Here is a 144,179-nt window from a genome sequence, read left to right as displayed (position 1 = left end):
CTGTTTCTACAAACACTCCTGGTGCTGTTTCTATACAAACACTCCTGTTGCTGTTTCTATACAAACACTCCTGTTGCTGTTTCTATACAAACACTCCTGTTGCTGTTTCTATACAAACACTCCTGTTGCTGTTTCTATACAAACACTCCTGTTGCTGTTTCTACAAACACTCCTGTTGCTGTTTCTATACAAACACTCCTGTTGCTGTTTCTATACAAACACTCCTGTTGCTCTTTCTATACAAACACTCCTGTTGCTGTTTCTACAAACACTCCTGTTGCTGTTTCTATACAAACACCCCTGTTGCTGTTTCTACAAACACCCCTGTTGCTGTTTCTATACAAACACTCCTGTTGCTGTTTCTATACAAACACTCCTGTTGCTGTTTCTATACAAACACTCCTGTTGCTGTTTCTATACAAATACTCATGTCGCTGTTTCTATACAAACACTCCTGTTGCTGTTTCTACAAACACTCCTGTTGCTGTTTCTACAAACACTCATGTTGCTGTTTCTATACAAACATCCCTGTTGCTGTTTCTATACAAACACCCCTGTTGCTGTTTCTATACAAACACCCCTGTTGCTGTTTCTACAAACACCCCTGTTGCTGTTTCTATACAAACACTCCTGTTGCTGTTTCTATACAAACACTCCTGGTGCTGTTTCTATACAAACACTCCTGTTGCTGTTTCTATACAAACACTCCTCTTGCTGTTTCTATACAAACACTCCTGTTGCTGTTTCTATACAAACACTCATGTTGCTGTTTCTACACAAACGCTCCTGTTGCTGTTTCTACACAAACACTCCTGGTGCTGTTTCTATACAAACACCCATGTTGCTGTTTCTATACAAACACTCCTGTTGCTGTTTCTATACAAACACTCATGTTGCTGTTTCTACACAAACACTCCTGTTGCTGTTTCTATACAAACACTTCCCATGGATAACTGATAATGCCCCTTTATTCCTATTCAGATATAAGTGAAGTGAAGTGGAGTGGAGCTTAACGTCGCGTCCAAGATGTTATTGCACTTATATAGCGACGTGCATGCACGTGTGTGTGTTAGGCTGTTTGTACTAGTCCGGACTGATGCCGATTTATAGTGCTAGCCCACTGAGATACCATGCCGCAATTTACCATGAATACCCCACTAAGACATATTATACTGACTCCGAGCCGGCCAGTCCTTGTTTTAGCCCCTCATGCCGAGCGCCAGACAGGGTAACAACAAGTAACGTCTTTTAGTTTGACGCGGCCGGGGATCGAACCCACGACTCTCCGCTCTCTCGGCGTGCGCTCAACCATTAGACCACGGAGGCGGTACACATATATGTGTAACAGTGTTGTTTGTAGGCATGGTGTCCGGCGTTTCACAGTAGATAAGCACGATAGTCACCTATTTAGAGATTCACCCATCCCCCGTATTCTGGCCCAGTCCCCAGTTCCACACGGCCATCTTAGCGCTGAGACGATCCTAACTCTAACACATAAATCCACGTACGACACTCGAAGTACTAATACGGCTTTGTCGAACGGGCTCTGGTTTCTTTTCAAGGTCAACTGGAAACTGACGATATTCACAGTTACTGAATGTATATTTTGCAACACAAGTTGAATGCAGACTCCATCACTCAGTAAACAGACTTAAGAGCGAACCCGTGAATATCCGGGTTAGAATATGTCTTCAGCAGCATGCTTGCCATAAAATCCGACTATGCTTGTCGTAAGAGGCGACTAACGGGATCGGGTAGTCAGGCTTGTTGACTTGGTTGATGCATGTCATCATACCCCAATAGCGTAGATCGATGCTCATGATGTCAATTACTGGATTGTCTGGTCCAGACTCGATTATTTACAGACCGCCGTCATATAGCTGGAATATTGCTGCGTGCGGCGTTAAACAACAAACAAACAAACAAACTTAAGACCCAGTCAGCCTTCAGGAAGACTTTTCTCAATTAAAAGAACATGCCCTATTTTCCATAGTCAGTAATCCAATAGAAAAAAATTAATGAACGTGTAATTAATTCTATTTAACCTAAATTAAAGAATTACGTCTGGGTACCAAGGTCTTTGACGATGATAATGGTAATCCCAGGTGAGTCAATAATAAGAATCTTATATAATATAACTGATTAGGAAATATGCAAAAAGACTTCATAATTAAATAGCCCAACCCTTCCCGACAATTACGTCTCATTACTGACGTCGACGTTGTCGTGCACGCTGTATTAATTACGTATTTTCTTAAGAAATACAAAACTATATTTGTTGGTGTAATAATCGTTACGACTGTACCTTTTGTATGTTACAACACATGAATACCTGGCGTATTAAGCTCCAAAACCAGGATCACCAATACCCTTCTTCATACTAAACTAGACCGTAATGGCTTATGACGTCAGGAGGATGATCATTAGGCTGGTGACAATCCATACCTTTCTGGAAGAGTGACAGTGAACGTTCGTTAAGTCTGCAAGACTCGTGCGCTAATGGTAATATTGATTGTGGTAAGGGTTGTGTAACTACTGCATGTTGAAACATTGCAGTAATTGTACAAACGAAAGCACTCAGACCCGAAAGATCTATCGCGGTAATGGGACACACTGAAGAAACGTTGGGGATCATTTACTGTTTATTACTGTCTCATGGAGAAATGGTTTTGTAACAAATGTTGCATTTTTTTAGGATAAAGAGTTATATTTAACATAGAACGAAGCCTTAGAAGCGCCATCTGTTGAGTTTAATGTATAATTCTGACATCGTCTTGATGTGCACATGCTTTACAGTTATTTATAGAACTATTAACAGGCATCGGGTTTGGAGAACCGACTTAATGGAGGGGAATATGTATCACTTGTATTTATCTGACCACTGTTTATCACATTTGGCTATAGCTATAAAGGACACGATACATCGTCATTAATACAAATTTCTGGGCGGTCGGGTAGCCTAGTGGTAGAAGCTTTCACTCGTCACGCCGAAGACCGGGTTCGATTCCCGAAATGGGTACAATGTGTGATGCCCATTTCTGGTGTCCCCGCTAAAAGCGTCGTAAAACCATACTTACTCACTAATACGAATTTCTGACACTGCTTATTTTATTTTTATCATTTATTTAGATTCTAGATTCAAAATTACCAAGACAAATGCTGTTTATTACGACTGGTGATACATGTGATGTCACCTTATGATAACCATAGCAACGTTCTCTATCAGAAGTAAATAAAGCACACGTGATTTCAACAATGGCTGGTAAAAGCGTCGTAAAACCACACTTACTCACTAATACGAATTTCTGACACTGCTTATTGTATTTTTACCATTTATTCAGATTCTAAGAAATTCCAAATTACCAAGAAAAATGCTGTTTGTTACGACTGGCGATACATGTGATGTCATCTTATGGTAACCATAGCAACGTTCTCTATCAGAAGTAAATAAAGCACACGTGATTTCAACAATTGCTGGTACAGTATAATCCAACCCTACTGTACAACTAATCATATTATTATCCCCAACTTACGATACAAACAGTCATTCAACTGGGGGAACATACAAAACCCATTGTGACAAAATCAATTCCGATAGCAATTTCGTTCAGTTCGGTCGGTCACTGAATAAGGACAATAAACGTGGCCATTTATTTAGTCATTGTCCAAACGCTGGCCTCTATCTGATTCTGTATTTTAGAAGTTCGCATACCAACGTCCCCTCCTTCCCAAACGGGGGCACGGGGGCCCCAGTCGTCTAAGGCGCCGCGATTCGCTGTGCAGAGTGGCGTCCCTTGGGCACGCCAGAAACCTATGATTGTGGGTTCGAATCCCGGGTCGCCCCGATTATGTTTCTAGGTTTGTCAGCACCATACCCGTGCTCGTGGGTTTCACCGAAGTGGTAAACATCTGAGACCTGCATCACTTCGGGCTTTACTCCGACATTAAGCCGACACGCCGCGATAAAACTGGAATAATGTTAAAAGCGGCGTTAAAAACCCAACTCACTTACTCCTTCTTAAACACCCCACTCCTTAATATCACGCGAGCTATATGAGATACGTCGTACCCCTCATCCCCCATCCTCATCAACCCCGAAAGTCGACCATCCAGGACAGCCTTGAGGTCAAACATTGGTAATTTGATTCGGGCAAATTCATCATGGACCACAGGTTTACATTTCGTTCCCTCCACCATTAGTTTCCCGTCTCGACCGTGCTCTGGTCTAGGAATATGTTATAATAAACCCATCAATAACAAACGTAGTGTAGATATCATAGAAAAAGAACACGTTTTTTACATTTCAATATCACAGAGAAGATTGTACATAGCAAGGATTCATAAAAGAAACTGGGAAATATATTGCGTTAATAAACTCATCAATAACTACCGTATTGTACATATAATGGATAAAGGATGCGTTGTTTACATGTAAATATCACCGAGAAAAATGTCCATAGTGTGAAGAGGTCATTAATGGAGCGAGAGCGCAGTACTGCAGCATAAAATTCAAGTACCTATTATGTACATCACTAACAGACTAATAAAGGTAGCTCTTCCGCTGAAGTAAATATTTGACTCCTGTCTGCTGCTATGATATCCAACAATGGTTGATGTAAATCATACTTATATACGGTATATATAGACAGCGCCATCTGCTGCCGATAATGTGAAAACGAATACTCTTGGAGGAGAGTCTTTGATAGCGTGCGGCACCAGACAAAGCGCAAACACGCCATATTCTTGAATTACAATTAGGACTAAGGCAATATTTAGGCAAGTGCAAGAGGGATTCAAGAAGGTCAAGGGTTAATTAAAGCTGTTTTTCCACTGCAAATATCCGTCATGTGAAAACGTCTTTCAAGTCGGTGATCTGTCGGTATATTTTATGTACATGAGGCATGAATTTCAAAATACATTTCAATCGTCATTATTTACCGCCTGAAGTTTGCGTTTGTATTTGCAATAATCACTGTGAAGATGGTCAAGCTCATCGCATTCAATTTTGACCATTACTCGAGTAGCGTGTCTACATGCAATTCGCAGAAAATCCTAGAAGGATCAACAAGTGTTTATACTTTTAATTCTCTTCGTCGAATCTAACCGCACAACAAAGATCATAATTAGTTACACACAGCAATAATAATTCACACACCAGGCCTTGAGGTTGTATACACTTTGTTCAACCACCCTCAACCTCCTGTGTTTTGGCTTTTACGGTTGTAGGGTTTTGGCGACTGTTTTCAAACAAGTAAGGTTTTGATAACGTTTTAATGTTTTGGTCCAATCCAGTTTTCAAGACAGTTGTAATAATATAATTATGCCTGTGATTTTTAAAAAGTATAGCCGTAAAAAATATTTTTATTTTTTCACATGCAATCAGAATAAATGGTAAACAGTATTTTAAATGTTAAGCGAAAATAGTTGGGTTTTTTTATCACATTCAGTTTTGTTCAGATACATACGATGCCATGACGGTTACCTATTTATTAGTGAGTGAGTTCAACGCCGCTTTGAACGTCATTTCAGATGTATCAGGGCGTGTCAACGTGATGGGGAAGAAAGCCCGAATTGGTGCAGGTCTTAGTTTTTCACCCCTGGGAGAAACCCCGGAACATGGTCCTCGCAAATCTAGAAACATCATTAGGGTAAATCTTGGATACGAAGCTACGATGATAGGTTTCTGGGTCATCCAAGGGACGCAATAATGTCGAAATGGAACCCGGGTCTTCGGCGTGACGAGCGAAAGCTTTAACCACGAGGCTACCCGACCGCACCAACGTAGATACCTTTACAGTTTTGAAAGCTGCCATACAAGATCTGCAAGGAAATGTCTAATGATTGTGGGTTCGTATCCCGGTTCGCCCCGATTATGTTTCTAGGTTTGTCAGCATCATACCCGTGCTCGTGGGTTTCACCGAAGTGGTAAACGTCTGAGACCTGCATCACCTCGGGCTTTTCTCCCACATCAAGCTGACACGCCGCGATATAACTGGAATACTGTTAAAAGCGGCGTTAAACCCAACTCACTCACTCACTCTCATGACAAGCGCAGCGACAACAAACAGAACATGGTTTTGTTGTTTCGAAGAAACCTGTCATATGATCAAGACACAAGCTACACAACCTTATGATCGAGAATATCCTTTCTCGTACAGATCCTTTCGTGAAAACTACGGCGTTAAACCCACCAGGTTGGATGGCGGGTTAGTTATGTAGATAACAGAAAATAAACAGTCATCACGTGATACTTTTTGTGCACGTGCATTTCATCAAACTCCTCTCCACGAAACCTCATTTCCGACAATGTTTTCACCAAACATATTAACGAAAACTAGCAATTACTTATTGTTCAATTATTTAAATTACGATATTTGCTTTTTCAAAAGCGACAAGTCATTTGTCAAAACTAAATACAGGAGTTTAAAGTGTTCATTTCAATTAAAAGTCAAAGTTCACTCCGCATCCAATATTGACCTACTTAGACGTTTCACAGAAATGATATCACTAGTCAACAAACTCTGGAAGAAGAAATTTTAATTAAAGCAAATATATTTGGGACAATGATAGAGCAAATAATTACAAAACAAGATTCACCATTCATATCTAGTACGTGAAGGACACACGTTAAACGAACAATGGCGTTTGTATTAATCGTCAGTGGATTGTGCATTAATCGTCATTGAATTGAGTATTAATTATCGATGATATCAATGGATCATAAATATTTTTATATCTCAGATAGTGCAATAGCTGCATTATACGGTGTTTATGGGCGCTGGGTGAGCTCCTGTGACGGGTAACCCCATATAACGCCAGATATCTCAACTGGGGTGACGTTCCCAGGCCATTTCACTCCATCCTCCTTCCCTGCCATCCCACTCCCGCCCCCTTCACAGACATGACTCGCTGAAGCTGTCCATGCAGCATGTGTACCACAGCCTCCCAAGCTATAAAAGCAGTTGACATTTTCAAGCAGGAGAAATCTCATTAACTGTACGTGAGGTAAGTGATATTAAGAAAACCAGATAATCTTCCTGCAGACATGGGGCTTGGCGGGAGGAAGGTAGGAGTGTCAGGCTGTGGTGTCGGGGACCGGAGTGGTTCAATGCAGTGGCGTAAACACGACAAGGTGATCTGATGGTCGGGCAATAGTAGGTCTGATGGAAGTTTGGGAAACAGTTGGTCTGATGCAAGTTTGGGCAACAGTTGGTGTGATGGTAGGTTGGGCAACAGTTGGTCTGATGGTAGGTTGGGCAACAGTTGGTCTGATGGTAGGTTGGGCAACAGTTGGTCTGATGGTAGGTTGGGCAATAGTTGGTCTGATGGTAGGTTGGGCAACAGTTGGTCTGATGGTCGGTTGGGCAATAGTTGGTCTGATGGTAGGTTGGGCAACAGTTGGTCTGATGGTCGATTGGGCAGTAGTTGGTCTGATGCAAGTTCGGTCAACAGTTGGTCTGATGGTAGGTTCGGCAACAATTGGTCTGATGGTCGGGGGGCGGTCGGGTAGCCTAGTGGTTAAAGCGTTCGCTCGTCACGCCGAAGACCCGGGTTCGATTCCCGACATGGGTACAATGCGTGAAACCCAATTCTGGTGTCCCCCGCCGTGATATTGCTGGAATATTGCTAAAAGCGGCGTAAACCATATTCACTCACTCAATCTGATGGTCGGTTGGGCAATAGTTGGTCTGATGGTCGGTTGGGCAATAGTTGGTCTGATGCAAGTTTGGTCAACAGTTGGTCTGATGCAAGTTTGGTCAACAGTTGGTCTGATGCAAGTTTGGTCAACAGTTGGTCTGATGCAAGTTTGGTCAACAGTTGGTCTGATGCAAGTTTGGTCAACAGTTGGTCTGATGGTGTGTTGGCAATAGTTGGTCTGATGGTCGGTTTGGAAACAGTTGGTCTTATGGTAGGTTAGGTTGATGATTGAGTAGGCAAATGGTAGTGTGATGGTAGAGTGGGGAAGTGTTTGTCTGGTGGCAGATGGGAGAGTAGTTAGCCTGATGGTGGAGTGGTGAAGAGATGGTTTGTTGGTTGAGTTGGGAGGTGATAGTCTCACGGTGGAGTCGGAAAGTGTTGGTGTGATGGTTGAGTGGGGAAGGGGTTGTCTGATGGTTGAGTGGGGAAGGGGTGGTCTGATGGTTGAGACGGGAATGGGTGGTCTGGTGGTTGAGTGGGGAAGGGGTGGTCTGGTGGTTGAGTGGGGAAGGGGTGGTCTGATGGTTGAGTGGGGAAGGGGTGGTCTGATGGTTAAGTGGGGAAGGGATGGTCTGATGGTTGAGTGGGGAAGGGATGGTCTGGTGGTTGAGTGGGGAAGGGGTGGTCTGGTGGTTGAGTGGGGAAGGGGTGGTCTGATGGTTGAGTGGGGAAGGAATGGTCTGATGGTTGAGTGGGGAAGGAATAGTCTGATGGTTGAGTGGGGAAGGGATGGTCTGATGGTTGAGTGGGGAAGGGGTGGTCTGATGGTTGAGTGGGGAAGGGGTGGTCTGATGGTTAAGTGGGGAAGGGATGGTCTGATGGTTGAGTGGGGAAGGGATGGTCTGATGGTTGAGTGGGGAAGGGATGGTCTGATGGTTGAGTGGGGAAGGGATGGTCTGATGGTTGAGTGGGGAAGGGATGGTCTGATGGTTGAGTGGGGAAGGAATGGTCTGATGGTTGAGTGGGGAGGTGTTAGTCTCATGGTGGAGTCGGAAAGTGTTGGTGTGATGGTTGAGTGGGGAAGGGGTGGTCTGATGGTTGAGAGGGTAAGGGGTGGTCTGATGGTTGAGTGAGGAAGGGGTGGTCTGGTGGTTGAGTGAGGAAGGGGTGGTCTGATGGTTGAGTCGGGAAGGGGTGGTCTGATGGTTGAGTCGGGAAGGGGTGGTCTGATGGTAGACTTGGGAAGTGTGGATTGATGATGGAGAGGAGTTGGTCTGATGGTAGATTTGGGAAGTGTTTGGTTGATGTGGGGAAAAGTTGGTCTTATGGTTAAGCGGGGAAAAGTTGGTCTGATGGTTGAGTGGGGAATTGTTGGTCTGATGGTTGAGTGGGGAAAAGTTGGTCCTATGGTTAAGTGGGGAAGGTGTGGTCTGGGGGCGAAGAGGGGAAGTGTTGGTCTGATGGCTGAGTGGGGAAGAGTTTGTCTGTCGTTTGAGTCGGGAAAAGTTGGTCTGATGGTAGATTTGGGACGTGTTCGGTTGATTGTTGAATTTGGAAGTGTTGGGTTGATGGATAAGTGTGGAAGAGTTGGTCTGATGGTTGATTGGGGTAAAGTTGGTCTTATGGTTAAGCGTTGAAAAATTAGTCTGGTGGTTGAGTCGGGAATTGTTGGTCTGATGGTTGAGTGGGGAAAAGTTCGTCTTATGGTAAAGCGGGGAAAGTTGGTCTGATGGTAGATTTGGGAAGTGTTTGGTTGATTGTAGATTTAGGAAGTGTTGCGTTGATGGAGGAGTGGGGAGGAGTTTGTCTGATAGTAGAATAAGGAAAGGTTTGTCTGATGGTAGAGTAGGTAAATGATAGTGTGACTTTATACTGGGGAAGAGTTACTTTGATTATAATGAGAGGAATAGTTCGCCTGATGGCAGAGTGGGGAACGAGTTTCTATTTTAGCAGAGTGGGAAAGAGTTTTCTGCATGTAGAATGAGAAAGATTTATGTAACAAATGTTATGTTTGGGATATTACAGATTCGAGAACACTTTTTGGTCGAATCCCATCTTTCATGACCACTTTCTAAATGGCATTGTGTATTTACAGCTTTCGGCCTTGGGAGTCGTGCCAATTTACTCGTGAGTGAGTGAGTGAGTGAGTGAGTGAGTGTGTAAGTGAGTGTGTAAGTGAGTGAGTGAGTGAGTTAAAAATTAACGTCGCATCGGCATTATTTCAGCCATTTAGCGACCTCTTGTCAGAGGGGTATGTACAAAAAGTGCCTGGTCTAGACTACCGGGTGTCAGAGTTTCATTGTTTGTGGAAGCCTCGGTGGCTGAGTAGGCTTGATCGTTGACTTTGTGTGCTGGCGATGAGGTGGCTCACTATGGGAGTGTGGTTTCGAGTTCCGGATGGAATCTGTAATTTACTAAGAAAGTGTTATCCTAAATATAACATTTCTTACATTTGACCACTTACTAAATGGTATTGTGTATTCTGAGAAAGATTTCACCTGATTTTAGAAAGTTGGTTAGATCGCTGTGAGCTGGCGATTACAATTGGGAAGCGTTAGTCGTATGGTAGAGCGGGGAAGAGTTGTCCTGATGGCAGATTGAGAGAAGACTTGGCCTGATGGCCGAGTGGGGAAGACTTGCCCTGATGGCCGATTGGGGAAGACTTGCCCTGATGGCAGAGTGGGGAAGATTTGGCCTGATGGCAGAGTAGGGAAGACTTGGCCTGATGGCAGAGTGGGGAAGACTTGCCCTGATGGCCGAGTGGGGAAGAGTTGGCCTGACGGCAGAGTGGGGAAGACTTGGCCTGATGGCCGAGTGGGGAAGACTTGGCCTGATGGCAGAGTGGGGAAGACTTGCCCTGATGGCCGAGTGGGGAAGACTTGCCCTGATGGCCGAGTGGGGAAGACTTGCCCTGATGGCCGATTGGGGAAGACTTGCCCTGATGGCAGAGTGGGGAAGACTTGCCCTGATGGCAGAGTGGGGAAGACTTGCCCTAATGGCCGAGTGGGGAAGATTTGGCCTGATGGCCGATTGGGGAAGACTTGCCCTGATGGCAGAGTGGGGAAGACTTGGTCTAATGGCAGAGTGGGGAAGATTTGGCCTGATGGCAGAGTAGGGAAGACTTGGCCTGATGGCAGAGTGGGGAAGACTTGCCCTGATGGCAGAGTGGGGAAGAGTTGGCCTGACGGCAGAGTGGGGAAGACTTGGCCTGATGGCCGAGTGGGGAAGACTTGCCCTGATGGCAGAGTGGGGAAGAGTTGGCCTGACGGCAAAGTGGGGAAGACTTGGCCTGATGGCAGAGTGGGGAAGACTTGCCCTGATGGCAGAGTGGGGAAGACTTGCCCTGATGGCAGAGTGGGGAAGACTTGGCCTGATGGCCGAGTGGGGAAGACTTGGTCTAATGGCAGAGTGGGGAAGACTTGCCCTGATGGCCGAGTGGGGAAGACTTGCCCTGATGGCAGAGTGGGGAAGACTTGGTCTAATGGCAGAGTGGGGAAGACTTGGCCTGATGGCCGAGTGGGGAAGACTTGCCCCGATGGCAGAGTAGGGAAGAGTTTTATTGATGGTAGAGCGAGGAATGTTTACCGCCACATATGAACATGGCCATCTTCATTCAACAAATCAAACGAATAGAAATGTTTCTGTTGACATTTCTTTTCCAAGATCAAAAATTAATCACTTCACTCCCAGGATCCATTCTGTTTCAACACACTGAACCGTACAAGAATCCCGCATTTCTCTAGAGTTATCGCATCTTTAACGCAATTACCACCAGAGGGCGGTGAAAAGATCAAAGGTCACATTCTTCACGTTTATCGGCACTCGGCAGGGTTTGACTCTCTTCAGACACTAATTCTGTCGATTAAATTAATAACGATTTTTGTTATTTGATTATAAATGCATTTGGACGAGCCATGCATAACGATTTGGACCGAGGAGTGTGCGAATTTGTGCGGAGAAATCTAATTATTTACAAACCCTAATGACGGGCTTCGCGTCCACAAAACATTTATAGGATGAAAATATAATGTGCTACCATTGATTTCATTCGAGGTATTTACTTTGTGATAAATGGGCGATTTAATCTTTCTTTGCCGACAAAATAATACATTTAATTTCGTCTGTGCTGGTCACAGCGCCAAAGGAACCCTGGCAGTAAGAATTAATCACCGGAAGAAAGTTTGCTTTGAATTAATGCTTTTCTTTCTTCCTTTTGCGTGTGGTGTTTTTTGCGAAGATAAACTTGATCAACTTTGTGGGAAACAGTTTTCATTCCATGTCCTGTTTGATTTCTTCATTTGGTTAGATTATGCTTGTAGCGTGATTTGGTGTACGAAGACTGCCGCACTCCGACATACTCGTATGTAAACTCAACTTTCCTTCATATATTCTACGGAATTATCAATGTAAAAACTGCCACCAGTCGAACGTATTGCGACTACTGTGAACATAGTCGTTTTTGGCTTGTTCTAAATAACTTACTATGTACTACTACGACAACATCTACTACTACTTCTACTACAACTACTACTACTACAACTACTACTGCTACTGCTACTACTACAACTACTACTACTACTACTGCTGCCGCTACTACTATTATTACTGCTGCTACTACTACTACTACAACTACAACTTCTGCTACTACCATTTTCACTATTACAACTACCACTACTACTACTACTACTACAACTACTACTACTACTACTACTACAACTACTACTACTACTACTACTACAACTACTACAACTAATGCTACTACTACAACTACTACTACTACTACTGCTGCCGCTACTACTATTATTACTGCTGCTACTACTACTACAACTACAACTACTGCTACTACCATTTTCACTATTACAACTACCACTACTACTACTACTACTACAACTACTACTGCTACTGCTACTACTACAACTACTACTACTACTACTGCTGCCGCTACTACTATTATTACTGCTGCTACTACTACTACTACAACTACAACTTCTGCTACTACCATTTTCACTATTACAACTACCACTACTACTACTACTACTACAACTACTACTACGACTACTACAACCACTGCTACTACCCTTTTCACTACTACAACTACCACTACTACTACTACAACTACAACTACTACTACGACTACTACAACTACTACTACTGCTGCCGCTACTAGTATTATTACTGTTGCTACTACTACTACTACAACTACAACGACTCCTACTATCATTATACTACTACACCTACAACTACTACAGTTACTACTACTGCTGCTGACTCTTCTACTACTAAATTTACTACAAGACCAACATCTAATACTAATACTTAGATAATAATAATAACCACCACGACTAAAACTAATACTAATACTAATATTTCTCCTACAACAACAACTACTACTACTACTACACCTACTACGCTTATTACGACTACAGCAACTACTTTTACCACCACTGCTACTACTAATATTACTACTACTACTACTACGCCTTCAACTACTGCTATCACTACTACTATTGCTGGTGCCACCACTACTACAAGACCAACATCTACTACAACAACTACTACTACAATAAAAATAACAAGAAGAACGCTCGCAATAAAGTCTAAGCCACAAATACTTATGCTGTGCCGGTCCTTTCCTGTTTTTTGGTGTTGTTGGTTGGACGAGACAAGAAATTAAGGGTATAGACACCTTCACACAAAGAATCATGGCGGACAATAGATCCCACCACCCTCGCCCTTTCCTCAATGGCTTATATTTACCAATTATGATGGGAGGGCGTGGTTTGATTAACGTGGAGGCTCTTCATGATAGAATTGTTTTGTGCACTTTTGCACGCATTTATTTGTCTGATGATCCTCTTGTGAAGCATGTGAAGACTCACGATGAAAACAAGGCATTCCACAGTTTTCTAAAACGAGCCAAGGATGTGGGGCATAATCTCAATGACGGTGTTGATTTTGTTGATGGTTCTGTACTCCTGGGCGGTACAGAAATGAGTGTCAACCAAGCGAAGTGCCATATCAAGTCGGCCCAGACTCTTTTAAAGGAGAATCTATTTGAACGACCACTGCATCGAGTTTATGTGCAGCAATCCTGCAGAGTCCTTCGCTTGGATGAAGTCGTCTGGCCTAAAAAAGTGAAACAAAAGGCTTTCTGTTTGCTGTTCAGGACAAGTCACTTCCCACTCGAAACCGTCAATGTGTGTATTTTGCATCAAAATGTAAATATGAAATGTAGATTATGTAATGAATTTAATGAGACTGTCAAACACATTTTCAGTGGATGCCCAGCTTTGGCACAAACACAGTATCTTAAGCGACATGATAGTGTAGCTCGAACATTTTATTACCGTCTTCGCCATGCTTGTGGTTTTGACACAGAGGTCCATCGATGGTACGACCCGGAATATGTAGAGGGCGTCATGGAAAATGATAAATACAAAGTTCTTTGGAATAGGCCCGTTTACCGCCTTAGACGTATCCAGGCCAACAAACCTGATCTTGTCCTTTTTGATAAATCCAATGAAATCATTTATATCATTGAATTTTCTGTCCCCTTTGACACTAATCTGATGGACAAGATTGAGAAAAAACATGGCAAATATGCTGACCTCGCTTTCGAAATGTCACGCTTGCATCCCAAGTACCAAGTTGTCCGACTCCCCATTGTTCTCGGTGCCTTAGGTTTGGTACCTGCCAATATGTTGACTGACATTGGGAGAGTACCCGGGTTTGCTACCTGGAATACAGCCCTTCCGACAATCTGAGTAATGCAGAAGGCTGCAGTGTTGGGGAGTCTTCACATTCTCCAAAAAATTCTGGGTGGGTATGACTAGTCAGCGCTTCCTGGGAGAAGTCCCATTCGCTGTCTGGGCTGCGTGTAGAGGGGGCAAGAGCTCTGAGCTGATGATGAGCCTAACCAGCCTGACTGTGCCAGGATCACCCAAACCCTCTTTGCTGCAATTTTTTATTATTTTAATCTACTACTACTACTAATACTACTAATACTAATACTACTAATACTAATACTAATACTTATACTACTACTACTAATAATAATAATAATAATGTTTTTGGCTGTGGCTTGTTCTGAACAATTTACTACAAGTATGACTACGACTACAGCCTAACTACTACTACCTATTCTACTGGTATTACCTTTTCTTTATTACTGGTGCCGATACTATACTGTTGCTGCAACTTCTACAACTACACCTACGATAACAGGGTAATAGTATCTGTCTCCGTCACCATCACCCACATCAATCCCGGAAACGATCACACTAGCTACCAAGGAAGAGAGATAAGATATACCTCGGATCTTCTTCTCTTCGAAGAAATATTATGTCTAACAACTGAGGGCATGCCTGCCACCCTTGGTGTTAATTCATTGAAACAATACAATGCTATACAACTCAATAAAATGTGATACAATATACTACAATGCACCGCAATACACTCAGTATAACTTAACTCAGGACCACGAAACAAACCATACAAGGTCATACACTATAATACATTTCATAATAAAATACATTAGAATGCATATAGGAAAAGCCTATGAGCGGGCGGGTGAGTGAGTGAGTTGGGTTTAACGCCGCTTTGAACATTATTCCAGTTACATCACGGCGTTTCAGCTTCATGGTCGAGAAAAGCCTGAAGTGATGCAGGTCTCAGACGTTTACCATTTCGGTGAAACCCACGAGCACCGGTATGGTGCTGACAAACCTAGAAACATGCTCGGGGCGATCCGGGATTCGAACTCACAATCATAGGTTGCTGGCGTGCCCAAGAGAAGCGGGCCGAATGTGTACCGCTGTTATCATTGTTCTCACGTATACAGTAAAATTCAACACACCTAGATCAAACTAAATTTAATAATGACAAATGGCACAAATTTACATTGAAATCTAACAAATTGGAATGTTTAACTGTGATCTATTCGGTTGCTGAGTCGGTTGAAAAAGTTTTTTTTGTACCATTTCGAAATACAGTAAACTACGGTTATAACGAACTCAAAGGGACCACTAATTTTAGTTCGATATAACCGTAGTTCGTTATAAGCATATATACAGCATAACTACAGCAAATAGTCGGGACCAAAAAAGTAAGCTCGTTATATCCGTCAGTTCGTTATAAGCGTGTTCGCTATAACCGTAGTTTACTGTATTATTATTTTACATGAACAATATATTACAGAAAAACAACTTCATGTTCTTTGTTATCAGGGCAGCTGCTTAAATCAATAGATCTATCCACAGAATAATTGTATCAAAGGATGACACGCTCATCAATCAATCAATATACTAGTATATATATATATATATATATATATATATCATCAATCAATCAATATACTAGTATATATATATACACACACAAACTAAACAAATTAATTGATTCAGTCAAGCATCTTGTATCAATGATAGGACACTACGTGGAAACGGCACCGTTTCCGAGACAGAGATACAACCTGACCTGGTAACACTCCCGGGAAACTTTGAATCTACTTTTTTCAATTAGACTAATACGTATTCCGAACAACAAACTCATCGATTAAATAGGGAAGGCAGTTATTTCTTTAAAGGAGGACAGTAATTAAAGGAAACGGGGATTATTTAAGAGTATGTTTTTTCTAATGTGGTCAGAATGTTTGTGGTTAGCTGTAATAGATTTTGTTCCCCGAGAGTAAGTCCTTATCTTCGGGAACCTCTTTTAATAAAGCGCTTAAGTGTTTGGAAGTCAAAGAAAACATCAGTGCTAACGATTCTGGATGCGAGCGCACAGGAACATAGTAAGTTTGTAAGTACAGTGAATCAGTAAACGTATTTCAGTACGTGTTGCTAGGCAACCCATTGCTTTGAGATCTGAATGATACATGGGCTCATCCTGGGCCTCCGCAAGACCTGATCAGTCAGGGTCACGTGCACTTTAATTCAGCAATTTAGCATCCTTGCGCACTCTTTATAGTAAACAGGCCGTTTCCTGTGTGATGTGGGCTGAAGATGGGGGAAAATGTCGTGGGGGAAGAGGATTGGGTAGGGGTGGGTGGCAGAGTGCCAGAGGGGGTGTCATGACGGATGGAAACGTGGCAAGATGTGCACGTATTTGGGGAGCTGTGAGGGTGTGTGTGTGTGTGCTTCAGGGTGTGCAGGGGGTTGGTGGGGGGCGAGGGGTGTTTGGTGATTAGTGTTAACTGTTTAAATGTCAGGAAGGTGAGGAGACGGTGAGAAGGTGAGGGGTTGAGAAGGCGAGGGGATGAGCAGGTGAGGAGATGATACGGTGAGGGGTTGAGAAGGTGAGGGGATGAGGCGGGGGATGATGAGAAGGTGAGGTAATGAGAAGGTGAGGTGATGAGAGGGTGAGGGGATGAGCAGGTGAGGGGATGAGAAGGTGAGGGGATGAGCAGGTGAGGTGATGAGACATGAGGGGATGAGACGTGAGGGGATTAAAAGGTGAGGATGTGAGACGGTGGGGATAGCAGATAGTAGGGAGAGGAGACGTTGAGGTGATGAGAAGGTGAGGGGATGAGAAGGTGAGGGGATGAGAAGGTGAGGAGATGAGAAGGTGGGGGGATGAGGCAGAGGATGATGAGGTGAGGTGATGAGAAGGTGAGGGGATGGGCCGGTGAGTGGATGAGAAGGTGAGGAGATGAGCCGGTGAGGGGATGAGAAGGTGAGGAGATGAGACATGAGGGGATGAGATGTGAGGGGATTAAAAGGTGAGGATGTGAGACGGTGGGGATAGCAGATAGTAGGGAGAGGAGACGTTGAGTTGATGATAAGGTGAGGGGATGAGGCAGGGGATGATGAGAAGGTGAGGTGATGAGACGGTGAGGTGATGAGAAGGTGAGGGGATGAGAAGGTGAGGAGATGAGACGGTGAGGGGATGAGAAGGTGAGGGGATGAGAAGGTGAGGGGATGAGCAGGTGAGGAGATGAGAAGGTGAGGAGATGAGAAGGTGAGGAGATGAGAAGGTGAGGGGATGAGAAGGTGAGCTGATGAGACGGTGAGGGGATGAGAAGGTGAGGGGATGACAAGGTGAGGAGATGAGACGGTGAGGGGATGAGAAGGTGAGGGGATGAGAAGGTGAGTTGATGATAAGGTGAGGGGATGAGGCAGGGGATGATGAGAAGGTGAGGTGATGAGAAGGTGAGGGGATGAGAAGGTGAGGGGATGAGAAGGTGAGGGGATGAGGCAGGGGATGATGAGAAGGTGAGGTGATGAGAAGGTGAGGGGATGAGAAGGTGAGGGGATGAGAAGGTGAGATGATGAGCAGTGGAGGTGATGAGACGGTGAGGGGATGAGAAGGTGAGGGGATGATAAGGTGAGGGGATGAGGCAGGGGATGATGAGAAGGTGAGGTGATGAGAAGGTGAGGGGATGAGAAGGTGAGGGGATGAGAAGGTGAGGGGATGAGGCAGGGGATGATGAGAAGGTGAGGTGATGAGAAGGTGAGGTGATGAGAAGGTGAGGGGATGAGAAGGTGAGGGGATGAGAAGGTGAGGGGATGAGAAGGTGAGGTGATGAGACGGTGAGGGGATGAGAAGGTGAGGGGATGAGAAGGTGAGGAGATGAGACGGTGAGGGGATGAGAAGGTGAGGAGATGAGACATGAGGGGATGAGACGGTGAGGGGACTAAAAGGTGAGGATGTGAGACGGTGGGGATAGCAGATAGTAGGGAGAGGAGACGTTGAGGTGATGAGATGGTGAGGAGATGAGACGTTGAGGGGATGAGGTGAGATGATGAGAAGATGAGAAGGTGAGGAGATGAGACGGTGAGGTGGTGAGACGGTGCGGGGATGAGACGGTGAGGGGATGAGAAGGTGAGGGGATGATATGGCGAGGAGATGATACGGTGAGGTGATGAGACGGTGACGGGATGTGAAGGTGAGGTGATGAGACGATAAAGTGATGAGAAGGTGAGGGGATGAGACGGTGAGGGGATGAGACGGTGAGAAGATGCGACGGTGAGGTTATGAAACAGTAGGGAGAGGAGACAGTGGGGTGATGAGACGATGGGGATAAGAGACAGTGGAGTGATGAGACGATGAGGTGATGGGAGGATGAGAAGATGAGACTGTGTGGAGATGAGACGGTGAGGAGATGAGACGGTGGGGATAAGAGACAGTGGGGTGATGAGACGGTGGGGATAAGAGACAGTGGGGTGATGAGACGGTGAGGTGTTGGGAGGATGAGAAGATGAGACTGTGTGGAGATGAGACGGTGAGGAGATGAGATGGTGGGGATAAGAGACAGTGGGGTGATGAGACGGTGAGGTGATGGGGGGATGAGAAGATGAGACGGTGAGGAGATGGGACTGTGGGGATAAGAGACGGTGGGGATAAGAGACAGTGGGGTGATGAGACGGTGGGGATAAGAGACAGTGGGGTGATGAGACGGTGAGGTGATGGGAGGATGAGAAGATGAGACGGTGAGGAGATGGGACGGTGAGGAGATGAGACGGTGGGGATAAGAGACAGTGGGGTGATGAGACGGTGAGGTGATGGGAGGATGAGAAGATGAGACTGTGTGGAGATGAGACGGTGAGGAGATGAGACGGTGGGAATAAGAGACGATGGGAATAAGAGTGGGGTGATGAGACGATGAGGAGATGAGACGGTGAGGTGATGAGAAGGTGAGGTGATGAGAAAGTGAGGTGATGAGGCGGTGAGGTGATGAGACGGTGAGGATAAGAGACAGTAGTTTATTCGGTGAAGAGATGAGACCTTAGGTGATGAGTCGGTGAGGAGGTGAGATATGACATGATGAAACGGTGAGGAGTTGAAATGGTAAGGTGATGAGACGGTGGGGAATTGAGACGATGAGTAGTTGAGTCGGTGAGATGAGATGTGATGGGTTGAGACAAGAGAAGATGAGACGGTGAGGAGACGAGACGTATGGAAGATGAGGCGGGGGATGATGAGAAGGTGAGCAGAGGAAACGTGAGACTGTGAGGAGATGAAACGGTAGGATGATGATGGGTTGAAAGGTCACACACACACACACACACACAGGCCACTACACACACACATGCCCCCCCCCCCCCCCCCCCCCCCCCACACACACACCGACACACACACATGCCAACACATGCGCGTGCACGCACACACACACACACACACACACACACTTGGAGGAAGCAGAAAGACCAACTAGCTAATACACCATGTTATATTACGTCAGCCGTTCTCTCGGTCGGACAGTGCAGTAAACTATATTATGTACCGCTTGTCACTGATATCGTATATACGCTTCCATCCATCACGTGCTACTCTGTAATTAACACACAGCGCGTGACCTTTGAATTATCACGCAATACCAGGGTACTTGGTGATTAAAAGCACCAATTATACCGAGTGATGTCTCACAGTGCTAATTATAGTAATGTACAACCAGTCTCGGCCATGTTTTGACGTATCAAAATGGACTGACCTTTCAGTAGGGGTGATTAATAATTTACACATTCGAACCTTCCTTTAACCAAACTCCATCTTACTGCAACAAATTAAATTTATTATCTAAATGCAAATCAGGTAATACTCATCCCAACTACAAAGATGATTACAGATAACAATGATTTTTTATAACCAGGGCGAGCGCACCCACCCCTAGTTACGAAAATGGACGCGCCCGTTTCCTACCTTAATGTCAACAACAGAAACTCGATGCAATAGAACTGCCTTTCAATCAGCTAATGAGGTGAAATGAGGCTTCTACCTTCCCCTTACACCTCGAAATTATAAAACATTAATCGGATGTAATGAATAACCCTGCACATGACATCGACAGTTGTTGATATACGTACTTACGACTGGAACAAGGTAGGACATAGAACGCTGCAATACTCGACTAGGCGCCGTGCATCCTTAATTATGATATTGATAATAAATAATAAATAATATATGTTCGCATTTGCTGTTAAAGTTTACAGGTTCTTCAATCAATTTTTTTTCAGAAATAGTTTTGTAATAAGAATCTATTATAATCAACATGCACTGCCTGTTGCGAGTAGATGTCGTTGTTGAGTACATATCTCGCTAACGTCTGTGCTATTTCTAGAGAGCGAAGCTGTATCAATGACGAGATAATAAAAGTAAGGTTTTTCCAAAAAAAATCTTGGCAATGTAACAATCTCAGAATTACTTGTCATGTTCTTTGCGCCCGAGTTGCGCATGGTGCAAAAGAGTTTAACATGAAAGGAACAGTTTTTTTTAAAAATTCAGGGCTATAAGATTAGGCATACCAGCAAACTTCTGGCAGCAACAATTTAGCTTCAAGAAATGATTAGTGGAGATTTTGGTGCAGTTGGCTCAAGGAGAGTTGCAAATTGAGAAGAGATCGTTGGATCACAGGGAACACACACGTCCTTCATTTACTGAAGCTTGTTTTGAAGTGCTTCGTTGAATTGGAAGTAATATTTAGTAGAAATAAATGAACTTGACCTGGTAATTCATTGGCATGTAGACATACAAATGTGTTGATAGCGGAAGAGTTAATCATGATTTTGATGAAATGGGCTGAATGTATATGCTGATTGATAAATTCGTTATAGCTTTGCACACAACACAACACTTGTCGAGACAGACACGGTGAGCTTGGCGCCGTTCTGATCCGTAGTGGGGTCAAAGAGAAAGTCTTTCCCTTTCAAAATAATGTAATGGTATACGTAAATAGACAGACATTTCAAATCATTTAAATCTGTTACGAAAACAGATATTGCTATGTAAAATTTGAATTTGTTTAAATTTTGATTTTGAAAAATTAAACATCCTGAGAAAGCCTATAAAGTATACCCTCGGTCCAATTGAACACTAGTACGCTGCAAATCTTTAATTGTGTTTGTTTGTTTGCTGTTTAGCTTCACATTCAGCAGTACTCCAACTAAACTGACCGGCAAAAGAAACTTTGCACATATAATAAAATAATAAATAAATAAATAAAAATGGGATTTTGAATTAGTAGTACTGGTTCAAACCAAAATAGGCACAAACACAAACACATAGCCCAAACGCATGGTTGTTGTAACTGTAATTTTTACCGGCAATGAGTATGTGTTTTTTTTAAAAAGCACGTGATGTCATTGCTGGTAGAAATTACGTGCCACAAGGGTACAAATAGTGCACAGTAGCAATGTTAAACATCCACATTGTAATAAAACACATTTGAAATGCCAAGGCTAACACCAGAACAACCTGAGCGAGCAATTGGGATCGTCCAGATGGGGGCCAAGCACACCCATGTTGCAAGAACCTTTGGCTGTTGCCGTTGGAAACTTGTTGCAGCATTTCAGACAGACTGGAAGGACGTCGGACAGGTCGAGGACAGGGAGACCACGGGTCACTACGCCATAGGAAGACCGGTATCTGCCAACGTTGCACCTCCGGAACTGCTTCCTCACAGTGACGTCATCGGCAGTGAATGCTTTGGGTCGGCAGGTGAGCACACCCAGTGACCAGAAGTCTTCGGGCCTACCGACCGTTCAGAGGACAGATGTTGACTGCTGAACATGGACGCAGACGAATACGATGAGCTAATACAGTGCGACAGTCGGGAATGGCAACGCGTGGTCTTTACGGACAAAAGCAGGTTCTGTTTGTATAGCGTTGGTGGCAGGCAGCGTGTTTACCGTCGCAGAAGTGAACGGAAAGCTGCTTGCTGCGTTCAAGAAGTCGTTCCTTGCGGTGGAGGTGGCGTGATGGTATGGGGTGGAATTTGTGGTGACCAGACAATGCCACTCGTCGTCATCGATACGCAACGCTATAGAGATTTCATCCTCCGTCCAGTAGTGCTACCCTACCTCCAGCAGCAACTCGAAGTGTTCTGTACCAACACGACAACGCCAGGCCCCACAGGCCCCACAGGCCACAGGCCACAGGCCCCAGGCCCCTGGCCCCAGGCAACGTCTTACCGTGGCCGGAATGTTCTCCTGACTTATCACCCACAGAACTCTACTAGATGAATGGAACCGCTGGATCTCGTCAGACGTTTGACGTTTTCGGTCCGACGCAGAGTCTTCGCATGTATGGATTCACGGGGTGGCCACATTCAGTATTAAAGAGACAAATCTTGTGTCTGTGATAACCTTCCGTGTTTGAAGGAATTGCAGTGAAAATCTAGACAACTGAATTTTCAACTCCCACTGATTTTGTCTGGTGTACAATATTGAACCACAAAATGTCAAGTTTGAGTTGTTCAATACTTTGTTTAATTGTTGGTTAAATATACTGTACTTTAAACTTTTGTTATTTTTAGTTTATTAGTTACAGTCACTTCAATCTGTCCAAAGTCAGACAATTTATAAATTGACCGCAATCTTCACTCAGTCAAAATGCAGACAGCATGAATATTAAATTTATTTAATACAGATTGATGATTCTATTACACTGCCGGCCAAAGGAGGGTATACACAATGTTCGATAGTGGCTAATAATGAAACAGACCAATGGTCATTCCATGGTGATGTATTTGAAACGGATATATACTCAACAACAAAAGTTCCTGTGACATCGATATTTTAGTGTATTTTTCAAACAAGTAAAGTTTGGTTTTCAATATTGTAGTACATGTATGGAATCAAGTCCCAAAAACGCAACTGCTACAGAAAAGCATGCATTCCATGCAAAAGTTGACTTTTATGCAAGCCCCATGCATTTCACTACCCAAGAATGGGTATAAAAACATGTGCGTAATTAACGGGATTCCATATGCATTGTTTAGCATCATGCTGACGACAACCACTCAGAAAAACAACACAATTACGCATTTATTCAACATTACGAAGTGCCACGCCTGTCCGCAAATGAGTGTCTGCGAGCCATTGGTATGCTTAAGGCAGGATCGCGTCAACGTGAAGTTGCAAGACAATTTAACGTCCACAGAAACACCATTTCGTGTTAATGGCAACGTTGGCAACAGATAAATGCAGTCAGAGACCATCCTCGGAGTGGCAGGCCACACGTAACCAATAATCGACAAGACAACTGGATTCGAACAACTCACCTACGAAATCGATTCCAGCCAGCAACAGTGACTGCAAGAAGCATCCCTGGCCGTCGACAAATATCTTCACAAACCGTACGTCGCCGCCTTAGATGTGCAGGGATTGTCGCCAGAAGACTCGCCAGACGTCCAATTTTGACAGGAAACCACAATCATCACGTCTACCGTGGTGCAGACAACGTCTACGCTGGACGGCCATGCAATGGGGACAAGTTCTATTCACTGACGAGTCTCGTTTTCAACTTAGCCACAGCTGTGGACGGATTCGAGTGTACCGACGTCGAGGTGAACGTTACGTCAATCATTGTGTCATGGAAGAAGATCGGGTCTGGGGCGGCAGCGTGATGGTATGGGGTGGGATTACAGCGACAGAGGACCCGTTTGATAGTGGTAGAGGGAAATCTCAATGGACAGCGCTACCGCGACGAGATCATCGGCCCTGTTATTCAACCGTTTTTGCGCCGTCATGGCCCAGGCATTACCTTTCAACATGACAACGCCCGGCCTCTTCTTGCTCGACTTGTTCAGGATTCTTTTCAACAAAACAACGTGAATGTCATCCCCTGGCCGGCTCGCTCACCAATCGAGCACATGTGGGATGAGATGGATCGGCGCCTTCAACGTCAACCACGTGTTCCGCAGACACTACATGAACTTCGAAACAAGCTCTAGCAGATATGGACAGATATCCCACAGGAATTTGTGAGACGCCTGGTCCATTTCATGAGACGAAGATGTGTTGCTTGCATCGCAGCCAGAGGTGGACACACACGCTATTGATTTGTAAATTGACATTTTGGCATGTTCATGTTGTTTTTTATGAAATCACGAATTTTCTGAAGTCAGTTTGGCAAATTAAACATTTTAAACACTTACAGGAGTCTTTTGTCTGTTGCAAACCGAAATTGATTCAGATTTGGTAAAAAACATAACTTTGCATTAAATCTTATTCAATGTCACAGGAACTTTTTTTGTTCAGTATAGTTGTGTTTTCGGATGTAACGTTTGCTTTGTTCAGTGATTCTTTAGCCTGATCACGTTTTAATAACGTTGGGATGTTTTAGTCCAATTCCAATGTTCCAGGGTGTACTATATTTTGTCCGTCAGTTTAGAAGGAAAAAACAAGTACGTGCACAAATTAGGATTAAATACTGTCAGTATGTTTTTAGTACCTTGTGTCAACTATTTTTAACCATGTATTTTCTTGTTTTACCTGAGTTACCGTGAATTTGTGTGAAATGAGGCAAAAATAGTGTTTTTAATCCCACATTATGATAGTGTTTTACTGATCGCATCGAGTAATTTGTAAATCGACTGAAATTTACTGTTACTTTTATACATTGATTCAGTACATAATTGACTGCAACATGTATATTGTATGGAATACTGTAAGGGACATTCTCGCGATCTCGACCTTTGGAAACGAGGTAAATATGCCCCAAACGCGAGAATGCCAGATCGCGAGATTTGGCCAAAATCACGCGTTCTCGGGATCTCGCATCCTCGTGTTTTTGGTACATAGCACTTTTTGTCAAAAGACGACAACGCGAGAATGCGACATTTGGACATGATGCAAAATCTCGCAATCTCGACTTGTCAAATTAGGCCACAAAAAGTACGAAATCGCGAGAACGCGAGAATGCGACATTTCATTTTCTCGCGATTTCGCATTCTTGGGCATATTTACCTCGTTTCCAAAGGTCGAGATCACGAAGTGCGAGATCGCGAGAATGTCCCTTACAGAATTCCATAATATTGTGACCAGTAAGGGTTGTAAAATCGGGAGGTGAACATGTACAGAATGTGTTTTTAACTGTAATTTGATATTGCAGTTTGTAGTCTGAAGGGTTGTGCTTTCGGTCTGTCGGACCTGTAATGTGAACCAAAAGCAGCGGGTCTGAATCTACTCTAGTTGTGATGGAGAAGTCATGAGGGTCTGTTGATTCTACTTCCGGAAACAAGGGATTTGAGATATTCCTGAGAGTTCACCCATGTTATGGTTGAAATAAACCGAGGAGCAAAAAAACACTATGCTTAGCAGTTGATACTATCATATTGTTTTTCGTTTTCAATTGAAAATAGCTGAAGTAAGTGGTATTATATTCAAATATCTGACTTGCGGAGAATACCTTTACATGGTTATATTTTTAAAAATATAATTTAATTTCAACTTTCAAAAATTCAAAAAGAAAATTCCCATAATACACAGCTGGGTTTCTTAGCTTTTCAGTGTATCAGTCTCTGCAAATTTATCTCTTACCCCAGTCTTCATTGAATAAGTATATTTTTACACAAAATTACACAGCAACTAATTACTTAATTACATAATCAAACTTACCAACATTTTTTTCCAATTACATAAAAAGAAAAACCTTTATAATCTTTTTTCCCCATTTTTAATTCCTCCATAATCTGACCCGTGAGGATCCGGGGTAGAATATGTCTTCAACAACCCATGCTTGCCGTAAAAGACGTCTATGCATGTCGTAAAAGGCGACTAACGGGATTGGGTTGTCAAGCTCGCTGACTTGGTTGTTGCATGTCATCGATCCCAATTATGTGGATCGATGTTCATGATGTCAATCACTGGATTGTCTGGTCTAGACTCGATTATTTGCAGACCGCTGTCATATAGCTGGAATATTGCTGAGTGCGGCGTAAAACAACAAAGCAAACAAAAAAACCCTCCATAATCTTGATTATGAAGCAAGTGTTAATTGCACATAATGCAGGTTCAAAATGGCCCGTGTAAGCCAAAAGGAAGTGTATGGCGCTGACAAACATAACGAGGGGAAAGAACCTGATTCGGCATAAGACACTTTTGCACAACGAACTGGCAGCCCAATCAATTATAAATTCCACAGCCAATTCCCTTTTCTGGTAACTCATATTATATTATACGCATCATAATTGGTTACATGGCATCGTGCCCCGACAGTGATGCTCATTACAATAGTCACTGGATTGCCTGGTCCAGACCAGTAAATCACAAGCCGCCTTCATATAGCTTGAATATTGTAGGCTTCGGAGTTAAACAACAAAACAAACAAAAACAAAATTATTTGTCCTTCTGATGAAATTCCTTAATCGCATTAATATTAATCATAATATGAATATGAACACACAGACACAGACACAGACACACACACACACACACACACACACACACACACACACACACACACACACACACACACACATATATATATAAATATATAAATATAATGGGGATGGGGGGTACTGGTCCTGTGTTTTGAGCTCACTGCATCTTGAGATGAGGATGCTACCAAAACACGTCTGGGATAACTTCATGATGTGACGACGAATAGATTGTCAGGCTTAGAATGAACCCCAGATATACAATTAATGCCATTTCTTAGACGCGGTGTTACGAGATAATGACCATTGTTAGAAGCAGCGAGACGTTGCGAAGACCACGGTATACACTGAATGACCAAGATGAATGGCTTTCACAGGCGCGGATACTTGTAGTAGATCCTCTGTGCACTAAAGGGAACTAACAAGCTCATCTTATTCTACCAACTGCCAACCCTTGAGGATCCGGGGTAGAACAGGTCCTCAGCAGCCCAAGCTTGCTGTAAAAGTCGACTATGCTTGTCGTAAGAGGCGACTAACGGGATCGGGTGGTCAGACTCGCTGACTTGGGATCGGGATAGCGATGCAATAGCGTGGGACCCATGAAGATCCGGGGTAGGATAGGTCCTCAGCAACCCATGCTTGCCGTAAAAGGCGACTATGTTTGTCGTAAGAGGCGACTAACGGGATCGGGTGGTCAGGCATGGTATCGATCCCAATTGCGTGGATATTAAACACTAGATTGTCTTGTCAAGACTCGATTATTTACAGACCGCCGTCATATAGCTGGAATATTGCTGAGTGCGGCGTTAAACAACAAATAAACATAAACAAATCTACCAACTGCCTACAGATTCATATATGTGGTAAAGATACAACTAACTTTACAAATATATACCTCTGTTTATTATACATGTAGGTGTAGATGCTGTGAATATATCATGGCGTTACAAATATTTAAGGGGATGAAGAGAGGGTTGGGTTATTCTCAAGTAGCACCTGGTTAGTCACTTCCGATGTGTGTATACAGTAAACTACGGTTATAACGAACTCAAAGGGACTACTAATTTTAGTTCGTTATAACCGTAGTTCGTTATAAGTATATATACAGCATAACTACATCAAATAGTCTGGACAAAAAAAGTAAGTTCGTTGTATCCGTCAGTTCGTTATAAGCGTGTTCGTTATAACTGTGGTTTAATAATGTTTGACCAGGTATTCGTTTGCGACTGAAATACTTTTGATATCTAGAATCAAGTATTCAAACGAGTTCGTTCATATACTATCCATTGTCACTTCATTCTAAGCAGAGCCGAATTTCAATATCGCGTCAAATGGTTTGGCCTCCGAATAGAGAGTCTGTCCGTTATGAATGCATGCGGTTCGCATCAGTATTAATTCGACTATCACAAGTATAGAGGTGAGATTGAAGGCATTAACACTGAAACCTAGTGATGATACCAGGTGTTCGCGAAATGTAATATAATCCTGTTCCGAATGCCTGTGGGTTCCCGCAGTGATCCGACTACTTTCTACAAATATAGTGAGTGAGTGACTGAGTTTGATTTTACGCCGCTTTTAGCAATATTCAAGCAATATCACGGCGGGGGACACCAGAAATGGGCTTCACACATTGTACCCATGTCGGGAATCGAAACCGGGTCTTCGGCGTGACGAGCGAACGCTTTAACCACTAGGCTACCTGACCGGCCCCTACAAATATAGAGAGGATAATTGTGGAATTAACACTGAATCCTAGTGATGACACGTGTGCTCGAGAAATGTAAAACCACACTTTTATGAATGCCTGGGGGTGGAACATAATTTCTACGTATAGAGAGGAGAATGGCGACATTACCATGGGAACAATATTGCTAACATGACAAAGGACACATTACATCCTTTGACATTTTATACTGAGAAACGACGTCAGGGATATGACGCAAACTAACTCAATTCTTCACAACTAGAAATATTTAATCTACATCTAAAATATCTCCATTTGAACCAGACACCTATCATTGTGAGACATACAAAACAATTGCCGTTGACGGCGAGGAGGTGCTAGGCGAGGAGGACGTTGTAGACTTTTATTCGGTCGCAGACGTCGTCGGAGCGTATTGATGTTCCGCTTGTCTGTGAGTGTAAAAACACAATTTGGTGTGACAGTTCTTCAAGACTAATTTGACGGGTCGTACAGGAAATCCTTATCTGGAATGTCGATGTTAGGCTCGGCTCTGATTCTATTCGGGGAGAGGGGGTATTCGATTTCGGGTTTTTTCAGGGGTGAGGCGTTTTGGTCTTTTTATTCAAGTGAATATGTTTTTGCTTTTTTTCTTGCTGTTCGAGGCTAGAAGCTGCATACAAACATCTACTGTCGGGGAAAAAAAGTATACACCATGTTTGATTGTTGCGTAAAGCGAAACAAACAAGGAAAGTTTATTCGAAGGTGATGTACAGTAAACTACGGTTATAACGAACTCAAAGGGACTACTATTTTTATTTCGTTATAACCGTAGTTCGTTATAAGCATATATACAGCTTAACTACAGCAAATAGTCGGGACTAAAAAGTAAGTTCGTTATATCCGCCAGTTCGTTATAAGCGTGTTCGTTATAACCGTAGTTTACTGTATTTTTTATACAGGTATCAGAGGGTTTTTTTGGAACGTTTGTACTTGTTTGATCAAATCCAATTGTCAAGTGTATACCTTTTTTGCCCGGTAGTTTAATTACCATGCATAGCCTCCTAGACTGAACCCCTCCCATTTATTGATGTTCTGAGGGGGAATATATTATTGGTTACTTCCGTTGGGTAGAAAGTGGAATAGTTAGTTTTGTGGAGGCGTTCAGAACAGGATTTGTGATAAAAGGAATTTGCAAGACAATTTAACAATGCACCAACGCGCTGAGGCATTTTAAAACACATCACGGTTTTATGATATGGAATGATTATCATGATAATCATAAGTGTGCATATAAAGTGAATAACGACACGCACAGACACTTTAAAACAGAAAGCAAATTTCCCTATTACCGACGCGAAATTGTTGTTAATCGTTTTGTTGTGTGGGATAGTCATTTTTTACTAATGGCCAAATTCGGAAATTATGAAAATAAGTTTTGGTTAGGTTGGAATGTTTGGTGACCGAAGTTTTTTGGCAGTGATTTAGTATTAAAGTGAGTATGGTTTAACGCCGCTTTTAGCAATATTCAAGCAATATCAATATTAAAGACAAACACACCCAACACTTAACACAGCGCTGTACAAAACAGGAAATCGAGAATTGATACCATATTCGACCGCTGGGTAGTATAACAATTTGGTGTGACCGACAACATTTTGCGAATAGAATAAACTGTCTATGTTAATTATTTATCTGTACGTATGCACCGTATGTGTGCGTGCGCACGTGCTTGTGTGTGCGTTTGTATGCGTATGAGTGTGCGTGTGCGTGTGCGTGTGTGCTATATTTTTTGTCATTGTGTATTTATACCAATAATATAAACACATGCTGGAATATACACACACAAACACACACGCACAGACACAGGCACGCACACACATGCACGCCCATATACGCGCATAGGCACTCACGCACGTATGCACACGCACTCACACACATACATACACATATACATACACACGCACCAAACGTGCACGCACGTGCAACACCATTATAAAATCTGTATTCACTTACATTTTCAATCGTTTTCAGTATTGTCGGTGGCGAACCTCCATTAAGAGAGTTTTACAAAAAAATTAACTAAAAAATCAAAACCAGGGGAATTTATCTGAACTGGCCCCTGAACACCCCGTGTCTGAATCTCCGACCGAGCAGGCCTCTACATGCCGGCATCACCTCTCTCGGCTTTTCCCACCGTGATCAGCGACAAGACTTTCTCCACAACAGCCTTCGGTTGAAACTGAAATTAGAAGTTAAAAGATTCCCGCTGACAGTAGGTCGCCAGTAAACTTTCACTCTCATGTGGTTGGACGTAGCATGTCGTTATCGCGCTTGTGGAAGCTTCTATAATGAGTTCTGGGGTCTTTGAAAGGAAATTACAGACAATTGTTTTAAAAAATCAGAAAAGAAGAGTAAAACATTACCTACCAAAATAGACAGGTATCATCTGTTGTTGTTCTACAAGCAAAACGATAACGTGCTTGGTGACGTCATATTTTCGATACATTTTTAAAAATCAATAAAACGTAAACGTTTTTTAGTGCGTACCAAAAGTGTGCCGGGTGATAGTTAGGGAGTTGTGTTTAACGCCAGTATAACAGTATTCCAGTTATACCACGGCGTGTCAGCTTAATGTGGGAGGAAAGCCAAAAGTGATGCAGGTCTCAGATGTTTACCACTTCGGTGAAACCCACGAGCACGGGTATGGTGCTGACAAACCTAGAAACGTAATCGAGGCGAACCGGGATACGAACCCACAATCATAGGTTTCTGGTGTGCTCAAGGGACGCAACTCTGTACAGCGAATCGCGGTGCCTTCGAGGATTGGGCCACCCGTGTCCCCGCCGGATGATAAGATATCGAAGTAAGGTTTGGTGAAAGTTTAGTAACGAGTTCGCCATCATTTTCTTCAATGGAAACGGATGAGACAAGGATATAAATAAACGTAACTCGTTGTGCAGAGTAGCTTCCCTTTATGCAGGATCTGCTGGTAACGGTTCCGTATTCACCTATATTGTGATCATTGCCGTGGGTTTCGCTGAAGTGGTACTTGCGGTATGTCCTCGGTGCGGTATGTCCTCTCACAGGAGCGTGTATGAGCGTGCGTGCGTGCGTGCTTGCGTACGTGCGTGTGTGTGTGTGTGTGTGTGTGTGTGTGGCTGCTTGTACTAGTACGGACTAATGCCGATTCATAGTGCTAGCCCACTGAGATACCATGCCACAGTTTAACATGAGTACATCACTCAGACACAGTATACTGACTCCGAGCCGACCAGTTTTGTTTTAGCCCCTGAATGCAAAGCGCCAGACAGGGTAACAACAAGTACCATCTTTTACCGTCTTTTGGTATGACGCGGCCGGGGATTGAACCCCGGACCTTCGAGTCTCCGGGCGGACGCTCTACCATTAGACCACGGGAGAAGTCTTGAGCGGAAGGCTGGCCTAGTGGTGAAAGCGTCCGCTCATCACGCCGAAGACCCGAGTTCGATTCCCTACATGCGTACAACGTGTGAAGTCATTTCTGATGTCCTCCGCCGTGATATTAATTGATTATTGCTATATGCGGCGTAAAACAATGCTCATTCACTCACTCACTAACAGCTATTTTGTACGGTTCCATTAGACTTTGTACGTCAGGAATAACGGTCGTCATCAGTAAGTGTTTCGGGTTTAACAGGATATAATTTTTTAATTTGAAGTTTACACGATATACGGCTTTTCCATTGGACGTGAGGTCGGTCACGTGACCGCGAAATTGACGTTCATAAGTGTATGAACGACACAATTTGACGTTCAAACGTTTTTCACGAGACCGTGTTCTTGAAATGACGTAAACACTGACGGACTACTTCCACATTCCTGGGGAAACCCCTGGAATTCCCTAGCACGAAACATGCATAAGCGTTCTTTCTGATCATTTAGACCCTTTATTCTTGGTCTCAGCCTTTTAGTATACATTGAGAAATGTCAGAGAGCGTGACTGCACGATTGTTCACGAATATCCTCGCTACGGCCCATCCTGATGAACAAACGAAGAAATGCACATCTAAACTATCGTAGTATCGACTCGATCCGTGCCTAGGCTGACATTGACCGTCTCCATCAATCTATGAATTTACCTTTGTGTCTGTTTGACGCATCTTTATTCACCTTTCAATGATCGGCCATTTGATCAATGATGACTAACACATGTAACCGCCACAGGTTCATTAACAACTTCGGAAATCTCTCCCGTCATGTTTATCGTGTCGGCCATTTTGACGTCTTGTACTTGATGTAAATGTATTACGACGCGCTGTCATTGTGACTGACTTACTGAGGTAGTTCTTTACAGACCTTTTGTCATCTGATGATTGGAACACATGTGTTGCGTAAGATGTTTCTGAAGAGCAAGGTGTGCATCCATACGCCCATGTCACCTCTCTTTTTGAGGAACTATTTTACGAGTGAGGGCCAAACATTGTATGAACGTCGTCGCAAGCTCCGACGTTCATACGGTTTGGCCCTCACACTATGAAGGTTCATACTCCAATGAACTCACACAAAGTGAAGGTCAATTCTTAATTGAACAGATGTTTAGTTCTATCGCCTGCAAGCTTGAGGTAGAAGGGAAAACACACATGTGTGCAAGCCATAGACGTTTACAACTTTCGTGAAACCTACTTGCACGGATATTTTGTGTTTATCATAAGAATCCTAATCGACGATATTGTCTCGAATCCTTTAAGAATCAGTCCAATAATTAGCCTCGCTTGTCTTACTGTTTATATAAGTTTACACTGGTGTTGGGTGTGTAGATGTTATTCCTGCAAGTTTACTTTGCGGCTTTGCTGTCATTCATGGACGGGAACGTCTATTTACTGATCACCAACAAACAGAGCAATTTAGCCATCTGAGCAATTGGTCAGTCACAGGTAATTAGACCATGCTGACCGCTGGGACAATCGCATCGGGAATTGACGTTGTCCGGAAATACTCGACAAGGCGATCGGCCCGATTCGTCAAATTGGCGGAAATTTGTCCTTCCGAAAGCGGTCGAAGCCTGCCCCCAGGGGGTGGGGTTGATCAGAGGGCAAGCCAGTGTAGCCAAATTCTCATGAGATGATCCACGTCAGTCAAAGTACTCTTTTACTTATATATAAAAAAATTTGCTTTATCATCACGGTTGATTTGTATATTTTAAAATTCGGCTCAACTTGCCATTATTCGCCAGCAGGTAGCAAGCCGTGCAAATAAAGGTAGGCCCTAACGTGGTTAAATTACCGGCGTTACGTTCGTCTTACCGCTATGATCGCTCAGTGGTATGGTGCCAATGTCATGATCAGTGACAGGAGACGAAGGACTGACGTCAAAGTGACGTCACGATGTCGTCACTATACCACACTATACCACATCTAAATTGGGTTTATTTTGGGACACAAAATCTCAGATAAATCAATATACTCAAGCAAAACGTTAATACAGTGTCAGTTTCTAAACCAACTGGTTGAAAAACAATTACTGTTAAATTTACATGTTCGTCAACCCGCGAAGATCCGGGTTAAAATTCGTCTTCAGCAACCCATGCTTGAAATAAGCGTCGACTTAAGAAATACAAGTACGCAAGATGAAATGGTTAGATTAGGTAATGTCGCACCGTGTTGTTACACTGCTGGTATGTGAAATCTGTTTGGTACGCAATCAAACAAAACACAGCTCCTTCAGAAGCGGAGTAGCCCCAATAAACATAGAGACTGGACGATACACAAATACACCGGTGGAGGAGAGAACGTGTTTTTACTGTAAGGATGAAGTTGAGGATGAAATCCTTGTTTTATTACACTGTCCCCTTTATAATGATATACGTTCTACCCTCTTAAGTAAATGTGTGGATACATGTTGTACTTTTAATGATTTTACAGATGTACAGAAAGTTAGTTTCATCTTAGCCCACCCGGATGTTGTTTTTTATTCCGCCAAAACCTGCCAACTTTTAATACAGAAGCGAAAACAAGTTTTATACTGTAAAAAAATGGTTTTATTTTGTGTATATTTTATGATATTTCAATGGTTTATTTTCTATGTAGTGATTTATGTGTATATAGTTTTATGTTTTGTGTACTTTTAGTTCATATATAGTCTCTCGTAACCCTTAAAGGGTGGCTCACTTTTTATTGTATTTTGTATAGCATATTTTTACCCTGTACTTGCGAGGTGAGACTTAAATAAATTATCTGTCTGTCTGTCTGTCTGTCTGTCTGTCCTTACATGATAACATCTTGCATATAGTGACGTTGCTTGGAGATCAATGAGATTGTAGATGAATCACAGTCGTGGCCTCCGTGAAGCCCCGGGTTAGAATTGGTCTTTAGCAATCCACGCACAGAGCGTTTGACGCCGTGAACAGCTGGCCAACCTTCCACGTGTGTTTGTTTGTTTGTTGTTGCAATGATATATATTCTTATCATTACATATCTCGCCGTCAAAACAAAACACTGTTCCATACAATAACACTGCCAATAAACCGTTACACTACTATTGATGTCACCACTGGGACTATATGGAGATGCTGAATACTTTTTTGAAGAAGAAGAGATGTTTAGATTTGATGCATATGCAGCAAACCAATCCACCATTCCCTGAGTGAAAGACTACATGTTGATCTTTGTGTCGGCTGACAATGATATCACAAAGACCTTGTGTGTTACACAAATAGCAATGTCTTGTATTAATTAATCTCCTCTTGCGCAGTAAAGCAAGTTTATCCGCGAAGCTTAACGAAACCATGTCAACTACACGAACATATTTTTCATATCATGATAACAAACCAGAACAATCTATCGCCAAATACGTTATCCGGCGTAATAACCAGCACTACCAAATTGGTTCTGTGCGTGCTTTATTTCGAAGTGTTTATTTCAGAGTATGGCATTAACACAGAACAACGTGTCTCTATTGGAATGTCGGCCCAAGAAACGTCTTTCATTATTACTTGGCCTCGATCTGGACATTCCACCCTCGTTATAGGTGTAAACACCACGTCGAGCGTCGTTCCATAGGATTTGATTAACGTCCCGTTGAGAGCCTCACGTTTGTTCTTTGCGTCACTTTAACCCACTGTTTCGTATTCAGGGAGAATAATTGACTAGGAGACGTAAAAAAGGTGTTTTGATTTATTCGGCAACTGTCAGTCACTACCGTCTATTTATTGAATCGGGCCTATCCGGTGGTGAAGGGTTATGACAGCAGCGCTCACTAATTACATAACAATGGAAATATCCACATCAGGTGATATCGCAGTCGCCGGTGCTGACTAAATTACATGCCACGTGCATAATATCCGGCGGAAATGTTTCAACAATGAAAAAGTGCCTTGGGGCTCTTGTCAACAGTTTTAAGTGTATCCCCAGCCGAGATCGTGTTAGGGCATGAATATAAAGCCTCCCTTCTTCATTCAGTGACAACTCGATTAACGATGCTTTCGATCAAATGAGGTACACGTGACGAATCTTCTTTTTGTAGAAGTTTATTTTATTTTCAATTCCAAAGACATGCTGAATCGGAAGCTGTGGTCTCATGGACGTCGGTAACTTTCTGTTGAAGGCATATGCATGAAGCACAGTGCGTGCCTGTCAGGTTTTCATATTGGCATTCCACGAGGACGTGGGGAGAATGTATTGAATTTGTTAAATTTCTTTTTAGATTGATTTCCCCATTCATGAAATTACATGGGACATGAACCAAATGCGGAAACTGAACACTCCACTCAGTAGTTTGATAAGCTCACCTGACTCTCACTACTACATTACAGAGCAGAAGAGTGAGTGAGTGAGTGAGTGACAGTATTCCAGTTATATCACGGCGTGTCAGCTTAATGTGGGAGGGAAGCCCCAAGAGATGCAGGTATAAGACGTTTACCACTTCGGTGAAACCCACGAGCACGGGTATGGTGCTGACAAACCTAGAAACATAATCGGGGCGAACCGGGATTCGAACCCATGATCATAGGTTTGTGGCGTGCCCAAGGGACGCAACTCTGCACAGCGAAAATTAACAGTATGTATTTTATATATGCTTCTCGGAACAAAGTTTAATCAATATTATTAGTGATAATGACATTGGTTATAAACGATTACAATTTACATGTGCACAAACTTGAATAGGGTGGTCAGACTTTGAGACTTGGTTGCTTGCGTTGTGTCGGGCCTCGGTGTCGTGGATCGTTGTTCATAATATCAATCACTGGACTGTCTGGTCCAGACTCGATTGTTTACGGGCCCCTCTCGTCCCGTGAAGATTTGCGGCAAGAATTGGTCGTCAGCATCCCATGCTTTTGTTTTGAGGCGGCTAACGGAATCGGGTGGCCAGACAGTCTGACTTGGTTGTGGCATGTCATCGTATCCCAACTGCATGGATCGATGCTCTTGTCAATCACTGGATTGTCTGATCTAGACTCGATTATTTACAGACCGCCGTCGTATAGCCAAACTCAGCTACATGACGGCGGTCTGTAAACAATCGAGTCTGGATCAGAGAATCCAGTGATTGACATCATGAGCGTCGATCTACATAATTAGGATACGATGACATGCATCAACCACGTCAGAGAGCCTGACCGCCCGATCCTATTAGTCGCCTCTTACGACAAGCATGAGTTGTAAAGACCTATTCTACCCCGGAAATTCACGGCTCGTTCTGTTATGCATTAATGCGCTGCCGCGATCATGATATATAGCATCGAAGCTAAAAGGGTGCGATGTTAGGGTGTGTAAGAAACAGATAACTGCATTTGTGCCTGTCATAAAACTCAACTGCAATCAATAATTGAGTATATTCGTTTTGAGACAGCATGGTATGAAATAATGGTATGTGACAGCTACTCGTGTAGTAATCCCTATGTATTATGATTGAAAGAGTTAATATATAATCAGTATCGTTTGGATACACTCACAACTGGAGGGGCGGTCGGGTAGTCTAGTGGTTAAAGCGTTCGCTAGTCACGCTGAAGACCCGGGTTCGATTCCCGATATGGGTACAATGTGTGAAGGCCATTTCTGGGGTCCCCCGCCGTGATAGTGCTGGAATATTGCTAAAAGCGGCGTAAAAACCATACTCTTTCACTCACTCACAACTGGAATAGTGCAATGGACTTTGCTTCTAGCAGAGATTTCGTATGATTTTGGAACCGGCTTTATCACTTTTCTTTACACCATATTTGATCCACGAAAGGATCATATAGCCAATGTCAAGGTCAGAGCAAACCACGTATAAGTTGAATGGGTCACCCTAGCCATAATAATCAATATTTAAGAATAAAAAACAATTGAACAAAAGTGCTTTACCTCATCTGACATAACTGAACTTTTTTTTAAAAATCATTTAAAGTGGATTGCGTATTGATAACATCATTATTTGATAAAAAAAAACCACAAGAAAAACAATGGATTTCAGGTATTACTCTGGTTTCAACTTTTTTTAAATTATTCCAAACGAAATCAATCATTTTACTGCTGCATGGTATCACGAACTGACTGCACATGGGACAATGGCGTGAATATTGTCTTTTTGATTCATTTCACGTAATATAGCTAAAAGGTGGACTGTTTGAGATAATGTATCACCAAATTATACTTCATTTCCGTCCTAGAGCTTCCGTGGTCAATACGGCGTTATTAGCGGTTTATCGACTGAATCGCCTCATCGCGAATATAGCTCACTATGTCAAGCACAGGGTCGCTCTGGGCTACAAACTCACCATGTATGCTACTGACCCCAACTGACCAACCCCAGGCCCACCCTAGGGTCACATGTGACACTTGTCAAGCAATTCATTACCCCTTCTTGACCACAGGTCATTCTTTAACTCGGTTACTTATCCCGCCCATGGTCAGCTCCAGAGTATCGGCGTCTGTATCAGGCTGGGTTCATTAGGTGAAGTGTGATGGCATGCTGAATGAATAAACAGATTCAGTGCTGATCATTATGGCCGGTTTAATGCCGTTATTGTTGAGACAACACACACACACACACACACACACACACAAACACACACACACACACACACACACACACACACACACACACACACACACACAAACACACACACACACACAAACACACACACAAACACACACACAAACACACACACACCACACATACACACACAAACAAACAAACACACACACAAACAAACAAACACACTCACACTCTCACACACATATACTCACATACACTCACTCATACTCATACACACACACACACACAAACACAAACACACACACCACACATACACACACAAACAAACAAACAAACACACACACACACAAACAAACACACTCACCTTCTCACACACACTCACTCACTCACACTCACACACACCCTCACACTCATACACACACACTCTCACACACTCACACACACACACGCTCACATACACATACCACACATACACTCACTCACACTCATACACACACACACACACAAACTGAAATACAGCCATACACACACACTCACACTCATACACACTCTCACACACACACTCTCATACACAAACAAACACACTCACCTTCTCACACACACTCACTCACTCACACTCACACACACCCTCACACTCACACACACACACACACTCTCACACACTCACACACACACACACGCTCACATACACATACACACACTCACACTCATACACACTCACACACACACTCATACACACACACTCACATACACTCACTCATACACACACACTCACACTCATACACACACTCACACTCATACAGACACACTCACACTCATACACACACTCACACACACTCACTCTCATATACACACTCTCACACACACACACTGCTGATACAAAACATAATAGCACTTTAGTTCGAAATATAATTATATGTTAATTTGCAATATAACGATCATCTTTAAATGGTCTCATCGTTAGAATGTATATTAGATAACTATATCCTTAACGACGATTGTCAGAGTGTACTCCTAGACAAGGGGCTAGACACATAGTCTTCTCAAGCAATATACACATAAATTAGTCTCCTCGAAAAACGCTTAGTCTCACCAAGCAAAATAGTTACCTCAAATACCACTTAGTCTCCTTTAGCTATACATATTTACTTCAAATAATGCTTAGTCTCCCAAGACTATACATAGTCACCACAAGTAACACTTAGTATCCACTAGCTATGCATAGTCAACACAAATAAAACTTACTCCCTCTAGCTGTACAAAATCACATCAAATAACACTTATTCTCTTCTAGCCATACAGTCACCTTAAATAACATTTAGTCTCATCTAGCTGTACATAGTCACCTCAAATAACACTTATTCTCTTCTAGTCATACAGTCACCTTAAATAACACTTAGTCTCATCTAGCTGTACATAGTCACCTCAAATAACACAATGACTTATTCTCTTCTTGCTATACACAGTCACCTTAAATAACACTTATTCTCCTCCAGCTATACCATGTATACATAGTGACCTCAAACAGCACTTGTACTCCTGTGGCTATACATAGTCACCTCAAATAACACACAGTGACCTCTAGCGATACAGTCACCTCAAATAACCCTTGTTCTCCTCTCGATGTACATAGTCACCTCAAATAACACAGTGACTTATTCTCTTCTTGCTATACACAGTCACCTCAAATAACACTTATTCTCTTCTTGCTATACACAGTCACCTCAAATAACACAATGACTTATTCTCTTCTTGCTATACACAGTCACCTTAAATAACACTTAGTCTCATCTAGCTGTACATAGTCACCTCAAATAACACAATGACTTATTCTCTTCTTGCTATACACAGTCACCTCAAATAACACTTATTCTCTTCTTGCTATACACAGTCACCTCAAATAACACTTATTCTCTTCTTGCTATACACAGTCACCTCAAATAATACTTATTCTCTTCTTGCTATACACAGTCACCTCAAATAATACTTATTCTCTTCTTGCTATACACAGTCACCTCAAATAATACTTATTCTCTTCTTGCTATACACAGTCACCTCAAATAACACAATGACTTATTCTCTTCTTGCTATACATAGTCACCTCAAATAACACACAGTGACCTCTAGCGATACAGTCACCTCAAATAACCCTTGTTCTCCTCTCGATGTACATAGTCACCTCAAATAACACAGTGACTTATTCTCTTCTTGCTATACACAGTCACCTCAAATAACACTTATTCTCTTCTTGCTATACACAGTCACCTCAAATAACACTTATTCTCTTCTTGCTATACACAGTCACCTCAAATAACACTTATTCTCTTCTTGCTATACACAGTCACCTCAAATAACACAATGACTTATTCTCTTCTTGCTATACACAGTCACCTCAAATAACACTTATTCTCTTCTTGCTATACACAGTCACCTCAAATAACACAATGACTTATTCTCTTCTTGCTATACACAGTCACCTTAAATAACACTTATTCCCCTCTGGCGATATTTACATGTCGTAGCCCATTCGTTAAAGCGTTCACTCATCTGACCTAAAGCCTGGGTTCGATTCCCCATATATCTACATCGTGTGAAGCCCATTTCTAACATGATATTGCTAATTAAAGGCGACACATTGTTACGTGGTTTGTCAGCACCATGCTCGCAATTGGGATACGATGACATGCATCAACCAAGTCAGCGAGCCTGACCACCCAATCCCGTTAGTCGTCTCTTACGACAAGCATTGTCACCGTTTACGGCAAGCATGGGTTGCTGAAGACCTATTCTACCCCGGATCTTCACGGATCTGAACCTTTACGTACTCTGATCAAGCACTGGTATACACCCTCCACACAGTGCCTCAGGAGAAACGGTTTCAATTGACAATTTATCAGCACTATACGATCCGACTTGCGCTCACTCATGAACTCTCTGTCCGACCAAATCATCTCTCAATGCCGACACCTTGCCTCGCGGAGGTGCCGCCTCAGGCGGAGTAACTCCCAGTGGGTCACTCGAGCGAAGCCTCTTTGCGTCAAGTTATCCCTTGCATCAAAACAATTCGTCAAGCACATGGCTGATTAAAGCTGTATTAGGAGCCGTTGAGATGATTCTCACTTAATCATCATACAATAGATGCCACACATCAGTGCTGTCTAGACGCGGCTCTGTCTCCCCATGATAAAAGGTCATATAATGTTAGGTGGCTAAACTGGTTACTTATGCCGCTACACTATGTACTAACGATATATATGATGTGCGGACGAGTTGATGTACGGAATGTAATTACGTCTTTGATGCCAAACTAAAGACGCTGAAGTATTTTATGAATGAGAGTCTGGGGATTGGCGAATGCGGTAAGGATCGTGGTGCAGATTGGACAAGACATGGACGAGGTCTAAATGATATCGTGGGTCGCTAACTGATGTCATGGGTCGCTAATTTGCAGCATGGGTCTCTAACTGATAGCTAACTGATCGGCCGCGGTAATAGCAGTAGTCGTGGCGAGGTGGGAAGCATAAATAGCAGTAGCAGTGGCGGTAGCGGAAATAGTAGTAGCAGTGGCGAGATCGGTAGCGGTAATAGTAGCAGCAGTGACAAGATCGGTAGCGGTAATAGCAGTAGCAGTGGCGAGATCGGTAGCGGTAATAGCAGTAGCAGTGACAAGATCGGTAGCGGTAATAGTGGTAGCAGTGGCGAGATCGGTAGTGGCAGTACCAGTACCATAGGCGAGATCGGTTGCGATAATAGTAGTAGCAGTGGCGAGATCGGTAGCAGTAATAGTGGTAGCAGTGGCGGGATCGGCAGCGATAATAGTAGTAGCAGTGGTGAGATTAGTAGCGGCAATAGTAGTTGCAGTGGCGAGATCGGTAGAGCAATAGTAGTATCGCTTATCAATGTTGCGACTACTGTAGCAGCTGTCTGTAAACTGACTTGGGAACTGATATTAATACAAAATTAGTATACAGTGATATTCCTGTAGCGCAGAGCTATGTGCCTTTTGATACATCCAGCTACTGGAATAGTGGTGAGAACGAGAGTAAACCTAGCTCTGCCAGAAGTCGAGAAACAGCACCAGAAGAGCTTGTAATGACTGTCATTGAAGCTGCAGAAGTAGCAGTCTTGAGGTAAGTCGACTTATAACCAGCCGTGGTCAGGGTTGTTGTAGTAGTAGTAGTAGTAGTAGTAGTAGTAGTAGTAGTAGTAGTAGTAATAGTAGTAGCAGTAGTAAAAGTAGCAGTAGTAGTAGAAGTAATTATAGCAGAAGATGTAGTAGTAGCAGCAGTAGTTGTAAAACAGTAGTCGTTGTAGTAGTAGTTGTTGTTGTAGTGACAGTAGTAGCAAGAGCAGCAGAAGCAGGAGTAGTAGTAGTGGCAGTAATAGTAGCAACAACAGCAGTAATGATAGTAGCCGCAATAATAGCAACAGTAGCATCAGTTGCAGTTGTAGCAGAGGCTGCAGTAGTAGCAGCAATAGTAGTAGTAGTAGCAGCGTCAGTAGTAGTAGCAGCAGTAGTAGAAGCTGCAGTAGTAGCAGTAGGATCAGCAGTAGTAATAGTAGCAGCAGCAGTAGTAGAGGCTGCAGTAGTAGCAGTAGGAGCAGCAGTATTAATAGTAGCATAAGTAGCAGTAGTAGTAGAAGCTGCAGTAGTAGCAGAGGGAGCAGCAGTAGTAATAGTAGCAGCAACATTAGCAGCAGTAGTAGTCGTAGCAGCAGCAGTAGTAGTCGTAGCAGCAGTAGTAGCAGCAGCAGTTGTAGGAGCAGCAGCAGCAGTAGTAGTAGCAGTAGTAGAAACCGCAGTAGTAGCACTAGGAGCAGCAGTAGTAATAGTAGCAGCAGCAGTAGTAGTAGCAGCAGCAGTTGTATGGTTGACGTGGTAGTGTCGTATGTGGAAGATTTCACTTAAAACTGTACCTTAATATCTTAGCTTTTCGCGTAATTTGGTTCACTTAATTAAAGCCACTTAATTGATATGTGATATCGATGTATCAATACCAGTTCAGATAAATAAATTATGACAGTACAAATTCCACAACATCCCCACATTCCCGGGGCAATTACCCCACAGCATTACGAGCCCTTGTTGGCCACGCGTGGTTTCAATGGCATCAATAATTCCTCTTTTAGTTCCAGTCAAGTTATCCGGTTATTGACGCTGACCGTTCAAGCGGATATTGAAACATAAATAGCGAATATTCATAAACGCTCGGGACATGACGCCTTGTATCGGCAGACGGCTTGCTTACAAACACAATAATATATATTTGTGGTGTAGTTAATATGTCTCCGTGTATCCTTTATGTAAATGAGAGGCTTGCTGTTGCCCGGACTAGACGGTGTTATCAGAATACAGATTCCAGAGAATATGGAACTCCTCTGCTTCCTCGGCGACTGTTCTTGTGTTCTTCACATTACTGGAACCAGACAGTCTTTGAGTCTTGAGAACCGTTGTAACTTTGTTTGCGGTGCCGCGCAAGGAGGTGTGTTTCCGGCGAAAATAATTGTCTTCATAATTGTTGTTCGAGCTTTTTATATCTTTTTGTGTCATTTATGTTAAATCTTTATTATGGCGTCTCGCTATATTGTTGTTGATGTTGATGCAGAGCCAGGAAATCACTGAGCGTGCATTTTGATCAAGTAAAACTGACGCAACTTTGGGTTATTATGCAAATTATAGACTCCGAGGAGGTATTTATCAACCATAACATGGTTTAAGTAGGGGAAATCGTTTTCAATTCAAAGATTTTCGAACACTGTCGGAAATTGCTGACTAGACATTTATTTCATTTAATGTTTATGATAAAGATGACAACATATCATGATATTTCTAATTTCGTCAATTCCCTGGAATGCATGAATTTTATGGAATATCCAATGACTGTAACGGAGGCGCCCAGTATATTCACTGTTAGTGGTTTGTTTGTTTGTTTGTTTGTTTGTTTGTTTGTTTGTTTGTTGTTTAACACCGCACTCAGCAATATTCCAGCTATATGACAGCAGTCTGTAAATAGTAAAGTCTGGACCAGACAATCCAGTGATTGACAACATGAGCATCGATGCACGTAATTGGGATCGATGACATGCATTAACAAAGTCAGCGAGCCTGACCACCCGATCCCGTTAGTCGCCTCTTACGACAAGCATAATCGCCTTTTATGGTAAGCATGGGTTGCTGAAAACCTATTTTATCCCGGATCTTCACGGGTCTTGTTAGTGGTAGACTGGTCGTTAGTTTACTAAAACTTAGAGTGCGTGACTGTGTGCAGTTGAACGCCGCTTTGAACAATACTCCAGTTACATCACGGCGTGTCCGCAGGAGGAAAGCCCGAAGTGATGCAGATCCAAGACGTTTACACGTTGATGAACCCCGCGAGTATAGGTCTGGTGCCGCCGACAGACCTAGAAACATAAAGGTATTCGAACCCACGATCATGTCTCTGGCGTGCCCAACTCTGTACAGCGTAATGTGGCGCATCAGAAGACTGGGCCACCCGTGCCATGGAAGTAAAATATGAAAAACAATTTGAAAGCAACATCTATAACCACACATGTTCTGTCTTGTCAAGAGAGGAGAAACGTTTTAAACTTGGATCTTTAGGATCATTAGATCGAACCACTCGGGCAAGCAGTTCAATATACACTCTTCGGAAGAAAAAAGAAACGCACAGGTAGTATTTAGTTCATTAAACCTGACTACACAAAAAATGGATATCGGCAAATGTTGGTGGCCTGATATTCGACAAACGGTTCGTAAAAACGCAGCCATTGTCGATTTGCAATGTCTTTAACGGCATTGTTTTCACACTTGTTCAAAAATGTCATGGAGGAAAACTGTAAAGCAGAATGCAAGTGTGACATTCGTAACTCGTGGTAGTGGCTATAAAAAGGCAAGTATAAGCCAATAATTTGTCATTCAATTGCCAACAATTTTCAAGTTAAAAAATGCCGAGACTCAGCGCTGCCGATCGGAACATCGCCATAAGACGTATCCACAGAAGGGAATCGCAGGCTTCTATCGTCCACCACAGCACCATTTGCCGCCTTTGGGACCGATACACACAGTTCAATTCCACTGCGGACCGTCCGAGAACCGACCGACCAAGAGTTACCACCCCTGCACACGATCGCTACATTCGACTGTTCCACCTATGTCAACGCAATGCCACAGCTATGGAGACTGCAGGACGCATCCATCGTTTGAGGAGGATATCGGACCAGACTGTCAGGAACCATCTTCGCGAGGCTGGAATCCGACCCAGAAGACCAGTTGCAACAGACCCATCGACAGCGACGCTTGCGTTGGTGCCATACCTTACAACCTTGGAATATAGGAAACTGGTGACGAATGTGGTGAATCACGATTTCTTCTTAACCGGCGAGATGGAAGACAACGTGTTTATCATCGTCGAAATGAGCGTTTTGCCCCACATTGTGTATGTGAATTCGGCAAAGTCGGTGGCGGTAATGTCATGGTGTGGGGGGCCGTATCCAACACCTCGAGATCTGACTTGGTTGTGGTTCAGGGAAATGTGACAGCAAATTGCTACATGAATCAAATTTTTCAACCTCACCTTCTTCCAATCCTTGGGAGGAGGGAGCTGTTTCAACGGGACAACGCTGCACCACACACGGCTCGTGTCACGGTAGACTACCTTCATAATGCCAACATCAACGGACTTGCCCTGGCCGTCGAGATCTCCAGATCTCAACCCAATTGAACACCTCCGGGGTGACCTCGATCGACGTGTACGTCAACGTCAAAACATGCCGCAGACACTACCACAACTGACCAACGCATTACAAGCAGAATGGCGCAGAATTCCGCAGTACATAATTCGTACACTTATCCAGTGAGTGCCGAGGAGATGAGGAGCCGTGATTGCTGCCCGGGGCGGTCACACGAGATACTGAGTTCAGTGTGGCCTTATGTGACATGACAATGAACAGTTATCAATGTCTTTGTACAACGACAACATGTGACATGTGCGAGCTTCAAAATTTCATATTTGTATCTATGACATTGAAATAAATATATCGACTTTATTAGGTACAATAAATTTACTAAAATCTACCTGTGCGTTTCTTCTTTTGAAGAGTGTACGTGACATTGTGTATTAACGCAACACCCAAACCAGTGTCCTTGCGCCAAGCATGTTGTGATGGGGATCCATTTAACCCCCAAGGAGGGAGAGAAGCGGAGAAGTGGGGGTAGCAGCGTAAGTATCAACACGTATCAGTGAGGCGTTATTCATACATTTAGCCGTCCATATTCCAAATATTTAACTTGTTGTATTCTAATCGTTATTGTCATTTGCTCTGTGGAACTAACGTGAGTGACAGACGGTTGATATTTCAGCTGATGTATCGCTGTCGTGTGTGTAGGTGTTGATGATGTATGTGTCGTCGTACTGCAGAACTAATTGTTGTTATCGTTGGAATGGTGTTGTCATGGTGTTTGCGTGTGTAAACACGAGGTTATGTCAAGTACGGTGAGACGGCCATGCCTCAGATCAGCATGTACCGCACACAAGTCGGGTCATTATGTACCGCTTAAAGAATGAATTACCTCCCTTTCAACTTATGCACATACAGTTCAAATACTCTGCTATATGTATTATATAAAATATATGTTTGTATATTTCACTGCTGATATTCTTATGTTGCAAGACGCAGTTCCCTCGGGATAATAGTCTTTCTTATCATATTTTATTAAGTGTCTTGTCATGTAATTTCGTGTGGGGTCATATCATGTCATGTCATGTCATGTCCGCCGTGATATAAAAGAAAAAGTGTTCGAAGCGGTCTATACATGAGTGAGTGAGTTGGGTTAACGCTGCTTTTAATAGTATTCCAGTTATATGACGGCGTGTCAGTTTAATGTGGGACGAAAGCCCGAAGTGATGCAGGTCTCTGACGTTTACCACTTCGGTGAAACCCACGAGCACGGGTATGGTGCTGACAAACCTAGAAACATAATTGGGGCGAAACGGGATTGGAACCCACAATCAGAGGTTTCTGGCGTGCTCAAGGGACGCAACTCTGCACAGCGAATCGCGGCGCCTTAGACGACTGGGCCACCCGTGCCCCCACTTTACATGAACTAAAGGGGAGGGGGGGGGGGGGGGTCATGTAGCGTCATGTTTGTTTGTTTGTTTGTTTGTTGTTACACGCCGCACTCAGCAATATTTCAGTCATATGACGGCGGTCTGTAAATAATTGAGTCAATCCAGTGATTGACATCATGAGCATCGATCTACGCATATGGGATACGATTACATGCATCAACCATGTCAGAAGGCCTGACTTCTCGATTCCGTTAGTCGCCTCTTACGACAAGCATGGGTTGCTAAAGACTTCTAACTCGGATCTTCACGTGTCAAAGCGGTCCTAAAACCAATACGCTCACATCGTGTTTGTCATTTGACGTCGTTTTTGTCTCGTCGTGTCATGGTATGTTGATCCTGATATGAGTCATGATGTTGCTGTATTTTTAAAACAGGTCCTTACTATAAAAATATTTAACTTGATTTAAAATGTAATCATGTACATCAAGGGACAGATGTTAATATGCAATCTGCATTGTACCATAAAGCCTAAATTACCACCTGTCTGTCTGTTATTCAGTGAGTGAGTGAGTTGGGTTAAACGCCGCTTTTAACAGTATTCCAGTTATATCACGGCGTGTCAGCTTAATGTGGGAGGAAAGCCAAAAGTGATGCAGGTCTCAGACGTATACCACTTCGGTGAAACCCACGAGTACGGGTATGGTGCTGACAAACCTGGCAACGTAATCAGGGCGATCCGGGATTCGAACCCACAATCATAGATTTCTGGCGTGCCCAAGGGACGCAACTCTGCACAGCGAATCGCGGCGCCTTAGACGACACACACACACACACACACACACAACACAGATGAATTAATAATATTATGTGATTGATTAATGTGTTAATGTGCTTGAGTTGGGCCAATATAAATTGTATACTTGCCCGGGACGTGCATTTCACGTGCCAAAGGACATGCTTCACGACGTGCAACACGCTGGGCCGACAACCCCATCGGTATGTTTCAGACTCCTCAAATTTACAAAATCAACTGAAATGTGAGGCAGTTCTTGCAGCAATTTAGACGGCGAACACGAACTATGATCGGCCGGGAACTGAGGCCACGGAAGCAGTCTGAACAACAAACCAACAAACAAATCATATATGTCTATATTCGTGCTGATATTGAATTACCGGCACTGGGGGGTCGAGCTGACCTTGAAATGTGACGCCAGCAGTCATACAAGGTGCACGGTGTGATAGCGATGTCTACCCAGAGTCTATCTATCTGGCACGGGTCGCTGAGCAACCGTTCCCACGAGGGTCATCGTTAACTCTGACCACAGGCTACTTACCATGTACGTGATGTCTGTATGTTACCCACCTAACCCCTTGAGAGCGTTCGTCACGACCGTAACCAAAGCTTCGACTCGTCCCGCAATGACACGAGACGGTTTACAATTGACTCCACAGACAAGATGCCTTGAAGCCGACCATCGAGTACGTTGGGTCTAACTGAATGTGATTATAACTCCCCTATAAAAATTAATATTAATTCATTTACCGCACATACCAGACCGACTACAAAATCCTAAAATAGTTCTAAATAAATCAGTTCAGCGGGTGTAAGTAGATTCTATCAAAGAAGATACTGGTTAAATCGGCTCCAGTCAAAGATCATTCGATGCTATTACTGTTAGTACGGCATCAAACTATTTGACCTCCCTACGATAGTCTGTTTTCATAATTGTTTATCAGTTGCGATTTAACAAGCGTTCTGTTTATTTTAATTCCAAAGGTGAAATGAGTGTACGCAATTTCGCATCAACCAATTTGTAGGTTAATCGTAGTTATATCTACGCTTGACCTGTGATTGAAGTCTTGCGTGGATTTAAAGGAGTAATTTTCTATTGTTATCTGTGCGTTATTACGTTCAAAATTTTCAACATACATTCAGGTCACTATTTAATCTGATTATCATTTAACCTATGCCATCATATACTTCACCTTCACTTCCGGAAACACTTCAGGTATCCGAGATAAAATAATATTGTGTAGAAATTGTTGAAAGAAAATAGTATCGTCGAAACATAAATATTTAACCCTTTCAATCCGAACATTGACATGTTTTTATTTAATTTCAATATTAAAAACACAAAATTCTTAGCATTTTATCGTAAAAATCGTTGGCATTTTATTTTTCTGTCACAAATGTGTCAATGGCATAATTAGATTATTTTTATATATTTTTTTTCATCATTTTATCTAAGTTGTGAGGGCTTAAGATGTGACTGCTAATCGGACGTGGCTTTTAGCGGACATTAAAAATCTTTAAGTTGCCACCCAAGTTCAATTAGATCGGGTCGGAGCTAATACGGCAGCTAAATTATTCATGCCCTCACACGACCGGTCAATCAGTGAATGGGGTCAAATTTGACACGACACCGGTAGCATGTGTTAGTCTCCGTAGTTACAGCAACACCGACGTGGTCTGTTCGGTTAGTTGGCGGGTCGTCCAAGTTAGATTACGTCAGTGTGCTGGAATGTAACGAATTAATTTGACCTCGACAGATGTAGCCACTATCGACTTGAAAGGTGTTAAAATTAATTTGGCTTCATTACGACGAACTGAATGAAATGGCGGTGTGCTAAGGAGTCACACATGGTGTTCATATAAGATACATATATACCTTATTCGACGTAATAAGCGCCCAGGGCGCTCTCAAAATTAGAAATAGGGGGCTCTTATTAGAATATTATTTTGGTGAAAAACAACAGAGTTGAAAGATAAATTTCGTGGTTTATGCTGACAGCCTGAAATGTTTATATACGACATATATATTTTTCCAGAATTTAATTGCCTATAATTAAGGGTGCATATAACACACGAGTGCGTTTTATACGCGAATAAATAAGTCGTGTGTACATTCGAAGGGGTGCTAATTGGGAATGTTCACTAGCCAATATATTAGCAAATATCGCCGTGGACGCTTATTAGAGCGGGGCGCTTATTACGTCGAATACGGTACATGCACAGAGTGAACAGTAACCTACGGATCACACAAGGCCAGGAGATTCCATTTGACAAAGGATAATGTGAATAAATTATTAAAAATTTAACATTACACTTTATTCCTTGCACAAAAGATGTACATGTGCATAAACTTCGTTTATAACGAACTGACAGATACAACGATTTTTTTTGGTCCCGGCAATTTGCTGTGTATTTGCTGTACATATAACGAACTGCGGTTATAACGAAAGAAATTAGTGGTCCCTCTGAATTCGTTATAACCGTATTTTTTCTGTGTGTTTATAATAACAGAGGAACCGATACAAAGATCAACCACATATTAATATATTTTCATAAACATGGTTGACTTGGTTGATGCATTTCATCGTATCCCAATTGCGTGGATCGATGCTCATGTTGTCGATCACTGGTTTGTCTGGTCCAGACTCGATTATTTACATACCTCCGTCATATGGCTGGAATATTGCTGAGCGCGGAGTTAAACAACAAAACAAAACAAAAAAACTTGTTTTTATCAGTGGGTATAAAGTGACCTAAAACACTATTCATCACCCAGGTTGCGATTTATCATTGGAACACAGTATGTCACACAAATCAAATACTTTTATTACATTATAGTCCAGAAATTTCAGTGAGGTTTCGAGCATCTATGGATCCTGCATGTTAATCTGCTGCCTATCAGGCGTTCAAGTCTACACGGGGGCACTGGGGGCACGGGGGGCCCTATCGTCTAAGGCGCCGCGATTCGCTGTGCAGTGTTGCGTCCCTTGGGCATTCCAGAAACCTATGATTGTGGTTTCAAATCCCTTCGCCCAAATTATGTTTCTAGGTTTGTCAGCACCATAACCGTGCTCGTGGGTTTCCCCGAAGTGGTAAACGTCTGAGACCTGCATTGCTTCGGGCTTTCCTCCCACATTAAGCTGACACGCCGTGATATAACTGGAATACTGTTAAAAGCGGCGTTAAACCCAACTCACTCACGTGTATGCACGTCGCTATATAGGTGCAATAATCTTGGACGCGACGTTAAACCCCATTTCACCTCACCTAGAATTTGTATGCAAACGATATAATTTCGCTGAGTGTTGCCATCTCATCACTTGCTTGATAACGGTGTCAGAACCTACACCCAAAAGTCGCTCCCAATTGTAATAAAGAATTTGATCATCAATATATCTCATCCTCACTTAGTACTCCAACTTTTAAACGCCTCTCAAAGAAGATGCTTTATGTACTACACAAAGAGTGTAGGTAATAACGCGCAACCTTGTTTAACACCACAATGCACATTAAACACATTTGTGTTAAACTGATTCAGTTGCACAGAACATAGAACATTATCATGAAGAGACCTCACTGCTTGTTATACCGGTAATACTATGTTGCCTGATATACCATGATCTAGGAGTGTAAACCATAACAGATCTTTTTTGATGCAGTCAAGGGCTTTCACATAAAGCATTGGAACGTAGAGTTCTTTTTTCTGTTACAGCGTACATTACATAAACACGAACACCCTTTCCTAAAAACGATACGTCAACGCCAGAGAACAATGACTCTCGATTATTTACCGAAACCGATTCCTTTTGGCGTGAAAGGCACCAGGTGTTCGCCAAAAGGGTAAGCAGGCCCTGCCCTTCCAGTAGCCCCCGCCACTCACACAATATGTTTTTGCTGCCTGGCACCACTCAGCAGTACTCCCGCCATGGACGGCGCCACGTAAACCAACCAAACAATCAAGACCGACAGTGAAAAACATTTTGCTCGTCCTTAAGTGTGCCATTTCTTTCTTGCTACTTACATCGTCTTTGGTTGATGACGTCAGTATGTACTTTGGAGGGGATAGCTAGGGTAGTGTGTGGTATGTCATTCAAGAGGTCGCGGGGGTCGCACTCTTTGCCCTGTTTCCGTATGGGTCTAAACTCCCCCCTCTTCCAGGTACAGGGAAGGGGCGGTCAGGTAGCCTAGTGGTTAAAGCGTTCGCTCGTCACGCCGAAGACTCGGGTTCGATTCCCGACATGGGCACAATGTGTGAAGCCCATTTCTGGTGTCCCCCGCCGTGATAATGCTGGAATATTGCTAAAAGCGGCGTAAAACCAATTTCACTCATTCCAGGTACAGGGTAATTTCCAGTCTCTGTGACAAATCAACCTGTAGAGTAGGTTAATACACACTGACTGTATTTTTAAGAACAATACTTGGTAACGAGTCAATTCCTGCAGTGTTTCTAACTTTTGCTCTGTTGTTGGTATTCTGAACTTCATCATTGGAGATGAGACTGTTTAGCTGGGGTATGAAACCATTCTTTTCATCTGTGGAAAAATAGAGCCTACCTTGGATATCTTGGAGAAGTTCAATGTCAAAGCCGTTGCAATCGGTGCCTTATACAGATTGGCATTATCATGTTCCCATCATAGTATACGTCGCTGATGTCATTTGATGTCAGCATTCACTATTTCTAAACATGACATGACCAGATACTGGAATGAACTATACGTGGATACGTGGTCAAAATGTTCAAAGTATTGATCCCACTGTTGATCTCATATTAATCACCTTAAGCAGTTTGGCGAACAACCGCAGAGAGCCGCACCAAAGGAATATATATATAATTGTTTTCTAATAACCGTAACTTTTTATCATTAACGTATATTCTACGCGTCTGGTTAACAAAAATAATAATAATAAACCACAGACTCTAATCGAGCAATATTGGAAGAGAAAACAGAGGGGACAAGGGCCATGTTTGTCAAATTTTAGTTCGCTCTGAAATCTTACTGGATTTAGCGCAAAGGTCATAGCTCCAGTTTTGCGCAAGCATGGTTGAAAGTGTAATCCGTCAAAAACCATGGTAGTGAGAAACACAAAGTCCCAACGAACGGATTCGAACCCCGTTTTGTCAAACACTCAACCATAGCACTCATAATTACCCCTCGATATATATCCCGATAGGTAAGTAAAGGTAAGGTTAGGTGAAATAGGGTTTAACGTCGCGTCCAAGATTATTGCACTTACATGTGTGTGTGCGTGTGTGGCTGCTTGTACTAGTCTAGAATAATGCCGATTTATTGTGCTAGCACACTGAGATGCCATGCCGCAGTTTAACATGAATACCCCACTCAGACACAGTATACTGACCCCGAGCCGACCAATCCTTGTTTTAGACCCTTTATGCCGAGCGCCAGACAGGGTAACAACAAGTTCCATCAACGTATTTTGGTATAACGCGGCCGAGGATCGACGCCTGCACCTTCCGCTCTCCGGGCGGCCGTTCTACCTCTTGACCACGGAGGCGGTCTGGTATATAAAGACCGTATCTATTTTGAATCCTGACAGGTTTGATTCGAAAGAGTATATTGGGTCCATTTGTACACACCGACAACATCCGTCCTGTAACATGTCGTGTTACTTTCTAGAGTGAGTGAGTGAATGTTGCATGATGGCGCATCAGCAATGTGACCGCTATTCATAGCGGAGTGATGCCTACACATTGTACAACTGACATTCCCTGAGTGTACTGTAAACCGAATACTTTCAAAGATTGCATTCATTATTTCCGAACAAGTTTGACCAATTACCCTATAGCTAAAGGTCAATAACAGTTGGTAGCAAGTCACTTAATCCATTTATAGATGACGGGTCTCTTCATCACTCCTCTAAACAATTCCCGCGATCAGTACACTTGACTCAAACAGACCTCCCCGTACTGACACTCCATCTATACTTAAGTAGTCACCCCTGCCTCTACCCCCCCCCCCCCCCAGCCCCAGTAGGCCTGGCCCAGGGGTGCTGCAGATAGTTGGGATCTACTTCATAGAAATACTAGGATGGTAAAGTTTGGTAGGTATTGCCAAGTCCTATTCACCATCGAGCGATTTGATATGTTTATACCATAGTAAAACAAATTCCTTTTCATCATTGTCTTTCATGGGAACAAGGTAAACGCAAACTTAGAATGGTTTTGCAACAGAACAATATATGGATGTTCATGAAACATGGATTCATCATGACAGCGTCAACACATGAGGTAATCTCAGGCTGCAAGTGGCGTGTGGTCAGTTGTCAGTTCACAAGTCATTATCGGGTGTGACCACCATTAGCACTGACAAACACTTGTCCACGGCGCTTCATTGACGACACAAGAAGGTTGAGGAAGGTTTGTGAGGTGTCGTTCCAGATCTGGAGTAAGGTCTGTTGCAGCTTGAACCACGTTCACGGTTGCTGTGGAAGTCGGAGACGACGTATCATTTCATCCCACACATGTTCGATGGGCGATAGATCTGTCGAAACAGCAGATCTAGGGATTGTGGGGATGTTCTGCTGTCCAAGCATATCTGTTACCAAGTGCAGAGTGCGGGTGTGCTTTGTCCTGCTGTGAGTGAGTGAGTGAGTATGGTTTTACGCAAGACAAGAGGACAACTTCGTCACTGAACCGCATAGTTGTCAAAAGAGTCACCAATGCCCGCAAGAGGGGTCCTGTGGTATACAGTGATGCCTCCGAAACCATTACGCTCACACCACCGAAGGCAGAACGTTGAATAATAATAATAATGATAGTAATTATAAAGCGACAAAACCTTTTCCATATCCAATAGAAATCTCTGCATAAAGCAGAGTCGATTGTACAATTGTCATAAGCATGTGTTTATGAATCACTATCAAGTAGTAATGATACCAGGTGTTCGCGAAAAGGTGCGCGTATCCTGCCCCACCGGTGGCACCCGTCACAAACACATACAAAGGCAAGTCAATTGTTCATGGGAACATATGTTACAAGTCAAACGAGGGAATTGCATCGGACATCATTGTTGTCACTGATTAAGAAATGTCCTCCACATGCCTACCATAAAACGTTTTGAAAGCTTTACTGAGGCCTTGAATGTTGTAACCTTATTCAAACAACTTTAGAGCAAGAGTCGTACATCTTCCCGAGGCAAGAGAGTTGACTGACTTTAAAAGTCCAGTTTCCACCCTTGCCGAACTAGGCTGGAATTCCTGGGCTCGATCGTATCGCCACCAGTGGCTATTACGAGTTATGTCCCTTCTATGCCTTTCCTATTGACCAATCAGATTCCACCTCTCGTATCGCTTGCATTTGCTTCAAACAAAACGGTGGCGCCCGATCTGATCGATAATCAAGATCTATATTGTTATAAAGCGAGTCTTACATCGCGAAGTGCATCAAATCACGTGAGCACCTTGATTAAAAATATGAAAAGATTTAGAAAATAGCTGTTGACAACGAGCTAGCGGTGCACATGCTTTGCAAATCCTGCAGTCAACCGAAATCTGCATGACACTTTACGAACCAGATTTCGATTTCGGTGCGCGATTTTGATTGGACTATGCATAGACTCGTTACTCCAGCCAAAATGTAACTCCATAATACCAGCCTACTTCGGCAAGGGTGGAAACTGAACTTTTTAAAGTCAGTTAACTCAGTTGCCTCGGGAAGTTGGAGTCGTATGACGCTCTTTGAAATCTTGGGAGAAAGAGCACGCTCGATTGTATCTCAAAAGTGGCGAAAAGTAAACACCAAAGGCTGGAGCTGCTGGAATAATGCTCGGCATGAAGGGAAAGATTACTATTGGAAAGTTGCAGTCATCCCTCTTGTCATACAGTCTTGTGGGGACTGATTTGTCACTCTGAATCATTATGCATAGATCTAAATATGAAACAGATGAGGCGGTCGCACTGGTCTCCTTTATTATCCAGTTCAGTGGGTAAATCAGTGGAATGGAATTGGCTGTTTGATTGTTATTGAACGATATGAGATCATCGATATACCTGAAGCTTAAGCTGAACTTTTTGGCCACATTACTTTGTTTTGACTTTGCCAATCCGAACAGAAACACGCGTCAGCGTGACGTTCCAGGCGACGTCGATAAACACACCGGTGGTCATCAGTGCTGTCCTGAAACCTGGACTCAACCTCAAGACCTGTGGCCTGAACCTCAGACGCGCCTTGACCATGCCGGGCGTACAGTCCGATGACGTAACAGCAACACTGGACGTCGTGGTCTGTTGTTATGCTCTCGTAATCGATTCCTCTCAGTCTCTGCTCTAATCGGACGTTAGCCAGGGATGCTCCAGGCTGTCTTATACCGATTTCGCAGGTGAGCCAGATGGATATGATTATCTTGCCGACGTGACGTTACTCGTGAACGTCCAGAACGTGATCGGTATTCGGTGTAGCACTTCCGCTGATACCGACCCCAGAGTGACTGTATCGTGTGACGATGAACACCACAACGCCTGGCGACAACGTTTTGAGCAAATCCGGTTTCCCCTGTACTGTTTGTGTGTGACGAATGTCTTACTCATGGGATTTTATGCATGCAATGACTAGGATGCATCATGTATGTAATTTCAGTCTCGTCATGGGTAATCTTGACAAAGTATTTGTACATGTGATTATCATGCATGAAACACCTATGGTCGTTTTATTGAATGTGATTTTTCACGGTGCAATGGATTTTTTTCCGTTATTATATGTATTAATGTACGATCCTAATCTTTCCACCTATTTTTCAACTCAACAGTGGCGGTCGGGTAGCCTAGTGGTTAAAGCGTTCGCTCGTCACGCCGAAGACCTGGGTTCGATTCCCGAAATGGGTACAATGTGTGAAGCCCATTTCTGGTGTCCCCCGCCGTGATATTGCTGGAATATTGCTACAAGCGCATACTCACTCACTCACTCACTTCAACTCAACATATATCTACTCCCACATTACATTCGCCCCGATTATGTTTCTAGGATTGTCAGCACCATACCCCTGCTCGTGGGTTTCACCAAAGTGTTAAACGTCTGAGGCCTGCACACTTCGAGTTTTCCTCCCACATTAAGCCGACACACCGTGATATAACTGGAATACTGTTAAAAGCGGTGTTCAACTCACTTACTCACACATGACGCTCGTGTATCTGTCCACTCACCCACATATATATTCATTCATCCCCTCATCTGGCTTTCTGTCTATCCGCCCATCCATTCATCCGTCGATCTCCCTAAATCGCTTAACAGTACGGACCCCGGCGTACATGTCGACCCAGCGTACCTCTCTGGTCACACAGGCTCATCCAGAGGGTCGTATGAAGGCGGTGCACACATGATAACTCCGCCATCGACCAAGTCGTTTCGTGAATTGGGTATTATGTATACGCACACCTCAAACACACATTCACACCTCAAACACACACTCACACACACGCCTCACTCACACATACACACTCCTCACTCGCACATACACACACACCTCATACACACACGCATATACACAGACATACACACACACCTCATACACACATACACACACGTACATACACACACGCACACGCACACGCACACGCACACGCACACACCACACACACATTTTTCAAATTCCTGGATCGGCACACACGACACACACACTTCACTCACACATACACACACGCACATACACACTACACACAAACATTTATCAAAATCCTGGATCCGCACACACACGAAAAACACACACACCTCACTCACGCAGGCACACACACACATACACGCACACTCACACGCACACTCACACACACACACACTCTCTCTCTCTCTCTCTCTCTCTCTCTCAAACACACACACACATACACGCACACTCACACGCACACTCAGACACACACACAAACACACACGCTCTCTCTCACACACACACACAGACACTCACACACACACACACACACTCACAATTTGTAAATCCTGGATAAGCCTGTGAGTTCATTCATACACAGGAACATGACAAATATTATCGCATTCGACGTAATAAACGCCCAGGGCGCTCTCAAAATTGGAAATAGACGGCTCTTATTAGAAGGTATTCGTGGTATATGCTGACAGCCTGAAATGTTTACATACGACAGATATATTTTTTTCAGATTTACTTACCCTTAATTAAGGGTGCATATAACACACGACTGCGTATTATACGCGAATAAATAAGTCTTGTGTACATTGATCAATCGGAAGGGGTGCTAATTGGGATTGTTCACAAGCCAAAATATTAGCAAATATCGCCGTGGGCGCTTATTAGAAATGAGTGTGGAATACGTTATTCTAGTACAGTATATTGTAATGTGTCGCCCTCAACTGTATTTCCTACTCCTGTAGGCATTTTCTCCAAGCTTTCTCCTGGTGTCGACCAGAGTGAGTGAGTGAGTTGGGGTTAACGCCGCTTTTAACAGTATTCCAGTTATATCACGGCGGGTCAGCTTAATGTGAGAGGAAAGCCCAAAGTGATGCAGGTCTCAGACGTTTACCACTTCAGTGAAACCCACGAGCACGGGTATGGGCGAACCGGGATTCGAACCCACAATCAGAGGTTTCAGGCGTGCCCAAGGGACGCAACTCTGCACAGCGAATCGCGGCGCCTTAGACGACTGGGACACCCGTGCCCCCCGTGTCGACCAGAACGACGCCAAGCTAGGATCACGGCATGGCCTCCTGCGCGGTTTTCAGAAGATATTGTACAACAAAACCCAATGCTTCAATACCTCTAATTGCATTTATTCTATCAACAGCGAGCAGAATCTGACACGTTCTACTGAACTGAAATAACAGCAAGCTAGACTGGTAATTGGCGCAGATGCGCCGGAAAAGAGTTACACCGGCGCCATTTTCAAATCTTAGAGGGATCCGTCTCGCAAACAAAAAATCCTTTACCTAAACATCATTTCTGTCCTTAAGATATGGTTATATTCATTTCAACATCAACTTTCACTTGCGAAAGGGTTCACTGTGCAATCTCAATTTCGTCCCTAATAGAGATAGAGGATAATTGTGCAAAGTGTTTTCAGTTTAACTACTTTTGAAATGGTCCCCATGCGGCCGAAGGATGGCGTAACATTCAGACGACCACAGTCGAGACAAGATTACCTCAGATTTGTTTGTTGACTAGAGCTTCGGCAATAGACAAGCATACCGATTTCCGATCCACGATATTTGTAGAAGGAAATAAATTCTGTAAAAACATTAGACGAGGTCTGCGTTAGTGCTGATAGAAGAGGAAAAAGCCTGGCGGTAATTCTCATCTCGAGAGATTTCCAATACGCAGACCTTTCCTCACAAATGTGGCACACGCCCATCCATGTTCACCGACCCCTGAGACAAAGGGAAGGGCTTATTGAAGAATTTAGGTTCTTAAACGCCACGACGGCTCGAGGCAGTTTGGCAAGAGGGATTCTAAGGGGCTTTGTTGTCCCGACGTGCAATGTGTAAGTACGTTTGCATTTAGTTTAAAAAGGTGAAGTTGCTGGACTTGAAAAGAAATTTTAATAAAACAACCTGGACGGTTATTCGTATGAAATAACATTTGCTTTGAATCATCACAGCATCTGTAGGGAGTCTGGTATTCAAATAGATGCTAAGTGGTGAAAAGGGGTTGCTAGGATACATACTGTTAGGATTGGAAGATTTTTAATAAATCAGAAGTGGTTTGGGTGAATCTGTAGACACTTTGCAACTGCTGTTAGGGTGTGGACAGTTGGGGACCTAAGGGTTAAAAATGTAAGGAAGTAGAGTTATCCCCCCTTTGTCGGATGCTTCACGTCACAACAAACACGTGATGGATCATCACAAGAACCTGTTGATTCTACTTCCGGAATTAACACATTCGAGTGATTTCTCCGACTTCAACCATGTTATGGCTGAATAATAATAATAATAATAATAATAATAATAATAATAATAATAATAATAATAATAATAATGTATAGGGCGTCATAAGAAATAATAAATACAAAATTCTTTGGAATAGGCCCTTATACAGCCTCAGACGTATCCAGGCCAACAAACCTGATCTTGTCCTTTTTGATAAATCCAATGAAATCATTTATATCATTGAATTTTCTGTCCCTTTTGACACTAATGTGATTGACAAGATTGAGGAAAAACATGGCAAATATGCGGACCTCGCTATCGAAATGTCACGTTTGCATCCCCATTGTTCTCTGTTTTTTAAAGGATTGGTACCTCCCAATCTGTTGACTGACATTGGAAGAGAACCCGGGTTTGCTACAAGGAATAAAGCCCTTCTGACAATCTGGGTAATGCAGAAGTTCTAGGTGGGTTTGACTAGGCAGCGCTTCCTGGGAGAAGTCCCATTCGCTGTCTGGGCTGCGTGTAGAGGGGACAAGGGCCCTGAGCTGATGGTGAGCCTAACCAGCCTGACTGTGCCAGGATCACCCAAACCCTCTTTGCTGCATTTTATATTTTAATCTGTACATACTACTATTACTACTACTACTACTACTACTACTACTAATAATAATAATAATAATAATAATAATAATAGTAATAAATTCCACTCAGTGAATGTTCATAGCTTCACATTATTATTACCCCGGGCAATGCATCCATTCTTAGGAATATACAACCCATGCTGCATGTGAAGCACTAGAAGGTGAAGGGTCACCTTACCACCTCATCCTACCGGGTACCCATTCACTGCTGTGTGAACAGAGACATATCTCGAACAAAGTCAACTGCCTAGAGAGACACCACGTGCGTTACATGTGCTTCATTAAGGGACGTATAAACCCTACCTTTGTCGCTATTCCACATTTGGCGTCGCCAAAAAGTGACACAATGATTTTTCTTGTTTTGTTTTTTTTAATTAATAATACGTTTTAAAAAGTTAAAAGTTAACCGAGCATCGTATTGGAATTAAGACCCATCTTTTCAATTCATTTATTTCGTTCATCATGCCTTCCGATTGCGTTGATTGAACGAGATTCTTGCCCCAGTAGTAAATCGCCTTGTGTTGAATGTTCGTCATGTATTTGTGCTGGTGGTCTGATCAACTTGGAGGGATATTAGGAAATATCCAATTTTCTAAACCTGCCTCTATTCTGATTAACAAGCATGCTGAGTAGCTTCGAGATATTCATTATTTAAATAGTTTTTAATATTTAAATTATTTTTAAAAAATCCTCTTCCCGGTTCTTTTCTGCGGAGTGATTGGCATCCTATTGTATCGAAAATTGAATGTGTGACGAAGCTTTTAGCTTAGAAGCTCAGCAAGGTTACATTGACCTTCTTGATCCGGGAATGGGATTCTTTCTTTCGCATTAATTTTTTAAATCAAAATGAGCCTATATCCATTTTCGTAATCGGTTGTAAAAAGTTAAACCTTTAAGTATTTCTTTAATCAGGGATGTTCCGGGTTAGAACTGGTCTTCAGCCACCCATGTTTGTCTAAGGTGCCACTAAAAAGATCGGGTGGTCAGGCTCGCTGACTTGGTTGATGCATGTCATCTTATCCCAATTGCGTACATCGATTCTCGTGAAGTCAATCACTGGATTGCCGAGAAGATTCGTGGTAGAATAGGTCTTCAGCAACCTATCACTGGATTGTCTTGTCCGGACTCGATTATATTCAGCCGCCGTAATATAGGTAGTATATTGCTGAATGCGTTGATAAACAACAAACAAACAAACAAACATACCCCTGAATAGTCCGGTTTAACCAATGACCTGATAATAACCAATAATTGATTCAGTGTAATACCCTTAAACATGCAGACGTTCCCATTATGGAGTGAGTGAGTGAGTTTGGTTTAACGCCGCTTTTAAGAGTTTTTCAGTTATATCACGGCGTGTCATCTTAATGTGGGAGGAAAGCCCAAAGTGATGCAGGTCTCAGACGTTTACCACTTCGGTGAAACCAACGAGCACGGGTATGGTGCTGACAAACCTAGAAACATAATCGGGGCGAACCGGGATTCGAACCCACAATCAGAGGTTTCTGGCATGCCCAAGTGACGCAACTCTGCACAGCGAATCGCGGCGCCTTAGACGACTGGGTCACCCGTGACCCCTCCCATGATGGCAGTCCGGTTAGCAAGGTGTACTGGATTAACTAGGTTATACTTTAATCAACACCTAAAAAGGGCTCCGATTTCAACGCGTAATCAATTTGTTGGTACCTGATAACTTATTTATATGCACTGAAAGGAATTCGGTTAAAGTCTATCATGCAATTGCTGTAGAATACATTGCATTCAATTATTAAATAACTACTAACAGAATGGCTTAGACGTTCAATACAGTGATGAAACAATTGACATTAGCTTCCATAGTTACCGCCCTATCCACGTGAACTCTTTAAGTTCAAGTTTATCTGAAATACTCTGTTATACTCCTATGTCAAAACGACCTAACCTAAAAGTGAAAAAAGTACCTTTGATGTGCATAAACATTATTGATAAAAAATCTTACTAATGAATGCATGCACTTTTTTATTATGCATTCATTTTTGTCGCCACTCTTATGTTGTTGTCAATATTAATACAATGATTGCATGAATTGGTAACCGCTACAGTAATTCCATTACCGACTGTTTGAACGCCCACCCATCGACAAATACTAATTATCTCAATTGTCGTGCTAATAACGGTGAAAGTAAATAAGTGGCGAATCTTTGTATTGATATTACGACATTTCATGAAATATTGAAAGTATTAATCCTGGAAATTGTAATTTTGTAAATTGATTTAAATATACTTTCTTTCCAGTGGGTTAGGGAATATATTGTTGTACGTAATATGTCAGGGGAGTCAGCGATTAATTGTTGACACACATGATAAAATTATCTTTCTGTAATGAAAAAACAACACCCATGTTGAAATAAGAAGTGATTTACCTGTGTCTGTTGATTTCGTTACCAAACAAGAGCTTCTCTACTTTCAATTCAACTGTCATACTGGTTATTTAGACATTCCGAGTAAACACAGAACGACAATACAATTGAATGCGAGCCTACTAAGTAAATATATCCTTCCTCTAGCATTCATACTCCTGCCGTTGAGAGCGGGGTTTTAATTTCTCAATTCAATGACATAATGATGTGGGTTTAATGAGGGTCATGGTGAACTGTGAACAAATAGAGGTATTGTGGACATGAGTGAGTGAGTTGGGTTTAACATCGTGTCCGCTTAATGTAAAAGGACGTCTAGAAGTAAAAACGTATTTGGTCATTCCAATGTCTACCTACCATGTTCAGAAGAAGCGTGATTGAGTATGGATTTACGCCGCTTTTAGCAATATTCCAGCAATATCACGGCGGGGGACAGCAAAAATGGGCTTCACATATTGTACTCAAGTGGGGAATCGAACACGGGACTTCGGCGTGACGACCGATCGCTTTAACCACAAGGCTACCCGACCGCCCCCAGACGAAGCAAGTTACTAAACCCTTTACTGAAAGTTTGTACCATGCCTGTACCATCTGGATCAACACACACACACACACAAACACACACACAGGGAGAGAGAGGGAGAGAGAGAGAGAGAGAGAGAGAGAGAGAGAGAGAGAGAGATAGAGAGGGAGAGAGAAAGAGAGAGAGAGAGAGAGAGGTACACATACACACACAGAGAGGAACAGGTACACACACACACACACAGAGGCACACACACATACACACACACAGGTACACACACACACACAGAGGCACACACAGGTACACACACACACAGGCACACACAGAGAGGCACACACAGAGAGGCACACACACATACAAACGCAGGCACATACACACACAGGCACACACACACATACACACACACATACACACACAGGCAGAGGTACACACACACAGAGGCACACACACATACACACACACAGGCACAGGTACACACACAGACAGAGAGGCACAGGTACACACACAGACACACACACAGAGGCACAGGTACACACATAGAGGCACCCACACATACATACACAGGCACAGGTACATATACACACAGGCACACACACATACACACACACATACACACACAGGCACACACACAGAGGCACACACACACACACATACACACACAGGCACACACACACATACACACACAGGCACACACACATACACACACACACACATACACACACAGGCACAGGTACACACACAGAGGCACACACACATACACACACAGGCACATACACACACATACACACACACAGGCACAGGTACACACACAGAGGCATACACACACAGGCAGAGGTACACACAGAGACACACACATACACACAGAGGCACAGGTACATACACACACATACACACATAGAGGCACACACACAGGCACAGGTACACACACAGAGGCACACGCACATACACACACAGGTACAGGTACATACACACACATACACACACGCAGGCACAGGTACATACACACACACACAGGCACAGGTACATACACACAGAGGCACGCACACACATACACACTCTTCCGTCTACACATACACACACGTGTACACATTTTCGCCTTCTTACAATAAAAACCTCCATTTTCCAAGACTGTTTATCGTGTTTGTTCCTTCGCGATTGTTCCGGTTAACGTATTTGGAATCGAAAAGTAATTTAAACAAACGTGAACGTATTTTCTGTAGCATTTCTTTACATGTCAAACATGGCATAATCAGAACAGACAAACTTCAATGTCTTCTTCGTCATAACGTGATGCACGGGTCGTTTACTTCGTCACGTGCTTTCATCCAGTTTACAAAAGACCCATAATATCTTACGGGCTTTCCAGTGCTGCGTTGTTTTGCCCTCGGGTGAAAAAACAGCAATGCTCTAGATGTTCCCGATTGAACCACAGGAATGGCTTCGTATTTATCGTGCATTGATTGAAGTCGTGTTGAAGAGAGTTGGAGATCTGAGTTTTGAAAAAAATTCACCCTGCTTAAGACTTTTCAAGTAATATTGAACGCTCAGGCATGATGTTACGAGCCATCAAAGTATATTGCATGTATCGACGTAAACTGAAGTGAAAGCGATAAATGGACACAGTCCATACGAAGAAGCACATGGGTACAAAACGTTATATATGATCGATTTGAATAGAAGAGCATATTAAGTTATATGTGTTGATTTTCACGTAATGGATGCAAACAACGAGAGAGAGAGATGCTCGCTGCACTCAGAGGGTGTCGGAATTGATCACCACATACAGTTCTGGGAGGTCTTCAATGCCAGATACGAGATAGTTTCATTGTAATCAATGGCGGATTGTTATGACAATAATTACACTAACATTATGATGCTGGGAGGGGATTGACCTCACTTCATGTACAGAGTGAGACCTCGTTAATCCGGACACTCCGCTTTCCAGTCGATCAATTACCGTTACACGAGTCTATTCATAGCTAAATACAAAACGTCAATGCCAGAGAATAACCAGTCTGAATTATTTGCCCACATAAATTCCATCGGGCAAAATAGTGATAAAAAAGTATATGAATGGATCACTGAAAAGAAGTAATGACACCAAGTGTTAGCGAAAATGGTAAGCGGGTCCTGCTCTACCCGGAGCACCCGCCAAAAACATAATTTGCATAAAAAAGCGGACTGTAAACAACCGAGTCTTGACCAGACAATCCAGTGATAAATAGTCTGGACGAGACAATAGAGTGACACTGATTTTTTTAAAACTAAAACGACATGTTGACTTTGTAGTGACGATGTTATAATTGTTACACATTTGCTACATATTTGAATCAGTTTCTGGAATATGATCATTTACTAATCTGACCAAACAGATTTATCTTTGTTTACAAGGTGACGTACTCATATCGAAATACCGATACTGAAACTGATTATCTCACGAAATGTTTTGTAAGGCGTTCATGGTAATTATATTTATTTGTTAAATGTTTACTTCCTTCCATGGTAATAGTTTATTTTACTTCGCTTTCAACTGCTTGTGATTCTTTGAGAGAGAGATGACTCGCGGAGTATTACAATAACTTTAAATTTAAACAAAAGTGATATCAAAAAATTAATTCTGATAAGTTGATAAGAACACGAGCGAACGTGTGTCTAAAGTACTAGGAATCAGCGGTACCGTACCCACCGAAGTCGCCCGAATTTACAAATGCCCTGATTAACACATTTCCGGATTAACAAATGTCCGCATTAAGTATGTCCATTTAATAAATTTCCGGATAAACAAATGTCTGGAGAAGACATACCCGGATTGACACACGCCCGTATTAATAAAGGTTCGGATAAAGAAATATCCGGATTAATAAGTGTTCGGAGTAACACGCCAGGGCCACCGTGTAATATTCAATTTATGCTGACATTCTCAATAATGGTCCGAAAGACGGGGTTCCGGATTAACCGTGTTCATGACTATCGAGGTTCCAGACAAAAAATGTGTTTAATTGTACACAGTTATTTTAACAGTTCTGTTCTCGAAATTTTATTTAAACGATTGAACTAAGAAATTAATTTGAATTTTCCGATGCCATCAACGTTCATCACTGCAACTATAAACGGGCAGTTAAACGAAAATCAGCCTCATGAAAGATCTGGTCAGTCCTTTAAGTGCTAGACTGAGTCACATCACTGAATCACTCCCGAATGTGTCTGTACGTTAACCTTCCACTCAAGAAGTCAATATTGTGCTCATAAAACCTCCCCCAACAACCCCAGGACAACTCGCGAACAAAATAATTTCATTTGAATGTTAGCGTTATTAGTGATATTTGCATGTACGCATTTGAATATCTGGAAATAACGAAAATAATCTCAGACCTAACTCGACTTGAAGCCGTGTGCCGCGATTAAGTAAAACTATTACCGAAGACATGTACAGTAGCCGTGGGCAGTTGAACCCATCTCCCCTCCTAATGAAGTATATAGAAAGTGTTCTCGCCGTTGACGTGAGGCGCTGACTCTCCCTCACCCCCCTCGCCGCCCTGTCAGTCGAGGACCCTTAATCAATACGTGTTTTCAAGTTGGGGGCGAATTTAACTCATTTTGGCTAAGAGACCTCACATATATGCATTTGTGTTTAAAATATTGCCCGGAAACGTTCACCGAGACATACAAGACTTGCCCCCAAATTACGCCAGCTATCATCTCCTGAAAACTATGTTATTTGGATTGATTACGTCATTCAGCGTTCAATATTCCGCGTTCGTCGTTGATTCCATCACAGTCTTATCTTTATGATGAATGATTGTGTCACTTCCGGTCTCTTTGGCGCATGACGGATGAGGTTTGTATTCATCCGCAGACAGGAACGCGTGCTGTTGTGTTCGGGAAACTTCACAAAGACTGATAACGCGGTCGAAAGATATAGTGCCCTATCGATGAATCATTCGGGCATGCTATTAACTGTAATGACTAAGAGGTTTGTAAATACGACCGGTAATGCCATCCGGGAATCATTGCGTCACAGCTGTGATTCATTCTGCCTGTTTTATGACGTCAATTAATTTGTTAACAACGACAGTTCGTTAGAGTTGAAATTCTTCCGTACCAACACATTTGCTGACGTTATTTATTCATTAAACATGTAGTTTTTTTATGTAATCCTTTCCTCAATACAATCATTGTCAGATTTAATAAGTTGTACTGGGGGACTATTCTTCTAATCCGCAGTTGGCTATGCGGAGTTGCGTCCCTTAGGAACGCCAGACGCCTATGACTGTGGGTTCTTATGCCATACTCGCCCTTGGCTTGTCAGCACCATAAGTCGTTACCGTCTAAGACTTATCCCATTTCGGGCTTTCCTCCCACATTTAACAGACACAACGTGATGTCAGTGAACCCATCGTAAAGATTAGGGCAAGAATCGGTCTTCAGCAACCCATGCTTGTTGTAAGAGGCAACTAATGGCATCGGGTAGTCAGGCTCTGTGACTTGGTTGATGTCATCGTATACCAACTGCGTGGATCGATGTTCATGATGTCAATCACTGGATTGTCCGATACAGACTCGATTGTTTAAATACGACCGTTTTATAGCTGGAATAGTGTTGAGTGCGGCGTTAAACAACAAACAAACATTTAAAGCCAACTCACACACTCCTCATATTACGCGGCGCCCTCGTCAGTTCGTTTTTTACAGGTTCCATTTTCCGTTGACTGTGAAAAAAATCTTTATCATCTTTATATTTAGAAACTAGATCAAACGTTTTGCTTGAATGGGTTTTTTTATATTAAAAATCAAATTACTGACTTCAAATATTAAATTATGTAATTAAAACTGAATACAGTAAACTACGGATATAACGAACTCAAAGAGACTACTAATTTTAGTTCGTTACAACCGTAGTTTGTTATAAGCATATATACAGCATAACTATAGCAAATAGTCGGGACCAAAAAAGTTCTTTATATCCGTCAGTTCGTTATAAGCGTGTTCGTTATAACCGTAGTTTACTGTATATTCGAATATTTCGAGAAATTCGAGATAAACACGATATTACTCATTCATGATTAGTCATATCTACTACTCAAAAGAAGTTAAACATCACCCGATTACATAATAGTTATATAATACAGTAAACTACGCTTATAACGAACACGCTTATAACGAACTGACTGATATAACGAACTTATTTTTTAGTCCCGGCCATTTGTTGTATACATACTGTATATATGCTTATAACGAACTAAGGTTATAACGAACGAAATAAGTGGTCCCTTTGAGTTCGTTATAACCGTAGTTAACTGTATATATATTTCACGATATTTAATCTGGCATTGCATGACTAAATACTTATAGTAATATGAACGAATCGGGTGTTCTGCTTAAGTGGTATGCCTCAATGTTCAAAATGTTCAGCAAAAACGTGAAACTTTCTCAACTCGTATTTCCTCAACACATGGCGTCTTCCATTCTGATGACGCATCGTCTCGTGACGTCATTGTTTCTGCACGTGGCGGTAACAGATACTGACTCGACAATCACGATGTTATCTTTCGTTCAGTGACAGGTCTACTCACCCCAAAACATAAAACAAAAAATCTGTACCTAGGTACACGTAACCACTAGTTATACCACATACTGCTCTGTTTGGGAAAACACCTCGGCCCTGAGATGATAGGTGTAGGTATGCCTCTCTGTTTGTTTACAATCGTAATCAAAAATGTTACGCATGCGCACAATAACCGGATATGGTACAGATTTGTACCCCATATTTTGGCATGTTGCCAAAGCGTTAAACTTCTTGTTGCGCAAACCACCAGTGGAGACGGTTTACCTTTATGCATCAAGCCCCTATAGTACCCTTACCACTGCACAGCCCAATCACCCGCTAGTCGGATAAATATTGATATTTTCAACTGTGTGCCAATTTGGATAATACGAATCAGGATACAAAATCCACAGGTCATGACGCCTTATTTTGATAGGTCCTACGGGATATTATTAGATATGCAGAACTCTTCGGTATGTTAACGTCATCCCCTATTTTCTATCGGATCACTATATGTATGGCCTGTTGATTGTCTCCCTTTTTTCACGAACACCTGGTGTCATTACTTATCTTCAGTGATCCAGTCATACAATTTTCACCGTTATTTTACGCCCAGTGGAATCTATTTCGGCGGATAATCGAGATTGGTTATTCCCTGGCCTTGGCGTTTAATATTTTAAGAAATGGTTATTTTTGGCGAATTTATTATTATTGTTTATTCCGATTTCCCAACCATCACTTTACACAACTAAATGAAAACAAAGGAGTACAACGTCTGTTTTGTTTGTTTGTTTATTTGTTGTTTAACGCCGCACTCAGCAATATTCCAGCTACATGACGGCGCTTTGTAAATAATCGAGTCTGGACCACACAATCCAGTGATAGACATCATGTTCATCGATCCACGCAACTGGGATCGATGACATGCATCAACCAAGTCAGCGAGCCTCTTACAACAAACATTGTCGCCCTTTACGGGAAGCATGTATTGCTGAAGATCTACAGTAACTCTACTCACGGGTCACAACTTAAGTTAATGGGTTTTATGTTAAACAGTATTTCGCTCATATCACGGTCCGTGAGCTCAAAGTGGAAAAGGCGCGGGTCAAAGACGTTTACCATGTGGATATACCAGGGAGTCTATAAAAATTGGGAGTTATACAGACTCTCAGATTATCCTAACGATCACGGTTGCCTAGCAAAGAAACTAGTTTATCATAATCTGGATGAATGTGGTATTTGAAGAACAGGTCTTTTCGCTTACTCATATTCTAACGGCATCACTATTGTCACGTGATGTCACCGTGACCTTATACAACCGATGTGCTGAGCTTTGTCAAGGAGTTAAAATGACGATCGATAATTTGGAATTTCCACATTACTTTCACAGTTTTGGATAACCACATCTTTTCTCAAAACCCGCTTACATGTTTAAGTATAGGCATGTTTGAATGGAGTGCTCGCTACCACACGCGTACACAATTCACCGAGTCAAGGATATTCTCCCGGTGGTAGTCGTTTTGCTTGAAAACATGTTTTTTGATATTTTCACTTCCATTAATTCTAAGTTCGCGTGACCATGACGTGAGTTCCGGTAGCTCCAAATTACAGCTTTAAGACGTACAATATTTGCCCCTGGAAGGAGGGCCCGAGGATTTATCTTTTCTTGTAACCCATTTTTTTCAGGGCACACAGGGTGTCCGACGAGAGAAAATTATTTTTTATTCAGTGTTATAAGGAACAAGAAATGGCTTTTAGATTTTCTTTCTTTTTTGTTTAACGCCACACTCAGCAATACTCCAGTTATATTACGGCGGTCTGTAAATAATCGAGTCTGGACCAGACAATCCAGTGATTGACATCATGAGAATCGATCCACGCAATTTGGATACGCTGACATGCATCAACCAAGTCAGAGAGTCTGACCACCCGATCTCGTTAGTCGCCTTTTACCGCAAGCATGGGTTGCTGAAGACCTATTCTATCCCGGATCTTCACGGGTCAATGTTTTTTTAGAAAGGCTTGGAAGGGTTTGGTTTCAGGACGCAGTTGATGCAGATGAATTTCCACATTTTAATATTTGTACGTTTCATTACGGCTATATTCGGGGATTTAACGTGTGTCTGGAAAACATTGAATTTCGCGAACACCTGGTGTCATCACTGATTGTCAGTGATCCAGTCATTTCATTTTCACCGCTATTTTGCCTTTTGCACCAAATTGAATCTGTTTCGGCGGACAGACGAGACTGGTTGTTGTCTGGGGTCGACGTTCTGTAATGTTTTGTCTATCCTATTCTCTGAGATAAGAGTCTAAGTGGGGTATTCATGTTAAACTGCGGCATGGTATCTTAGTGAGCTGGCACTATAAATCGGCATCAGTCCGGACTAGTACAAGCAGCCACACACACACACACACGTACATGCACGTCGCTATAAGTGCAATAATCTTGGACGCGACGTTAAACCCCATTTCACTTCACCTCAACCGGTCATACCCTTCGGTACATATACCTATGTCATATCGTTCAACCTCTGTCATACTCTTTCATCTGTCATACCGTCCAATACATGCTATAGGCTGTCCCTGTACGTCATAAAGCCCATTTCTGGTGTCCCACGCCGTGATATTGCCGGAATATTGCCAAAAGCGGCGTAAAACCATACTCACTCACTGTACGTCATAACCTTCAACCCGCATAACGTCCAATCCAGGCCATACCTTTCGTCTGTCATCCCCTTCAGTCTCAGCCATAGCCATGAACTTTTGCAATACCCTTCCAATTCTCGATACCCATTTATACCCGTCCACCTCGGATACATGCTTCCACGCTTATCATCATCATCATCATTATCATCCTCTTACATCACCTGTCACAATGCCCCGTGAAGATCCGGGTTCGAATTTGTCTTCAGCAACCCATGCTTGTCATAAGATGAGACTAACGGGATCGGGTGGTCAGGCTCGCTGACGTGATTGATGCATGTCATCGTATCCCAGTTGAGTTGACTGATGCCCACGATATATCAATCACTGGTCTGTCTGGTCCAGACTCGACTATTCACAGAGCTCCGTTGTAAATGGAATATCGCTGTATGCGGTGTTAAACAACAAACAAACAAAACCTGTCACGTTACAATAGCTGCACTGTCTCCGTGATCCGATGAGTGCTTTAACCGGCTGACTTTTTACCAGTGTAAACAGCCTCAGCTACAAATCCACATGCCTCAGTCATCTATCCAACCGTCTGTACAGACCCAGCCTAACCGCTTCATTATATAAGCAAACAATCAGACAACGTACACAACAATCGCATCACATTAGAGATATGTGCTTGATTATATCATCAAACAAACACTGCCCAGTGAAGCGATCCATCGTCAGCAGGTGCTTGCACATGAATCTCCCTGGCGACAATGCCATCGAGTCTTGTTAAATTAAACAGCGTCGCTAACAGACTTAATTGTAAAATAGACTTGATAACTCCGCGAGAAGCATACCGCGTACTGGTGCTAAGTGTAGTTGTGAAAGGAATTAGCAACGCATCTTTTGTAACGAGAGTGCGTACAGTCATATTATTTTCTCCACACTGCCGATATCGATCGAGTCAGCAGTAAAGTCCCATCACGATACGTGCAACTGTGTCTAGGAATGCGGCGTATGACATGACTGACATTAGTGTTTTGGCGACATGGCCCACAGGGGCTGTTGTTGTCCCTGTTACCCCATGTGACGGCCCCGGCCATCGTCCCACACAGAGAAGCCCCTCCGTTGTGAGTATAAAATATGCATCCAGCTGATGAATGACCAGCATGTGCCACACTCAGCCAATCAATGACATGGATTCTTCCAGACGGAGAATATCATCCAATCAGACGGGAGTACGGTCTTGCGGCTGGTGAGCAACACACGATCTTGCGTCAAGGATTGATTCCGGCAAATGACTTGAAAAGCCAAAATCGGGGAATAATGGTTCACTTTTGGAAGCGACGTACATCTTCGCAGCATTGCGAAAAGATGCCGCATGGTCGGCCTAGCCATTCTCCGTTGCTGAAGCCTTTCAGTGCTTTAGCGACACCGGGGATGTATCTGTTTTCAAAATACAACGAATATAAGCGCCAACAACGGGAACAACAAAAACGCAAGGTTACCGAGAAAGAACTGGAAAACCTTAACCAGAAAATAGTGAGTACTACGTTTTTTCTACCCCACATCCACCCCAGTGGCAGTTCTATAACATTGTCAGTCTCAAGTACCATCATGCCATTGATTTCTGCCTATCAGAGCCATGTTGCACTCCGTTCGTCTGCTTCACTGAGAGCAGACGATAAATTCCCTGTCGTCTGCTAGGAAACTCAAGCTGTTTCAGTCCAGTCGAACTCTGTTGTTGTAGTACCAACATTTATAGCTCCCAGGGGGACGCACGGCACAGCTGAAAAGGCCGGTTATTTACGCCTAATGTTGACTTGTTCCACGAACGTACTTATGGATTTCTCTCGACCACACAACACAAAATGACAACCGCATTACACCCTGACAATCTAATTTACACAAGTACAAAAGAGTCCTTTTCGCTCTGATAATCCCTTCCTCGTCTCAGGAACAGACCAAGGAACAGGCAGTGTTGATTATTATTCTACGAAGCATGACTTATTAAAAACAAACATAATCCATGCAAGACCAAAGGAAGGTCGATAGCTCTCTGGACAACATCAAACAGACCATGAAGACTATTGCTCAACATATTTGTGAACCATGTCCACACCATGTTGTTACACAATTCTCTTCCAGACTGACTCAAAGTCTGTTTTGGAGAAATTCTGATGCCCTGTATCTGTTACCATCAATCAATCGCTTATCTTGTTTAGAGTGATGCAGTTCCTCCGTACCAGATTCGTTTAGTGCCTCTTTGAATAACGGTTCGGTAAGGACCATCACATGCAATCCCACAAACGGTGTGTGTTTTTAATCGGCTTGCCACATAGGCAAAGCACCTGCGGTACCGTCAGTGGATATTTAACATGCATATCGATATCCACTTCAGATCTACAATTACACAGTTCGTTGTGACATGGAACAAAGAATTTATTAAGACAGGAATATTATTTCAACATGCTTCAATCAGGGACATAAAATACATTAATATTTAACGAGCATCGGGAAAATACCGATGCATATCAGAGTGTGCAAATGTGTGCATGTGCATTCCAGTGCAGGCTAAAGTGCAGTCCTTGGCATGGCAATACAGGACAAAGCCAGTATCATTGTATTTCATATATTTCAGTTTCAATCTTAGTATAATGTATTAAAATACGACGACTTCTTCACTACTTTAAATATTACTACTACTACTACTAGTACTACTACTACTACTACTACTACTACTACTACTACGAATAATAATAATAACTATTATTATTATTATTACCTCTACTACTACTACTACTACTTCTACGACCACTACTACTACTACCCACACAACTGCTACTACTAGTTCTACTACTAATACTAATAACAATAATAATAATGATAATAACACTATCATTACTTTTACTTCTACGTTTACTACTGCTACTACTTATAATATTACCAATACAGCTGCTGCTTCAACAACTACTACTACTTTTACTACAGCTACTACTACTACCACCACCACTGCAACTACTAATACTGCTGCCTCTGCTATTGTTCTAATAAGATTGTTAATCCTTCTACTGCTTCTCCTACTACACGTGCAACTGCTAAGTCGTCTATTACTACTTCTGCTGCTACTACTACTACTGCTGCTACTACTACTACTACTACTACTACTACTACTACTACTACTACTACTACTACTACTACTACAACTACTACTAAGCAGTGTCACGCAGCCCTATCAATAGGAACAATGCCTTGTATATGATCTTAATATTACATATATGATGGGGAATAGGGCGTGGTTTCACACGACGTGGGTAGTTTCATTCTGGTATTAACAATGTTGAATAAGGTGAGCGCTGAGGTATCTTCTTCAAAACAATCCAAATTTGAAAGCCTTACCAAGTACCATGACTCATCGCTGATTTCATACCATATCAATAGCCAGTCTCACCCCAAACATATGCCAAGACCATGACATAAACGACAGTGTTTAATGGTTCCTTTCCAGATGTTTGATATCAAGTTATCAATCATTAAACATATGTCAGAATAACGTGATACCACCGATCATGCTCTGCATGTACAGATGCTGTATAGTCCTTATGCCCTTGACTCATACAATACCGTTATACAACGGTAAATGTGAGCACGGCTAAGCCTTCATGGTCAGTGTCATGCCACAAATTGATATGCTAAGCCATGATGTCATGCGACAACGTACCGCGAGCCATGCTTGACTTTCTCCGATGCTTTAATCCTTTAGTGCACAGATTCATCCATATAACACTGTGTAGTGGCACGCCTCATTCCCTATGGGAAGATATATATGTTACACAACCTTCGTTCCTCACCCAGGAGCTTTTAAAAACAGGACACGGCACAGTGGATATAGGTGGGAGAGGATGGGTGTTCGGATAACTTTCAACGCGCAAGATGAAATTCGAAATCGTGTTATATTCATTGAAACATATCCGAATGATTTTTAGTATTTTTTATACAAAAACTGCTGGGTTAAATAAAGTATACACTTGACAAATGGAGTTGACCAAAAACTTTAAAATTTTAAATTTTACTAGACAGTCGCCGAAACACTACAAATGTAAGGTTCAGAACACAACTTCGATACCCCTTCAGAAAAAAAACACCGTAAAATAAGCCATTTCTTGTCTGTTTCATTTTAACCAACATCAGACAGTTTACTTCAGGTATCTGTATAGAGGGTTTCTATCAATGCATGCAACTTCAGTGAACGTGTCCGACAATTGACACGCGGTATACGTAATGTATGTACATTCATTTTGCAACACTAGAATATATCATTACTTCCTGTCTCTGTGACCTGGTCCTGTGTGTGTCAGCACCATACCCGTTCTTCAGGGTTTCACCAAAGTGGTAACCGTCTCAGACCTGCATCACTTCGGGCTTTCCTCCCACATCAAGCAGACTCGCTGTGATATAACTTGAACAACTCACACACTCACCCACCCTCTTAATAAAATCTAATATACATTCTGTTATTTGTAACTCAGTCTTACACTGAACGTCACTAAATGACTCATGCATATCAATAATTGTAAAACACATGCGTAATAGTGAGACTATTTGTTTTTCACAATTATACTGATATACTTTTCAAAGCTGATTTGAGCACGACACTGTATATTAGTAAATGACTCATACATACCTGCATACATACATACATACAATTATACCACGCACCCGTAATAGTGAAACTATTTGTTTTTCACAATGTTATACTGAAATACTTTTCAAAGCTGATTTGAGCACGACACTGTATATTAGTAAATGACTCATACATACCTGCATACATACATACATACATACATACATACATACATACATACATACATACATACATACATACACTAATACATACACTAATACAAAGCACCCGTAATAGTGAAACTATTTGTTTTTCACAATATTTATATAGGTACATGTATAGAGATGTTCTCACAAGTTATTTCTCAATCCCCATGTGTTTGCGGGCAATATACATCCTAATGATGCGCTGTCATCCAATTTACATCTATTTACTCCATGACATGTTGTAAAATTTGCTCCTTTAAGCAAAAACGCAAAAGTACTGAATTCGCTATTTTGACAAGTAACCAGACAAATGTATATTGAGCATGTGTTTAGATATCCCTTGTGCGTAAACATGAACGCGAAGCGGGAAATAGTGTTGTTCACAGACCGGAACATGCATGTGTTAATAATGTATATGACCAAGATGTTATTGTGTTCAGTCAGTGTGACGTTAATGTATTGTTTGATTCCAAGCAACGACCCTTATTATCCAATAAACTTGCTTTACTGCACGAAGTCAATACGTTGTGATTTTAGAGTGAATAACGGTAATCCAGACTGCACCTTTCCCAGTGAAACCGTTCGGATTAACGAGTGTTAGGATTGGGAAACATGGTACGTGAAATAGTCCCGGTAAGTTTATCCAAACCTTCCCGACAGGAATTGTCCAGATTATGGACTTTCCAGACTAACAAGGTGAGGACTATCGGTGTTTTATCGTCTTTAGCGATATTAGTAAAGTGACAACGTTATACAGTAAACTACGGTTATAACGAACTTAAAGGGACTGCTAATATTAGTTCGTTATAACCGTAGTTCGTTATAAGCATATACACAGCATAACTACAGCAAATAGTCGGGACCAAAAAAGTAAGTTCGTTATATCCGTCAGTTTGTTATAAGCGTGTTCGCTATAACCGTAGTTTACTGTATGTGCTTACTGCACATTATTCCATTTAGGAAATCAATTAGTGTTGAATTATCATAGGTATGTGTGTTTGTATGTATGGGTGCGCGTGGAGTGGAGGGGGTGTCTCAACAGCGTCAGCTACATAAGGTCATATTCTTGGTTTGGAATCGGAACTGGAATTATTCTAACTGTTTGGCATGCTAGAAGTTGGTGGGTAAGTGAGTGTGGTTCTACGCCGCTTTTAGCAATATTCCAGCAATATCACGGCGGGGGACACCACAAATGGGTTTCACACATTGTGCCCATGTCGGGAATCGAACCCGGGTCTTCGGCGTGACGAGCGAACGCTTTAACCACTAGGCTACCCGACCGCCCCAGAAGTTGGTGAGTAAGTAAGAATGCATACAACTTTACGGAAACCAACGCTGGCTCATTGCATTTAGTAAGCAGGCGTTTTAATAACGATGTAAGAATCTTCATGGAAACTCGTTAAATGCAATAAACAGGAAGTTGTCCATAAAGTTGTATGTATTTTTAAAAATTATTTTCTCATGTGTCATAATTTCAAGTTCGTTACCTAAACTAATCGTATTTATATTTAGTTAAACCTCAGATTTCGTTCTACTATAAGCCAAGGACGCATCTTCATTAAATGTAGCATGGCTCAACAGATCCACAAATGTCAGCTACAGAAATACCCTAAAGGTCACTACTTGGAAAGGACGCATATGCCATCGTGAGTGCAGCTATTCATGTCGTTAAATATGGAGCAAGCTGTTCTAGGTACGTGGTCTTCAGACAATAGAACCCCGATGCGACAGTAGAGCACTTCAGACGAGACAAACTTCCTTCCTATTCAAAACGATCGAAAACACTACATTAACGTCGCATCTGGCGTATATGGACCTTCACGTTCAGATCGGTATGCGACAGCTGGGCAGTCGTGGGACGTTATTTCTACCGCAATCCATTAGCATGTCCTGTCCAAGAATGTATTGACTTCGAGCTGCGGAGTTATTGATTTATGTCATGCAACCCATTAAATAAAATGTTAACACCATTTGTGTTTAACATTTCACATACAGTTATATATAGCATCAATTATTTTAGTTAATGAATAAAATGTGTATAAGCATAGATATAGTATATATTCATGCCAGCTGTTGAAGATCTTCATCATAGATAGAACATGGAGCGCTCTTCTACGGCTGTGAGTGAGTTGTGTTTTACGCCGCCCTGGACAGTATTTCATACCCCTGTTTTCGTGCTTCACCAAGAAACAAACCAAGAAACATAATCTGGGTAAATCAGTGATTCGAACCCTGGCTCATCGGATTCTGGCACGCATAAGGGAAGCAACTCTGCACAGCGAATTGCGGCACGACTAGGCCACCAATGTCCCTTTCTACGATAGGCATAAAAAACGTGAATTATTATGACCACATACCAGCTTCAATGTATGATTAAGACTAAACACTTTTGGGGGGGGGTTACATTAATTTATAAAAAAAGTACTTTAAATCATATTACGGAATGGAAAACACAGAATTGCTGTAAACGGACTCCTATATGAGGTGAACCAACATATCACCCCCCTGGACAACTCACCACTTTAATTGTCGACATTGGGGTTTTTTAATATTCTATTTTATAGAGTTTTACAATGACATATAAACTGGGCGGCAAAAGAAAGTATAGGTCGAGTTCCATGATAAAAAAACAAAAAACAGATGAGGTTTTGTTGCGAATTATAACATAATCTAGGGGGGGGGGGGGGGGGGGGGTAACAAATGATTGATCAACCACAGTTTAAATGAAATTGTGCAATCACAGGTAATGTAAGCTCAAGGTAAACACTGGTGGGGTAAGAAATTACATTTTCAAAAGTCAGAAAGAAATTTTGTCAGACACACTACAAGTTCATTGTCGACACAGTTGCCTTCAATAGCGTGTATGACCTCCAGCTGCCTCAATGCATGCTGTGATACGCCGCCTCATCGATGACGTCAGTCGTCGGATGACGTGGACTGGAATCCGTTGCCACTCGTCTCTCAGGGGCTGCTGCAATTCTTGTCTGTTGGCGGGAGGCTGGTGGCGTGCTCTTATCTGTCAAGATGGTCCCACAGATGTTCAATAGGATTCATATCGGGTGAGTGGGCAGGCCAGGGCAAAACGTCAACGTTCTGCTGGTTCCGAGTCAGTCTTGCAGTATGGGGCCTGGTATTGTCGTGTTGAAACAATGTCCCCTGCTGTTGGTTTTGTAAGAACGGAATCACAACTGGCTGCAACACTTGGTCTCTGTACTGCACAGCGTTTGGGTTTCCCTGTATAATCACCAAATCAGTCTGATCTCCACAAATACCGCCCCACACCATGACACCTCCCCCGCCGAATGGATGGACCTCTCGAATACACGCCGGAGCCAAACGTTCCCCTCTGTGTCGCTAAACTCGTTCTCTGCCGTCATTTCGAAACAAGTTAAACCGACTTTCATCAGTAAAAAGCACTCGACGCCAATTTCTCACTAGCCAGCCTCGAACCTGCCTCGCCCATCGCAATCTCAGGCGTCGATGTTGAGCAGTCAGTACAATTCCTAAGGACGATACGCTCGGATTCCAGCGGCACGAAGTCGTCGTAGTACTGTACGTTGGCTAATGAGATGTCCAAACGCTGTTGCTGCCGTCGCCGTCGCCGTTACGAATCTGTTTCGCAGGTGAATTAGCCGTATCTGACCGTCTTCCAGTGGTGTTGTCACTCGGGATCGTCCGGTTATAGGCCTCTCCTGCGTCCTCCCTGTCTGCCTGTACCGTTGTATCAGCCTGCCTACTGTCAATGGTGTACAACCAAACCTTCTGGCAATTTGGAATGTGTTGCACCCATTTAGGCCATGCCAATCTCTCTCTCTCTCTCTCTCTCTCTCTCTCTCTCTCTCTCTCTCTCTCTCTCTCTCTCTCTCTCTCTCTCTCTCTCTCTCTCTCTCTCTCTCTCTCTCTCTCTCTCCTGGGCAGTCATATTCCCAATACCCACTTTCCACTAGTTATCGCTGTTTTTAGGAAAATTAAAAAGTGACAACCTATACTTTCTTTTGCCGCTTAGTTAATATATTTCACGAAAGCCGATATCATATGCGGGTTATCGCAATTGTTCCATTTGTGCGTACAAACTATTTCATTTCCTAATTCAATAACAGAAATGTATCAAATAATGCAATGCAATGACAAACTGTCACGCATTCCTACAAATTCAATTCTAACATGTCACTGTAAAAAAACATATTCTAAAGAAACATACCTCAATTCACAAAATCGAGAAATTAATCATTGCCCATTTCCCCGTACAAGAAGCAAACATAGGCTTCAAACATCGACCCTTGCTACTGCCTCGCTGTTTGAATAGCGACAAACACTGCAAGTATACCAATTTAGAAGCATACGCAAGTGAGATGAAATTTAATTTGGAACCAAATCGAATTTTCATTTGAAACGTGAACTCGTGTGATGCTCTTGAGGCCATGTTTGATACTCCCAAGAGTGAAGTCACAAGTGGAACAAACAAATGAAAATAATGAGAAAGAGTTTTTCACATGGAACACAGGTTATAAATCTTCGACAATCAATCGAAACTGTAATTGAGGATTAAGAAATATAATCGATTTCTAAAACTGTAGCGTTTCTCGGTATTGTTTAACGTGTACGTCTTCATCTATCACCACTGCTGTGAGTCTGGAAGAGTTTTTTGTAACATGCAATCTTCTAAAAGCGCCATTACTGATCAACACAAGAATGAAGTATAATTTAAGAGGCAGTTCAACGCACACATCGTATAAGCTACACCGGCGTTGTATTTGTGCAGTGCCGCGCGACACAAAGCGGTGTTGAAGACATATATTACAGATTTGATTTCCAATGAAGAAAGAAATGAAACAAGGCCCGATCTATAGATTCTATTTGGTACTGAGAAAATAAAATGCAATTATTCCGTGTAAAAAATATAACTTTTCAATTTGATTTATGACCTCGTTGTAAAGTGTCGATGTTGGAAATGTTATGTCCCTGTACTCCTTCAAACAACTTGCTGACCTTGTCAATAATGTCAATAATGTCAATAATGTCGGCTACATATGGGAGCCTTTTGGGGCCAATGGGGCAATGCTGAGAATAGTTTCGCATGTTTGTCCCAGCCATGTGTTAGGGACATTGAGATAAAACCGATCTTAAACCTTTCTTTCATATGCCGCTACGTCGAAGTTAATAACCGTTAGTGCGTGTGTGCTTTTGGAACACGCTATGGCTGCGATATATGAGTACATTCTGCCATTATCACGGGTGATGGATTGCATATGGAGACGGTAGATATTATCTGATATATACAAGCAGTACATATAGTTTGGAAAAAAGAACCTCTCGTTTATTTTGATATACTCCGAACTCTAGTCCTGCGCCATGAATGTGAAAGTTTATATATATATATATTTATTTATTTATTTTTACATAATTGGCAAGTCTAGGTCAAACTAAATCAAGTCTGGTTTCATTATGAAAACAGCAAAAGAGGAAAAGTTCTTTTGAAAGTTAAATTGAATTATTTTAAAGAAATGTTTTCATAGATTAAATTTTAGTCTATCCGAACTCCTGCACCTCCTGCATCTTTAGAGTGAGTGAGTGAGTGAGTTGGTTTTAACGCCGCGTTTAACAGTCTTCCAGTATATCACGGCGTGTCAGCTTAATCGTGGAAGGAAAGCCCCGAAGTGATGCAGGTCTCAGACGTTTACCACTTTAGTGAAAACCACGAGCTACGGGTATGGTGCTGACAAACCAAGATACAAAATCGGGGGCGAACCGGGATTCGAACAATCATAGGGTTCTGGCGTGCCCAAGGGACACAACATATGAAATTGACCTCGTTTTAACATATGTCTGATGTAAGAATTATGTATGTTTTCCCGCGATAGTCGATAATACTTGTTTATGTGTTCTTGTCATATGATGCGTAGAAAACAGAGAAAGAAAATATAGCTTTTTAAGGGGGAGTCATAGTGTCATGACGTCATTAAATAATCCATTCAGTACATTCGTGTCACTTTGTAAACAAAAACAAATGTATTCCGTCGGAAATTAAAATCATGGGTTTTTTTAAAATCATATTGAAATATGTTTATATTTTCCAGGTATAAACAGTCTTTAAGTTATGTGAACGTGTATTATACGCCATCTGTTACGCATGTATGTATAGTAGATGTCATTATGATATTATATGCTTGAACATATGTCGTAGCTGTTATTACGTATTTTGAAATATTGTATTCTCTCTCTCCCTCCTCTCTCGACCGTCTCCGTGGTCCAGTGGCAGAGAGTCTGCCTCGAAAGCCGAAGTTCGGGGTTCGATCCTCGGAAGCGTCATGCCAAACGACGTTAAAAAACTGGTACTTGTTGTTACCCCTGCCTGGCGCTCGGCAGTAAGGGGCTAAACCAGTTAAGTGCGTCTTAGTGGGATATTCGTGTTAAACTGCGGCATGGTATCTCAGCAAGCACACTTGCTATATAAGTGCAATAACCTTGAAGGCGACGTTAAACCCCATTTCACCCCCTCTCTCTCTCTCTCTCTCTCTCTCTCTCTCTCTCTCTCTCTCTCTCTCTCTCCTCTCTCTCTCTCTCTCTGCCGTGTATACACTGAGTAGGTGTACCCCTTTAAAAAATGTATTTCAATGGGTATATAGAAACATGACTTTCTTTACGGGCACATTTGACAGTTACACACACTTCGACATTTATATCTATGAAGCTCGTAATAAGTTTAGAAAAAAAAGAAGAAAAGGCCACGCCGTACGAACCAGCGAAGGAACAGTGTCTATCAACCTGTCTATATTCCGAGTTACTGTCCTCCGCGTACTCCCATAACGGATATCACCGCAATCAGCTGTTAATCAAACGTCAATTTGTGTTAAGGAAAGAATTATTACTTTTTAAGAAATTCTCAAAATTACATCATGACATTATCATGGACGCCCAGCACGATACATTATTGCCTTGCATTGTCACGGCGTTCGGATAGCATCGGAATTACCGTTATAAATGTCAGAAGCACCAGAAACATAGTTGATGGCGGTTATCAACAACGTCCTGGCAGATTACCATGTCCAGTGGCACTGGGCTAGGGGAGAGACACTACAAGAGTGGGAGTTTAGTATCGATCTCCTGCAGAAATAACCACGCGGCTATCGATGGCGCACACCACGATACGTCCTGCAAATAGTGGGGCTGGTTCTCCGCACATGTACTCATTGTGGGCCCTAACACGGAGATGCTTGTCCGTAAGGTCTACCGCTGAGTTCAGATACTTCGGTACAACCTCTGGGTGATCAATCATCTCATATTGTTTCATATTTTAAAGGTTATTTAACTATTTTATTAACAATTATTACGGTTTAAGCTGGTGTATCAATTTCCGCCAGCGTTTCTTGCGTTTCCAAGCGTGGGGTCTTCATTCGCCAGCGTCAGGCTATTTCGAGAGGGTGTTGCGTTTGAAACTTTACTTGGGTCATTTCTCTTCATTAATTTTACATGAGAAACTCATCATCAGTGCCGATGCTCCGACTGTGTTATATTCAATGTGCATCTAATGACTTCCTATTCGTGGGCTAGGGTATTGTTGTTGGGCTCTTTATTGTACATAACAAGTCAGTGGTGGTTAATAGTGTTACATGGCCAGTGTGATTAACATCTTGATAAGCGACAAGTATTCGACAGTTGCAAGGTAGTCACCGTAGGCGACGTTGTAATAGAGCAGCAGCAACAGTAGTAGCCGAAGTTTGTGGTAGCCGTGAAGTGTGAATACTGCCGGTAGTACGATGAGCGCCAGTGTTGTTGATGGTAGTGGTTGTAGTAGTAATAGTAGCAGTTTGTGTTGTTAGCCTCACTCAGCGTATGACAGCAGCAGCAGCAGTAGTAGTAGTAGTAGCAGCAGCAGCAGTAGTAGTAGTAGTAGTAGTAGCAGCAGCAGCAGCAGCAGTAGTAGTAGTAGTAGTGAGTAGGTATGGTTTTAAGCCGCATTTAACAACATTCCAGCAATATCTCGGCGGTGGACAGCAGAAATGGACTTCACAATTATTCATAGTAGTAGTAGTAGTAGTAGCAGCAGCAGCAGCAGCAGCAGTAGTAGTAGTGAGTAGGTATGGTTTTAAGCCGCATTTAACAATATTCCAGCAATATCTCGGCGGTGGACAGCAGAAATGGACTTCACAATTAGTTATAGTAGTAGTAGTAGTAGTAGTAGTAGTAGTAGTAGTAGAAGTAGTAGTAGCAGCAGCAGCAGCAGTAGTAGTAGTAGTAGTAGTAGTAGTAGTAGTAGCAGCAGTAGTAGTAGTGGTAGTGAGTAGGTATGGTTTTAAGCCGCTTTTAGCAATATTCCAGAAATATCTCGGCGGTGGACACAAGAAATGGGCTTCACGAGTAGTAGTAGTAGTAGTAGTAGAAGCAGCAGCAGCAGTAGTACTAGTAGTAGTAGTAGTAATAGTAGTAACAGCAGCAGCAAAGGAAAGCGGTTGAATCTGGTTATTCTCTGGCGTTGACTTTTTATATCAGACATCCTCAACTTTGGAGAAACTCACGAGCTCGAATTCGTCACTGACAAACCAGTTATCATAATCTTAGCAAATCTTGGACTTGAACCAGCAAGATGATAGCATCCTGGCACGCCTAGGGGAAGCCCCCCATGCCCCAATAAGTTATAAGATGTGCCTTTCTGGTCGGTCACCTGCAACAGCAGCAGGCTCTGAGGTAGCTGGCTGTGGGCGTTGTGGATGATGTTCCAGCGCTAATATTTAATCAATGTCTTTCAGGTGATGCATATGCACCTCAGTTCAATGCTCGCCTACGTTCAGCCATACACCATTTCCAGTCCAGTCCTTTTTGACATTTACTTTCGATGAAACTCTTACCAGATGTCGTCATTATTATAAGACGTCAAATGTAATCAGCTTCGAGATGAAACTAATGTGGATGATATTCGAGCTACCGAGGCAATACCAGTATGTATATTTAGACAAAACAATGCAATAAGAGCCGCGCTGACCTATAGCTAGATGGTAAATCTTTACTCTGACACGATCACGCCATGCATTATGGTGATGGGGCGGTATGACGTCTTTGTAATTTCTGACGTGTCTTCGGTTTGAGAAAGGACACTGAATTCTGCTCTTGTTCGTTCTGTCAGCAGCATATGCGCCTGTGATGACGGATGGACGACTGCAATGGACGTCCTACAGATAGATGGACAGGTGATATGTCTGTCAACGTATTTATCGCTACAGGTGCAGCGGGAACACATTTTTTCTGTGCATAGATGACATTTTAGACTAATGCACTAGCCTTTCAAAATAACACTATCAGACACACTCACAACTACACTAGCAGACAAACTCACAATTACACTAGCAGACACACTCACTCTTACACTAGCAGACACACTCACACTTACACTAGTAGACGCACTTACAATTACACTAACATACATTCACAATTACCCTCTCAGTTAGTCTGCTACTGTTGTTACAACTGTCACAATCTGCTTCAGTTGCAACAGTTGCTACAGATGTAGTCACGGGCGCTTCTGTAACATCCTGTCAAACAATACTCGAACAACATCTCAATTAGCAAAATACGCCATCCCATCTCGATCAGGACCCATCGACAGTGTAGCCGAACATAACAAAGACATTCTACAATGTCATATATATATATTTACAACATTGATCCCCAAGAAGGATAGGCTTACGGTCTGTTTAGGTCTAGTTTATGTCCAGAGGAATCAGGGCGGATATCGAAATAGCGCTGACGCGAGGCAAGTATGATAGATAGGCGTGGATGATTCAGGACACGCGGGACAAGGTGACATGATGATGATGATGATGATGATGATGATGATACAGCCATGTTTGATGGTGGCTGAAAATGAAGGAAACAAGAAACGGTCATTCGATGGCGATGTACTGATATGGTATCATAGTTGTGTTTTGGACCTTAAGTTTACAGTATGATAGTACCTGCGTCACATCAATGAGTATCTCACAACAGGTGACGTGCACATGACGTTTCAAGGAACATTGGGTCACAGTTTCACAGTACAGTACTGAACAGAGTGAAGCAGGTATTCCATTGTATATACTCTCTTTTGCCCGGCAGTGTATATCCGAAATGAAAACCCGAGGCTCTGAAATTAACACAACGTTTGTGACTCTGGCTACCTCTCTACAGTAAACTACGGTTATAACGAACTCAAAGGGACCACTAATTTTAGTTCGTTATAAGCGGATATACAGCATATATGCAACAAATGGCCGGGACTAAAAAATAAGTTCGTTATATCGGTCAGTTCGTTATAAGCGTGTTCGTTTTAACCGTAGTTTACTGTATGTACTAAACGTAATTAAAACGTCAACGTCTCAATGCGGCATGAACCAAACTCCCTCACTCACTCTACACATTTAATCTTTGTTTGTTGTTTGTTTGTTGTTTAACGCCGCACTCAGTAATATTCCAGCTATATGACGGCGGTCTGTAAATAATCGAGTCTGGACCAGACAACCCAGTGATTAATATCATGAGCATCGATCCACGCAATTGGGATCGATGACATGCATCAACCAAGTCAGAGAGCCTGACCACCCGATCCCGTTAGTCGCCTACTACAAGCATAGTCGCCTTTTACGGCAAGCATGGGTTGCTGAAGACCTATTCTACCCCGGAATCTTCACGGGTCACACATTTAATGAAAACCCTCTCATCAACGAAGTGAAATATCTAATTCGATTAATGCTATCAAATAATAGAATAACACTCTGAATGCCAACACTGTATTCACAACAAGGCAGTTTGAAGACAAAGATTTTACGCTGAAGTTAATTAATCCGATTGTAACTTTTATTTACCGTTACGTGACTCCATGCATAGCAAAGGTCACGACGCTCGAGTCAATCTATTATCAAGAACTTATTCCAATCAACGTGCTTAAAACATTTACAAGAAAAGCTCAAACGTTGAACCGAGCCAGTGTGTCGTGACCGCCTCGGTAACGACGTAGTTGTAGACAGCTACGTTCCGGCAACGCGTAAGAATATTTTCCTAGGACATTTTCATCACGCAACTGTTTAAATGTACATGTGTTATTTACCGATAACCGCCCGTCTAGAAGTGCCTGCAAGGTGAAGCAATACCCTGCGGCCAATTGCAGTGTTCGCGCTGTCCGGGTGACAGAAAATGTCGATAAGAGGCTATTTTTTCGCATTTTAAAAATTAATCGATTTCAAAGATAAACAGAACGGCAGTTGTTATATGTTGTTCCTCGGGGGAATTAAAAAGTCTGAAAGAACTGGGAACATTTGCCAATTTGACATTTCCTTGGATAATGAGGTGGAAACCTCTTCATAAATGTTGGGAAAGGGAAAGTCTTATGACTCTCTCTCTCTCTCTCTCTCTCTCTCTCTCTCTCTCTCTCTCTCTCTCTCTCTCTTTGCCTGTCTCTTTCTGTCTCACTCTCTCTTTTCCCTGTCTCCCCGCTCTCTCTCTATCTCTCTGTCTGTCTCTCTCTCCCTCTCTTTTTCTGTCTCATCTCTCTCTCTCGCTCTCTCTCTCTCTGTCTCCTCTATCTCTCTGTCTTTCTGTCTGTCTATCCTTTCCTCTGTCTCCTCTCTCTGTCTCTCTCTGCGTGTCTCTCTTTTCTCTGTTTCCCCTCTCTCTATCTCTCTGTCTCCTCTCTCTCTCTCTCTCTCGCTCTCTCTATCACTCACTCTCTCTTGCCTCAATCCCATGTCTGTCTATGTCTGTCGCTATCTCTGGCCTCTCTCTGTCTCTACCCACCCCCCTTTTCTCCGGTTGTGTCCGCCATATACAAGCCTACAAGTGCCATCTGCTGTACCCCAGAAACAGCCAGGGTACGTGTTAACTGTTCTCATACTGTACAGGAATGCAGATATTTCTATCTATATAAATATAGTGATTCTGTCTTGTGGATCTTATCGATTACCTACAAGAGAAGATTTCATCTCACAAATACACACGGATTCCGGATTCTTAATACGTGACTGGAATAAAGACTACTGGAATAGGTTCAAGAAGCTCGCCACGGCTATCGAGTCCTACATAATTTCATATCACATGTAAAAATGTGAGGGTAAATTTGACTAATTTTAACATTCCGTGAATCGCTCATTCTGACATTAAAAATATTCAACCTCCGCCTAAAACCTTTTCGGTGATAACTGATAAAAAGACGTTGGAGAGCATAATCATTATTCGATAAAATGAAGGCCCTTGCATTAAGAGTTTTTTTTCTTAAAATGTCGCCATGACGAGTTTCCACGTACAAAATGTTATTCATTATTCGTTCGCAACAAAACCACGTTCCCAAACTCAATTAATATTTCAACGCATTCATTTATATGTAGATTCGTCAGTACCGCATCATCCATTGATTGCGGATGGTGTTTGAGGAAACTCGTTTCTGTCTTCCACTGTTATCATATTCTCGTTGTCTCCAGGGACCACGCATTGATTGGAATCGTTATGCAACGTCGCGCATCACTGGTTATTGCATACCTAATGTCTACTAACGTACACACACGTGATCGTCAAATGTGAGGAATTGTATAACAGGCATATGTGATGTGTATGTGGGAGACTAATGGAAGTGGATGGGGATGTTAAAGATTCACAAAGACAGCGCGGAAGCAGGGGTTATGAGAGAAGTGAGTGGCTGTTGTTTTAAGCCACTTTTGGCAATACTCCTGTAATACCATAGGGACACCAGGGGCACGATACAAGCAAGGATCTATGTAGGAGGGGGCAGGATACAAGCAAGGATCTATGTAGGAGGGGGCACGATACAAGCAAGGATCTATATAGGAGGGGGACAGGATACAAGCAAGGATCTATATAGGAGGGGGCATGATACAAGCAAGGATCTATATAGGAGGGGGCAGGATACAAGCAAGGATCTATGTAGGAGGGGGCAGGATACAAGCAAGGATCTATATAGGAGGGGACAGGATACAAGCAAGGATCTATATAGGAGGGGGCACGATACAAGCAAGGATCTATGTAGGAGGGGGACAGGATACAAGCAAGGATCTATATAGGAGGGGGCAGGATACAAGCAAGGATCTATATAGGAGGGGGCAGGATACAAGCAAGGATCTATGTAGGAGGGGGCAGGATACAAGCAAGGATCTATGTAGGAGGGGGCAGGATACAAGCAAGGATCTATATAGGAGGGGGCAGGATACAAGCAAGGATCTTTATAGGAGGGGACAGGATACAAGCAAGGATCTGTATAGGAGGGGGCAGGATACAAGCAAGGATCTATGTAGGAGGGGGCAGGATACAAGCAAGGATCTTTATAGGAGGGGACAGGATACAAGCAAGGATCTATATAGGAGGGGGCAGGATACAAGCAAGGATCTATGTAGGAGGGGGCAGGATACAAGCAAGGATCTTTATAGGAGGGGACAGGATACAAGCAAGGATCTGTATAGGAGGGGGCAGGATACAAGCAAGGATCTGTATAGGAGGGGGCAGGATACAAGCAAGGATCTATGTAGGATGGGGCAGGATACAAGCAAGGATCTATGTAGGATGGGGCAGGATACAAGCAAGGATCTATATAGGAGGGGGCAGGATACAAGCAAGGATCTATATAGGAGGGGGCAGGATACAAGCAAGGATCTATGTAGGATGGGGCAGGATACAAGCAAGGATCTATATAGGAGGGGGCAGGATACAAGCAAGGATCTTTATAGGAGGGGGCAGGATACAAGCAAGGATCTATATAGGAGGGGGCAGGATACAAGCAAGGATCTATATAGGAGGGGGCAGGATACAAGCAAGGATCTATGTAGGAGGGGGCAGGATACAAGCAAGGATCTATGTAAGAGGGGGCAGGATACAAGCAAGGATCTTTATAGGAGGGGACAGGATACAAGCAAGGATCTTTATAGGAGGAGACAGGATACAAGCAAGGATCTATATAGAAGGGGGCAGGATGGAGGGTATAAGGAGAATGGAGGGGTATGTAGAGGAGGGAAGCAGGATACGAGCAAGGATCTATATAGGAGGGGGCAGGATGGGGTGTATAAGGAGAGAGGAGGGGTATGTAGAGGAGGGGAGCAGGATACAAGCAAGGATCTATATAGGAGGGGCAGGATACAAGCAAGGATCTATATAGGAGGGGGCAGGATACAAGCAAGGATCTTTATAGGAGGGGGCAGGATACAAGCAAGGATCTATGTAGGAGGGGGCACGATACAAGCAAGGATCTTTATAGGAGGGGGGCAGGATACAAGCAAGGATCTATATAGGAGGGGGCAGGATACAAGCAAGGATCTATATAGGAGGGGCAGGATACAAGCAAGGATCTATATAGGAGGGGGCAGGATACAAGCAAGGATCTATATAGGAGGGGGACAGGATACAAGCAAGGATCTATGTAGGAGGGGGCAGGATACCAGCAAGGATCTTTATAGGAGGGGGGCAGGATACAAGCAAGGATCTATATAGGAGGGAGGCAGGATACAAGCAAGGATCTATATAGGAGGGGGCAGGATACAAGCAAGGATCTATATAGGAGGGGGGCAGGATACAAGCAAGGATATATATAAGAGGGGACAGGATGGGGTGTATAAGGAGAGAGGAGGGGTATGTAGAGGAGGGGGGCAGGATACAAGCAAGGATCTATATAGGAGGGGGCAGGATACAAGCAAGGATCTTTATAGGAGGGGACAGGATACAAGCAAGGATCTTTATAGGAGGAGACAGGATACAAGCAAGGATCTTTATAGGAGGAGACAGGATACAAGCAAGGATCTATATAGGAGGAGACAGGATACAAGCAAGGATCTATATAGGAGGGGGCAGGATGGAGGGTATAAGGAGAATGGAGGGGTATATAGAGGAGAGGGGCAGGATACAAGCAAGGATCTATATAGGAGGGGCAGGATACAAGCAAGGATCTATATAGGAGGGGCAGGATACAAGCAAGGATCTATATAAGAGGGGACAGGATACAAGCAAGGATCTATATAGGAGGGGCAGGATACAAGCAAGGATCTTTGTAGGAGGGGACAGGATACAAGCAAGGATCTTTATAGGAGGAGACAGGATACAAGCAAGGATCTATATAGGAGGGGGCAGGATGGAGGGTATAAGGAGAATGGAGGGGTATATAGAGGAGAGGGGCAGGATACAAGCAAGGATCTATATAGGAGGGGCAGGATACAAGCAAGGATCTATATAGGAGGGGCAGGATACAAGCAAGGATCTATATAAGAGGGGACAGGATACAAGCAAGGATCTATATAGGAGGGGCAGGATACAAGCAAGGATGTATATAGGAGGGGGCAGGATACAAGCATAGGACATATAGTGTGTGTGTGTGTGTGTGTGTGTGTGTGTGTGTGTGTGTGTGTGTGTGTGTGTGTGTGTGTGTGTGTGTGTGTGTGTGTGTGTGTGTGTGTGTGTGTGATGGCGGGTGGGGGTGATAGGGACAGGGTGAGGACTCAGGATAACAATAGGTCAGAAGAGGTGGAGAGATCTGTAGAGGAAGAGATTGGCATTTTGCTCTTCCATCCCATTGTGGACACATCGGTTTTGACATTTATTCTTTACAGTTTCCCATTATGCCCACAGCAACCACCTGAGACAAGTACTAGTGTCAACGCCAGTTGTTGCTTCCCTTTAACTGAGACAATCCACGATCTGGTAAATAACAATTAATAGAGGCTGTTTGTTGAATACTTTACAGGTAATGGTTCTTGAATTCTAAAGACAAGCGAATAATACATGTTATGGTTTATTCATGGCGTTCCAATTACGACTAATCCATCGTCAAATAACGCGGCCTTAAGTCTTAGTCACGTGACACTATAGCGATAATCCACACTAAAAGCTAGTTCGTCTAATAATTCCCATGATGCACCATGATCAATCACCAAAACGAGGCTGACCTAGATTAAATTGGGTATTTGCATGATGAAAGGCAATGACACTTCCTATTCCATATCCGCTGCGCTTGACCTGGAAAGTTTCCACTGTGGAACGATTTCTATTGGGCCTCAGTGAAAATAACTGCACAAAAACGTGACTTTTGCGAGATTTCAAACAATAGGAATGATTTCACAAGTGCTCCCTACCAATTGAACGTAGTTTGGCACTATTCAATCAAAAGCAAAGCTATTTTCAAAGTGCTATAACCGCAGTTTTGTGTTTTAAGCCATTAAGATGTATGTACCGTTAACTGGTTTAGCAGCCCCGTAATGTGACGAAATATGTCCGCAAAACGTCTTGAAGCACCAGACGCCGAACATTAAAATCAGAGCACGCGCGACCTCTCTGATTGACATGGGCATCGCGGAGTTATATGATAGTGAAGAGGGTGACTTATCACGTCTAGATGTTCTGCAATGCCAATATCCATTACTTTGACCGCCAATCTGGCAGGTTATTCTCGTAATTCGATAAACGTTCTATAAATACTACTAAACCAGGGTTAATGTTCCTGATTTAGTGCAAAACGTTGTTTTGCTATTGTTTAACCTTCCAAGCGCGCTCACGTGCTGTTCTTTATGAGGTGCCAATTAAATCATTACTCGGGACGAAAAGGTTATAACGTTATGGTCATTTGTCATAATTATAATAAATATATAAAGTATATGTCAAAGTGCAGAGGTCAACATATGTCTTTTCATACGTTAGAATGTAATAAAAACTTTCGGGAGTGAGAGAGTATGGTTTTAAAATTCTTTTTGCAATATTACAGCAATATTACGGCGGGGGTACACCAGAAATGGGCTTCACACATTGTACCCATCTGGGGAATCGAACCCGGGCTTTCGACGTGAGGAGCGAACGCTTAAACCACTAGGCTACCCTACCACCCCTAATTGCCATATGTAAACACACCGTACATACTCTGAATGTCTGTTTTGTGTTTTATAAGAAGAAAAGCATTAAAAAAGCTTCACTTTTTTTCTCAATTACGACGAAGCGATAATCCTCAGTACCCGTTAAGAGATACATAACACCGATAAAACAGTAAGGGATATGTTTACATTTAAACGTTACCTCGAAGCGTGAGACTGTACACGTTTTATACTACGTAAAGGAAATGTATAATTGTTATTGACCTGTTTGTAAATCCATATCTTCTATTTGTACAATCGACCAAAATTATACCGTTTGACGAGATACAGTTTAAGAACATATCAATACTGTTGTCTGTGTCTATTATTCTTCCCATGAGTGTTTCTATATACGACCGGTGTATGTGCGCCGGGACGGGTTAAAAACAGAAACAGTACTTTTTCATTTTTCGGAATCGATTCATTCATTATTGTAATCAATAAACTCATGAAAAAGAAAAAAGGGAACACGTGAAGAAAAGACATTCACATGAACAGTGAGTGAGTGATTTTACCCCTCCTTATCTAGCCATCCCCTCTTTATCTAGCCAACTTGACGACAGGGTCACCAAATCCGGACTCGCCAATTGTAAACATAGGTGGGAAATCGAGCCAGTGATTTAACAACGAGGCTACATAATTTTACCCTTGCACAACGAAGATGTCCACCTTCCTAAATAGTCATAAAGATACCGTATGCTTTAATGTGTTTTATTAAGTTCCTGTTTTGGATGCAACAGAAATGTTTTTTTAATATATTTCCCATATTTTCTTTCAGTAAATTTACAGTTGATAAACGCTGTTATTACTGAAAGTGCCTTGTTACCCAATATTGTCCGAATATAGTTTGCCGTCTAACATGCCGCATTCATTCATTCATTCATTCATTCATTCATTCATTCATTCATCGCTCTGCAGAGTTACGTCTCTTAGTTATGTCAGGATCCGTGAGTTTGAATCTCCAATTAATGATTGTTATGACATGATCTGTCAGCAGTCTCGCGGGTTTCACCAAACGTTTTTATCCCCGAGTCAATATGAGCCATCCTATCATAAAGCTGACACGCCGTGATATAATTGAAATACTTTTCGAAGCGGCGTTAAACCCAGCTAGCTCACTCACACTCTGAATCAGCGCACACCTCCTGGGAAACTAAGCGCACAATCAGATCAGACCGACTGTGAGATTGACATTTGTAGCGCCAGTTAGGTGAGGGTTGCGCTAACACTCACGTCTCAATGTCTGGACTTCAAATAAAAAACACAGACAATCTCTTCACGTTTCCTTGCTTGTGCGAATACTCGAAGGACCAAGGACTTCATAATTACTGTGATTTAAAGCAAGTTGCTGTGCAAAGGTGCTGTGAACTTGAAACCTATCTACGGCGATTTATCACACGCCGAGGATAAAGTTTGTAAGTAAACTGGCTTGTGTGAATGTCTTCTTAATCAAGATGCAGGTACTGAATTTCTATACTTGCGTATTAATTCATAGATTCGTCTCTTTCATTCAACCATGGCATATAGCGTATGCACTTATATACAAGTACAGTAAGCTACGGTTATAACGAACACGCTTATAACGAACTGACTGATATAACGAACTTATTTTTAAGTCCCGGCCATTTGTTGTTTATAATTTGTATATATGGTTATAACGAACTACGGTTATAACGAACTAAAATAAGTGGTACCTGTGAGTTCGTTACAACCGTAGTTTACTGTATATTCATATTCATAAGGGGGCATGGGTGGCCCAGACGCCGAAGTTGAGTTGCGTCCCTTGGACACGCCAAACCTATGATTGTGGTTCGAATCCCGGTTCGCCCCTAATATGCTTCTAGGTCTGTCAGCACCATACCCGTGCTCGCAGGTTTCAAAGTGGTAAACGTCTGAGATCTGCATGATTTTGGGCTTTCCTCCTACATTAAGTTGACACGCCGTGATATTACTGGAATAATGTTAAAAGCGGCGTTTGTAATTCACGTGCATGCACGTCGATGTACAAGTGCAATGATATTGGACGCGACGTTAAACGCCATGTCACCTCACCTGTTATATAAGGGGCGGTCGGGTAGCCTAGTGGTTAAAGCGTTCGTTCGTCACGCCGAAGATCAGGGTTCGATTTCCGACATGGGTACAATGTGTGAATCAATTTCTGGTGTCCCGCGCCGTGATATTGCTGGAATATTGCTAAAAGCGGTGTAAAACTATACTCACTCACTCACCTGTTATAATAAGCGGAGACGAAATGGATCGGTCGGTCAGGCTCGCTGACGTGGTAGCCTGACGTCATTGTGCCCTTGTGTGGATCGTTGCTCACGATATCAATCACTGGATTGTCCAGACTCGATTATTTACTGATACTGAATATAAATCCGCTAAAATACTCCAGTAATTGCCGATAGAGTCCGAAAAGAAGCTCATCGTTGACCTTTATCCCCTCAACACCCTCACAAACACGATGCTGATAAACCATCAGTCATAATCGTGGCGAATCTGGGATTCGAAACCATGACAAGCGGATCCTAAAAAGGGAGACAACCCTGCACTGCGAGTCGGCAAAAGGTGGGATAGTGCAGCTAGGATACCGTTTAGTGCAACTAGGATACCGTCTATACATCTTTTAAATAATGAATGCCGCGTTACGTGGTCTCTGTGCGACGTATTGACTAGTTCCGATTCAGGGTATTGTCTCTTGTTGGCCCATGGTGGTCATGTTTATTTATTGTCAAAAAAATCTCCCAGTGATCGATGACAAACTGACGTTTATTTAACTAAATTGGTCCCGTTTAATTAATATAGTGTAAATTGGTGCGCGTTGAAATCAATCCACATTGTAACATTATTGACTTGTAATTAAAAAATAAGTCACAAGGTAATGTATTCGTTTTCAATAAATGATTTTATCAAGTAATTACTTTACTTTGTCAATGTTGATATGAAAGCAGCCAGGACATTGTATTTGTTATGAGGAAACAGAGCGATAAGCTTGTCGGTTTAATTTGTGGAGTACGTATCAAATATGTGTGTTAATAGAGCTGGTGTAATATTGCTAACCCAACACCAACACCAACGCCCCTCACCCCCACCCCCCTCCACACACACACACTATATCACCACCACCACCAATCCCGTTAAACCACCCCACCCCCACACACCAGAGCCCCCCACACACCCCACCCCACACACCCACACCCACTATCACCACCACTACACCTACCCCACTACACACACACACACACGCCAGAGCCCCTCACACAACCCCACCCCACACACCCACACCCACTATCACCACCACCACACCTACCCCGCCACACACACACACACACGCCAGAGCCCCTCACACAACCCCACCCCACACACCCACACCCACTATCACCACCACCACACCTACCCCACTACACACACACACACACGCCAGAGCCCCTCACACAACCCCACCCCACACACCCACACCCACTATCACCACCACCACACCTACCCCACTACACACACACACAACACAGCCCCCCACACACCCCACCCCCACACCAACACCCACTATCACCACCTCCACACCTACCCCGCCACACACACACACACCACAGCCCCTCACACACCCCACCCCACACACCCACACCCACTATCACCACTACCACACCTACCCCGTCACCCTCCCCCCCCTCCCCCCACACACTATGGCCCCTCAGACACCACACCCCACACACCCACAACCACTATCACCACCACCACACCTACCCCGTCACCCCAACCTCTCCCCTCACAAACCAGAGCCCCTCACACACCACACCCCACACACCCACACCCACTATCACCACAACCACACCTACCCCGTCACACACACGCGCGCGCCCCAACACCACCACCCCCCACACACCACACCCCACACACCACTACCCACTACCACCACCACCCACCCCCCTCACCCACGCCAACACATACCACCACCCACATACCATCCACCTGTTCCCCACAGAGATCTGTAACGGGGACTGAACTGAATCCTATAGCGCATTTCATTGTTCATCCAACCACACAACCCATGAGAATGAGTAGTTGAACACCAGAAATAACCCTACTTCATGACAAAAGCACCCCAGGGCTACACCAGTCCACCAAAACCTTCAAACGAAAGATTACGCTCCAGATAGAAGATGTTGTACAATTATCTTGTAAATTCGTTCCAAGTGTGAATTGTCTCTGATCACAAATGTATCAGGCTGTATAAGATTCATACGTTACTCCACATCAACTGCTGATGACCAATACAAATGTGAAAAAGGCCGCCAGCTCTTTATCTATGTAAATATTATCCCAGAGGGATCAATCAAAGATAAGTGTTTTGTTCAAAGACCGCAGAAGGCGCCTCTTCGATATATCCTTCAATAGCTATTTGTTTGCCCATGTATGACAATGGCGCCTTGCTCTGCATTCCTCTTGCCGCCGACACTGTCTCCATGGTCTTCAGTCTGTACACTCATCCTCATCGACTTCCGATACTGAGCCATCCTGCTGCAGTTCTATCTGGTCAATGAGCGTAACAATCTGTACGAGTAGGCCAGCTGTTCAGTACACGTGACAGGCATTTATATAGTTTTGATTTTCACACACAACATGAAATTATATTTTTTGCGGTGCAGATTACATAAACGGCTATTCATATACGAAAATTTAAAAAAAAGCTTCTAAGGTTTAATGGTGCTTAAATTGAAATAAGGACTTCATTTTGTACACGTATTCGATCTAAATGTCTAAAGGGGGCACGGGTGGCACAGTCGTCTAGGGCGCCGCGATTCGCTGTGCAGAGTTGCGTCCCTTGGGCACGCCAGAAACCTATGATTGTGGGTTCGAATCCTGGTTCGCCCCGATTATGTTTCTAGGTTTGTGGGTTTCACCGAAGTGGTAAATGTCTGAGACCTGCATCACTTCGGGCTTTCCTCCCACATTAAGCTGACACGCCGTGATATAACTGTAATACTGTTAAAAGCGGCGTTAAACCCACCTCACTCACTCACTAAATATCTGCATGGGTTATTTCCCTAGCACTGTGAAAACAGGCATTGGCCTGGACTAGTACAAGCACAGAAAAAGACACACACACTCACAGACACACTCACACACAGAAACTCACACTAACACATGCACACACACGCTTTGACGCGACGTTAAATCTCATTTCACCTCAGCTCAAGTTAACTGCAGTCCACGTGTGTACTTTCCATGCGGTCTCTCGCTATTTCAATATTCATGTTCTATTTTATTGCCCTTGTTTGTTAATTCACAGAAGTCGGATATCAATCTGGCGCGAGTCATTCCTCACACATGACATTAATGGCATGAAGCGTGCATAATAGAGCGGAATACATGTTTCCCTTAAAGGTATACACAAATGGTATTCACATCAAACGGGCATGGGCAGAGTCGATAATATTCACAAACGTTAAACTGTTGAGAATGTATCCTGCTCCTAATGTCCCACATATCCTAGTTGATACATTGCACGCCTGAACACTGAGAGATCGGCGGATAGATTCCCGGATACCAAAGATCGACGGACAGAGGCATGCATATCAGAGATTGACGTGTAGACACATGTATATCAGAGATCGACGGACAGAGGCATGCATATCACAGATCGACGGGTAGACACATGTAAATGTATATCAGAGATCGACGGGCAGACACGTGTATATCAGAGATCAACGGACACACACGTGTATATCAGAGATCGACGGGCGGACACAGGTATATCAGAGATCGACGGATAGATGCATGCATATCACAGATCGACGTGTAGACACATGTATATTGGAGATCGACGGGCAGACACTGTGTATATCACAGATCGACGGGCAGACACGTGTATATCACAGATCGACGGGCAGACACATGTATATCAGAGATCGACGTGTAGACACGTGTATATCAGAGATCGACGTGTAGACACATGTATATTGGAGATCGACGGGCAGACACATTTATATCAGAGATCGACGGGCAGACACGTGTATATCAGAGATCGACGGGCAGACACGTGTATATCAGATATCGACGGGCAGACACGTGTATATCACAGATCGACGGGCAGACACATGTATATCAGAGATCGACGTTTAGACACATGTATATTGGAGATCGACGGGCAGACACATTTATATCAGAGATCGACGGGCAGACACATGTATATCAGAGATCGACGGGCAGACACATGTATATCAGAGATCGACGTGTAGACACGTGTATATCACAGATCGACGTGTAGACACATGTATATTGGAGATCGACGTGTAGACACATGTATATCAGAGATCGACGGGCAGACACATGTATATCGGAGATCGACGTGTAGACACGTGTATATCAGAGATCGACGGGCAGACACATGTATATCAGAGATCGACGTGTAGACACGTGTATATCAGAGATCGACGGGCAGACACATGTATATCAGAGATCGACGTGTAGACACATGTATATTGGAGATCGACGTGCAGACACATGTATATCAGAGATCGACGTGTAGACACATATATATTGGAGATCGACGGGCAGACACGTGCATATCAGAGATCGACGTGTAGACACGTGTATATCACAGATCGACGGGCAGACACATGTATATCAGATATCGACGTGTAGACACATGTATATCAGAGATCGACGTGTAGACACATGTATATTGGAGATCGACGGGCAGACACATTTATATCAGAGATCGACGGGCAGACACGTGTATATCAGAGATCGACGGGCAGACACATGTATATCAGAGATAGACGTGTAGACACGTGTATATCAGAGATCGACGGGCAGACACGTGTATATCAGAGATCGACGTGTAGACACATGTATATTGGAGATCGACGGGCAGACACGTGTATATCAGAGATCGACGGGCAGACACATGTATATCAGAGATCGACGTGTAGACACATGTATATTGGAGATCGACGGGCAGACACATGTATATCAGAGATCGACGTGTAGACACATATATATTGGAGATCGACGGGCAGACACGTGCATATCAGAGATCGACGTGTAGACACGTGTATATCACAGATCGACGGGCAGACACATGTATATCAGATATCGACGTGTAGACACATGTATATCAGAGATCGACGTGTAGACACATGTATATTGGAGATCGACGGGCAGACACATTTATATCAGAGATCGACGGGCAGACACGTGTATATCAGAGATCGACGGGCAGACACATGTATATCAGAGATAGACGTGTAGACACGTGTATATCAGAGATCGACGGGCAGACACGTGTATATCAGAGATCGACGTGTAGACACATGTATATTGGAGATCGACGGGCAGACACATGTATATCAGAGATCGACGTGTAGACACATATATATTGGAGATCGACGGGCAGACACGTGCATATCAGAGATCGACGGGCAGACACGTGTATATCACAGATCGACGGGCAGACACATGTATATCAGAGATCGACGTGTAGACACGTGTATATCAGAGATCGACGGGCAGACACGTGTATATTGGAGATCGACGGGCAGACACGTGTATATCACAGATCGACGGGCAGACACATGTATATCAGAGATCGACGTGTAGACACGTGTATATCAGAGATCGACGGGCAGACACGTGTATATTGGAGATCGACGGGTAGACACGTGTATATCAGAGATCGACGGGCAGATGCATGCATATCAGAGATCGACGGACAGATGCATGCATATCACAGATCCACGTGTAGACACATGTATATCAGAGATCGACGGCAGACACATGTATATCAGAGATCGACGGCAGACGTATGTATATCAGAGATCGACGGGCAGAGATCGAAGGATAGATGCATGCATATCAAAGATCGACGTGTAGACACATGTATATTGGAGATCGACGGGCAGACACTGTGTATATCAGAGATCGACGGGCAGACACGTGTATATCAGAGATCGACGGGCAGACACGTGTATATCAGAGATCGACGGGTAGACACATGTATATCAGAGATCGACGGACAGATGCATGCATATCACAGATCGACGTGTAGACACACGTATATCACATATCGACGGGTAGGTACATGGACCTAATACGATACCCAACACTGAGGATGAATTTAGTGACTTGTTTCCTTGTAATAATACGCGTTCCTTCAATGTTTCTGCCTTGTAATACGCCATGTGAAAATCCATCATTTGTAAACATCGTAGATACTGAGAACTGACTATTGATCCATTCCTAGAATTTTCAGCACTAGTCTGGCTTTTACGCCTATGGAATCTGTTTCGGCAGATAATCGAGACTGGTTATTCTCTGGTGTTTTATTTTTATATTGCATGATTGTATTAATATTGTCTTCGATCTTGCTGTTTTATATCGCGAGTAGAGAACGCAGCATAATGAGCATCGATCCAGGCAATTGGGATACGATGACATGCATCAACCAAGTCAGCGAGCCTGACCACCCGATCCCGTTAGTCGCCTCTTTCGACAAGCATAGTCGACTCTTATGACAAGCGTTGGTTGCTGAGGACCTATTCTACCCCGATCGTAAACAGACTCCATTTTATAACACATGGGTAATCGTCATCCCCGCACTATTCTTCATCACGTCTAACGCGGGGTTTGGCTATCAAACTGATCCGTGACCTTTCATCCTTGTACCCCTAGTGAGCCACACTTGCATGACTGCCTAAACCGGCGTTAAATTCTACTGCCCAAACGTGTTTGTCTATTGTAAATTAAAGCCAGCGTCATGCATGGGTATTTGTCTTATCCCTCAAACGGCTGTAGACACTGATGATACTCTCGCGAGAAATATCCCAGGCGAGACTTCAATGTATCTGTAGGATCAATATAATGCGTTGAAATCGCCGGAGAGAATCTCAGAAACTACACGAGGTATAGTGAAAGCCTCGGATGATTTCTTGTAGATATCATATACCAAATAGAGCGTGGGCGGCGATAGACGCCTTCAGCAGTAACTTCGCGTAATCGTATTCAATAGAGGCATTACCACGTTGAAGGAGCCAAACATGGGCTATGAGAGGTTATTTTTGGCGGTGAATGTTTGTGGCGTACATTATGAAAATTCTTAGCCGTTGTGATTCATTGAAGCTCTTCGGGAAGGAATACGGGAGTTAATAAAAGGGACAAGACCATTTCCATAATCATAAGAAATCTCTGCTGAAAGCAGAGCCTACAGTACGTTTCCGACTGTATTATAACCACGTGTTTATGGATCATTCTTGAATAGTGATGAAACCAGGTGGTCAGGAAATGTTGAGCGTATCCTGCCCACTTGTAGTACCGTCACCAGCACATGCAAAGGCAAGTAATTTGATATAAACAATATTTGTTTCCAAGAAAAAGGAATGGGATTCAACAGGCTCAACCTATTTAAACACCTCTCTCTACAAAGAACATTTAACAATTAATAAGAGTAAACTGTACATAATGCAAGTCAATTGTACACCTGAGTGAGTGAGTGAGATAGTTCGGTTTAACGCCGCTTTTAATCAGTATTCCAGTTATACCGCGGCGTGTCAGCTTAATGTGGGAGGAAAGCCCGAAGTAGTACATGTCTCAGACGTTTACCACTTCGATGAAACCCACGAGCTACTGGTATGGTGCTGGCAAACCTAGAAACATAATCGGGGCGAACCGGGATTGGAACCCACAATCATAGGTTTCTGGCGCGCCCAAGGGACGCAATTCTTCACAGCGAATCGCGGCTATTTACACCTGAAACAACACGGACGTGTATCTTGTAGGATACGGTAAATATGTTATAATTGTAAAACTGTAACAATTCAAAGTCATCCTGGAAGCAAATGAAACAGCTCACCAAAAGTAAAAGTAGATGTAACCCTGTATCTGCTAGGGAATGGGTGTGGTGTTCTGAGTCAGTTTTGAACATCGTTGATTACCTTATTGACCAAGATCGGGATTTACAAGATCATAATGAGGACATTTGTTATGTTCGCCAAGGCGATGATGTCAAACTGACTCAGAGCTGTGGACTTGGGGAAGCTATTGATAATCTGACAGAGAGCACGGTTCCAGGGCCTGATGAGGTCATACCAGAGATGTTGCAAAGCTGAACAGTTGTTCTCAATGGTTTGTTTTCTGTCATTCTAAACGGTTAAAACCTTCCGGTGAAATGGTTGAAAGGATTACTTATACCGCAACACAAGGAAGCCATGAAAACTTAGGTCAATAATTACAGAGATATAACCCTTAACGATGTCATAGATAAAATATTTTCTTTCGTATTGAATACAAGAGATAACTTTTACGAATCTGGATTGAGAGCCGGGTACAGTGCTATTGATACATAATATTCGTATTGCAGTCACGTGTAAAGTAAAAAATGATCAATCAAAGACTAACGGTACGTGTTATTGTTTCTATGTAGATTTCAGAAAGGTATTTGAGTCTGTAAATAGAAAATTACTTTGGTATGCCTTATTTAAGAAAGGCATTCATGGCAATATCATCATTATTGGATATTTATTCAAAGGTGTTCTGTAAAACTCTGAAATAAATCAATTTCTCAATTTTGGAGGGTATATTTGTTGGTCAAGAATGCCTAGAATTATTGTTATTTTTACATGAAGATGTACTTTGCCTGTTTGATGACACTGTTACTGGTTTGGCAAAGGAAACTTAATGCTCTCAAATAATTAAGCATTGAATGGAGATTGCATGTTAATTTATACAAAACAGAAATATTAGTTTTGGAGTGGTGGTCAACTTAGAAACACGGAGCAATGGATGTATGGAAATGAACATGTAAAAATATCTGTGTATTATAATTATCTTGTATTGCTCAAATAGATTGTATTGGAAATATAGGATTAATATTCATAAAGCTAATAAAAATTTAATTTCTTTGAAACAAGCTAAACATATTTTTACCATCTATTTCATTTGACTTCAAAGGTATGCCATGATAGATTGTCTATAGTAATATGGAAAGAATCGTGTGATCCGTTCCTGCTTGTGACTAGTAAATTATATACCCAGATTAAATCAATATTATCATTTTTAAACTGCGCAGCGTAGTGACATTCTCAAATTGAAAATATCGAGCTATTTCATTTACTTTTTTCTAAGATCGCAATAGGTTTCGTAATCTTGTTTCAAATGTATCTGTATTAAGTGACTGACGCAAATACGGTATATTTGTTAGGAATGAGAATTTATGGATGTCAACTTCTATATTATGAGGAACACAACGTTTCGGAGTATATGCCTACTCCTTCATCGGGTGAATGAATGCCATGAGGCAGAGAGCATATCCATGTACATGTAAGGACAACAGAATTAATAAGATAACAAAAGGTGGAAAATAACAAAGGGTAGAAACTGACAAGGGATGCCAACAGATGATTGGCGCAGATAGGTGAAAAGCAATAAACAATGGAAGCCACCGCATTACAATAATTAGCGCTGATGGTATGGAAGCTAGTATTCAGTTATCATAGATAAGTAATAGGCAATGGATAATGGGCAAACGGGAGGCCGGGAATCATTAGCACAGTTGGCTTCCCTTGTTAGTTTCTCCCCATTGTCAGTTTCCACCTGTTTATTATCTTATTAATTTTGTTGTCCTAACATGTACATAGATATGCTCTCTGCATCATAGCGTTCATTCACCTGGTTGTGTTCCTCATAATAAAGAAGTTGACATCCAAAAACTCTCTTCCTTATATATCACTTCTAAATGCCTTTCAGAGACCAGTATATTTGTTGACTTTCACAAGAGATTAATAAAAAAATATTGGCTGGAATGTTTATCAATGTCCAAGAAAAAATACCCCAAGCAATTCCACCGTTTATGTGAATCTTTAGATCAGTGTAAGTAATAAAATGTAAAAAGATGAAACAATATTTAGTATTCCTTTACGATTATGGCCTTGCATAGATCACACAAGAAGTTGGTGGTAGAATTTTATTTATTTCAAATTTTGTTCAAAGAATAAGAGATTGTAATAAGCAAGACTGGTTTTCAAAAGTTTGTGAATCAAGTAAACTATGTCTGGATCCAGAATATCAATCACTACTGGCAGTTGAGTATTATTTCATTTATGTACATTCACGGTTTGTGAATATAGACGACTTTTATGTTTAAAAGAAATGGAGAACTGCCATTAATGATAAATGGCTGAAGACGATGTGGTATTGCTCGTTGTAATGGATTCTGTGAATTGTGTAGGCTGGAAAACTTTAAGATGAGAACTGCACAGCTTTAAGATCAAAATATCTATCTGAGTATTATGTTTGTCTAGTCGAAATGTATACTCGTGGTTATAGTGTTTTCATTAGGTAAATTTAAGACGCTAGGAAAATGATTCTAAACATCATACTAAAGAAGGTGATTCTTAACATCAATTAAAGAAGTTTAGTTTGATCCTAGTTGCATGTTCTTGTAACACTATATGATTACAGTTGATGTCCGCTTAGCGATTTGGGCGGTCGGGTAGCCTGGTGGTTAAAGCATTCGCTCGTCACGCCGAAGACCCGTGTTCGATTCCCGACATGGGTACAATGTGTGAAGCCCATTTCTGGTGTCCCCCGCCGTGATATTGCTGGAATATTGCTAAAAGCGGCGTAAAACCATACTCACTCACTCACTCTTGCTCAAAAGTTGTTTGATCGGGTAACAACAATAAAGGTCTCAGCAAAGCTTTCAAAATGTTTTATGGACATGTGGCAGACACCAGTAACCAAAATGATGTACGACGCAATTCCCTATTTAGACTTGTACGTTTATCACAGCTTCCCGTGTTTGTTCAGGTGACTAATTAACTTGCCTTTGCATGTGTCTGTGACGGTGCCACCGATGGGACAGGATACGCTCACCTTTTCGCGAAACCTTGGTACGAGGGATGGTCAAAACGTTTTAAGCCTAACAACAACTGTGAAAGTGTTTATAATTTTATTTTTCAACATAATCGCCCTGCTTTTCAGTACACGTCTCATATCGATAGCGAAGCTTCCAGTCAGGAAGAAGTTTTCTGAAGCCACCCTGAAAAACCTATTCACGGCTTTTAGGTCATCTTGTCGTCATAGCTCTTCCACGAAGCTGTTCTTTTAGTTAAGGAAACAGGTTGAAATCACTTGGTGCCAGGTCTAGCGAGTATGGAGGATGAGGAAGATCTTCCAACCCACATTGTCGCACGGCAGCTTGTCCATTTGGACCCCAATCACGTTCAACTGGCTGTCACTTATATACAAACGGCCTCAACAGACCAAATACACATGCAATGAACTACTCAAACAATGTATTACATTGACTATTTCACTTTGTTATGGCCTACAACTGAAAGTTAGTCAGGCTTAGATCTTTTTGACGAGCCTTCGTATCATAAACACAGGCTTATGATATAGCTGGAATCGTAGTATGGACTCATAGAGATGTATTACGGTAATGGAAGTGTGTTCTGTATCTTTTATTTCGAATCAGAAAAAAAACATTCTTGAGATAAAACAAAAACAAATACAATAACAACAATTTCTGGAATATACAGCTCTTAAAGTTCGCCAAGGAAATGAAGGTTCACAGTGTATGAAGTGTACATGCATTTAGACAGTGTAATATAGCTGGGTTTTTTATCCGATGTAACACACTACTCATTCAAGACTTTATTGATGTAATGAAGGCCATACGACCCATTTTAGAAATACATTGTCCTTTATACAAATAATGACAATAAATACTCGTTATGAAATTAACAAATATTGATGATTAAATTGCATGTGAAAGTCCTTTGACATATTATTTAAGAATATTTTGTCAATATCCTCATCCTTTTTATGTTTACCTCTGCATGATGATGATGATGATGATTATTATTATTATCATATTGTTATTATTATTATTTTATAATTATTATAATTGGACGAAAACAATGAAAGAACTATCGCAGTATCATATAGATCATAAGTATATATCCACAACAACTAGCGAAAAGACGAGCGACTCATGAGTCAAGAGTCCTTGACCTTTGGAGTGAATTATCCTCATGATGCTCAGCGTTCAGTGTCAATATCCGGCAACGTGCATACACACGACATGGCACGAGATATCTAATTTGTGGAGAAGATTGGTACTGGGTGTTCCAGGAATCTCACCTGTACGTAACACAGGAGTCAGGTGATGGGGTCAATGCTCGGGAGGAATCGATAATCGAATGGTTTCCTTATCAATCACAGTCGTCATTTATCGTATTACAGGAATCAGCGTCGAGGGACATACGGTCATTTGACCCTAATTATTGCCTGAATCGATGGCCTTGGATTTGATTATGGCTGGTGACTTGTTTGTGACCTCGGGTACCCTGTGAGCGCATGCGATATGGTAGTTAGAGTACATCTTGGACTCGTAAACATTTTTCTTCCGTTTTTCGTCTAGAACAGATATTTGAAAGGAGGTCAAATGGACTGGGCAACAGAGGTTCAAAGTACGACGCCATTATCACACACTTTAACTGAGAAGCGAAAGAAACTATACCCTTTATCATGTGTTTGATTTGCAATTGAAAATATCTTAATTTGGCGAAAGTATATCCAAGACTGACGCTTATTTAGCCAGCACTCAAAGAACAATTCTACATGGTTCTAATTCTAAAAATATTATTTGATTTGATTTAAAATTTTTAAAAATTAATAAAGTCTGCTGATCGGTATCACAGACACCTTATCTTTGAAAGTTGTCAGCACCATACCCGTGCTCTCGGGTTTCACCATCTTCCCGAGGCAAGAGAGTGAAATGACTTTAAAAGTCCAGTTTCCACCCTTGCCGAACAAGGCTGGAATTCCTGGGCTCGATCGTAGCGCCACCAGTGGCTATTACGAGTTATGTCCTTTCTATGCCTCTCCTATTGACCAATCAGATTCAACCTCTCGTATCACTTGCATTTGCTTCAAACAAAACGGTGGCGCCCAGTCAAGACGATCTGATTGATAATCAAGATCTATATTGTGATAAAACGAGTCTTACATCGCGAAGTGCATCAAATCACGTGAGCACCTTGATTAAAAGCATGAAAAGATTGAGAAAATATCTGTTGACAACGAGTTAGCGGTGCACATGCTTTGCAAATCCTGCAGTCGACCGAAATCAGTGCGCGATTTTGATTGGACTATGCATAGACTCGTTAGTCCAGCCAAAATGTAACTGCATAATACCAGCCTAGTTCGGCAAGGGTGGAAACTGGACTTTTATAGTCAGTTAACTCACTTGCCTCGGGAAGATGGGGTTTCACCGAAGTGGTAAATGTCTGAGGCCTGCTTCACTTGGGGCTTTCCTCCCACATTAAGCTGACACGCCGTGATATAACTGGAATACTGTTAAACCGAATAGCGTTAAACCGAACTCACTCACTCACTCTTTTCGGCACACATTTACAATTCAAACATGGTAGGGGTCATGTTGCTAGCAAATTCATTTCTTTTCCCAGTTTTCTCTATACCATTTTATTTCTTAACACAATTACCCAGCCACAGGTTACGTTTTACAAACTGTTGCAGGAATGATTGTAGGTGAAATAGACATTATCAAATTTAACAACGGTAATTCTGTTCTAAAAAATCAATGACATAAAAAACAAAGTCGGTATTCTTTCTTTTGCCTCTCCGTTTATATTATTGACTTTAAAAGGTCAATTGGATTGGACACTAGAGGTCCACCGTACGATGCCCTATCCAATAACACACATACAGGCAGTGGACAATAGTGTAATGTTAAACATTGACTTTAAAAAGTGCATTTAATGTGCAGTACCGTAGTAACTCTAAAAAATAATAATAATACATAGAATATTGCTGTGACGAATGCTGTGAGACGTTGTTTTGTTTGTTGTTTAACAACCTTGTAAATGGTACAACATCAAATGTGCAATATGAGATGCCCATGGTTATAAATTGTAAAGAAAATTGTGCTCAATTCTTTTTGTTGACATATTATAGTTTTGCACACCTTTAGATATAAAAAAATGTTATGTATTAATGAGCATGAACTATCCCAATGGAGATTTGTCTGGATCGAAATGACCTTATTTTGACCCTGCCGTGGTGATGGCCTGTCGAAGGCTGCCGTCATTATCACTATTATCAGGGAAATTATCGCACTTCATCTTCACTGCTCGTGTTGTATCTGCGTGTCGGTGTTGTCGCTCATTGTCGCCTGCAGTAAACAACCGGAAGTACGATGTCAACGTGACAGCCTAACACGGGCATCTCTCCTGAAGTTATGTCCAGGTAACACTGACGCCCGGCTACAGAGACAATAAGCAGCTACAGAGTCCATGTACTCGGATACACCTGGCGGAGCGCTGTAGGGTGTAGACAGATGGACCTAGCGGAGCGCTGTAGGATCTAGAGAGATGGACCTGGCGGAGCGCTGTAGGATGTAGACAGATAGACCTAGCGGAGCGCTGTAGGATGTAGACGGATGGACCTATCGGAGCGCTGTAGGATGTAGACGGATAGACTTGGCGGAGCGCTGTAGGATGTAGACAGATAGACCTAGCGGAGCGCTATAGGATGTAGAGAGATGGACCTGGCGGCGCGCTGTAGGATGAAGACAGATAGACCTAGCGGAGCGCTGTAGGATGTAGACAGATAGACCTAGCGGAGCGCTGTAGGATGTAGAGAGATGGACCTGGCGGCGCGCTGTAGGATGCTGACAGATAGACCTGGCGTAGCTCCGTACGAAAGACGCAGATGGGCCTGGCGTAGCGCCGTCGGATGCACACCCAATGGACCTAGTGTAGTTCTGATTAATGCTTCCAAAATGGACCTAGCGTCACTACGTTGGATGTTTCCAAATGGACTTTGCGTCACTCCATTGGATGTTTCCAGATAGACCTAACGTCACTCTATTGGATGATTCCAAATGGACCTAGCGTCACTGCATTAGATGTTTCCAAAAGGACCTAGCGTCACTGAGTTGGGTGTTTCCAGATAGACCTAGCGTCACTCTGTTCGATGTTTCCAGATTGACCTACCGTCACTCCATTGGATGATTCCAAATTGAACTAGCCTCACTGCATTGGATGTTTCCAAACGGACCTAACGTCACTCTGCTGAATGTTTCAAAAAGGATCTAGCGTCACTCTGCTGGATGTTTCCAGATAGACCTAGCGCAGCTCGTATTAGGAAGAACTGGTGGCGAATAGGCGTGGATGAGGTGATAATACACACATGACACACCTTAGATGTAGTCAAATGAATCTGACTGGAAAGTGGATGATTGAACCGTATCCAGCCATCAGCATCAAGGCCATGGATGCTGTTCCTGAATCACTTCCAATTCAGAAGACGCGCCATCATTACAGACAACTCAGCCTGATATATACCCGAGATATTCAATAGATAGTCAGTTCCCTTACATATCTTAATTACTTCTCTCGTTCAAGTCTTCTGTAAAATCTCTTGTAGCACCATGAATCTATACACAAATGTCCGCCAATGTTCTATGTGTTAGAGTCTGAGTTCTACGCGTCTCTAGGGACCCGATTAGAAGAATATCAAGGAGAAAGGAAACCCACTCATGATGCAATTTCACTTTGAGAAGCTATCACCATTTGGGCATGGTGCCGTTCTCCTAAATTTGACGCGACGCCGTCGTCCAATGGCGATGTAATTACTTCTGCGCATTCTCGCTCTGTTTTACGAAACACGTTCTTAAAATCGATTATATCCTGTTCTAATTTCACTTTTCGGAGCAGTCCCCATCCCTGGTGATCAATGGCGAGTCATATTTGACGGGTTAATGTAACAAGTACTTTCCAGACGGGGTTGCGGGTTTGGAATAGAAGAGAACGTACGTGCACGTTCATGTTAAATTCTCCCCCTCTCACCGTTGCCAAATTGATGTTGGTTCGTGGGTATTGTGAATTTCTACACATGTTGTTATCTCCGTGTCGGTGACTCTAATTCGTTGTAATGATGCGTCTACTGGAGATTATTAAGCTTGTGTTTACATGAAATGACAGCGGGAGTGCTCGGAGGCCACGGGCACTGATTGAACACAGGATGTAATCTTTCCGCAGTTGATCGCGATTGTGCCTTGTCATTTAGCGTTAGTGTCACTTTGATCAATAAGCGCTGGTTAAATTCCAAAGACATTCGAGACTGTGTACACGGTGCCTCGTTATAAACAGAGCTGATTAAAGGTAAAATCTTGAGTGAGTGAGTGAGTTAAGTTTAATGCCGCTTTGAACGGAATCCTAGTTATATCACGGCATGTCAGCTCAATGTGGGAGGAAAGCCTGAAGTGATGCACGTCTCAGACGTTTACCACTTCGGTGAAACCCACGAGCACGGGTATGGTGCTGACAAACCTAGAAACATAATTGAACCGGTAGAATCTTGATGTTCAGTTTTACTAGTTGAGGTACAGTAAAATACGGTTATAACAAAGAGGGAACTCTAAATTAGTTCGTTATAACCAGTTCTTTGTAGCCGTCAGTTTGTTATAAGCGTGTTTGTCATAAACGTTCTTTACTCTGTGTGTGTATATATATATAGAGAGAGAGAGATAGATGTATTAGTGATTACGGAATCATAGGCATTGGGTGATGTTTCTTTGTGAAACAATACATTCGGTGTCATGTCGAAGGCTTGGGTTGGATTCCCGACATGGCTATAACGTAAATAATAATACCAACTCGCTCACACTTTATATACCTTACGTTTATCACACAAGTAACATATATATACTGTTCAATAGAAGTTCAAGAACACTCGATTTCTTTCACACGACTAAAGTTAATCTGTCAAATTAACATGACAGATTAATGATTCACGTTATTGAATTTTCCTTTTGACTTTTTGTTTATTTTTAACCAGTCAAAATCAATATTAGATGCGTATAAAACAGCTGTTTATGCAATTCAACTGTAAAACATTGGTCTTCCAATTCATATGTAAAACCTTGGTCTTCCAATTCAACTGTGAAACATTGGTCTTCCAATTCAAATGTAAAACATTGGTCTTCCAATTCAAATGTAAAACATTGGTCTTCCGATTCAACTGTAAAACATTGGTCTTCCAATTCAAATGTAAAACATTGGTCTTCCAATTCAACTGTAAAATCTTGTTCTTCCAATTCAAATGTAAAACCTCTCAACAGGTTTCACTCGAAAGAAGAACCTGTCACATGGTTACGATGAGATAGCAAGATACGAACGAAAACGACAACCAAAAGTGGCAGAGGGTTTTATAAATTGGCATTGTGGTCTTCTAATCTCGACACTCCGCTCGTCTCGAACTTCGGGTAACGGGTAGCTCACAATCCATAAGAACGAGAGGTTACAAATGTGAAAAAGTTAAGGAATCCACAGCTTGGTGTCAAGCATCCCACACCTGGTGTCATCACTGATCTTAGATGATCCATTCATAGAATTGTCGGGGGCACTGGTGCCCTAGTCGTCTAAGGCGCCGCGATTCGCTGTGCAGAGTTGCGTCCATTGGGCACGCCAGAAACCTATGATTGTGGGTTCGAATCCCGGTTCGCCCCGATTATGTTTCTAGGTCTGTCAGCACCATACCCGTGCTCGTGGGTTTCACCGAAGTGGTAAACGTCTGAGACCTGCATGACTTCGGGCTTTCCTCCCACATTAAGCTGACACGCAGCGATATAACTGGAATACTGTTAAAAGCGGCGTTAAACCAGACTCACTGATATAATTGACTGCTCTTTTTCCTTTCACGCCCCATGGAATCTGTTTGGGCAGATAATCGTGACTGATTATTATCTCGCGTTGACGTTTTATATTTTATTAATAGGACATGTGTCTCCCCATCCCGGACTCTCGTGATGAACGTTGGAGGCTGACGCGTGTCTCGCGTCAGTGTGCCTGATTGTCTACCGTGAAGCCGAACATTGGCGGTGTACCTGGTCTAGTGTGATTGTTGTGGGGCACTTCCTCCCTGCCGAGTATATCTAGGTGTACAGCTGTGCGAGATCGATAGGGATGATGGGCGACCGACGTTCTACATGCTTGGCGACTTAGCGTTGCCCATTGTAGTTTGGAGTTCGCCTACAAGAACGTATGACTTAATCCGACCTCTCTATTCCAATGGCGCACGGAGATGATGAATTGCGTCATTTTTATGATTTTTCAATTGCAGTCTGTCATATATGCCATTTGTTTGAATAGTTGTCGAAGAGTGGATAGGAGTGGGGTCTTGTGGTATTATTATCAATATATCCAGTATCGTGAAAAGCTTCTTTTTTCTGTCCTTCAATGACTGTACATCATCAAGTGCATCATACCTAACGATACCATTTCAAAGGTCTGTTAGTGAAGGGTATGTGTAGCTTACTCCCTGGATCTCCGACAGCCTAGGAGAGTGCTCGGGTGGATTCCGTTGTCAGCAATTTCCCATTTACAGACACTGTCCTGGACTTGACAAACAGGAAGAGGAACCATGCCGACGAAGTGACACTTAGTTTTGACAGCCATTGTGACCACGCGATCCCCATGCTAGTCATATTTGACGACAGTCATTTGACCCGACTAAACACACAAAGAAATACACACAGAGAACACACATATATACACATACACACACATGCACACACATACATTGTCCATCACGCACACTGATACATACATACACACATACACACGCATACAAACTCTTTACACACATATACGCACACAAATACACACACACACACACACACACACACACACACACACACACACACACACACACACACACACACACACACCAAAGGGTCTTGTACAGTAGTACTATAAGTGAGCAGCCATGTTGTATTCTCGGGGAACCTTGGATTTGTGTTGGACATGTACATGTAACTGTAACTGCTTCCAGCATTTCTGGGGGCACGGGTGGCCTAGTCGTCTAAGGCGCCGCGATTCGCTGTGCAGAGTTACGTCCCTTGGGAACGCCAGAAACCTATGATTGTGGGTTCGAATCCTCGTTCGCCCCAATCATGTTTCTAGGTTTGTCAGCACCATACCCGTGCTCGTGGGTTTCACCGAAGTCGTAAACGTCTGAGACCTGCATCAATTCGGGCTTTCCTCCCACATTAAGCTGACACGCCGTGATATAACTGGAATACTGTTAAAAACTCACTCACTCACTCACTCCAGGCATTTTTTCCAGTGCACGATTTTTAAGAGGATAAAATGTGAGGCAAATCATTTTCTCCCGGAACATTTTATTTGTTTATACACACAATACCCAACGGACGACCCCTAATAATAACAATAACACTGATGATCATCATAAAGCGTGAATCTCCACGTCACTAGGGGACAAGCCGGATCAAAGCGTATTACACATAATATACATGAAACCACGCGGGACAATATTAATACAAGAATATTTAATTATCAGTCCCAATATAAATGACTGTCTTGACTGATTAAAAAAAACTATATTTACACAAACTTGTCATTTTGGCTTTCCCCATATTGATTTCCAATAGTTAATTACTGTAGCAGAAATATTGCCGGTAATGATCATTTTATGGCGATAATGCTCCCTTCCAGTTTCCGACCAGATATTGATTCAGTCAGGATATTAATGCGCATTAGAGGGGATATCATTATGACATTAACTAGGATATAATGTCATGTTATGACAGAGCCGGAATCACAAGGACACGAGAACCTACAGAGCGCAGCATTAGTTTTATTGTCAGTAGCTCTTTGAGTGTACTGTTGGTTTAGGTATATTCGTAGAACTGTGCATAATATACATTATGTATTTAACTATCGAGCTAATCAGTGAAAATAACGATAGTATGATTACCATTGAATACAAGATATGTGGTTAGCCGCTCGATGGATGAGTGTGTAGGAGTAAGGATGATGGATGATTGGTTGCAGGTGGTTCGGCTAACGGTGAACTGATGATGGAGGAGAAAGGTTCATAATGATGATGATGGTCGGGTAGATGATGAAATGGGTAGACTGTGTCTACGTGAAGGTTGGGATGGATTCCTGGTGAATGGGAGATGGATGCGATTGCTGGGGTTGATACAGTGATGGTGTGTGTGGTGGTTGCCTCTGATGGGTGCATGGTGGTGCGAGATAAATACGGTTTTATGTTTGATAGTACACGACGGCGAGATGGATGTTGATGGATAAGTGGATATGTGTGGTATCATTGATAGTGTACACGATGGCGAGATGGATGCTGGTGGATAAAATGGATATGTGTCGTATCATTGATAGTGTACACGATGACGAGATGGATGTTGATGGATAAGTGGATATGTGTTGTATGTTTGTGTACACGATGACGAGATGGATGCTGGCGGATAAACTGGATATGTGTGGTATCATTGATATTGTACACGATGGCGAGATGGATGTTGATGGATAAGTGGATATGTGTGGTATCATTGATAGTGTACACGACGGCGAGATGGTTGTTGATGGATAAGTGGATATGTGTGGTATCATTGATAGTGTACACGATGGCGAGATGGATGTTGATGGATAAGTGGATATGTGTGGTATCATTGATAGTGTACACGATGGCGAGATGGATGCTGGTGGATAAAATGGATATGTTTGGTATCATTGATAGTATACACGATGGCGAGATGGATGCTGGTGGATAAACTGGATATGTCTGGTATCATTGAAAGTGTGCACGATGGCGAGATGGATGTTGATGGATAAGTGGATATGTGTGGTATAATTGATAGTGTACACGATGGCGAGATGGATGCTGGTGGATAAAATGGATATGTTTGGTATCATTGATAGTATACACGATGGCGAGATGGATGCTGGTGGATAAAATGGATATGTGTGGTATCATTGATAGTGTACACGATGGCGAGATGGATCCTGGTGGATAAAATGGATATGTGTGGTATCTTTGATATTGTACACGATGGCGAGATGGATCCTGGTGGATAAAATGGATATGTGTGGTATCATTGATAGTGTACACGATGGCGAGATTGATGCTGATGGATGGGTGATGGATAAAATAGGCTTCACACTTTGTACCCATGTTGGGAATCGAACACGACTCTTCGGCGTGACGAGCAAACGCCTCAACCACTAGGCTACCCAAACGCAACCTACATGTAAGAGAACTGTCTGTGTGAGTGTCCTGGCGAGGTATGGAAACGGATGTTGAGATGATCGACCCTCGTATCTCAGACACTTTTTGATCTTTGTATAAATTGTGATATTCGTGTAAAGTCATTGAATGGAATAACGAGGCGCTTTTCTTCAAATCTAGCATTCACATGAAGTACGAAGATATACATATGTCTTTCTTTCTTCGCTCAGTCTGGGAAGTGAATAGAAGAGAAAATCTTTTGATTACTATGCATGACACATGTCTGAGGCCGGCGCTCGCTGCGATCTCACCCCATGCATAGACCGTGTGGAGCTCGTTATGTCAACATGCTTCTGTCGGTGTGACGTCATTTTATTGATTTGTAGTCAGCCGATGACGTCACATGAGCAAAGAACCCTGGGAACCAATTAGGAGAGGCTACTCCGTGGTAATGAATTCAAGTTCGGAGGCCATGGCCCACATCCGCCCCCGATTTCGATCCGGTTCTGTTCCAATCCAACTTTTCATATCTTTAACAGCCAGTAGAATTGAAGACGCAAGCTCTGGTTCAGAAGTCGGTTCCTTTGTTAAACCTGTCGCGGAAAATAAATGAGCCTCAAGATATAGAGGAATATTATGCTGATTGGATGGCGAGAATTGGGATACGATGCGAATATATTTGGAGAGGGGGTTAGCGTGACATGACTCGTCTGATGGATAATACAAGACGCCCATCCTTCCAATTTGGTAATGACAGATCTGATAGCTTTGATTAAATGAGCTGCAGATTGGGAAACAAATAACAATTAATACAATTCATTTAATTTTAGGGCAACCGATGGCCCAAGAGTCTAAGGCGACGAAAGTTGATGTAGACGTGCGAGAAACCTATTATCGTGGTTTGAAACCCTCTGTTTGATCTGAGTTTGTTTGTTTTATGTTTGTCAGCACCATGCCCGTGCTCGTTGGTTTCACCAAGACAGTAAACATCTGCATCACTTCGTGCTTTCCTCCCACGTAAAGCTGGCACGCCATGATATTACTGGAACAAAAAGTTGCGTAACACCAAACTCACTCACGCACTCGTTCAGATTATAAAGGAATAACTTATTCAAACAACGTTCCAGCGAACGTTGTCAGTCTGTCAATACTCTTGAAAACCACACTCAAACTCTTTCAACAATAACATATGTTTTACAGTCGGAGAAAGCTATCGTCATGCGTTAAAGACGTCGTTAATAGTTGAAGGGCATTGTTATGGTTCGTTACTTAGCAACCGAATGGTTACGTAAGCAGGTGAACGGTAATTATCTCAAAATAACGCAATTCAGATACCTGACATTGCCTTCAATACAGAAACTGTAAATTACCCTATTAAAGAATATTTATTTAAGGCTGTTATCTCGGATAGGAATCATGCGCATGTTTATCCAACTGTTGTGATGAAAATTACGGGGTGTTGTAGTATCGATAAGACACGTTAAAGAAGAGGACAATTCTATTGTCGGAGTGGGATGGAAAGTTGTATAGGTTGAATGGACACCAATGAAGACAAACAATTATTCAACATATGCAGCGTGAACATAATTATCTGGTATCCACAGTGACAGAGAGAGAGAGAGAGAGAGAGAGACAGAGAGAGATAGAGAGACAGACAGAGAGACCACACATGCACACACACACACAGAGGGAGAGACACACACACAGAGAAAGACCACAAAGGCGCACACATACAGAGAGAGGGGGGAGAGACATAGAGATAGAGAGACCACACAGGCACACACACAGAGGAAGAGAGAGGGAGTGAGAGAGACACATACACACACAGAGACACAGAGAGAGGGAGGGAGTGAAAGATGAGGAGAGAGAGAGCAAAAGACACCACGCAGAGACACAGTGAGAGGGCACATACACAGGGAGAGGGAGAGAGAGAGAGCAAAAGACACCACGCAGAGACACAGAGAGAGGGCACATACACAGGGAGAGAGAGAGAGAGAGAGAGAGAGCAAAAGACACCACACAGACACACACACACACACATACACCTCTCTTTAAGGGAATACAATGTGTGAAGCCCATTTCCGGTGTCCTCCGCCCTGATATTGCTAGAATATTGCTAAAAGCGGTGTAAAACAATACTCACTCACTCACTCTTTAAGGGAAACATTGATGGAACGATGCTGGAATTCCAGATCAGTAACAAACGTTATCAAAACCTAACAAGGATGAATACAGACCCCGAAACTATTTACCAATATAAAATACATCACCATCGATTACCATTTCTCTTTTGTATCATATTTAACCACCATTAATCATAGGTGTATACTTCCTTTTGCCCGGCATTTTCCGTTTGTATATTGCAAGGAGACCTATTCTCCTACATTTAAGTAACGTAATCCACGATTGTTTCGTATTTAGGGCACGTTTTGCACTGCAGGGAGAATATATGTAGTGTGTTTATGTGAGTCATCGCCCACGTGTCCCAGAAATCCCATCCATTAACACACAATAAAATAGTTCTATGTTAGGCGAACGCTCATAAAATTGAATTATTTGGCATTGGACCAAAACAGTCAAAAAAATGGATCAGCTTTCGTATTACTTTGACCAGAAGTACGGAAATACACACTGACAGCCAATCCCGTGTAATGGAGGGCTGATCCCGCCAAGCACCACGACGAGCCTCACGCTTCTCGATGGTAGCATTACGATAACTGGGTTGCGACAAGGATATCAGATTTTTATACCTCCCCTGCTTTTAACAATATTACCAGTGTTCTTATTTAATACGCTTGGTCTTAAACACTCGTGGGAACGGTTGTATTGATTTTGGGAGGCTGCAAAAGCCACTGTGTTGTACTGACTTAGTTTCGTTGTATAAAGAGCATATTGATAGATTGTATGCACGGTCGTAGTGAAGACAATGCGTTCAAACTTAAATTTGATGTTCGAATCCCAACATGGTTAGACCATATACCGATATCGGTATATGGTCTCTGGTTACACATTTAGGAGAGTTCAGATAGCCCTTGTTTTGGATGCTGCAATTTCAACGACATCTAGATCGACAAAGACTCATTCACTCATTCTCTAAATGTTATAAACAGACAGGCAAAAGAAAGTATGCACTTGAAAACTGGATTTGACCAAAACATTACAAACGGTATAAAATCGTTACTCGACTGAAAACAGTACCCGAACGCTACAAACTAAAGGCCCAAAACACATCTTATATACCCGCTTCAAATACATCACCATCGAATAACATTCCTGTTTCATTTAAGCCACCATCAACCATAGGAGCCAACTTACTTTTATCCGGCAGATTAACTCGTGGATAGAGCCTCTGTCCGGAGAGCGAAAGGTCGTGGGTTTGATCCGCGTAATACCGCTTAAAAGATTGTACTTATTGTTACCCTGCCTTGCGCTCGGCATTAAGGAGTTAAAAAAGGACTGGTCGACCCGGAGTCAGTTAATGTGTCTGAGTGGGGTATTCATGTTAAACTGTGGAATGGTATCTCAATGGGCCAACTTTATAAAATCGGAAACTGCCCGGACTAGTACAAGCACACACACATACACGCACACACGTGCATGCACGTCGCTTGTAAGTTAAACCCCATTACACCTCACAATTGTACCATTCGTTACCGAGGTCCAAAAGTAGGTCGTTCAATATGGGGCGGTCGGGTAGCCTAGTGGTTAAAGCGTTTGCTCATTACGCCGAAGACCCGGGTGCGATTCCCAACATGGGTACAATGTGTGAAGCCCATTTCTGGTATCCCCGCCATGATGTTGCTGGAATATTGCTAAAAGCGGCGTAAAATTAAACTCATGCACTAGTTCAGTAGCATCCTACGACAAATCAGCCACCGCCTGTCTCTTTGCCCAGGTAGATAGGAACCCAATCACGGACTTAAATGCTCTCAGTCACCCTTGAACCGATGCCTCTGTTCTTTCAGATACCATTGTTCTGCGTCTCCTAGAGATAGGTCAGTACACAAAATCTAAAACCAAAGTAGGTCATTCTTTACATATTTTATTATGCCCATATTACCGCGAGTGCGTTGTTTTGTTGAAGCTAAAGCTGTGATCACAATTAGTCCGTGCTTGTTTATCGAACACTCATAATTAGCCTTTACCTACCATGCCTATCGATAATCGTGTAATTACCAATAATGATAATAACTTACACAATAACAGAATATTGAGTCAATTATGAGGACAAATAAACTAAAAATAGGTCGAGTTATAAGAAAAATATGACTTTGTACCATTTATTGGCTTATTAAACAGAAACAAAATTCCTACCTTAAAACTAGCCTTAGAGAGTATGTGGGCCCATTATCAAAGGTTAAATTCAATACGCCTCAAATATCAGAATTATAATTCCTACCTTAAAACTAGCCTTAGAGAGTATAAAATATCAGAATTAACTTCGGATTATTATTTTCGATATAAACAGCCGTACTATGTGGATCACGTTCCCTATTGACCCGAATGACGAATTAATCACCGACCACTACTGGTCAGCAAGGGCGATAGGTTTCAAATGACCACTGCTGGCTGTACATTGTTAGATTTGAGGTCATATTACTCTGAAATGTGATTCTCTGTAGGGCTGTGTTTACTCAATAGTATTCAAGTATTGTGTTTCGTGATGGTTTTCAAGATCTAATTAGGATCGGACGAATAGAAATTTATCGATATCTATTTTGGATCCACAAAGGTCTCATTAGAGAACATGAGATACTTTCAATGTGCTTCTAATGTAACTCATGTGTGTATGTTGGGGAGTTGAAGGTCAAAGGATATACGTTATACTTTAGCAACACACTGTGTACAAATATACAAAAAATAATGTTATTTTATCATCCAAAACTGGCTCCCACAGGAGATATCGCTTGGATGAGATCAAGCGATATCTACACTGTAGATATCGCTGGAATGAAATTACATCACAATGCTTTGCAGACTATTGTGACGTGACTGGTTACCATGACGTCACAATCAAATGACATCCCTAATGGTTCGGTTACTGACGCTGTTAGCAGTACTTTTTACACTGAAGACACTGCTAATTATTGTCTACAAATTGAAAGTTGGAACAATGATGTTGGATGATAAAAACAATCTCACCCGAGTGTCTTTTGATATCAATTATATCAACACTCGTTGATAAAAGTGGTAAAAGTCAACGGCAAGCCTCGGAATTTTTCCACTTTTATCAACTCGTGTTGACATATTTTATATCAAAAGACACTCGGTGAGATTCTCCATTTAACGCCGCACTCAACACCATTTCAGCTGTCGGATGGAGGGGGACTTATTCTAAGCTTTTTTTATGTTTCAATCGCACATTGCTTTAATATGTACTTATCTTTTCCAGGATCGACTGCTGTCGAGGATTGATGATCGAGATGCGGACAATACCATCACAGAAGAGGAGGAGGTGAGAAAAAAATTATGGATTGATACTCATTTCTATATAAAAAAAACGAAAAAGGAACTATGGGTTGATAATGCACATGATTAAAAAGACAACGATGCCTCGGTGCATAGTCTTGTAGGGAGTAATACAAGCATTAACTAGAGTGAGGGAGGGAGCTTTTAGAAATATTCCAGCAATATCACGGCGGGGGGACACCAGAAATGGGCTTCACACATCGTACCCATGTCGGGAATCGAACCCGGGTCTTGCGCGTGACGAGTAAACGCTTTAACCACTAGGCTACCCGACGGGCCCAGCAGTAACTAGAAAATAGGGTGATACATATTTAAAATTCGGAATAATATATTAATAAAAATGAGAGGTGACAATAAATACAGGAAACAGACAAAAAGTAACAAAAATGCAATACTATAATTATGACGGTTTTGATATTTTTAGTCTTTTAGATTTTTGAGTGCAAGTCTTAATAATTTATGATATATCCTCTCTTGTTCTCTCAAACATTTCTTCAACCCGTCATGCATTTAAAACATGAGCTTTGAAATATACAATCTGACACGAGTTGTTTCAAATACGCATACAATTACATACAAATGCACCTCTTTAACCTCGCCGGCTTGACTTGCGTTTCTTTGTTACGCTAATAAATAGAGAAGCGCAGCATGCAGTGTTCCTATCATGCAAAGATAAATAGTCCCTGTTTACCTGCAAGCGAGTCAGCTCTCAAATTATTGACTTTCCTTCATAGCGTATTCCACAGCGAAAGATCACTCACGGCAACCCGGTGTCAATATCTTGGAAAATAAATATAACAATAGTTCACAAAAACTTCAACCATCAATATAAATTGATTGTTCCCCATTCATACAGTTCTGTTGTATTGACTTAGTAATCTTAAGCTTGATGGTGTGCCAATAGCACTGTCATTTGTGTGAGCATCTCACCCTCAGTGCACGACCAGTAAAAGCCCACATGCTTTCAAAGGTATGTACAGTTTATCAATGCCTTTTGCATTGTTTCAATATTCCTCGTTCAAATAATGCGGTCGCGAGCACGCTTAGTCCACACCAGAAGTGTTTGTTGGCAATCGATTGAGAGAGATATGTCAATATTGACGTGTTTCTGCGAGTCGACATGATTATGACAAATGAGTTATGGAAACCTGTTTTAATATCGTTTCATTTCGATCAGGAATACTTCACGAGCAAAATCTAATTTTCTCTGGAAATAAATACATTTTACTCCAACGTTACGGAATCGTTGTCGAAGAATCGTGGGATTACATAAAGTGAGAATGCGTAGATAGAAGGCAACGACACAGAATAGACCTTGTCGTGCCTTGATATCGGAACCTACTTGTCTGACCTCTTAACTGTCCGACGTGTGCCGAATGTCTGGCACGAAGACCGCCATTATTGCCATTCAGTCCTGGAAATGTCATTGTCCGATGTCGAACAGCCTGGCAGCGTCGATAAATGATTGTATAACAGGCGGGAACCGCAACGCCAATTGACACCTCATTTTCTCCGTCTACTCTCTGTCTACTTTCTGTTTACGCTACCTAAAGCCGTCTACTTCAGTGTCGCGATCCTGTTATTCGCAACGCCCTTGCTCCCGAGCAAAATCTAATTGTCGGGTGACAAATTGTCGGCATGAAGAGTAAAGCTCGTTAAAGGAAGTTCCGACTGATTCACACATATTTGTAGTAGAACGTTATCCGGTCGACGCGGCAATAAGGCCCGAGGTGACGTTTTATTGTGTTTCTGTGATTAAATTTGTGTAATGATGAACGGGGGGCTGAGATGCGGCCAAAGACGCTGTTGTGGTCGCCAGCCCCAGAGCAAAATTTCAGCTCGTCAGAGGGATCAATGTAACCCTACCCCACACATAACCTAGCGACGATAAGAACACTGTAAAGAATCTCTCATTTATTTGGTTAGCTTCGTAATTTGGGAACTAAAAATATCCGCTGAAGTTATATCTTGAAACAGTTGTATGTTAGTGACTAGAGTCGCGAGGATTACCCCAAGTGAAGCTTTCTATGTCTTCTAGGTCGCGTAACGAGATTTGTCACTACAAATCCGACAGCATCTATTTCGAAATTCAATCAGAACGTTGCGACATCTTAACTCCTGGTGCGTTAGCCAGAGTTTGTCTTTATGCATCTGTGTCTGATGTAGGGATGTACTACGTCAGTCAATTATCTGCATCGTTGCCAGCGGGTTTCTGCCTTCACCAACAAGGTTATTCTCAGCTGGAGTGAGTGAGTGAGTGAGTTTGGTTAACGCCGCTTTGAACTGTATTCCAGTTATATCACGACGTGTCAGCTTAATGTGGGAGGAAAGTCAGAAGTGATGTAAGCCTCAGACGTTCACCACTTTTGTGAAACCCACGAGCACTATATGGTGCTGACAGACCTTGAAACGTTATCGGAGTGAAGCGGGATTCGAACCCACAATCATAAGTTTCTGGCGTGTCCAAGGGACGCAACTCTTACCTAGAGTGACCATTAAGGGAACGTATATAGTTTCTTTTAACGCTGACATCATAGTGAAATGTATCCGCATGTGTTGCAATTAGTGAAAAATGAATTGTTGTTTTACGGCGCAGTCATTAATCGTATTGCTATATCAGTGCCCTATACCCTATATCCTATACCCTATACCCTATACCCCATAGCCTGTACCCTATACCCTACACTCTTTGCATTATACAATATGCCAACACCCTATACTTTATACTCTATACTCTATACTCTTTACATTATACAGTATACCAACACTCTATACTCCGTACCCTATACCCTATACCCTATACCCTATACTCTTTACTCTAAACTCTATGTGTGGACACGTCAGAACCCTATGATTGTGGGTTCGAATCCCGGTTCCCCCCGATTATATTTCTAGGTTTGTTAGCACCATACCCGTACTCGTGTAAACGTTTGAGACCTGCGTCACTTCGGGCTTTCCTCTCACATTAAGCTGACACGCCGTGATATGACAGGAATACTGTTAAAAGGGGCGTTAAAACACAACTCACCCATTCACTAAACTCTATACACTACACTCTATGCCCTATATTCTATACTCTATGCTCTTTACTCTATACTCTATACAATATACTATATGCCCTATGCTCCATACCCTATACTCTATACGCTATGCTCTGTACTCTATACATTATACTCTATACACTATGCTCTGTACCCTATACCCTTTGCCCTATGCTCTATACTCTATACTCTATACTCTATACACTATACACTATACACTATACACTATACACTATACCCATACCCTATACTCTATAGTCTATACCCTATACCCTATACCCTATACCCTATGCCCTATGCTCTATACTCTATACCCTATACCCTATGCTCTATACTCTATACACTATACCCTATAGTCTATAGTCTATACCCTATACCCTATACCCTATGCTCTATACTCTATACCCTATACCCTATGCTCTATACTCTATACACTATACCCTATAGTCTATAGTCTATACCCTATACCCTATACCCTATGCTCTATACTCTATACCCTATACCCTATGCTCTATACTCTATACACTATACCCTATAGTCTATAGTCTATACCCTATACCCTATACCCTATGCTCTATACTCTATACCCTATACCCTATGCTCTATACTCTATACACTATACCCTATAGTCTATAGTCTATACCCTATACCCTATACCCTATGCTCTATAATCTATACCCTATACTCTTCACTCTACACCCTATACCCTATACCCTATACCCAGTACTCTATGTCCTATGATCTATACTCTATACCCACAACAAATAACCCACAACAAAACCCATCTCCCACCACTCACCATCCAATCTCAGCACCTCCTTCATCAACCACTCTCAACCACCACTCAGCATCCCATCATCCCTAAGCCATCACCAAACACCCTACATCCACAACCCCATCCCTATCGACAGCGCAGGGCCATGAACTCCGTCTACACGGTTCCACAAGTCAAAGATTCCTCGAACCGTTTTTAAAGACATCGACAACCTGTTATTTTGCGTTTAAAGCAAGGACTGACAGTAACCACCACAGGTCCCTCCGTGTCCGAGAACATCACAGGACGATCACGTTAACGAGAAGGTAGTTGACTCGATATCTTGTGATTAAGCTTAGTTAGGATAGATGTCACCGCGGATACCATTAATAAAGCAGGCGCCGAGCTCAGTCCAAGCCTCGGCTTATGAAAGACCATGAACTCTCCTCCAGGTCAGTGATCGTCGTCAGCGCCCCACTCAGTCTCGCGAGATTCCACGAGCTTCCCAAACGCCATTAATCCTGAAGGAGCATATTTCTAGCTTGTTCCTGAAGGAGCACGTTGCTGTTAGTTGCTTAGAATTACTTGCTTAATAGTTGTTAAAAGCGTTGGTTTTTTTTTTAGATATTAATCTTTTTTAAAAGGTTCGTTTTTTTGTATTGTTTAAAGAGACTGGCTGCTGTTCAAATAGATAGATATCATTAACAGTAATATAGTTGTTGATCAAAGACATTATACTTGTCAAAGAATGCTAATTTTTGTCTGAAAACATGATTTTTTGCATATTTATTGTTTGTCAAACATCTCTTTTTCATAGAGATTAGCTTTGGGCTTGTGTAATTGTATGTGGTTCAAAGGCGGACTATCCTCATATGATTTTTGCGCAAAACAAAACAAAACTCGGATGTCATGTTTGGTGCTGCTGTCAATTAGCTGTTTAACAATTACTTCATTTGTCGATATTACCACTCTGTAGTCACGTATTGTCTTTTATACTACTCAAAAGAAGTTAAACAACACCCGATTCTTTCATACTACTACATTCATTCCATCATACCATGACCTATTAACTATAGGAATATGAGTGAGTGGGTATGGTTTTACGCCGCCTTTAGCAGTATTCCAGCAATATCACGGCGGGGGACACCAGAAATAGGCTTCAAACATTGTACCCAGGTCGGGAATCGAACCAGGGTCTTCGACGTGACGAGCGAACGCTTTAACCACTAGGCTATCCGACCGCTCCTTGACTTGAGTGTCTTTCTAGATATACTTCTGTGATATCATGTGATGACCGCAACAACATGTTTCACTGTTATACAATCCTTCTATTTGAGGCTAAGAACATCAATCAACTCTCATTTTTCATCATATTTTCGTGTTTGGTAGTCAAGGAATATTAAACATATGGGTATGGGTATTCTTTAACTTCTTTTGAGTAGTATATATTGAATCGTTTTGACAGATATAAATACATACTGAACATTAACTTCCTATGCCAAATTGTTTCCTAGACAAATTCATTGAGTGAGTGAGTGAGTGAGTTGGGTTTAACGCCACTTTTAACAGTATTACACTTATATCGCGGCGTGTCAGCTTAATGTGGGAGGAAAGCCCGAAGTGATGCAGGTCTCAGACGTTTACCACTTCGGTGAAACCCACGAGTACGGGTATGGTGCCTAGAAAACCTAGAAACATTATCGGGGTGAACCGGGTTTTGAACACACAATCATAGGTTTCTGGCGTTCCCAAGGGACGCAACTCTGCACAGCGAATCGCGACGCGTTAAACGACTGGGCCACCCGTGCCCCCACGAATTCATTGATCCCCAAGCTACTTTACGACTGTCGTTACAGTAAGACTATGTATGGGGAGTACGAGTGAGTGAATGAATTTCGTTTGACGCCACTTTCAACGTTATTTCAGTTACATATCATGACATATCAACTTAATGTGGAAATAAAAGCTACAAAACTCTTTCGATATTCAATAGAAATCTCTGCTAAAAGCTTGGTTGTGGTCACTCTTGTTTCTACATGGGAACGTTGCTATATGCAATACACCATTAGTTGTTATCCGTAACGTTGTCTTACTCACTCACCAACTTCTAGAATGCCAGTCAAACAGTTAACTAGGACAGGTTGAACCATCACTTGAAATCACGCCCACGTTCGGCAATGCTGAACATTGTTTAATTTTCTGTATGCTTGCAAGGTTTATGCACATCAGATAGAATTAGGTTAATAATCCTACTTGTGCCTCCACAAAATGAAGCTATGATTTCCCCGAACGACCAAACGTGTGAGTGTAGTTTATCTAACCGTTTGTGAGTGGAATAAATTTCTTTAATATCATTTGACATATGAACCAGAAACGAAATTTTGCCACAAGTGGTCAAATTACTAAGTTCTCTCCTTTTCATCAGAAATGGATGAAATTAATTGATGCTGATGAACCCAATAGAACTAAAATGGCAGGTGAACAGGGCGACTTCTAGCAAGTTAGAACAATACTTCTCAAAAGAAGTTAAGAACCGCTGATTATTTCATGGCATGACAGATTAACGATATGAAAGTATTCCTTAGCGTGTTATGAGTAGTAACTTTATCGTCCGTCACCACGTTCAGTGATAAATACCCAGTTTTCCGTAAGTTTGACGTGTGGGATAGTGGTGAACAATGCTGAAAAATCAGATGTTTTGACATACGGTAATTGAACTTGGTTCTTTTCTGAGATTGAAAAATCTCAAGCAGGTCCTTTGAGAGCCTAAATTATATTTATTCCACTTGTCTCAAATACTTTCTGTGACTCAAAGGGTACCTCTTGCAACAGTGACAGAAAACAATATTCGGTCTTCTGAGAAAATCCAAGCACTGCTCGCTAACCCCCATCCTCAAAATAAACATTTATGTGTTCGCAAAACAGTTGTTTCAGCATTTCTTGTGTTTTACTTTTACTTTTTGTTTTTATGGATTTATAGACGTATTTTTAGAGTGACTTGGACTGACGACTTATTACTTTTGTAATGGAAATATCACATTATTGTCAGTCGCTTAGGAATTCAATTGCCCTTGTTAATACTGTCCTGGCGTCTAATGAGACACGAAGTAGCTATCCACTTCCATTAGAGTGTCACATTCAGCCGTAGATTCAGGTCCTCTCACATTGTAAGTGCCGTCATTTGACATATAATATGCCTTAACGCTTGAGGACGATCAGTCTTGACAATTGTCGTTTGTATCACATGCATCGAGTTACTTGGACACCGTGATATATCCCCGCGGACCGGCTCATGTGACGAGTCAGTGTCCGAAATAGCTACCTGCCCGCTAACCCGTGGCTTGCAAAATTTCAATCGGGCTAAAGATTCTGAAATGCCCCTCCTCGACTGGATACTGAATTTTTAAAATAAAATTGTGCACTCCTTAGATTCTCAAAATATAAAAAGTTCTGCCATTTCTGTAGATCAATACAACCATAAAACATATTAATCAACGAATCTGTAACGAATCGAGGTTGCTAGTTAGCCCTCTTTATAATACAGTAAACTACGGTTATAACGAACACGCTTATTTCGAACTGACCGATATAACGAACTTGTTTTTTAGTCCCGGCCATTTGTTGTATATATGCTGTATATATGCTTATAACGAACTACGGTTATAACGAACTGAAATTAATGTTCCCTTTGAGTTCGTTATAACCGTAGTTTACTGTATATATGTCACGATTTGCAATTTGGGGTTATTTTATTGACACCTTCGCAGAATCAAATTTAATCTGTCGATTAATTGGGGCAGCGACATTTGGAACTGGATGGTAACTTTTAAAACTGACTGACACACCTGGCAGGCAATGTGTTGAGACTATTTCACACACTGGTAGCGACAGTACAGGTTGCCAACATGGTATGACCTAGACTAGCTACATTCATTAGCGAATGCACTGAACATTTTGATCAATGCCTTTTGACAACACAGACTCATAGAAACCTGTAACTGCGGTACCACATGTTTGTCACAACAGCTAACTTAAACTGAGATAGATCGTGTGAGTGACCTGGCTGGTTGAGTTCCTTCATACCCCGACACACTTCTCCGTGGTCCAGTGGATATAGCGTCTGCCCGGAAAACGGGGGTTCGATCCCGGCCGCGTCATGCCAAAAGACGTTCAAATATGGTACTTGTTGTTACCCTGCCTGGAGCTGTAACGGCTGGTCGGCTTCTTGCACCTGATTACGACTTCGTGCTCCTCGAGCTCCAGGCTGCGTGGCCGAAAGAGAATCAAATACTTTTATAGATATCTAACCTACCAAAGATATAATAATACAAAAGTATATCCTCCTTCACAACCCAGTCAGTTTTGAGCAAGATGTCATGAGGGATAAGGGGTGGTCGGGTAGCCTAGGGGTTTAAGCGTTCGCTCGTCACGCCGAAGACTCGGGTTCGATTCTCGACCTGGGTACAATGTGTGAAGCCCATTTCTGGTGTCCCCCGCCGTGATATTGCTTGAATATTGCTAAAAGTGACGTAAAACCATACTCACTCACTTATGAGGGACAAGAATATATTTTAACTGACTCAAACGAAACTGATTCGTAGCTGGACAGATAAAACGATCTGTAGACAATAGTTACTGGTATTGTTTTACCAATGTATACCAAAGGCATTGCAAGTACATGTTATTCATACATTCTTACTTTACCTGGGATTCAGTTTGTATTTTGTATTCTGACTATAATCATTATCATCAGTTATTGTCATTATGTATGGAATACTGTAAGGGACATTCTCGCGATCTCGCATTCTGGCGATCTCGACCTTTGGAAACGAGCTAAATATGCCCAAAACACGAGAATGCGAGAACGCGAGATTTGGCCAAAATCTCGCGTTCTCGCGATCTCGCATTCTCGTGTTTTTGGTACTTGGCACTTTTTGTCAAAAGTCGACAACGCGAGAATGCGACATTTGGACAAGTATTCCATAATTATGGATACCAGAGTGCAGTGTTTTTGGTGCTGCTCCACCACACGTCTGTATATGAAGCTGCAGTTACATGCAGAAGTTGTGGACGCAGACCACCGAAACATCTATATCTCTGCAATTCGTTGTGTGGAGACGCGCCCCTTAGGAGTGCCAGAATATTATGATCGTAAGTTTGAATCCCTGATTCGCCCAAATGTTATCCTGGTTTGTCAGCACCTTTTCCTGCTCGTAGGCTACACCAAAGTGGTGACCACCTCTTCTTGTTTTCCTCCCACATCAAGGTGACACGCCGCGATCAAAGTGAAATGCTGTTTAAAAATGGCGTTTAAAAAACCCAACTTAATCACTGCTAATGGTATTTGTCAGTAATTGGCTGGTGACGATTTAATTTAGAGTGGAGTTGATGTTGGTCTCGTGTCGGTTATTCCAGAGCGCTGAAAGGTTGCAGCTATCCCCGTGTATAGGTTATTCTGATGAACTGATTATTTGAAGCTAGACTTGTGTACGCTATTCTGATGAACTGCGTGTTCGCAGCTTGTCTTGTTTAGGTTATTGTGATGAACTTGTTACTCGGAGATAATCTTGTACAAGTTATTCTGATGGACTTATTGCTTGCAGCTTGTCTTCTACAGGTTATTTTCATGAACTGATTGGCTAAAGCTGGTCTCGTGTAGGTGATGGAGTTGCTAGGTCTTAAAGAGGTAGTCACATAAAAACATGACTATATTACTTTAGCGGTGATTTTAACAAGATCTTTTAGAGACCTTGCTGGACGATGAGGAGACGTTTATGTATTTTGAGGCGAATACGATTTTTTTACAGACTGATTGTGCTTCATACTATCATGATTGTGCCTAAAATCTAAAACCTACTTTGAGTAAAGACATAAATAACTGTCATAAAAACACATTCAAGGGGAAAATAACTACAAGGCATAAATCATATTTGTTTATAAGAAATATATCTTTAATAAATATTCATTTTTATATTCTTCTCAAAATAGTTATTCCTTAACAGTGTTCGTCTATCTATAAGCTAATGCCTTATTCATTGCAATGATTTGCCGTTCTCGTCGTGACTGACGCCGACACACATATTATATGCGAGGTATTCAATTTCAGGACAAAGAGCTGGAAATGGATGTTCACGAGTGTGGTTTAGGACGTGATAGAAAAATAGAAATTGATATTCAGATTGTCTGACCGATCGGCAAAGGCGGTATGCTGGGAACAAAACGCGAGAATAAACTAGTATATACACATATGTCAACTCGTAATACATTGTGCATTATATTCGGTCATTTGGTCATTAAGTGGTTTCAAGGTAAATGCAAGTATTCGTTTAAATCTGCTACAGGAACTACATGGGGACGAGAGTTAGGTTAGGTCGGATAAAGTGGATCGCTTGTCTGTGTGACTTGGTTGATTGCGTGTCATCGTACGCTATGGGAGGGCGTTCATGACATTAGTCACTTGTTTGTCTATCCCAGACTTTCGATATTTTTCAGGGCGCCGAGGCATAGCTTCAAGGCATCAGTAAAGCTTTCAAAGCATTTTAAGCTAGACATGCGTTGGACATTTTCAAATATGAGGCATCAGTGACAAAAAACTATGTCTAATACAATTCTCTATTTTGACTTGTGCCATATGTTCCCGTGTTTTTGCAGGTGAACATTTGACTTACCTTTGCATGTGTTTGTGGTGGATGCCATCAGTGGGGCAGGATACGCTTACCTTTGCTTACCGCTCGGTATTTGATAGTGATTCATAAAAACATGCTCATGGTGAAGTCTTAATCGTACAATGGACTCTACTTCCGGCAAAGATATGATTATGGAATAGGTTTGTCGGTTTTGTACAATCTCATTAAAATCAGATCTATGTTCACGCTGCCGCTAAACAAAGATCTGAGGACATCCCATTATGGGTCACGTCAAAACGACCTTTCGCGAACTTTGACCGACCACTGAAATGACTAACAAGAAGTCGACATCAGCCAGTTAGAAAGCACCTTTCTCGAGCTTTACGGCACTCGTTTCAACCTGGCGACTTCCATTTCAGACTACGCTTGAAAAATAAGTTGACATAGTTCTCGATTAAACTTTTGAAAACTGAACAAACGAACATTCCGGAATGTCTAATATATGGTTCAGATTGCATAGCAAGGCTTCCCACGTACTGTGCAATGCCTCCTCCATTCAAATGATAATCCCACGGAAGCGAGAGATAGACGATAATTTTGACGGAATTAGTCGTACGGGCCGTAACTGTCGGAATATCCCGTGTTAATGTTTTGGAGGTCGCATGACTAGAAAACACATTCCGGCTGTCACTTTCATAATCTGGTAAGCGACGCTTTGATTGGTCGGATATCTTTGTTTAGCGGCAGCGAGAACTTATGTCTAATTTTAAGGAGATTATTTTTTTATTACTTTTCATAGATTGTATCTCGACAGCACCCGCGAGTGTTGGTTTCGCCATAGTGGTAACGTCTCAGTATTGCATCATATCGGACTTTTCTCACATGTCTAGGCGTCACGACAAACTCACTCACTCATGACAAATATATTTGGATAAAATGTTGCCGAATATTATACTCGATATGAAGGTGTAACACATCAAATAGTAAGTACTATGTGTTCTATTTGTTAAACCAGTGGATTGTTGTCTCCAATAAACCACAATTAATAATCATAACTTAATTCCTGTGAAATAGATAAACGTACAAGAATGTCGTTCCATTCATAAACACATGTTCATGATATAATCGGAATCTATAACCAGATTTCTTGTTATTATGGAATTATTTGATTTTATTGACAAGAACGGGATTTGATATGTCAAAAGAGCATATACCCATTATTTTATAAAAAAGGGAGTGCGCTTTAAGCATATTTTGTGAAGGAGAAAATAGCACAAATCTGCGGCTTCCCCCAGATGTAACTGATAGAGCATCTGTGTGTGCCCTGGCTTATTTCTCAGCCAGTATGTTACAAGAATAAATCCGCGAAAGCTGTACAAGAGCTTGTGAGTACACAAAAAGCGCAGGCCCCTGAGGAATCGGTTACTGACTGTGACATTTCGCTATTAAACCCAGTGAGCGCCAGCCTGGTGATTAGGACAAGTTTGCTTGTGGATGAGACGCGCTTGTGTCACACATTGTGTCATCAGATTGTGTCATCAGATTGACGTTTTCTGCTTCTTGGTGATATCTGTTTCTGATGTTGTACTAATTGTATACTGATGGCAAAGGGAGAGTTGTACTCATTGTAAACTGATGATATTGGAGTGTGTTATGTTTAACGCCGCTTTTAACAGTATTACACTTATATCACGGCGTGTCAGCTTGATGTGGGAGGAAAGCCCGAAGTGATGCAGGTCTCAGACGTTTACCACTTCGGTGAAACCCACAAGCACGGGTATGGTGCTGACAAACCCCAGAAACATAATCGGGGCGAATCGGGATTGGAACCCACAATCATAGGTTTCTGGCTTGCCCAAGGGACGCAACTCTGCACAGCGAATCGCGGCGCCTTGGACGACTGGGCCACCCGTGCCCCCTAACATTACATAGATAGGCTTGAGTAGATGGCTTTGAAGAGGATTAAAGTTAAATCATTGCATGCTGGCTTTATGTACGACAGGTCAAAATAAGACAGGTCGTAACTGTTACAACTTAATAATTAGTACGAACTCATGATCAGTGGAGGGGCGGTCGGGTAGCCTAGTGGTTAAAGCGTTCGCTCGTCACGCCGAAGACCCGGGTTCGAATCCCGACATGGGTACAATGTGTGAAGCCCATTTCTGGTGTCCCCCGCCTTGATATTGCTGGAATATTGCTAAAAGCGGTGTAATAACCATACTCACTCACTCACTCATGATCAGTGGACCCTGGCACCACTAAGGGACGCAACTCTGCATTGCAAATTGATATTCCTTAGACGACTTCGAAGCGTTCGAATTAAGTATTATGTTGTATCACTCAGTGCAGACATGGTGTTATTTGCCCCGCTTTGAGTGAGTGAGTGAGTATAGTTTTACGTTGCTTTTAGCAATTTTCAAGCAATATCACGGCGGGGGATACCAGAGATGTGCTTCACACATTGTACCCATGTCGGGAATCGAACCTGAGTCTTTGACGTGACGAGCGAACGTTTTAACCACTAGGCTACCCGACGGGCCCAGCAGTAACTCGAAAATAGGGTAATACATATTTAAAATGCAATACTATAATTATGACAATTTAGAACGAGGTTATCTGAGACAATGGACGAGTATATATATATATATCATTTTGTTTAAATATTGATGGATGAGTATTCATATTTGATTTTTTTTTAATTATTGAGTTATGTCATATAAATGTATTTATGCTTGTTTTAAGAAACGATTTCATGAATTGGGTGGTCAGACAAGGTGACTTGGTTTGGTGTGTATCCTCCTGCCTCTTCGGTGTGGTATTGTTGCTCATAATATCAACCACTGGCTTGCCTGGCCATTACTCATGACTACAGGTCGTCGTCATATGGCTGGAATACTGCTGATTGCGACATTAAGCAACAAACACAATATAACGGTACATGCAATGAATGATTTTATTCTCATTTCCGTGTTTTATTTCAGTGTGTGATATGCCTAGGCGCCAAGGCAACGATGCAAACCTACCCATGTGGGCACAAAGTGGTATGCCGGAAGTGCTTCATTAAGACAATACAAGTGGCCGTCTCGCAGAGAAGTCTGCCACTGAGATGCGTGATCTGCCGCTCGCGCATTCTTAAACTCCGACAGGCGGCGCTTCCTCCGATGCAGGTGGCAGCACCGATTTCCGGTAGATACCTACCGAAATCTCCCAGCATTCGACACTTCCAAAAGTAGATGTATTTCCGGCCACCCTTATTAGGGCATACAATATCGTGAAGTATTACACTGACTTGGGGCCGGCGGCCCAAACTTAGATTTACGACCTCCATGCCAGGTAGCCATGGGCAAATCTAGTTCTCCTACTCAGACTAGTGGACTCCATATTCAGCGACGAATTCGTTTGTTGTAGTGATTACCAATCGCTTTGGAAAAGAAGACATGGCATCAGGAATACGTGAGATCGGTGACTGGACATTAGACCAGGGAGATTTACAATCTTGAACGTAAACCCACAGATGGCTTGAAACAATCTTCATCCGGGTCTCCCACGACCGAGTATCCTTACCGAGGTGTGAAAATCGGCCAGAACAGCGCCGATTGGTATAGTGTTGCCAACAATCGGATAAAACCGAACGTGCCAATCTCGCATCCCCGATACATTCCGAACGTGGCAGGCGTGACCAACGAAGAAGATGAAGAGGAAGCTTGACCACCTGAATAATTGCATCGGAAAGTCAAGGTCACATATGACTTAAGACCTAATGTCAAGGTCACAGGTCAACATTTCGTCATTTGTTTGACCGCAAGATTATGCATAAAATGTCATTTGTAAAAACTTCCAAATATGAGTGTCAGTGACATGAATGCAGTACTGAGTTCGAACATCTGAATAAGTTGCTAAATATTGGCACATTTGGTAAAAGTATCCGAGAAAATGGAACAATGACAAGTGTCGAAAGATCAAAACCATTACCGTGTCTAATTGCCCTTTAAATATTTCGAATGTCCGAGGGTTACTTGAACTTATCTAAAACTACCACGGGAATACCATTTTTTTATTAATACTTGAGCCGACCAAATGATATTCTTTCAGTTTTATGTGTAACTTTAGAAGAAAGATATCATATATTAATGGCATAAAATATTTCAAATGACGTGTACATGACGTTAATCGAATCACAAACATCTGATTGAACAACACAATCTTAACAGTAACCTTCGTCAGAGGGGCACTTTGCTGAAAAGGAAGACGTCATGTGGTATTTCATTATCAGTAGCTATCGGAAATCTTCGAAAATAGCAGCATTTACAAGTGGCGGTATCAATGCTTATATATTATATATTCATTCCAAACATTGAGATATCGATTCAAAGTTACATAAAGCAACTTTGCAACTTTTGACACGTCCCCCGAAGTACATATGACCAGCAGGTTTAACCAAAGGTTCTAAGTTACAGGGTCTAACCTACAGGATCTAACCAGCGGATGCCCTAAGATTTAGTGTGATGTTGAAACGGCCAGAGCTCTTGAATGTCAAAACATTCCTTATTACTTTTGGAAGGGCTTTAGGTGAAATTTGAATGTCTTTGCACGTGTAATTGTTGAGGAAAACTGGTTCATCTAATATCCGCTTCCAACCCCAACAAGATGGAATTTCGATAGACCGAACCTTATCAGAACGGACATTTGAGTTTCCGAAAAATTCTTACAAAAATGAATTTAAGACGTTTTCTTTCCGTGAATCATAATGAATTATGGAAAAACGCGTCATATTGATGAAATTGTTTTGTATATATTGATCTTAGCTTCAGTTCCAAACGTCACAATAACTAATATTTTCCCATTTTTAGCATCTTTTCAAGATGAAACGTCACGGATACAACATTTCTTGGCAACATTGCCGAGGTAGTATCGAGTAGTTATCCAAGTCAAAGTCTGTGTGAATGTTGAGCGAGTGAGCGTGTGTAGAGTTATCAATAGTGCTTGGCTTACATTAGCTTAACATCCAATACATAGATATATATATATACATATATTTTGTTAGAAAAATCAAAATATTAAAACTCAGTCCCTCCAACCCTCAGCCAAAACCGTAGTCGTAGAAACCTGCTGGAACATGCGAAGAATGACATGTGTCTTTAATCGATTTCTCATTATTATTCAAACATTCGAAGTCAGTGTTGAGGTTGAAACACGTTTTATCCTTTGTCTCATTTTTGTACTACAGTGCAACCTCGTTATACAGGACTCCGTTAATCCGCATTTCGATAAAGCATAATCAGAACCATTTCGATACTCACAAGAACTATCTGCTAAAAGCAGAGTCCATTGTACGATTCCAACCACCTCATAGGCATGTGTTTTATGAATCACTATCAAATAGTGAGGACACAAGGTGTTCGTAGAATGGTGAGTGCAAACACATGCAAAGGCAAGTCAATTATCCACAATTAAAAGTGGTACACGTCAAAATAGGGAATTGCATGGCACATCATTTTGGTCACTGGTTTTGGAAGCGCGTCCTCGGGATGATTACTGTTGTAAACGTCTACATATGGTTGAGGGAACATTAATATCACCAATGATTCGTTTATCCGGACATTTGTGAATCCGGACGATTTCGCTCGAAACGGTACCATCTGGATTAACGAGTTTCACTGTACAGGGTTTGCTAATCTTTGATTTGAAAGCAGTTTGCTGGATTTAGAAGTGTGTATTGCGTTGATGGAGTTGGATATTGTATATGCGATTATTTTCATTGCAGAAAATGATAATATAGTTCTTCGTGACTTCCTGGCCTCAACGAAGTTGAAATTGTCTCCATGATTACCTAAGTTGGCATGAAGTCCTTGTCAGTTTTGTTGTCACTGCATAGTATGGTGATGTTGACAGTTTATATTCAGTTGGCAGTGTTTGTGCGCGTCTATTATCTAGAAATGTTATTATATGTTTTATTTCATAAAAAAAACCATAATCTGCAGGCCAAAGAAAGTATACACCCATGTTTGATGGTGGCCAAGAAATGAAACAAACAAGAAATAGTTATTCGATGTTGATGTATTTGATACGGGTATCATAGTTGTGTTTAGACGTAAGTTTGCGGTGTTTCGGGGACTGTTTTCAGTCCAGAAACGTTTTGATACCGTTTGTCGTTTTTTGGTCTCTTTTTTTGGATCTTGACGTGTATACTTTCTTTTGCGTGGCAGTTTTTTGTACATCAGATGCATCAGAGAAGTAGAAATTTTGAATATATTTATTTATGTGTTGCTAGAAGAATGACCTTTTGCTGTTATGAAATGTGATCCGTTCAGTTGAATTTGTTTGACAGTGACTGTATTGTTTGACAGTGACTGTTTTGTTTGACAGTGGCTGTTATATTTGACGGTAACTATGCATACTACAGCATACGATTTGCTCGTTCCGGGAAGGGCACACCGATAGTGTTAATGTTCCACACAATATAGCACCAAAGGTCTGTGTGTCAGCAGCCCGATCGTTGAGTTAAATGTTTCTTTTTTTACAACTTTTACATTTTTTAGCACATAAATAACATCAATCACCGTTACCCAAATCTTCTACAACTACCTTGTTTTGTTCATGCGGAGCATAACTGAAATTACATCGGAGCAGAATGAGAGCAAGTTAGGTAGCATGCCTCTCTCAATGATTCAGACCTTAAAGCCAGAGATGGTTTTACTGCTTGTTTAGAGATGGTTTTACTATTTTACTAATATATATATGAAAATACAAAAAGATAAAAGCAAAACTAGAGGTGATTTCACCATTTAACCATGGGCGTGTTAAACATTATTCCCATCCTCGATCCCTCCGTCAGCCAACTTAACCAATCAACCAATCAAAGCCCAACCCTGTTCCCTCCTCCAGGTAAACTGACCAATCACAACCAATCAAACCCCAACCCTGTTCCCTCCTCCAGATAAACTAACCAATCACAACCAATCAAACCCCAACCCTGTTCCCTCCTCCAGATATACTAACCAATCACAACCAACCAAACCCCAACCCTGTTCCCTCCTCCAGATAAACTATTAACCAATCACAACCAATTAAACCCCAACCCTGTCCCCTCCTCCAGATAAACTAACCAATCACAACCAATCAAACCCCAACCCTGTTCCCTGCTCCAGATAAACTATTTACCAATCACAACCAATCAAACCCCAACCCTGTTCCATCCTCCAGATAAACTAACCAATCACAGCCAACCAACGGCTTTGTGAATACTCATTTCTTAACTTTCAAACCTACCCACAGAAACTATCCAACCCCTGACCCAACTTTCACAAGAAGTACCTAATGAAACAACGGCCAATGTCATTGTCAATGTCATCGGGACACAAGACAGGGTTAAGATGACATCTTTAAAGAATCAGTCAACGTGCTATCAGTGTGGCCTCGCTTAAGCGGCTTCTCAAGTACAGTCGATAATGGCTGAATAACAATCATCAATTTTAAAGAAAATAAAACGAAGCTTGATAATATTTAGTCTCAAATAACGGATTAAAGGAAAATATCATTGTATTATTTCAGATCTAACAATAGTCGAAATTCAATTCCGAAGACATTAAATAACAATGCAGGGATGCTTTAAAAGGTCTGTTTGCTATTTAACCTCTATTTCGTGCCGCTGGGGTTTAAAGGCAATTCGGGGAAAGTGTGTCAGAGTGAATTATTTACTCATAAAACTCTTAAACCCGCCTTGAGTGGGAACAATCAATGAACGCCTGACCCTGTCGAAGGCGGTATCGAGAATGCTATTTCCCTAAAACCATTCTAAATTTAGAGATATCACCTCGAGGGAACCTCACGCGTTTGATAGATGTTTTACTAATGGAGCCTGCGGGATTTGTCACTCTGAGAGCCCTGCCTGGGGGTAGGACTCACTTAAAAGGGGAGTATATCCTAAAACAGTCTCTTATTCATAGCCTGGAGTCCCCAATGAAGCTCTATAATAGGGTTTCGAATGGCAATGGTTAAGCAAATTCCGTTCCAACCCACAGTGGTGCTTAATCGGAAAATGTATAGTATTAAATAGAGTGGAAACATTCTACAATCGAACGAGAAATAGACTGTGAGTACTCCTTCATGTCTACGTGTACACGATTCATAGCAACATTAATTCATTTGTCATGTCGAATAACATGAAAATGTGTTTCCAGATCAACATTGATCGCTTGAATGATAACGTAACATTTCAATTACATTTTGCAAATAGGAAAAGCATTAAGATGACAAATGTCAGTTCAGATTAAACAGATTATTCCGTAGGACGGACAATACGCAGGGAGTCCTACACTACACTGCGTTACGAGTTCGTCACGCTGGTAAAACCAGATAGAGTCCGTTACGGCGCATGTGCATGCGCATGCGTGAACATCGGGTTGGACCAACAGCCATTATTTCACTAGTTCAAGACAGCAGAATCAGCTACATCCTTTCGGAGTGTTCCACTTTCGAAAACATGCAACGTCTGACCCAGTATCTATATCAGGATGTCACCTTGTATGAAAATCAATACCATCTCTCTCACGTAAGGAAAACATTTATTTAGTATTGATTTACAACCGATATGATGCAAAATACCGTGATTTCTTTTCGGTTTCTACGAGATATTTTTCCCAGGCCTTGTGATAAAAAAAAATCAATATTCAAATTCACATCACGATCTTATGAGCCACGACAAGAATATTGGCACTTAATCGTGTTTCTCCCCTCGAAACGGATTTCGTTCCATTACTAATTCTATGCAATCTGCATAACAGTTCAATGGAATATGATATTATATTATATATTTTTCTCATTAAAGAGATGGAACTACAATCGCAAGATAATCATGCATTTCTTGATATTATGTACTAGACATTCATGATAGACTCGCATGTATGGAACACTCTTCCAAAGGAATGTAGCATGTCCTGTCTTGTAATAGTTGAGGCGTGACATCATACGTTGAAGTCAACACTGGGCTTCCATAGACGTGAGTGCTAGAGTGTTATGCTTATGCGAGACACTTACAAACTAAATATAGCCGGTTAAGAGCATACGAGTACAAAACGCTATCGTGCCTTGAAAACACATCCTTAACGACAAAGCGTCTTTGATTTCATAGTATTTTATAAACCTGTTTCAAACACCATTTTGAAAGATGCTATGTGAAGCAAGAAGAACAATTATAAACGGTCGATTTGTTAATAAGGGTTTTTTTGGTGCATTGTTCGATCATGAGATTGGACATAATGGTGCAATGATGTTAGTAAGTTCCGTATTTAAACTGTCATTCGTCTATTGTCGCTGCAAGACTATTGGTACAAGTATATTGATTTTCACACAGTATATCTCTAAGTGGTATAGTCAGTATGTTTACAAACAAACCGTTTGGTGCTTTGTCTTTTAAGTAAAGTGGTATAGTCAGTTTACTTCAGAGACAAAGCACCAAACGGTTTGTCTGTACACAGAAACCATGAGGTTTAGAACCAACGTCAGAGTTTTGACTCAGAACGCAGACTGAGTGAGTTGGGTTTAACGCCGCTTTTAACAGTATTACAGTTATATCGCTGCGTGTCAGCTTGGGAGGAAAGCCCGAAGTGATGTAGGTCTCAGACGTTTACCACTTCGGTGAAACCCACAAGCACGGGTATGGTGCTGACAAACCTAGAAACATAATCGGGGCGAACCGCTATTTGAACCCACAATCATAGGTTTCTGGCGTGCCCAAGGGGCGCAACTCTGCACAGCGAATCGTGGCGCCTTAGACGACTGGGCCACCCGTTCCCCTAGACCGCAAAGAAAGATTATACATGTATATGACTGAGCTATGCAAGGTAACATGCTTCTGTTTTTGTATCAAAGTCCCGACAGATTTCTTTCATGTAGTCTTTATATTTGAGGTGTTGCCAACCTGAGCTGTCGAAATGAGAGGCTGAGTATTGAGTTGGTAAATAAAAACAGATATATAACGCTATGTTTGTGTTGTGATTTGTCTGTTTGGCGTGTGTTCTTCGTTACTTTACTCTCCCCGTCAATGTTTTTACGACATTCACGATCACTCGTGACATTCCGAGACAAGCGGAAAAGGGCGGGTGATGACGAATTTTTCAGTGGACTGAACGGAAAGACACGAATTAATATTGTTACGAGGCTGCGGACAAGGTGACGATACCTTTCTCCAAGGGTATTTCGGAACAAGACTTTTATACTGACGTGGGTTTTTTTTTTGCATTTGGTGCTACATCCGCTGTAACGTCAGTCTCCCCGTCAATGTTTTTTTACGACATCCACGATCACTCGTGACATTCCGTGACAAGCGGCAAGGAGTGAAATTGTGATTACATCGACGATGCCTTTCTCCAGGGGTATTTTGCTACAAGGTTTGTACTGAATACAGTGAGTGAGTGAGTATGGTTTTACGCCGCTTTTAGCAATATTCCAGCAATATCACGGCGGGGGACACCAGAAATGGGCTTCACACATTGTACCCATGTCGGGAATCGAACCCAGGTCTTCGGCGTGACGAGCGAACGCTTTAACCACTAGGCTACCCGACCGCCCCTTACTGAATACAGAGAAGAGGTGTGAGATTAGGGGCATTTCATTCAAGCATGACACAGGGAAAGGGGTGGGTTAACAGTTTACCTGTGCACAAATACAATATCCGGCTCTTTCTTCAGCAGTCCCAGCAGCACGTGCAAGGGATTACAGTTTTGTTCACATTCGATTTGGTCCTGATGGAGATAGTGGTGGATGATTGTCCGTTTCAAGTTTTTCCGATGCACAAAATAAAAATTGTGTATACATATTCACACTGAATACACGTGTTATAAATATCACCATATAGGATACAAACAAACCTGACGCTTATCCATTGTTGTAATTCACAGTATTTGATAAAATCAATCTCTAATCAAAACTGTCCGGCAAAAGAAAGTTTACTCTTGAAAATTTGATTAAACCAAAATATGACGAACATTATCAAAACGTTACTGGGCTTGAAACAGTCGGTACACGGTAAGTTTAAGGTCTACACAACTGTGATTTCCGTATCAAATATATAACCATCGAATAAACATTTCTTGTTTGTTTCAATTTTAGCCATGTTCAGATACGGTTGTATATTTCTTTTGCCAGGCAGTGTAGATAGGGATATTGCCTTTATAATTCCGTGTGTGATCATGAACTTTATATACCAGTCGGAACTAGATAACTTGGATCTAACCCATGATGGTCCCGGTTAGAATTGATCTTCAGCAACCCATGTTTGTCATAAGAAGCGACTGACGAGATCGTGTGGTCAGGCTCGCTGACTTGGTTGATGCAGGTCATCGTATCCCAGTTGCGTGGATCGATGCTCATGATGTCAATCACTGGCTACAGACCGCCGTTAAACAACAAACGAATACTTTTTAGAGTGAGTGAGTATTAAAACGATGCTTCTGATGGTATTTCTGTTATATCACGGCGTGTTTTGTCCAATTTGGGATGTAAATTCAAAGTGATACTGGCCTCATACGTTTCCCACATGCATGGAAACCACAATCACGTTGAATCGTGGTTCCGGCCCCTTTGTATTTAACTCCCGGCACGACTTAGGGAGACCACTCTGCACAGCGAATTGAAGCGCCGTATAACCTTATAGTACATTAGAGTGTGTGAGTGGGGTTCTACGCCGCTTTTAGCAATATTCCAGCAATATCAC

At 42.2% G+C, this 144,179-nt stretch overlaps 2 protein-coding genes across 2 annotated transcripts; one reads left to right on the top strand and one right to left on the bottom strand.

Annotated features, from left to right (window-relative positions):
* Positions 1–7,656: 7,656 nt before the first annotated feature.
* Positions 7,657–20,466, bottom strand: LOC139465180 (mucin-2-like). Its single transcript, XM_071246868.1, has 5 exons — positions 20,446–20,466; positions 16,861–18,953; positions 10,279–11,245; positions 8,060–9,257; positions 7,657–7,823 (listed from the first exon to the last, which is right to left on the bottom strand). The coding sequence occupies exons 1-5, from the start codon at positions 20,464–20,466 to the stop codon at positions 7,657–7,659; spliced, it is 4,446 nt and encodes a 1,481-aa protein (XP_071102969.1).
* Positions 20,467–73,126: 52,660 nt separating this feature from the next.
* On the top strand, positions 73,127–142,415 carry LOC139464901 (uncharacterized). The gene is made up of 3 exons (XM_071246480.1): positions 73,127–73,359; positions 121,969–122,031; positions 135,448–142,415. Exons 1-3 carry the CDS (start codon positions 73,144–73,146, stop codon positions 135,697–135,699), a joined length of 531 nt encoding a protein of 176 aa, XP_071102581.1. The 5' UTR covers positions 73,127–73,143; the 3' UTR covers positions 135,700–142,415.
* Positions 142,416–144,179: the final 1,764 nt, after the last annotated feature.

Source organism: Haliotis cracherodii, unplaced genomic scaffold (assembly GCF_022045235.1).
Source record: "Haliotis cracherodii isolate W230 unplaced genomic scaffold, xgHalCrac1.p SCAF_17, whole genome shotgun sequence".
Lineage (NCBI taxonomy): Eukaryota > Metazoa > Mollusca > Gastropoda > Lepetellida > Haliotidae > Haliotis > Haliotis cracherodii.
This window is presented reverse-complemented; position numbering and strand designations above follow the sequence as displayed.

Excerpts from the sequence above, each read along its gene's own strand:
- LOC139464901 (XM_071246480.1), top strand. The coding sequence starts at position 73,144 with ATGGTTCACTTTTGGAAGCGACGTACATCTTCGCAGCATTGCGAAAAG. Across the intron at positions 73,360-121,968 it reads AAAACCTTAACCAGAAAATA|GATCGACTGCTGTCGAGGAT; the intron begins GTGAGTACTACG and ends TATCTTTTCCAG. Across the intron at positions 122,032-135,447 it reads CCATCACAGAAGAGGAGGAG|TGTGTGATATGCCTAGGCGC; the intron begins GTGAGAAAAAAA and ends GTTTTATTTCAG.
- LOC139465180 (XM_071246868.1), bottom strand. The coding sequence starts at position 20,466 with ATGTCCTACCTTGTTCCAGTC. Across the intron at positions 18,954-20,445 it reads TGTCCTACCTTGTTCCAGTC|TCCCATCTCCTCACCGTCTC; the intron begins GTAAGTACGTAT and ends TTATCCCCACAG. Across the intron at positions 11,246-16,860 it reads CAACCCCTCACCTTCTCACC|ATGGCCATGTTCATATGTGG; the intron begins GTCTCCTCACCT and ends TGTTGAATGAAG.